Genomic DNA, 144,179 nt, shown 5'->3' with positions numbered 1-144,179 from the left:
TCAAATCATGAACAGAGCGTGCAATTTACGTGAAATCTTTCACAGACTTTCCTACTAGCCTGAGGAATATATCCCACCCTTTTCACATTGGCCTGTTACAGCGCCACCAACAGGTGGATTTTTGCAAAACACATTTTTGGAACAAAATGCCTCAAATCATCCAATTGCCATCCAATGAGTAAGAAGAAATGTCACCCTTTTCACATTGGCCTATTATAGCGCCACCAGGAGGGCACAACCTGACCTGCCCTGGTGGAGACCCTAGTTTCACAGTTTTCTCAAGATAATAATAAAACAATATTTTTTATGTTTTGACATACAAGGTTTCTGGCCGACAGCAACGTTTTGTTCACATACTTGGATGTCGTCCTTCAGACCTCTCACCACATCTTTGAGTTGCCAGGTTGGGTGAAGGATAAGGAGATTTTTTTTTTTAGAACTGTAACTCAAATAGTGTCAACCTTGGTGCTCACTCACACCGGGCAGAATCCCACCCAAATGTTTTGAAAGGTCAGTCAGCAGAAGGCTCCAGAGTCGAGACCCCTTTGCTCTCAACCTGTCCAATCACCATTCCCCCCCCCCCCCAGCTTGGGGAGTTGCTAGGTAACCACAACCAGCTGTTGGTGTGTGGAGGGAGGACCGCCTCCCCCCAGCCCGGCTCAACTCCACGTCGACTGTAGCGAAGGGGAACAGTTTTCTCTGAGGGCTCGCTGCGAACTGAGCGACCGCGGCTGTGAGGGGCCCTGACATCACCGTGCCATGGAAAAATCGCCTCACTTCCTTTTGTTTTCACATTTTTATTGTTCCGCTGACGGAGGGACTGTGTGTGTGTGTGTGTGTGTGTGTGTGTGTGTGTGTGTGCGTGCGTGTGTGTGTGTGTGTGTGTGTGTGTGTGTGTGTGTGTGTGTGTGTGTGTGTGTGCGTGCGCGTGTGTGTGAGAGAGAGTAGTGAGAAACAGAGAAAGAATGAGAGACTTTGCCATGTATCACAGGCCTAAGTAATTGGTGCTCTTGCTGGCCTGCGTTTCATCATCTCACTCACAAAGGAAGGAGGTGGAGGCAGAGAGGAGAGAGAGAAAACTCTCTCTCTCTCTCTGTGATGTGAAAAATCGTGTGTGTGTGTGTGTGTGTGTGTGTGTGTGTGTGTGTGTGTGCTCATGCGCGTGCTAAGCTAAAAGATGGCTAATAACAGTGGAAAATCGGATCAGGATTAAAAAAGGAGCTATTTTCACTACTTATTAATTTTTATTTTATTTTTATTCATGGACTTTCTTAGATGTGTATGTTTGTTTGTTTGTTTTAAAATGTATAATACTAGAATTTCGCGGCCGCTTATTATTATTCAAAAAAAATATTTTGAAATATATATTTTCTTGTGTCAAATGTAGCCTACGAAAGAATATTTGATCTTTACTTGAGTTGTGACCCATAACAATTGGTCTGTGACCCACACATGGGTCCCGACCCACTGTTTGGAAAACAGTGCTCTAGTGGAGACTGTGAGGTGTACAAAGCAATTATTTAGCCAGCAACAATAGCATAGGTAAATTAATCCACCTCTGGAGTCCCATGGCGGCCTAGTTCGCCTTTCAAAGTTCAGGCTTGCCCCCACGGAGGAAGGCCCTGCAAACAACCCACAGCTAAATCTGAGAGGCGTACATTATTAACAGCCAAATCAAACAGCCCTCGTAACCCAAACGAGGCATGCCAGGGAAAACCACAAAAACCACCAAACCTATCATTTACGAGATATGGTTAGAATAATCTTGACAGTGAAATATGAGAAGCAGATTGTGGGCCGTGTTACCTGAGGCGAAGTTAAACTCAAGGAGAGGAAAAAAGATTGAATGTTTGGATTTCTATTCTTTTATGGTCTGTATTTTTTAAGCTCTTTGTTTGCACTCTACTTGACGTTTCCTCTTCCTCCGAAAAAGCTGTTTGACTCATTCGTCTGGCAGGGGGTTGCGTTCTCACATGGCCAAACTGGGATGGGGGAATTAGACAGCACATCGTATTCACATAGGAAAAGCCCATTTTACATGAGTGACTCTCTTTTTATCGCTTTGTTTTTGCATGCAAAAAGATCACTCCTATTTCTATTGTCACAATCCAAAAAAGCTTTTAAGTTGCAACAACATCTGTAATCCATTTTGTGGGCTGGGGAGTGGGGTGGGGTGGGGTGTCTGCCAGAGTCTTTCATAGTACGCTGACGGAGACTCATCCAGATTGTGATTAGTGTTGGCAATGACACCTAAGTGCAGTATCAACGTTAAAGTCTGTTGCAGTTCCCCTTGAGAGATGTCATAACACAATACCTCTGCGGACCTCGGCGGAATAACATTCTCCACAAGCTCTGGAGCAGTCGTGCCCAGCGGGGGGTCAGATTGTGTTTTGTGGGGGTCATTTAATCATTAGCCGGAGTGCTGGCATTGGCCTCTTTAGTACTTTCTTGGCGCGCGAACAATGGTGGCCGTTGTGCGGCAGACAGAATACCTTGAGTCGGCAGGACATTTTGCATACAAGCATTGCTGGTTTCCATCAGAGAGGCTGCGAGCCAAAATATCTCCAACACCTAATGTAAAACATCCCCCATTGATGTTGTTTCTGTTACCGCTCCCTTTGTTATTAGCCACAAACTGCCTCTACAAAAGTAACTCTGTGTAGAGCTATTTTTCCCCCTTTAGAGAGTGTAATGTTTGGTCTAAAGTGGAATTGGTCTGTGTTTGGACAGGGAGGGTTCTGCCTCTGCTCCCATTTCCTATGCGCCAGGTTCTGGTTGCGGCTGGCTGGGTGTGGCCCGCAGGAGGCTGCCAAACTCTCCACAGCAGTGCCAATCCAGGGTGAAACTGCAGACGAAAGAGAGAGAGAGAGAGAGATGGAGACAGGAAGAGATGCACGCACAGATAAGTTCAGAGAGAGAGAGAGAGACACACAAAAAAACCCGATGCCCAATTTTATACTTATACTACAATGAGAATAGCTGAGCTACAAGAGTTTGTAGATCTGCTATTGTGGTATAAATCAGGCTATACAGACAAAGAAAGGCCCGTGGACACAAGGGAAGAACTGCAGTGCTGGCCAAATAGTTGTTGGAGCAGTTAGTTGTACAGTAGATCATCCAAGGAGCTAAATCACTTTTCTTATGCTCGTCTGTAGCTGGGCTGTGGTGCTATGTGACCAGCTGTGCTGTGATGGGGGTGGAGGAGGGGTGGGATGGGATGGTGGAAACCTCATCTGAGAACTCATCTGCTATGCCATAATGGAAGACCTTTCCAGGGAGTGTGGGGCAGGGGGGGTACTATGGGAGTCAGCAGCAGTCAACGAGATTGGCTGTCCTACACACAAACTTGCACACATTATACGCGTGCGTGCTTGTGTGTGCATATGTATGCACATAACGTGTGTGTGTGTGAGCGTGTGCGCGCGACTGCGAGTGCGTGTGTGTGCACATGTGTGCACATTTGTCTAGAGCTTGTTGTCTGCTTATATTACAGTCAGTAGATCATGTAAACGTCCACTCCATCTCATTTTCATAAACACACACAAGTGCATTGGTTCATGTTGGCCATCTTCACATTTTGGTTTTGTTTTGTACGGCTGAGAGACCTGGAGACGAGACAGTAATTGGTATAGAAAACCAATAAGCTTCCTTCACCGTGGCAGCCAGGTATTTGGGCTGCTCTAAAGGCCTCGTTAGCAGCTAATTAGCAACCGATTCATCATGTATTTAGCTTAGCCTCATGTTATGCCTTATTAGGCTTGTTAAAGGCTATTAGCCACCAGGAAATAATTAATCAACAGCATGTTGACCTAGTTCCTACAAGTGAGTCATGTGTGCGCGTGCGCACGCACACATGACTCACACACACACACACACACACACACACACACACACACACACTCCCACACTACTGTGTGTACTGTACGTGTGTACATGTATGTTTTGTTTCTTCTCCTCTTCCTCCTGTCTGTGTTTAGACATATCGCTGCTGCTGTTGGGCGGAAACCTTATGTCCAAATATTATTTTTCAGGATTTAAATTAAATAACAGCAGCTCTACAAACTCAAAACACGTCACATCGTGACACGTTTTCAGCTTTTTATACTTTTGTGAGACTGTAGTATGACAAATTATTTACAAAAAAAACCACGCAGGAGTGTGAGGGAGGAAGTTTGAAAAAGAAAAACCGTGCGTGGACTGGAGTAGAGCCTGAGTGATGCCATAGTTTTGGGTCCAGTGGCAATCCTGATTGTAGAGAGTCCTTTGTTAGCTTGGAATGCCAATCGATGATGTCATTGGTAGGCAGGTTTCTGAACTGCCCATTGACCCACCAATGAGACACAGAGAGAGTAGGCTAGACGGAAATTCTGCCAATCATATGAGGAGAGTTAGAAAGGATCAATTATATGAAGATAAGTTCGAAAATGGGTGACGTGCTCCCTTTTAAGCCATATTCAATCTAATAATGGCAATATTTTGGCCAAACCTATACTGTATATCGGCAGGGCTCTACTGTGGAGCCACAGGTGTGTTTGGCTGACAGCCCCTTGCTCTATGCACAACCCTTGGCTTCTACACATACATACATACACACACAACCATATTCAACCAGTTCTCTCTCATGAGAAGAATACCTCCCTTCAGCACATGGTGTTCTGTTGAACAGAGGGATGGAGGTCATTTCAACACCTCGGTCCTGTTCATCACTTCCTCGTAACTCACATCCCCCTCCCTTGCTCCACTCTTGTTCCTCTCTTTTTCATGACATTTCTTCAGTAAATAGAACAGATTGACCGAGAAATGGTGCTCCCAAACAGTGGGACATTTTGGGAGTATATTTCCCCCAAGAAAATTTCAAAAGAACTTAAAACAAATCAAAGAAATTCCATACATTTAGATAAATAAAATGTATTATTATAATTATTTTAAGAAGTAGGGAAAATATAGCTCATCTACACGCTCACAGCGTGCCACACTGCATTGCGTTGTACCGTTGTTGTACCGTGTACAGGGCTTAAAGTTCTCATAGGGGTCATTTAATGAGATCAGTGCAGATTTGCAAAAAAAACATTTCCAGTCTTCGCATTGTTTTTGGCTTTAAGCCCTGACCGTGTAGAGCGGCTATTTTCACTGTTTGGGTCCTAGTAGGAAGATATCAAAACCACTGGGCTACAGAGGACAACGTGTGTCTGGTTTAAAACCCCACAGCCTTGCGAATACCACAGGCTGAGCCTTGCCCTCTATCGTCTTCAAGTCAGCATTGTGACTATATGACACACACTGACCCTCCTTCCTCGCTTTGTCTCCTCAGAGACGTCCACCTTTCGCCAATGGAAGGGTATTGAGGACTGAGGGCAGAGAGGGTATTCCCCTTCTCTGCCCTCAGTCCTATCTTTCTTCTATCTTGTCTAAATAAAACAAAAACTTTAAATATATATTTTAAATAAATTCCATATAAGTCTGCCTCTCCACATACGGTATGAAGATTAGGGCAAAAATAATTCAGGGTGTCTGTCTTCCTAGTTTTTCTCCAATAATCAAATAATATTCTTACCATTGCTCTTGCTATTGCTAATACATTGGCTGGGCTTCTCAAATAAATGTTGTGTCGCACGTATGGTGCAGCGCAAGCGCACATGCCCTCCAGGCCGCACACAGAAGCCTGTTTGCTGCCCAATTGGCTGCATTGTAGCACCATGTTCTTTTTTGGGAAACACGACATTATAGACATAAAACACCTAGGGCTGTATTTTGCGTGTCTTAAGTACCAGGTCTTATTCCCTAACTTGAGTAAACTAAAGACCTGGAGGCGTGGTCAATGCCATTTGGCTATTCTGAGTGGCCAAAGAGCATTGATCACGCCTCCAGGTCTTTAGTTTACTCAAGTTAGGGAATAAGACCTGGTACTTAAGACACGCAAAATACAGCCCATAGACTAGAGCACGCAACCCTATCGGGCTTTTGAATGACACCACCTAATACTTCGGTAGACTCGATGCGAATGGGCGGAGAAGTGTGTGTGTGTGTGTGTGTGTGTGTGTGTGTGTATCACACACTGACTGTTCTTTTGGACACATGGCCGAGGCACATGGAGACGGGAGCGCAAAATGATCCTTAATCAGTTTACAATCTGTACTCCTATAGATTAGGCTATCCGATCATCATATGAAATTAGTATGCTACTATGCATAATATATGCCATACAGTTTATAGATCATGCTTAAGCATTTGTTTAATTTTGCAGTATTTATAATTTAAACAAGATTAAGAAAGTCTCCAGCATGTGGATCCCCGCACACAGTGACAGCCCTCCATGACAGAATAATGCTCCGTACACTGCAGTGTTTTTATGTGTTTCCTTAAGCAATTGATTAACACCATCGGGGCACATGACGTAAATCACCGTCAAGTTCAAGTGCACGGACAAATTAGTGCTATGAAAACGGATCCATCGTCAGCAAGCCTAGAGGCGCTTGCTGACGATGGGCATATTTTATTAATGGATTAAGTAGGCCCGGGTCCTCAAGGTGTTAATGTACTCATCTGACCATATTTCGATGAGGGCTTCGGTCTCCTCATTCGATCACGTCGGTCTATTTCACGTTAAGGGGACATCTTAGTGCTGCGTAAAATATCCCTTTTCCGTATCCAACTTTATTTTACTACTTTCATCCGCCACATTGTTTGCTTCATTATTTGATGCAATTGCATTCCCACCTGCACCCAATTGAAATCAAGATGGGGGGGATGACATGCAGTAAAGGCCGTCGGGATCGGGAGTCGAGCCCGCGGCACACTGCCAGACTGGATTACCAGCCAAGGTGCCTGGACCGCTGAGCCACAGCCCAGGCCAGTAGGATTCGTTTTAATCGCAGTAAAGCATTCTGGTGTGAATGCGACATACGTGTTTTACTGTAGGCTACTGTAACTGTGACTGGTGTCAACTTAAACAACGTCAGATGTATTCAGGATAATGGTTAATTAAACGATTCTGGTAACATGTTTCTATATACATATTTGGACAGCATGAGGCACTCAACAATGTCAACAATGCAGTCATGGTGCCAAATGGTGACTGCCTTCATCTAATTTAGATATAAAAACAAACATGTTTAGGCCTACTTCAGCATCAAAGAAACTAAATTGCCATATATAGGTATATATAAATATATATTTTTGAGGGGCGCTAGCCCCTACAGGTTTAATGTTTGTTTTTAGTTAAAGAATGGGAGGCTATTGTGCAGTCAAAGTTACCAATACAAGCTAGTTAATTCAGCATTCTTTTATTGACCGGTCAGGCCGGCCTGGTAGGCCTCAGGCCACCCTGGTAGGCCTCGGACGAGGCCTACTAGGCCGCACTTCATTCCAGCGCCTTATAAGGAAAGTTGCGTGGCACACGTTGAATATCTATGTTCACAGTGAAAGGGGACGTGTTGTGGAAGAACCACACGCCCACTCCCTACGCATGGTCCCTTTGAGAAACTCAGCCATTGTACTTTGTGCTTGATAGTGACGATAAGATAACGGCCTCATGAACCTTTCACTGTTTGTGGTGGTTAAAGTCTGGTTTCTTTTCCGAATCTTAACCAGTGCCATCCAGTCTATAGGGAATCTGGCAGGGCTGGACTGAGACAAAAATACGGCCTAGGTATTTTCATGGAATTTGGCCCAGACTGGCCCACCACAACTAGCACGCAGATACTCTATACTGACGTTTTGGGTCGGGGCCCATACAAATACTTGAAATACAAGCCCTTAACACCACCACATTTACAGTACAACATATATACACAACCAACAGACAAATAATTTAACATTTGGCCCAGACCAGCCCACCAGAGGGTCGGCCCACCGCACCGGTCATATCCACCCCTGGAATCTGGTCCTTGACATGCACGCAGGCAGGCACACAGAGCTTTTCTGAATCCGCTCATACTCTCTATAGACCAGGTGTCTTCAACGGTGGGTCCTGAACTGCAGGGAGGCCACCAAATCTGTGTGTGGTATAGGGACTTTATGATTTACATTAACCACTTGAACCCTCGCATATTCTGAGGGCAACTTTATTTTCGTCAAAGAGGTTTGGTGTAGAGGGGAAAAAAGAGCAGAGCCAAAGCCAAAGCTTTTCAAAGTATTGAGGGTTTAAGTCGTTAAATGTCTGAAAACATGAATTCAATGTAGCAGGGGGAGCCAGTTTCATATCTCTCTTAGCTAAGGGGTCCTTGGCCTGAAAAACAAGACCCCTGCTCTAAACCAGATATCCAACTTGGCAAAAATGAATACCAGTCTACTCCCAGAAGGTCAAATTAAATGCCACCAAATGCAAAAGCATTTTGAATGATCATTTTTTGTTCCTCGTGTTGAGAGGCTTATATTCATCTTGATCCAGGCTGACAGTGTCCCCATCTGCAGGGCATGGTGGCCACTGGTCACTCACTGGAAAGGAATGATCCATGTCTCACTATGGCAGCTTTCTCCATTTTAGTTGTGTTTTTGTTCCATTACATGTCAAGATGATGTCTGAGGCTGAAAGAGATACGGCAACGGCTGAGTGTTCTGTTGTAACGTGGTGAGGGATTCTGCACAGCAGCAGCAACAGTAGCGTGTTCCCCCTTGTAAGTCCATCGCCACCTTTTTCCATGTGGATATTGCCGCAGTCGGCATTGCATGCAGCGGTCGGTGGTTAATTTATCTCCGGCTTCGGCTATTTCCGATTAGCCGAAGTATAAAACGGGGCTTACGTTGTTAAGCGTGATTAACAGCTACACACCTTTTATCTCAGCAAGTTAATTGAGGGATAACAGTGTGGCACTGTTTTTTTTTCTGATGGCATGTTGTGGTGTACAATATTGTCTTTGCTGCGAAGAAGAGAGAGAGAGAGAGAGAGTGTGTGTGTGTGTGTGTGTGTGTGTGTGTGTGTGTGTGTGTGTGTGTGTGTGTGTGTGTGTGTGTGTGTGTGTGTCGGGGGGGGGGGGGGTAAGACAGAGGAAAAGTCAAGAGAGAGAGAGAGAGAGAGAGAGAGAAGCGAATTGGAGGAGTGTGGGAAGGGGCAGAGCCTGGACGTCCTCTCCAGTAGCACAGATGCCACTAAATAAAATATTTCATAATCCTGCCCAAATCCTCTAATCACCATGACAACAGGCTGCAGGGAGCCAGGGAGTGGTGGTGTGCAGAATGCCCACCACCACCACACCACTCTCTCTCTCTCTCTCTCTCTCTCTCTCTCCCTCTTTTCTATATTTGTTTTCTCTTCACTTTTTGTGCTGCCAACAATGTCCCAATATTAGAACATCCTTTTAGGGCTGCAACTATCAATTTTTTTTTACCATATAGCGATTTCTCTATCGATAGCTTTTATTTATTAAATGTGACCCCTTCCAGTATTTTCACCCACAAGTCGGCTCTAATGAAACTCCACAACATTTGTTTTTGTGGTTTTCGTTTTTTGCCACATTAACACAGTTGGAATGTTAAAGAATGTTTTTATTCCATCAGAAAGTCATTTTGTGTCATTAAGTCGTTGTAATTACATTGCAAAAATGTCTCTGTAATTAAAGATCAAACATCATATGAAAGCTTACATTATGTAGTTTCATAATATGTAAAAAACTGAAAAACTACCATGGCCCCCTTGTTTCTCAAACCACTGTACTCGGTCACAAATGATCAATTATCAATAGTTTTTATAATCGACATGGGTCACAGGAGGAAATTAGTCCACTGTATGTCCAGTCAATGTGTCAGCCGGTCAGTCGAACGCTGCAGTGTGCAACGGATCATTTAAATAATCCATTAAATAAATGTAAATAAATGAAGACATTGTAGAATTTTACCCATTTAGACCCGAGGCCGGTTCTAAAAAGATTCTGGAAAAACTTCAAATTCTCATTATTAAAAAAAAGAAAAGAAAGCAATAATTGCAGATCTACAAGCTTGATCAACAAAAGCTGAGCTTATAGATCTTATTTTAGTACACACCGACCACCGGTTACTATGAAGTATGGCTCAGGTGGTTGTAATCAGACAAATCCATTTAGTCGCTTATAAAAAAGTAAAGAATCCCCCCCCCCCCCCCCCCCCCCCCACACACACACACACACACAAAAATGCTCCTCTATATTGTTTAATTAATCTGTAAGGTGATAGATGAAGAAGATATGAAAATGATCACTAGATGCAGCTCTACACTGCCATATAAATGTTATAGGGACAGTATTTCCTGAAGCCTCTGAGGCTGTTTGTCCCTAAAGGGCTGCTATGGTAATGATGTCACCATCCTGTCAGACATTTAAGTAGGAGAGACGGACAGGACAGAAAGGCAGGAAACCCTCGAGGCATAATATCGTCAGTGTAGTCTGGAAACCTTGTATGTCCCAAACCGTCCGTCCAAAACACCACCTGTGTTCCTGTGGGTCCAACGCCAATAGTCACAAGCTCTTGTTAATACTTTTCATTGGATCAATATTTATAAAAGCCATACGGACTGAACCTCTGTTTTCTCATTGCTTTAGCAAAAATATAACAGATCTGCAAGCTCACAGCGCCTCATGATGCAACGCATTGTGATCTTGTAGATTGGCTATTTTTGCTGCTTTTGTGTATGTATGACAAAGTAGGGCATTCATTTACAGGAATAAAAAAAACATACAAAGGAGATACAAGGTTTCTGCCTGACAGCGATGATATATTTGCACGGTTCGGGGAAACCTTGTCACTCACAACCAGAACTTCGCCAATGCATTATTAAAGGACTACTGGTGTATTGTGGCACTGGAACTATGGGGGGTCTGGTGAACCGTGAATGTACAAGCACACATATTTGTTTTTACTTAAGGAACAGGAGCAATAGTAATTCTCGGACATGGCAACTTCACATGCGCGAGTGCGCGCACACAGTACACACACACACACACACACACACACACACACACACACACACACACACACACACACACACACACACACACACACACACACACACTTTAGCCTGATGGTTCCTGCATGGTGATAGGATAATGGAAACGATGACCTCATGGGGTTATAAGACCTGTTGCCTGGTAACAGAGTGGGGAACAGTGATGAGACACTAGAGGGCTACAGTAGTCACATCGCCATGGGTGTCTGTGTGTGGCTTTGTGTCAGCATGCTTGTTGCCTTGCGTGCATGCACCTGTGTGTGTGTGTGTGTGTGTGTGTGTGTGTGTGTGTGTGTGTGTGTGTGTGTGTGTGTGTGTGTGTGTGTGTGTGTGTGTGTGTGTGTGTGCACGCACGCACGCAAATACAGTACGTGCTTGCTAGTTGCTATTGACCAGTGTTGACAGGTGAGGGAGATGATCATAGTGGATGAAAGTAGAAAGCAGGTCAATCCCGTTTGAGTCAGGGTATTGACTCTATTGAGCCGTGTGTGTGTGTGTGTGTGTGTGTGTGTGTGTGTGTGTGTGTGTGTAAGCATGCATGTGAGTGAGTGTGCATTCATATGAACGCTTCTCATTTTTGCTGTTCTTTAACCTACCGTACGTTCCATTGCCCACTGGAATGTGTGTGCCGTAAGCATATAATTAACCTCTCTCTCTCTCTCTCTCTCTCTGCCCTCTCTCCCACTACATTTCTTTGTCTCTTTCTCTACCCTCATCCCTCCACCGTTACTCTTGGTTTTCCCTTTCCCTCCTTTCATCCTTGTTCCTTCTCTCTCGCTCTCTCTCTCTCTCTCTCTCTCTCTCTCTCTCTCTCTCTCTCTCTCTCTCTCTCTCTCTCTCTCTCTGCAGGTATCCGGCCCCAGATCATGAAGAACGGGCCGATGCACCCGCGCCCCCTAGTGGCGCTGCTGGACGGGCGCGACTGCACGGTGGAGATGCCCATCCTCAAAGACCTGGCCACCGTGGCCTTCTGCGACGCACAGTCCACACAGGAGATCCACGAGAAGGTAAGCCAGCGGTTCATACCACTAATCCATGTCATTGATCATGAAACATTATCCAATATTTCATGAAAATAACCGGGCATTAAGAAACACCTATTTTGGGCATGTAATTTAGGTGAAAAGTTTAATAAAATCACTGAGAACTGAGTGGTGCAACTCCCCTCTCCCCCTGCCCCCCCCCCCCTCTCTCTCTCTCTCTCTCTCTCTCTCTCTCTCTTTCTCTCTCTCTCTATCTGTCTCTTATTAGCAGGCAACAGTGCAGCACTATCTCTCTGTTTCTGGCACAACAGCGCCACTTTTGCCCCTACTGCTACTCAACGTCACACACATAGGTTAACACACACATAGGTTAACAGTTTAACACGGACATTGCTGTTCCTTGGAGTGGTTGCACCACTCAAAAAAAGTATAATAATAAAATCTAATAAATGTGCTTCTAGATTATTCGATTCCTTGAAAAAGTAATCAATAGAATAATCACATAGAAAATAATCAACAGCTGTAGCCATAGAGAAGACCTACAGTACGCTGCATTTACTAATGTCACATATTCATAACATGCACATTGCACGCGTGTTGTCTTGGCCAAAACTGGACAAGTTCCATGATGATGAATATACATTCTGTTCAGAGAAGATACAATCTCTGTATGTCCTCTTCCTCCCGGTGTTAATAGTATGGCAACCCCTCTCTCCCAGTTAGAACCATAATGGTTTCATCTCCTGCTCTGATGTCAATGGCTGCTGAAGTGCCGCAGTGTTAAAAAGGGAGACGAGGGGGCTGCTAATGGAAATGCCATATAATTATATTGCGCCAGAGTGCTATGAAACATTTCTGTTTCGCTTAACGCCTGGACACGGTGCTCCTCTGGAGCTGGTCTGTAACAGTTTGTCCATATATACTTACATCTGTTGGGAGAGAGAGAGAGAGGGTGTCTGGCATTTTAAACAATATAGGCTGTATCCATTTTTGAGAAAAACAGTGATATCTTTTTTTTTCTGCGCGTGTGTTGAAAAACGAACTACTTTCAGAGTTTACTGATCGTGGTAATCTTTGATAGTGGATTTTATTTCATTTATTTGTCAATGTTTCCACATGCTGGGTACTGTATGTGGTGCTTCTCATCATTAAACAGGATGAAGAAAGCTTAGAAGACGAGCAAGATTTGAGTAAAGTGCTACAGGGCACACTTGGGGGGGGGGGGGGGGGGGGGGTGTATTTTGTCATATTTCATACCACTTCATCTTACCTGAGACATGGTTTCCTATTGCTCCCTAGCTCACACGCACCCAGTCTTCTCTGTCCAATTAAATGATATCTGAGTGAATTCATTGTACAAAGGCCCCCTCTGGGAGCAAAGATATTGGCAGCACTCCCATGAGCACAAGTGCTTAGCAGAGGGTGCAGAAGGGGCACCGTGCACACGGTACACACACACACACACACACACACACACACACACACACACACACACACACACACACGCACACGCACATGCACACGCACACTGTCAATGGATGCAGTGCAAGATCAGTGCCATTATTCTACGGCAGCATGAGCTCGGGGCTCAAGCTCACAGGAAAATAATAAATCACGTGAGACACACAGACAATCACACTGGAGGTTTCTTTTGTGCGGCGCACATTCAGGCATGCATGCATGCACATACACTCACAAACAAAACAACAAGGACCCTCTGCTGTCTTTATGCCTGTTGTTGCCTGAGGATGAGTCAATGTAGTTTGCAAATAGGAGTTGGGGGTCATTGTCCCCGTTTTGTGGCGCGCAATCCCATGAATTTTCAGTGAGCCATAAAAATTCATGGGACATGAAAATCTCTCACCTAAAGCTTCTAATCATAGGTAGCGACTGCAAAGAGCCAGCTGAACAAGGTCATTAGCATAACATAACAGAAAAAGAAAAAACGGTTGCCTAATTCGGTTTTTTTACTCTTCATGTGAACTGCTATGTTGTTTTTTTACTCTTCATGTGAACTGCTATGTTGTTTTTTTACTCTTCATGTGAACTGCTATGTTGTTTTTCGCTTAACAATCTGCGACGACACTGTCATTTTTTCACAAGTCCCATAATCTCTGCTATAAAACCGGCCACTGGCTAGTTTGACTTTCAGCTCAAGTAATGAGATGAATGCACAACCAGGGAGACTTAACCTTGAATTTAGCAGCCCCTGCCTCGTCCCACTCCAATAAAAGTGTTATATGGAAATGCATGGCTATAGGCTAATCTGGCTGGGTCAAGCTAATGCAGTTAGCGGGGTGTGAATTTAAACCTGTTATTCAGCCACTTGCTTACTGTGCTTCCTGGGTATCTTGGCAGCTGTCAGTCTGCTTTATGGACTTCTGCCTGCATCCATTCCTCCCCCAGCCTGGTCTGCAGGTAGTCAGAATGAATGGGTTGTGACACAAGCCAGCCTTGGTAAAAGCACACGTGAATCTGTTGGACGTGCACAGTACATGCACGCAAGCAGACATGCATGCATGCACTTATGGGCATGCACGCACGCATGCATGCACACCCACACGCACACGACGCTCTTAATCCAGAGCGATTTACAGTAAGCAGTAATACATCAAATTCATAGAGATAGTAATCTAGGATCATAGGGAAACCAAGAACCTAATAGTATAATATAAAAAAAATCTATAATCTTATGCATGCACGCACGCACGCACACACACACACACACACACACACACACACATATATGAGCAATACTTTTGTTTCAGATTTGGAGAAACCGGGCACACAAAATGTAGGTAATTTACTCACAAATCCAATGTCGCTATTGATTGATTGATTGGTTGCCATATCACCGGGGGGCGGCAGTGGCTGAGGAGGTAGAGCGGCCGATTGGGACGTTCAATCCCGGCCTCCCTCAGAGTTACTGTCGAGGTGTCCTTGAGCAAGACACTGAACCCCGACACTGAGCCTTGCATGGTTTCCTCCACCATCGGTGTATGAATGTGTGAAATTGTAAAGCTATATAACTATTTACAATTTATATTGGAATGGAAACTCCGTATAATCATATCTATATCTATTTACAGAGAAAGTATACGTATATCATATTATCGTATCATCATTTCATATGGTATCATATGATATTGTAAAATCCAACATCTATATATCCGTGACTGTGACGATGAAGTTAATGATGATATTGAGTTTAAAACTCATGAACGGGACCATTGGCAAATATTGCGCTTATAATGGAAGTGGACGGTGGGGAAACATTTCATTGACGCACCATAGCGGAAGTGAGCGTTGCCTAGCGACGGGGAAGCTACTACTCGGTAGCGAGACCCGGTAGCGAGACCCTTCTGAATCAATAAAAAAACCCAAAAGACATGAAAGATGCTGGTGCTCTGGGCAAACCATAAAAAAGACGTGAAAGACGTCCCTGGCGCTCTGGGCAAACCATAAAAAAAGACGTGAAAGACGTCCCTGGCGCTCTGGGCAAACATACAAAAGACCAAATGAAAGATGTCCCTGTCAGGGAATGAGTTTAAGAGGTGGGCTCTTCTGTGTCCCCCAATGCAGGTGCTGAATGAGGCGGTGGGGGCCATGATGTACCACACCATCACGCTGACCAGAGAGGACCTGGAGAAGTTCAAGGCCCTGCGTATCATCATCCGCATCGGCAGCGGCTACGACAACATCGACATCAAGGCTGCCGGAGAATTAGGTACAGTACGACTTTGGCAGAAATGAGAAGAACGTATGGGAGCCGTAATGCTCAGAGAATGACGAAAGTATAAGGGCTCAAAGCTTCTACAAATTGGTCCGCGTTTGTATGCGAGACAGCCCAGCCGTGTGTTTCGGTCTCTGCAGCAGAACTTTGTCTATTCTCAAACCGTGTTAATATCGCATGGAAAATGTTGAAATGATCTATGTTAATTATCTATTCATGTGGAATGATCTATTATGATCAAGGACAGAGATAAAATAGTGGCAGTGGGGCCCTCTAGTCTCCACAGAGAGGAGCTTTGGAAGGAGGCCAAAGCAATCTCAGTTTTGTACATTGAATGTACATAGACGACATATGTAATGGGAATTATTACACACAGGACATATGTTATGGGGCTCTGATTGCATGTGCTGAGCAGCTGTTGATACATTGATAGTAAATGTGCACTCATGTTTCCATGTTGGACTCCAGGGGGGCATGTGTTCTTAATCAGCACAGGAGTAACTGTGATCTCCTCATTATCTTCATTTTGTACACAGACTTCTTTTACAGACAGACACTGGTTTTGTGGACATACTGTAATTAGTTCGTTTCCTGTTATCCTCTACAGTAATATTCCCATACTTAATCATGTTTGAGAAAGTCAGTTTGAAATATTAATTTAACTTCAAGATAGTAGTTGTTTGATGGTAATTGCAGTACAATTGTTTTGGGGAATATATACTAGCATGTTGACCGCCCCCTTCTGAAACTGATTAACCTGACTACGTACGAGCATAGTGCATGCACTATGCTAATCGTCTCTTTGGGGCACCCTTCTAATCATTCCCACAAAGTTTCGTGAAAATTAAACCCATCCATTCTTTATTTTGATAGATATACAGTAACTTCAAGTCCAGTGGAGATGAATACATTTCTCAATGATATTAAAATACAATAAAAATAAAACAAAATGCAGATGAATCGAACTTCATACAAGCTTGAAGCTACCCTTTCATGAGCAAAGGTGTCATCGCTAACAATAACAATACAGTACAGTACAGTACAGTACAATAAAAAAAATGTTTACTTTTACAGTTTCATGTTTCATAAAAGTAGGTTCTGCTTTTATGGATATCTTTTCTAGAGTGATTTTATTTTTTTATTTGATCTTTGCGGTTATTGTACCGTCTCTCTCTAGGCATTGCAGTGTGCAATATCCCCTCAGCGGCAGTGGAAGAGACCGCAGACTCCACACTATGTCACATCCTAAACCTGTACCGACGAAATACCTGGCTCTACCAGGCCCTCCGGGAAGGCACGCGGGTCCAGAGTGTGGAGCAGATCCGAGAAGTGGCATCCGGAGCAGCCAGGATCCGAGGAGAGACGCTCGGTCTCATTGGTTTCGGTGAGCTCTAGTGATTTATTTTGAATCTCTAGTCTAAGACACTGAAGGAGGAGTGTGAATAGAGCTTGAGGGCGAGAAAACCCAATTACAACTTAACATGGAATATTCTGCTAGAGAAGAAGCTCGGATAAATCTCTTTGTTATCTTAAGTTTTAGTTTACTTGGCCCCTTTATTACGAAATCCCTTTTTACAAATTAGGGGGTGTACATTTTCTCCTCTTTAGTTAAACGAGAAGCAGCTTGTTATAAAACCCCACAAGCCTGCTTTATTCATTGGCATACACGTCAATTCCAGCGAGGAATGCTAGCCAGTAATAATGTTAGTGTTCCAGGTGGTGGGTAGAGCTTATTTTTGTAGTACATCTGCTGTCCTATTATTACGCCCAGTGTAATTAGAAAGATTGTTAATTTGAACACCCCTCTGAGACTTGTATGAACACTTAATAAGGGGCAGCAGAAAGGAATAGATTGGCTATTAAAGGCAAACATGCTTCTGCGGAAAAGAAGAAGAAATGTTCAAGGTGACTTTCCAACGATTTCTTTGGTTCCACCCCTCATCTCCCCGCAGGGCGTTCGGGCCAGGCCGTGGCAGTGCGGGCCAAGGTGTTTGGCTTCAATGTCCTCTTCTACGACCCCTACCTACAGGACGGCCTGGAACGCTCGCTGGGCGTCCAGCGCGTCTACACCTTGCAGGACCTGCTCTACCAGAGCGACTGCGTCTCCCTGCACTGCAACTTGAACGAGCACAACCACCACCTCATCAATGATTTCACCATCAAACAGGTACGTAGGCACCTGCTGTATCCAGGGGTGCACTGCACATCGACTGGAGTAGTGCTTCTCAAACCTTTGTTGGGCTTCAGTGCACGACTACAACATTTTGCTTAGAGATTTAGCAGAAAACCTTTTCTAGCACATAATGCTATAACTGACTGTTAACATTCATTCAGACAGTTTGTCAATGTCTCATCATTAAACATAACAGTAAACAATTCCCCCCCCCCCCCCCCCATTTTCCACTTATGGTCACGTACTGTACCCTCTGTAGTACCTCCATACCAGGAGTGCACATACCTCCCTCCATAGTAGAAAATGTGCAAGCACATGCAGTATTGCACATAGACTGTTAATTGAACAGATGTAACCAAATGGTCCAGGAAGGATTAGCCCAGGCTTTTATTTGCGTCTGCATTCGGCTCAAAAAAAAGAAGAAGGAAACACTCAGATCGGTGAACAAATATTATCCAGTGCATTTCTCCAAGCGGCACCCACCCCTCTATACCAGAAAGCATGCTGGCTGGGCCAGTTTAGGAAGGATTGACTTGGTTACACTGTTTGAGCTTTTTATATATATATACAGTATGCATACATGCCTGGATAGTGGATACTCACCCAGACATGCATGTCAGAGGACACACACATTGATTTTGTTTGATTGATTCTTTTCATGATACCGTCGACTGACACGGTCCAATAGTCATTATTGATCTCCGCTGCCATCTGCAGTTTCATCTGTGAACACCATGCTCTGTTCGACTTCCAATTCCATTTGTTTTCTCTCGTTGACCCATGGAGCTCTAGGGCCTGCATATAGTGCCATGCATGTGCCCCTTCCCTGATTCCACTGAGATCGTCCACTTCACATCTGTTTCTTCTCTTACAAATATAACTGATTACAAGCACCTTTGAGGTATCATGGCTTAATGAGTGTGTGTGTGTGTGTGTGTGTGTGTGTGTGTGTGTGTGTGTGTGTGTGTGTGTGTGTGTGTGTGTGTGTGTGTGTGTGTGTGTGTGTGTGTGTGTGTGTGTGTGTGTGCGTGCGCGTGCGCGTGCGCGTGCGTGTGCGTGCGTAGATGCGTCAGGGTGCTTTCCTGGTCAACTCAGCGCGGGGGGGCTTGGTGGACGAGAAGGCCCTGGCCCAGGCTCTGAAGGAGGGGAGGATACGGGGAGCTGCCCTGGACGTTCACGAGACAGAGCCTTTCAGGTGGATAACTTCATTAAATGTCATTGAAGTCAAAGTACTGATATTTTGAAATGCTTTTACTTCCACTCCACTCTACATCTCAAAGGCAAATACTGTACTTTTACTCCATTATAATTATTTGAAAACTTTGTAGATTTAGATTTTCTATATGATAGAAACTTTGACAATTTGAAAATAGTCGATCTTACGTACAAGCTCTTTTTAGCTAATTGTTCGCCCCACAATAGAGACACTATAGGGTTCATCATCATTGTTTCTTTTTCCCTCTTTCCCATATGTTTCTTTCTTCCATTATCTCTTTTTCTCTCTCTCTCTCCGTCTCCCTTCCTTTCTTTGAATAGTTTTAGCTCGGGTCCTCTGAAGGACGCCCCTAACCTGATCTGTACTCCCCACACCGCCTGGTACAGCGAACAGGCCTCACTGGAGATGAGAGAGGCAGCCGCCACTGAGATACGTCGAGCCATCACCGGTACGCACACGACTAACACAGTGGATTTGAACCTTTTTCACGTCAATTATTTTTCACGCCATTATTTAATTGGAATTTGAGCCACGAACCACCATTTGATGAGATTCAGCTTCTCAGACCCAAAACGTAGAATACTTTTATTGTCACTGGATAAGATTTTGTCCACAATTTCTCTTGGTACCAGGCATAGGAGAAATAACAGGCAAATGTTGATCAAAATAACAATTCTTCTACAGTACATTCTCTAATTGTTTAGACTTCTTGTAAATTAGGTAATGCAGATGTTTAACAATAATTTAACTCTTGAGAGTGTACAATGAAAAGAAATACATTTTTCATTGTAAGAAGAAATTTGGTTTAATTTTACGAGCTGGGGACCACCTGGAACCCTCCCAAGGACCACTGGTGGTCCCCGGACCACTGGTTGCGAACCACTGCTCTGACACACACACACACACACACACACACACACACACACACACACACACACACACACACGTGCGCACACACTCTCTACTTCACTGACTCGGTAGTTGTGCATAAATTCACGGCGGCACCACCCGGGGAGTATAATTCATCTGGCTGTCTAATCTCTGACAATGCAGGCCGGATCCCCGACAGCCTACGGAACTGTGTCAACAAAGAGTTCTTTGTCACCTCGGCACCGTGGGGAGTGATGGAGCAGCAACAGCAAATGCACCCTGAGCTCAACGGCGCCACCTATAGGTATGGAATGGGATTTATAATGTTCAGAGAGACTCCCTGACAGGTCACTGAAGCAGCACGGGGCTCATCTATCACTCTCCCCCGCTGTTCACTAGAGCTGTCTACTCTCATTGAACCGTAAGGTATGGAGAAGAGGTGGAACGAAGCCAGTAATCTTACATGTTCACATTTCTATCTGTATTTCTGTTTGTCACAGTTCTATCTTTTTGGGTGTTATGTGGGCTTCCCTCATCATGCCTGCCAAAATGAAATGTGATCCCCTTGTTAGTTTAAGCTGTTCATCTCACAGTCTCTATATTGTCTCAACCCGGACTGAATTGCTTCTCTCACACAGCCGAGTGAACCAAACCATGGTACAGGCCATAGCAACGGGGGGAATGCAAGACAAATTATATACCTAATTCTCAACCAGGTAAATGAATGCTATGTACCACTGTGTTGGGCCAAGGCCTACCTGTAATAGTCAACAATTGCTGAAAGCAATAGCCCTTTTCTCACACTGTACTTTACCTACTCACCCCCCTCATTGGATCCCCAAACCCCCCCATCCTAAAACAGAAAGATAACGCATGTGAAAGTATCACTTAAAAAAGGACAGTGTACAGTAGTTTGCATCTGCAGCTACAATGCTCTTATGGATAGAGACTTGCAATCTGAGTGTACGATAGCTCACATTTCTAGTGCAAAAGGAGGAAATATCTGCAATGAACTGAAAATATAAGCTCCCAGTATTCATGGTTATAAGTCTATAGACTTAATCTGGCATCAAGGATGCTTGACTCATGCACCCACGCACATATTTCTTCCTTTTGTAGTTATTTTCCTTATACCTTATTCTGCAGCTCAATTGGATGTAAAACACACCAGTTCACTCTTTTTCTCATGCATTTCTAAACCCACTCTGCCTACATTTCAAGCAACCAATACGACGTAGTGCAAGATCAAATGTCAAAGCCACAATTCCCTGACAATAAATGTAATCAATATATTCTTGTTTACACACACACACACACACACACACACACACACACACACACACACACACACATAAATGAAAGTCAGAAGGAGGGTGGGTTTCTTTCAAGCGATATTGTTTAAGACAAAGGATAGAAAACAAAGGGATATATCTTGCGCCACCCCTTATACCTAAACGTATTTGCCATTTAATTAATAGCCGATCTACAAGCTCATGACGTGTCGATGTAGATTGGCAAGTTGAACTATTTTTAAATGGTTTTCAAAACAGTAATATATTGCGAATAAGTTTAGGTATAAGGTGTAAGGGTGGTGCAAGATAGGGCCCAAAGTGACTTTGCCTTCTTGACTTTGGTTTTAAGGTTGTTCTGCTGCTTTCAAATAGTTGTGGTTAATTGATAGAATGGGCAGGTAGCTGATGGAAAGGTAGGGCCTGGTGCCTGGTATTAACAAATATTTTGAGATGCATATAATTTTGGGCGATTTAGAAGACATTTGTACAGGACGTCCCGTTGGGATGTATCTCTCTTTTAAAAAGCTACATTATATACAGTACTAATGTAAATAACAGCTTATATTCAATGGACACCGAATCTACAGAAAACTACACTGTCTACTCCTGTTGACAATTGTGTTTCAGAGATTTACAGAAATGCTGTAGACAAGGTCTTGTAACCCTTCTATGTACTTAGAGAAAGTGGTCTTTAGTACTCTGGGTACTTTGAAAGGTATCTACCTAGCGGACCTAGCGTGGTAGCTATTAGAGGCAAAGCGAAGTACAAAGACTGGGAGGAAACTTCCCTAGGATGGCCTTAAATAAGGTCGATCCTATTATCTATTACTAGTCCTTACCCATTCTGAATATATGAACAGCAAATGATGTTCAGTGTGGGTAATGTGATGGGGGGGGGATTGTTTACCCATGTGGGTCTGTTGTGCGGAAAAGTGTGTCCCAGTATTAATCTGTGCCTGTCCCAACATGCATTTCGCTGGTGACACTGGTGACACGTGATTTGCGGGGAGGTGTTTTTTTTTTTGACGCAAATTAATGTAATTAAGATGATTGTTAGAATGTTTGGCGTGTGTAATGCAGGGCAGATTGAGGTTGGAGGACAGGGCTGTGCGGCGCTAGGTTCCGTGAGGTGGTCCGTGCGTTGTGGCGTTGTGAGATGGCGGAGAAAGCGAGCAGCTGTCTTGCTCTATGCTAAGGAAGTACTCTGACTGACTGACAGACAGTCCGCTAAATTATTTATAGGATAACAGTCACTGGTGAGTAATTCCTAATTTATACTGATCCACATGCTCACAACACATCGTTGTTAGCCTGGCCCAGCCAACGTGCCACCGGGCTCATGGCGGTGGTTCACCGATCTGAGTGCCCGCCCCCCTCCTCCCATCCCCAGTAGAAAACAGCGGATAACACTGACGTCACCAAATTTGGAGCGACGCCCCTCTGCACTGTTAATGGTTAGCTAAATACAATGAAGTGGGCTTCCTATACCAGATCTTCTAATGCATTTACCCAGGCTTTCATTTTTGACCCGAATGCGAAAGAAAATATATAAGCCTGGGTACCGAGGATATGAGCTTGTAGATCGACTATTTTTCGATGCAGCGGGTGCACAACACAGCGCACAGCCAATTATGAATCAGGCATGAGCCACTTGGCATTAGTAAGTCAAAGCCCAGGGATGCATACTACTATTGGCATTAGTAACAACGCTCAGGGATGCATAATAAACACAAAAACAGGGAAGAGGCAACATTCATATATCCATTATTTCACCATAATCAATTATAGACCGAAAGAAATGTAGCTTGTTTCTTTCTCGTCCCAAAAAACAAAAACATAGCTAGTTAAGAAAGTAAAAGAAACAAATGTTCAAGAGATTTTCATCCAACCATATGCCAACATACTTGTGGCTGTGATATGGACCTTGCACGACAGTTGCCTGTAAAATATTTACACCTCATGCAGTTTTGATTTAAATAAATTGCATAACTCGATTCAAACATTATGCAAATAATCTTGCAATCTTTCTTTCTTTCTTTCTCATATCCTTGTCCTCTCCCAGACTCCATACTAGGTGTTGTTTAACTACTTAAGCCTGATTTAGACTTCATCATAATTATGATGATGTCGTTTGACAAAACTACATGCTCACAATACGTATGACAAAGTACAAATTAAGTATATAGGCACATTTTTGATCATTTTCGCCGATAATGACATGCCCAAAATGGGGACACCAGGCTTAATGTGGTTAAGGAATCCATTATTGCATTTAGTACTACAGTATCACTTGCCATTTTCAACCTTGCACCATTTCTGAATACCATTGCTTAGAGAATCAAGAGTTTATTTTAGAGTTTCAAGAGTTCAGATAAGTCTGAATTATTAATAATAATAATAATAATAATAGCTTGAATTTATATTTGTTTCTCAGGAGCAGTGCATGGTTTATTTTTTTATTCCCATTTGTCATTTTAGAATTAGAAAACCTTTTACATTTTAATTGGTTTTCAGGTCCATATTCCCATGTAACGTTAGTTTCATATTCTCTAATGGTTTTGTAGGTAAATGTTTGACCAGCTATTAACATGAATTATCAGCTACTATATATATATATATATATATATATATATATATATATATATATAGTGTATTGGTAAAGAGAGAGAGAGAGATTTATTATCAACTTGGTGTTCCCATCATGCCCACTGACTGTGTCCTGATTGCAGGTACCCCCCTGGTGTGGTGGGCGTAGCCCCCGGAGGGACCCCCGGGCCGATGGAAGGGATGGTGCCCGGGGGGGTGCCTATCACGCACGCTCTGCCCTCCGGTACCCACCCCTCACAGGCCCCCTCCCCCAACCAACCCTCCAAACACGGCGACCCCATGAGAGAGCGCATGACCGAGCCGTAGGACTGCTGGGAATGGCAAGGGGCTAACATTAGCCATGTTTTGTACCATGCCAACACACCCACCCCCACCCAGCCACCTGCAACCTACTGCACCAGCAGCCTGTCCGCTGGCACAGCATTCCATTTCGGTTTTTTTGTATGAAACCACCTGACCCATGTGAGGACAGTGGATATTACACATGCGCTGCCACTCCCAAGGCTGGGGCTGACATTCGAACTCATGCTCTGAAGTTCTGAACTCTTTTTCATCCCATTGTCTGTTATCTTTTGTTTTTTTATTTGGTTTAAGTGTTACCATTGGTTTGATTTTTTTTTTTAACATTTTGCCAGAAGGGTCTACTTTGGGACAAGTTGATGACACCCTCCCTGGCGTATCTACCAATGGGAGAGCTTGGAAGGACAATGACTTCACGTTACTGGCCAGCCTCCTTTCCCTATGCTGCCCTCCCTTCACTTTCTACTTAAAGCTTGTGTGTTTGTGTTATTTTCTCCATTATTATAAATTCTGTTTATCTTATATTATCTGTCCCTGTTTAAAATTAATACCCTGTCCCTTTGGTCTTTGGTGTGAGAAAATGAATGACGTTAGGAAAAGTTAGCTGAGGTGGCGTCGGTATTTTCCTTTAGAAATCTGAGCCCGATTATTGCCCATTTCTCAGCCCTTTTGGATGGTGGACCCTGAATGTAAAGAACATATAAGGCAATGTGCGGGAGAGCATTCTGGCCCATGACTCATGAGCTAAGTTGCCCATTTAAACCAAAACAATAAATGAAGGACTGCCATTAGTAGTTAGTTGGATGTTATATGTTCAGTGATGGTCACCTCAAGTTAATATTTGCTGTTGTGATTTATCAAACTCTTGAACTGACATTCAGTACTGATAGCATTTAATCATTTTCATTGAGTGTATCTGCAAAATATCTGGATGAAAACAAGCGACATAGCAGCAGTAGGAAACCAGCCAGGCAGGTAGGAAATGGTTTGGAAAAACAAGAGTAGATCTCTTACTGACTCAGGAAAAAAAAAAGAAAAAAAAGAAAAACTTTCCAGTACCCCACCCACCCCATTCTGTCTGAATCAGAACAGACAAAAACAAATGGCAAGACTGTATTATTGCTTTTCGTGTCTCTCAACCCTTTTCGTGGTATTTTTATATATCAAATGTATGTTTTTTGGTGTTTCAAGATTTTACAGTCCCGTTAGATTTGTATTGCCTTGTGAAATGTTCTTATAATCATAGTCTCATGTGAGCTGCCCTCTCCTCCTTATGGTTTTGTCCTTTCGTTTCTCCGCTCTAATGAAAGCCAGCTGGAGCGCTGGGTGACATCGCGACCTCCGCGAGCAGCAGCGACATCCGCCGTTGTAGAGCCGTGATGTTAGCAAGAGAAAGGCTGTTAGCAGATTGTTTGGTTTTTAGTGTATTTGTATTTGTTTCTTGTACACAGTGAACATATAGCATACGATGCAGTTCAAACATTAAATAAAACATACTGTTCTAATGATGGCCTGTGATACGTTTGTGCACATGCAGTTTTGTAACTGACACCTGTTTTGGTTCTTTATAGTTGATATCTCAATAATCTCACATATAGCTTCCCATGTTTATAGATGTTTGTAGATCTATTGTAAAAAGTCAACTCGATCACGAGTAGTTGCAAAACATTTTTTTAATTAAAAATAAAAAATTCCGCAATTTCGCAATTTTGCAAAATTCAAATTTCCGCAATTTCCGCAATTTTGAATTAAAAAAAAAATTGAAATATAAAAGTTATCCTCGTTTCTCATCATTTTGGACCATGGGATATAGCCTATATCGTACGGCATACTATAGCGCGCCGTATTTCATCATCGCCGCATGGAGACAGAACTCTGCACCATGCATCTCACATGCCTTTGTGGCATAAACATAAAGACAAGGATGTATAAACCGAATGTTGTAGGTTAAAAAATGAGTCAATATAAAAACTGAAACAACAAATCACACTCTTCATTAGGAGTGAAATATTGGGTAAGACTCAGGCCTCTTTTAGACGGCAACCATCTCCAGATAAAACGTCAAAGTCCCGTTACGTTCTCATTTTTATTGACCATTTACATGAGAACGCACACTTGAATGAAAACGCTACATTTTTATTAAAAAAATAATGGGTTATAGCCCATTATTTTTTTTATTTTTTTGAAAATTGCTAAATTGCGGAAATTAAGGAAAAAACGATTGGTTATAGGAGGTTTTTTGATTTTATTTTTTTTCAAATCCTCCAAAATGATGAAAAACGGCGTGCTATAGCCCATGGTCCAAAATGATGAGAAACAAGGCAAACTTTTTTTTTCAAAATTTCAAAAAACGATGGGCTATAACCCATGTTTTTTGAAATTTTGAAAAAAAAGGTTAGCCTCGTTTCTCATCATTTTGGACCATGGGCTATAGCCCATATCGTACGGCATACTATAGCGCGCCGTTATTCATCATTTTTGATGATTTGACAAAAATGAAAAAATGAAAAAAACGATGGGTTATAGCCCATGTTTTTTGAAATTTTGAAAAAAAAAGTTAGCCTCGTTTCTCATCATTTTGGACCATGGGCTATAGCCCATATCGTACGGCATACTATAGCGCGCTGTTTTTCATCATTTTTGATGATTTGACAAAAATGAAAAAAAACGATGGGTTATAGCCCATGTTTTTTGAAATTTTGAAAAAAAAAGTTAGCCTCGTTTCTCTTCATTTTGGACCATGGGCTATAGCCCATATCGTACGGCATACTATAGCGCGCCGTTTTTCATCATTTTTGATGATTTGACAAAAATGAAAAAAATGAAAAAAACGATGGGTTATAGCCCATGTTTTTTGAAATTTTGAAAAAAAAAGTTATCCTCGTTTCTCATCATTTATTATATAGGCTATCATTTCTTTATGTGCTGATCGACCAATATGTTGGGGACACATGCCTACATATTTTATCTGAGATTTGGGAACAATTTATTGATTCAGCATGAAGACTAAAGCCTTCTGAATAAATCTATACGCAAGTGTATGCCTCCGCAAATGTCTACGCCACTTAAGAGGATTTGACGGAGTTTCCGACCAACCTACGTGAGCGTCAAGTTCACGGCCATTTCCTTGAATTCCAAATTAAAATGTGGGAAATCCACGTAAATTCCGCTAGCACGTCACGTCATGTTATCATCGTAAACGGCGTTGTGAATTTGGACCATGGTGTTGCAAAGCAAAAGAAAGCGCTGGTAGTGTACTATCCAAGCTTCTGCCTGAATATAGGGTTCGAAGCCCTACAGCGCTGTAACCTGCTAACCTTAGTCCTGTTGTATGTTCACATTAAATATGAAATTCACTATTTCACCAGTGTGAAGTCAACTTGGAGAAATGGAGAGCAAAGGGTTAAATCTGGACTGACAATCATTGCCACTGACACTCTGCTGATTGTCACTCACTCACTCACTCCCCAATTGCCTCACTAATCAGCATCAGTGCATTCACTGCACCTGAGAGTAGGGCGTTGGCCAAACACAGGAAACACACAAACCTCCATGAGAAACAGCAGTGTGCATCCATCCAAACAGGAGCAACACACACAAACAGCAGAGCAGAACGGTGCAGCCATATAAATGCTGGAGAGACAGCCGGTGAGAGAACTGTATATCTGTGACAGATCATGCCAGTTGCATGCCAGTTCATGGACACTTGTTATTGTTTGTTGTTGTTTATGATGACTTGAGTTGAAGTTAAAGGAAACATGATGGCCAATTGGACATGAACAATAAACATGATCATTTGATTTAAAATACATTTGAATTGATTATTGATTGATAAAAACGTTTCAATGATGCTAATTAATTCAGTTTATTTAATTTACATTTCATGAGTTTATTATGTTTAAAAACTGTTTAGAAACGAATTGAGCAAAAAATGAATTGATTTAGAAATTAGTTGATTAAGAGACACTTAAGTAAAAATGATATTTAGGTGTTTAGAACATGTAAAGTATGTGTATTGATTGAATGTGCATTATACTTACATTAGTTCTTTTTTATTTTCCCTTTAAGGTTTTTCACCTTACCTGACTTACCCACTAACTGACTTACACAATACCTGTACAACTGTACTCAACTACAAAGTAAAGAAGAGTAAAAAAAAGGAAACTGTGTGGTCATTGTATGAGTGAAACCCAGTAACAATCTCCATATGGTCTGTGCCATCCCTTTCAAGCAGGGAAACTGCAAAAAATACTAAATATCTTGACAACCAGTGTTAAGATGCTGTGTTTAGATTACCCCACCTGAAACTAATCTAATACGATATGGGCTATAGCCCATGGTCCAAAATGATGAGAAACGAGGCTAACTCTTTTTTTCAAAATTTCAAAAAACATGGGCTATAACCCATCGTTTTTTTATTTTTTCATTTTTTTCAAATCCTTAAAAATGATGAAAAGCGGCGTGCTATAGTATGCCGTACGATATGGGCTATAGCCCATGGTCCAAAATGATGAGAAACGAGGCTAACTTTTGTTTTCAAAATTTCAAAAAACATGGGCTATAAACCATCGTTTTTGTCATTTCGTCATTTTTTTCAAATCCTCAAAAATGATGAAAAACTGCGCGCTATAGTATGCCGTACGATATGGGCTATAGCCCACGTTCCAAAATGATGAGAAACGAGGCTAACTTTTTTTTTCAAAATTTCAAAAAACATGGGCTATAACCCATCGTTTTTGTCATTTCGTCATTTTTTTCAAATCCTCAAAAATGATGAAAAACTGCGCGCTATAGTATGCCGTACGATATGGGCTATAGCCCACGGTCCAAAATGATGAGAAACGAGGCTAACTTTTTTTCCCAAAATTTCAAAAAACATGGGCTATAACCCATCGTTTTTGTCATTTCGTCATTTTTTTCAAATCCTCAAAAATGATGAAAAACTGCGCGCTATAGTATGCCGTACGATATGGGCTATAGCCCACGTTCCAAAATGATGAGAAACGAGGCTAACTTTTTTTTTCAAAATTTCAAAAAACATGGGCTATAACCCATCGTTTTTGTCATTTCGTCATTTTTTTCAAATCCTCAAAAATGATGAAAAACTGCGCGCTATAGTATGCCGTACGATATGGGCTATAGCCCACGTTCCAAAATGATGAGAAACGAGGCTAACTTTTTTTTTCAAATTTTCAAAAAACATGGGCTATAACCCATCGTTTTTGTCATTTTTTCATTTTTTTCAAATCCTCAAAAATGATGAAAAACTGCGCGCTATAGTATGCCGTACGATATGGGCTATAGCCCACGGTCCAAAATGATGAGAAACGAGGCTAACTTTTTTTTTTCAAAATTTCAAAAAACATGGGCTATAACCCATCGTTTTTGTCATTTTGTCATTTTTTTCAAATCCTCAAAAATGATGAAAAACTGCGCGCTATAGTATGCCGTACGATATGGGCTATAGCCCACGTTCAAAAATGATGAGAAACGAGGCTAACTTTTTTTTTCAAAATTTCAAAAAACATGGGCTATAACCCATCGTTTTTGTCATTTCGTCATTTTTTTTTAATCCTCAAAAATGATGAAAAACTGCGCGCTATAGTATGCCGTACGATATGGGCTATAGCCCACGGTCCAAAATGATGAGAAACGAGGCTAACTTTTTTTTTCAAAATTTCAAAAAACATGGGCTATAACCCATCGTTTTTGTCATTTCGTCATTTTTTTCAAATCCTCAAAAATGATGAAAAACTGCGCGCTATAGTATGCCGTACGATATGGGCTATAGCCCACGTTCCAAAATGATGAGAAACGAGGCTAACTTTTTTTTCCAAAATTTCAAAAAACATGGGCTATAACCCATCGTTTTTGTCATTTTGTCATTTTTTTCAAATCCTCAAAAATGATGAAAAACTGCGCGCTATAGTATGCCGTACGATATGGGCTATAGCCCACGGTCCAAAATGATGAGAAACGAGGCTAACTTTTTTTTTCAAATTTTCAAAAAACATGGGCTATAACCCATTGTTTTTGTCATTTCGTCATTTTTTTTAAATCCTCAAAAATGATGAAAAACTGCGCGCTATAGTATGCCGTACGATATGGGCTATAGCCCACGGTCCAAAATGATGAGAAACGAGGCTAACTTTTTTTTTCAAATTTTCAAAAAACATGGGCTATAACCCATCGTTTTTGTCATTTCGTCATTTTTTTCAAATCTTCAAAAATGATGAAAAACGGCGCGCTATAGTATGCCGTACGATATGGGCTATAGCCCACGGTCCAAAATGATGAGAAACGAGGCTAACTTTTTTTTTCAAAATTTAAAAAAACATGGGCTATAACCATCGTTTTTGTCATTTTTTCATTTTTTTCAAATCTTCAAAAATGATGAAAAACTGCGCGCTATAGTATGCCGTACGATATGGGCTATAGCCCACGGTCCAAAATGATGAGAAACGAGGCTAACTTTTTTTTTCAAATTTTCAAAAAACATGGGCTATAACCCATCGTTTTTGTCATTTCGTCATTTTTTTCAAATCTTCAAAAATGATGAAAAACGGCGCGCTATAGTATGCCGTACGATATGGGCTATAGCCCACGGTCCAAAATGATGAGAAACGAGGCTAACTTTTTTTTTCAAAATTTAAAAAAACATGGGCTATAACCATCGTTTTTGTCATTTTTTCATTTTTTTCAAATCTTCAAAAATGATGAAAAACTGCGCGCTATAGTATGCCGTACGATATGGGCTATAGCCCACGGTCCAAAATGATGAGAAACGAGGCTAACTTTTTTTTTCAAAATTTCAAAAAACATGGGCTATAACCCATCGTTTTTGTCATTTCGTCATTTTTTTCAAATCTTCAAAAATGATGAAAAACTGCGCGCTATAGTATGCCGTACGATATGGGCTATAGCCCACGGTCCAAAATGATGAGAAACGAGGCTAACTTTTTTTTTCAAAATTTCAAAAAACATGGGCTATAACCCATCGTTTTTGTCATTTCGTCATTTTTTTCAAATCCTCAAAAATGATGTAAAACTGCGCGCTATAGTATGCCGTACGATATGGGCTATAGCCCACGGTCCAAAATGATGAGAAACGAGGCTAACTTTTTTTTTCAAAATTTCAAAAAACATGGGCTATAACCCATCGTTTTTGTCATTTCGTAATTTTTTTCAAATCCTCAAAAATGATGAAAAACTGCGCGCTATAGTATGCCGTACGATATGGGCTATAGCCCACGTTCCAAAATGATGAGAAACGAGGCTAACTCTTTTTTTCAAAATTTCAAAAAACATGGGCTATAACCCATCGTTTTTTTATTTTTTCATTTTTTTCAAATCCTCAAAAATGATGAAAAGCGGCGTGCTATAGTATGCCGTACGATATGGGCTATAGCCCATGGTCCAAAATGATGAGAAACGAGGCTAACTTTTTTTTTCAAAATTTCAAAAAACATGGGCTATAACCCATCGTTTTTGTCATTTCGTCATTTTTTTTAAATCCTCAAAAATGATGAAAAACTGCGCGCTATAGTATGCCGTACGATATGGGCTATAGCCCACGTTCCAAAATGATGAGAAACGAGGCTAACTTTTTTTTTCAAAATTTCAAAAAACATGGGCTATAACCCATCGTTTTTGTCATTTCGTCATTTTTTTCAAATCCTCAAAAATGATGAAAAACTGCGCGCTATAGCATGCCGTACGATATGGGCTATAGCCCACGGTCCAAAATGATGAGAAACGAGGCTAACTTTTTTTCCCAAAATTTCAAAAAACATGGGCTATAACCCATCGTTTTTGTCATTTCGTCATTTTTTTCAAATCCTCAAAAATGATGAAAAACTGCGCGCTATAGTATGCCGTACGATATGGGCTATAGCCCACGTTCCAAAATGATGAGAAACGAGGCTAACTTTTTTTTTCAAAATTTCAAAAAACATGGGCTATAACCCATCGTTTTTGTCATTTCGTCATTTTTTTCAAATCCTCAAAAATGATGAAAAACTGCGCGCTATAGTATGCCGTACGATATGGGCTATAGCCCACGTTCCAAAATGATGAGAAACGAGGCTAACTTTTTTTTTCAAATTTTCAAAAAACATGGGCTATAACCCATCGTTTTTGTCATTTTTTCATTTTTTTCAAATCCTCAAAAATGATGAAAAACTGCGCGCTATAGTATGCCGTACGATATGGGCTATAGCCCACGGTCCAAAATGATGAGAAACGAGGCTAACTTTTTTTTTTCAAAATTTCAAAAAACATGGGCTATAACCCATCGTTTTTGTCATTTCGTCATTTTTTTCAAATCCTCAAAAATGATGAAAAACTGCGCGCTATAGTATGCCGTACGATATGGGCTATAGCCCACGTTCCAAAATGATGAGAAACGAGGCTAACTTTTTTTTTCAAAATTTCAAAAAACATGGGCTATAACCCATCGTTTTTGTCATTTCGTCATTTTTTTTTAATCCTCAAAAATGATGAAAAACTGCGCGCTATAGTATGCCGTACGATATGGGCTATAGCCCACGGTCCAAAATGATGAGAAACGAGGCTAACTTTTTTTTTCAAAATTTCAAAAAACATAGGCTATAACCCATCGTTTTTGTCATTTCGTCATTTTTTTCAAATCCTCAAAAATGATGAAAAACTGCGCGCTATAGTATGCCGTACGATATGGGCTATAGCCCACGTTCCAAAATGATGAGAAACGAGGTTAACTTTTTTTTCCAAAATTTCAAAAAACATGGGCTATAACCCATCGTTTTTGTCATTTTGTCATTTTTTTCAAATCCTCAAAAATGATGAAAAACTGCGCGCTATAGTATGCCGTACGATATGGGCTATAGCCCACGGTCCAAAATGATGAGAAACGAGGCTAACTTTTTTTTTCAAATTTTCAAAAAACATGGGCTATAACCCATCGTTTTTGTCATTTCGTAATTTTTTTTAAATCCTCAAAAATGATGAAAAACTGCGCGCTATAGTATGCCGTACGATATGGGCTATAGCCCACGGTCCAAAATGATGAGAAACGAGGCTAACTCTTTTTTTTCAAATTTTCAAAAAACATGGGCTATAACCCATCGTTTTTGTCATTTCGTCATTTTTTTCAAATCTTCAAAAATGATGAAAAACGCCGCGCTATAGTATGCCGTACGATATGGGCTATAGCCCACGGTCCAAAATGATGTGAAACGAGGCTAACTTTTTTTTTCAAAATTAAAAAAAACATGGGCTATAACCATCGTTTTTGTCATTTTTTCATTTTTTTCAAATCTTCAAAAATGATGAAAAACTGCGCGCTATAGTATGCCGTACGATATGGGCTATAGCCCACGGTCCAAAATGATGAGAAACGAGGCTAACTTTTTTTTTCAAAATTTCAAAAAACATGGGCTATAACCCATCGTTTTTGTCATTTTTTCATTTTTTTCAAATCTTCAAAAATGATGAAAAACTGCGCGCTATAGTATGCCGTACGATATGGGCTATAGCCCACGTTCCAAAATGATGAGAAACGAGGCTAACTTTTTTTTTCAAATTTTCAAAAAACATGGGCTATAACCCATCGTTTTAATCCTCAAAAATGATGAAAAACTGCGCGCTATAGTATGCCGTACGATATGGGCTATAGCCCACGGTCCAAAATGATGAGAAACGAGGCTAACTTTTTTTTTTCAAAATTTCAAAAAACATGGGCTATAACCCATCGTTTTTGTCATTTCGTCATTTTTTTCAAATCCTCAAAAATGATGAAAAACTGCGCGCTATAGTATGCCGTACGATATGGGCTATAGCCCACGTTCCAAAATGATGAGAAACGAGGCTAACTTTTTTTTTCAAAATTTCAAAAAACATGGGCTATAACCCATCGTTTTTGTCATTTCGTCATTTTTTTTTAATCCTCAAAAATGATGAAAAACTGCGCGCTATAGTATGCCGTACGATATGGGCTATAGCCCACGTTCCAAAATGATGAGAAACGAGGTTAACTTTTTTTTTCAAAATTTCAAAAAACATGGGCTATAACCCATCGTTTTTGTCATTTTGTCATTTTTTTCAAATCCTCAAAAATGATGAAAAACTGCGCGCTATAGTATGCCGCTATAGTATGCCGTACGATATGGGCTATAGCCCATGGTCCAAAATGATGAGAAACGAGGCTAACTTTTTTTTTCAAAATTTCAGAAAACATGGGCTATAACCCATCGTTTTTGTCATTTTTTAATTTTTTTCAAATCTTCAAAAATGATGAAAAACTGCGCGCTATAGTATGCCGTACGATATGGGCTATAGCCCACGGTCCAAAATGATGAGAAACGAGGCTAACTTTTTTTTTCAAAATTTCAAAAAACATGGGCTATAACCCATCGTTTTTGTCATTTCGTCATTTTTTTCAAATCTTCAAAAATGATGAAAAACGGCGCGCTATAGTATGCCGTACGATATGGGCTATAGCCCACGGTCCAAAATGATGAGAAACGAGGCTAACTTTTTTTTTCAAAAATTCAAAAAACATGGGCTATAACCCATCGTTTTTGTCATTTCGTCATTTTTTTCAAATCTTCAAAAATGATGAAAAACTGCGCGCTATAGTATGCCGTACGATATGGGCTATAGCCCACGGTCCAAAATGATGAGAAACGAGGCTAACTTTTTTTTTCAAAATTTCAAAAAACATGGGCTATAACCCATCGTTTTTGTCATTTTTTCATTTTTTTCAAATCTTCAAAAATGATGAAAAACTGCGCGCTATAGTATGCCGTACGATATGGGCTATAGCCCACGGTCCAAAATGATGAGAAACGAGGCTAACTTTTTTTTTCAAAATTTCAAAAAACATGGGCTATAACCCATCGTTTTTGTCATTTCGTCATTTTTTTCAAATCCTCAAAAATGATGAAAAACTGCGCGCTATAGTATGCCGTACGATATGGGCTATAGCCCACGTTCCAAAATGATGAGAAACGAGGCTAACTTTTTTTTTCAAAATTTCAAAAAACATGGGCTATAACCCATCGTTTTTGTCATTTCGTCATTTTTTTCAAATCCTCAAAAATGATGAAAAACTGCGCGCTATAGTATGCCGTACGATATGGGCTATAGCCCACGGTCCAAAATGATGAGAAACGAGGCTAACTTTTTTTTTCAAAATTTCAAAAAACATGGGCTATAACCCATCGTTTTTGTCATTTCGTCATTTTTTTCAAATCCTCAAAAATGATGAAAAACTGTGCGCTATAGTATGCCGTACGATATGGGCTATAGCCCACGTTCCAAAATGATGAGAAACGAGGCTAACTTTTTTTTTCAAAATTTCAAAAAACATGGGCTATAACCCATCGTTTTTGTCATTTCGTCATTTTTTTCAAATCCTCAAAAATGATGAAAAACTGCGCGCTATAGTATGCCGTACGATATGGGCTATAGCCCACGGTCCAAAATGATGAGAAACGAGGCTAACTTTTTTTTTCAAAATTTCAAAAAACATGGGCTATAACCCATCGTTTTTGTCATTTCGTAATTTTTTTCAAATCCTCAAAAATGATGAAAAACTGCGCGCTATAGTATGCCGTACGATATGGGCTATAGCCCACGTTCCAAAATGATGAGAAACGAGGCTAACTTTTTTTTTCAAAATTTCAAAAAACATGGGCTATAACCCATCGTTTTTTTATATTTTCATTTTTTTCAAATCCTCAGAAATGATGAAAAACGGCGTGCTATAGTATGCCGTACGATATGGGCTATAGCCCATGGTCCAAAATGATGAGAAACGAGGATAACTAAAAAAAATCAAAAAACATGGGCTATAACCCATCGTCGCATGGAGACAGAACTCTGCACCATGCATCTCACATGCCTTTGTGGCATAAACATAAAGACAAGGATGTATAAACCGAATGTTGTAGGTTAAAAAATGAGTCAATATAAAAACTGAAACAACAAATCACACTCTTCATTAGGAGTGACATATTGGGTAAGACTAAGATAACGGTTGTAAAAAGCCCCTTGCTGGGCTTGAACCTAGAACCTTCTGTTTGCGAAGCCTGTGTCTTAACCGCTGCTACAACTTTGCTTATACATTAGAGACAGGTAGGCCTACAAAGGCACAACCTTGCAAAGATGCAAAATGAAAAAATAACTAAAGGCCCTGCTCTTTGTAATACACATACAAACTTGGAAAAACATCCTTGATGTAAGAGTGAGCTAAATATTGTATAAATGTCCGTACTAGTAGGCCTACTTGTGTGCAACAAGCAAGTAGGCACTACGATAGGGTGCAGTTCTAGTTTATTTTGCCATAACACCCACATTTTACTGTGTGGAAACACCGGGGGGGAAATACCCCCCCCCGGCCCCACTGTACTGCATCCCAGTAGACCCAGGGTAACAGAGTACATCGATGAGTATTGGCTTCAGTGCTTGGGTACAGCTTGGTCCCCCAGGCTGGCCTTGAACCTGCTTTGGCCATGTACCTCGGTACACAGTCCCGGTTATACCTTACATGCCAGTGTGGCGCAGGTGATAAACCGGGGGTTTGTAAACAGGACATTCAGGGTTCAAGTCCCCTGAAGAACCTTTTCAATGTCCCTCTAAATTCTAAAAGGCTGGTTAAATATGAGCTCCCGGTTATACCTTACATGCCAGTGTGGCGCAGGTGATAAACCGGGGGTTTGTAAACAGGACATTCAGGGTTCAAGTCCCCTGAAGAACATTTTCAATGTCCCTCTAAATTCTAAAAGGCTGGTTAAATATGAGTTCCCGGTTATACCTTACATGCCAGTGTGGCGCAGGTGATAAACCGGGGGTTTGTAAACAGGACATTCAGGGTTCAAGTCCCCTGAAGAACATTTTCAATGTCCCTCTAAATTCTAAAAGGCAAATTTCCGCAATTTCCGCAATTTCCACAATTTCCGCAATTTTGAATTTTTTAAAAAATTCAAAATTGCGGATATTGCGGAAATTGCGGAAATCCGCAATTTTGCAATTTCCGCAATTTCCGCAATTTTGAATTTTTTAAAAAATTCAAAATTGCGGATATTGCGGAAATTGCGGAAATCCGCAATTTTGCAATTTCCGCAATTTCCGCAATTTCCGCAATTTTGAATTTTTTTAAAAAATTCAAAATTGCGGAAATTGCGGAAATTGCGATTTCCGCAATTTCCGCAATTTTGAATTTTTTTAAAAAATTCAAAATTGCGGAAATTGCGGAAATTGCGGAAATTGCAAAATTGCGGATTTCCGCAATTTCCGCAATATCCGCAATTTTGAATTTTTTAAAAAATAACCGGGAACTCATATTTAACCATCCTTTTAGAATTTAGAGGGACATTGAAAACGTTCTTCAGGGGACTTGAACCCTGAATGTCCTGTTTACAAACCCCCGGTTTATCACCTGCGCCACACTGGCATGTAAGGTATAACCGGGAACTCATATTTAACCAGCCTTTTAGAATTTAGAGGGACATTGAAAATGTTCTTCAGGGGACTTGAACCCTGAATGTCCTGTTTACAAACCCCCGGTTTATCACCTGCGCCACACTGGCATGTAAGGTATAACCGGGAACTCATATTTAACCAGCCTTTTAGAATTTAGAGGGACATTGAAAATGTTCTTCAGGGGACTTGAACCCTGAATGTCCTGTTTACAAACCCCCGGTTTATCACCTGCGCCACACTGGCATGTAAGGTATAACCGGGAGCTCATATTTAACCAGCCTTTTAGAATTTAGAGGGACATTGAAAAGGTTCTTCAGGGGACTTGAACCCTGAATGTCCTGTTTACAAACCCCCGGTTTATCACCTGCGCCACACTGGCATGTAAGGTATAACCGGGAACTCATATTTAACCAGCCTTTTAGAATTTATATGGACATTGAAAATGTTCTTCGGGGGACTTGAACCCTGAATGTCCTGTTTACAAACCCCCGGTTTATCACCTGCGCCACACTGGCATGTAAGGTATAACCGGGAACTCATATTTAACCAGCCTTTTAGAATTTAGAGGGACATTGAAAATGTTCTTCAGGGGACTTGAACCCTGAATGTCCTGTTTACAAACCCCCGGTTTATCACCTGCGCCACACTGGCATGTAAGGTATAACCGGGACTGTGTACCGAGGTACATGGCCAAAGCAGGTTCAAGGCCAGCCTGGGGGACCAAGCTGTACCCAAGCACTGAAGCCAATACTCATCGATGTACTCTGTTACCCTGGGTCTACTGGGATGCAGTACAGTGGGGCCGGGGGGGGTATTTCCCCCCCGGTGTTTCCACACAGTAAAATGTGGGTGTTATGGCAAAATAAACTAGAACTGCACCCTATCGTAGTGCCTACTTGCTTGTTGCACACAAGTAGGCCTACTAGTACGGACATTTATACAATATTTAGCTCACTCTTACATCAAGGATGTTTTTCCAAGTTTGTATGTGTATTACAAAGAGCAGGGCCTTTAGTTATTCTTTTTTCATTTTGCATCTTTGCAAGGTTGTACCTTTGTAGGCCTACCTGTCTCTAATGTATAAGCAAAGTTGTAGCAGCGGTTAAGACACAGGCTTCGCAAACAGAAGGTTCTAGGTTCAAGCCCCGCAAGGGGCTTTTTACAACCGTTATCTTAGTCTTACCCAATATGTCACTCCTAATGAAGAGTGTGATTTGTTGTTTCAGTTTTTATATTGACTCATTTTTGAACCTACAACATTCGGTTTATACATCCTTGTCTTTATGTTTATGCCACAAAGGCATGTGAGATGCATGGTGCAGAGTTCTGTCTCCATGCGACGATGGGTTATAGCCCATGTTTTTTGATTTTTTTTAGTTATCCTCGTTTCTCATCATTTTGGACCATGGGCTATAGCCCATATCGTACGGCATACTATAGCACGCCGTTTTTCATCATTTCTGAGGATTTAAAAAAAATGAAAATATAAAAAAACGATGGGTTATAGCCCATGTTTTTTGAAATTTTGAAAAAAAAGTTATCCTCGTTTCTCATCATTTTGGACCATGGGCTATAGCCTATATCGTACGGCATACTATAGCGCGCCGTTTTTCATCATTTTTGATGATTTGACAAAAATGAAAAAATGACAAAAACGATGGGTTATAGCCCATGTTTTTTGAAATTTTGAAAAAAAAGTTATCCTCGTTTCTCATCATTTTGGACCATGGGCTATAGCCTATATCGTACGGCATACTATAGCGCGCCGTTTTTCATCATTTTTGATGATTTGACAAAAATGAAAAAATGACAAAAACGATGGGTTATAGCCCATGTTTTTTGAAATTTTGAAAAAAAAAGTTAGCCTCGTTTCTCATCATTTTGGACCGTGGGCTATAGCCCATATCGTACGGCATACTATAGCGCGCAGTTTTTCATCATTTTTGAGGATTTGAAAAAAATGACGAAATGACAAAAACGATGGGTTATAGCCCATGTTTTTTGAAATTTTGAAAAAAAAAGTTAGCCTCGTTTCTCATCATTTTGGACCATGGGCTATAGCCCATATCGTACGGCATACTATAGCACGCCGCTTTTCATCATTTTTGAGGATTTGAAAAAAATGAAAAAATAAAAAAACGATGGGTTATAGCCCATGTTTTTTGAAATTTTGAAAAAAAGAGTTAGCCTCGTTTCTCATCATTTTGGAACGTGGGCTATAGCCCATATCGTACGGCATACTATAGCGCGCAGTTTTTCATCATTTTTGAGGATTTGAAAAAAATTACGAAATGACAAAAACGATGGGTTATAGCCCATGTTTTTTGAAATTTTGAAAAAAAAAGTTAGCCTCGTTTCTCATCATTTTGGACCGTGGGCTATAGCCCATATCGTACGGCATACTATAGCGCACAGTTTTTCATCATTTTTGAGGATTTGAAAAAAATGACGAAATGACAAAAACGATGGGTTATAGCCCATGTTTTTTGAAATTTTGAAAAAAAAGTTAGCCTCGTTTCTCATCATTTTGGACCGTGGGCTATAGCCCATATCGTACGGCATACTATAGCGCGCAGTTTTTCATCATTTTTGAAGATTTGAAAAAAATGACGAAATGACAAAAACGATGGGTTATAGCCCATGTTTTTTGAAATTTTGAAAAAAAAAGTTAGCCTCGTTTCTCATCATTTTGGACCGTGGGCTATAGCCCATATCGTACGGCACACTATAGCGCGCAGTTTTTCATCATTTTTGAAGATTTGAAAAAAATGACGAAATGACAAAAACGATGGGTTATAGCCCATGTTTTTTGAAATTTTGAAAAAAAAAGTTAGCCTCGTTTCTCATCATTTTGGACCGTGGGCTATAGCCCATATCGTACGGCATACTATAGCGCGCAGTTTTTCATCATTTTTGAAGATTTGAAAAAAATGACGAAATGACAAAAACGATGGGTTATAGCCCATGTTTTTTGAAATTTTGGAAAAAAAAGTTAGCCTCGTTTCTCATCATTTTGGACCGTGGGCTATAGCCCATATCGTACGGCATACTATAGCGCGCAGTTTTTCATCATTTTTGAAGATTTGAAAAAAATGATGAAATGACAAAAACGATGGGTTATAGCCCATGTTTTTTGAATTTTTGAAAAAAAAAGTTAGCCTCGTTTCTCATCATTTTGGACCGTGGGCTATAGCCCATATCGTACGGCATACTATAGCGCGCAGTTTTTCATCATTTTTGAAGATTTGAAAAAAATGACGAAATGACAAAAACGATGGGTTATAGCCCATGTTTTTTGAAATTTTGAAAAAAAAAGTTAGCCTCGTTTCTCATCATTTTGGACCGTGGGCTATAGCCCATATCGTACGGCATACTATAGCGCGCCGTTTTTCATCATTTTTGAGGATTTGACAAAAATGAAAAAATGACAAAAACGATGGGTTATAGCCCATGTTTTTTGAAATTTTGAAAAAAAAAGTTAGCCTCGTTTCTCATCATTTTGGACCGTGGGCTATAGCCCATATCGTACGGCATACTATAGCGCGCAGTTTTTCATCATTTTTGAGGATTTGAAAAAAATGACGAAATGACAAAAACGATGGGTTATAGCCCATGTTTTTTGAAATGTTGAAAAAAAAAGTTAGCCTCGTTTCTCATCATTTTGGACCGTGGGCTATAGCCCATATCGTAAGGCATACTATAGCGCGCAGTTTTTCATCATTCTTGAAGATTTGAAAAAAATGACAAAATGACAAAAACGATGGGTTATAGCCCATGTTTTTTGAAATTTTGAAAAAAAAGTTATCCTCGTTTCTCATCATTTTGGACCATGGGCTATAGCCTATATCGTACGGCATACTATAGCGCGCCGTTTTTCATCATTTTTGATGATTTGACAAAAATAAAAAAATGACAAAAACGATGGGTTATAGCCCATGTTTTTTGAAATTTTGAAAAAAAAGTTATCCTCGTTTCTCATCATTTTGGACCATGGGCTATAGCCTATTTCGTACGGCATACTATAGCGCGCCGTTTTTCATCATTTTTGATGATTTGACAAAAATGAAAAAATGACAAAAACGATGGGTTATAGCCCATGTTTTTTGAAATTTTGAAAAAAAAAGTTAGCCTCGTTTCTCATCATTTTGGACCGTGGGCTATAGCCCATATCGTACGGCATACTATAGCGCGCAGTTTTTCATCATTTTTGAGGATTTGAAAAAAATGACGAAATGACAAAAACGATGGGTTATAGCCCATGTTTTTTGAAATTTTGAAAAAAAAAGTTAGCCTCGTTTCTCATCATTTTGGACCGTGGGCTATAGCCCATATCGTACGGCATACTATAGCGCGCAGTTTTTCATCATTTTTGAGGATTTAAAAAAAATGACGAAATGACAAAAACGACGGGTTATAGCCCATGTTTTTTGAAATTTTGAAAAAAAAAGTTAGCCTCGTTTCTCATCATTTTTGAACGTGGGCTATAGCCCATATCGTACGGCATACTATAGCGCGCAGTTTTTCATCATTTTTGAGGATTTGAAAAAAATGACGAAATGACAAAAACGATGGGTTATAGCCCATGTTTTTTGAAATGTTGAAAAAAAAAGTTAGCCTCGTTTCTCATCATTTTGGACCATGGGCTATAGCCTATATCGTACGGCATACTATAGCGCGCCGTTTTTCATCATTTTTGATGATTTGACAAAAATGAAAAAATGACAAAAACGATGGGTTATAGCCCATGTTTTTTGAAATTTTGAAAAAAAAGTTATCCTCGTTTCTCATCATTTTGGACCATGGGCTATAGCCTATATCGTACGGCATACTATAGCGCGCCGTTTTTCATCATTTTTGATGATTTGACAAAAATGAAAAAATGACAAAAACGATGGGTTATAGCCCATGTTTTTTGAAATTTTGAAAAAAAAAGTTAGCCTCGTTTCTCATCATTTTGGACCGTGGGCTATAGCCCATATCGTACGGCATACTATAGCGCGCAGTTTTTCATCATTTTTGAGGATTTGAAAAAAATGACGAAATGACAAAAACGATGGGTTATAGCCCTTGTTTTTTGAAATTTTGAAAAAAAAAGTTAGCCTCGTTTCTCATCATTTTGGACCATGGGCTATAGCCCATATCGTACGGCATACTATAGCACGCCGCTTTTCATCATTTTTGAGGATTTGAAAAAAATGAAAAAATAAAAAAACGATGGGTTATAGCCCATGTTTTTTGAAATTTTGAAAAAAAGAGTTAGCCTCGTTTCTCATCATTTTGGAACGTGGGCTATAGCCCATATCGTACGGCATACTATAGCGCGCAGTTTTTCATCATTTTTGAGGATTTGAAAAAAATTACGAAATGACAAAAACGATGGGTTATAGCCCATGTTTTTTGAAATTTTGAAAAAAAAAGTTAGCCTCGTTTCTCATCATTTTGGACCGTGGGCTATAGCCCATATCGTACGGCATACTATAGCGCACAGTTTTTCATCATTTTTGAGGATTTGAAAAAAATTACGAAATGACAAAAACGATGGGTTATAGCCCATGTTTTTTGAAATTTTGAAAAAAAAAGTTAGCCTCGTTTCTCATCATTTTGGACCGTGGGCTATAGCCCATATCGTACGGCATACTATAGCGCGCAGTTTTTCATCATTTTTGAAGATTTGAAAAAAATGACGAAATGACAAAAACGATGGGTTATAGCCCATGTTTTTTGAAATTTTGAAAAAAAAAGTTAGCCTCGTTTCTCATCATTTTGGACCGTGGGCTATAGCCCATATCGTACGGCATACTATAGCGCGCAGTTTTTCATCATTTTTGAAGATTTGAAAAAAATGACGAAATGACAAAAACGATGGGTTATAGCCCATGTTTTTTGAATTTTTGAAAAAAAAAGTTAGCCTCGTTTCTCATCATTTTGGACCGTGGGCTATAGCCCATATCGTACGGCATACTATAGCGCGCAGTTTTTCATCATTTTTGAAGATTTGAAAAAAATGACGAAATGACAAAAACGATGGGTTATAGCCCATGTTTTTTGAAATTTTGAAAAAAAAAGTTAGCCTCGTTTCTCATCATTTTGGACCGTGGGCTATAGCCCATATCGTACGGCATACTATAGCGCGCCGTTTTTCATCATTTTTGAGGATTTGACAAAAATGAAAAAATGACAAAAACGATGGGTTATAGCCCATGTTTTTTGAAATTTTGAAAAAAAAGTTATCCTCGTTTCTCATCATTTTGGACCATGGGCTATAGCCTATTTCGTACGGCATACTATAGCGCGCCGTTTTTCATCATTTTTGATGATTTGACAAAAATGAAAAAATGACAAAAACGATGGGTTATAGCCCATGTTTTTTGAAATTTTGAAAAAAAAAGTTAGCCTCGTTTCTCATCATTTTGGACCGTGGGCTATAGCCCATATCGTACGGCATACTATAGCGCGCAGTTTTTCATCATTTTTGAGGATTTGAAAAAAATGACGAAATGACAAAAACGATGGGTTATAGCCCATGTTTTTTGAAATTTTGAAAAAAAAAGTTAGCCTCGTTTCTCATCATTTTGGACCGTGGGCTATAGCCCATATCGTACGGCATACTATAGCGCGCAGTTTTTCATCATTTTTGAGGATTTAAAAAAAATGACGAAATGACAAAAACGACGGGTTATAGCCCATGTTTTTTGAAATTTTGAAAAAAAAAGTTAGCCTCGTTTCTCATCATTTTTGAACGTGGGCTATAGCCCATATCGTACGGCATACTATAGCGCGCAGTTTTTCATCATTTTTGAGGATTTGAAAAAAATGACGAAATGACAAAAACGATGGGTTATAGCCCATGTTTTTTGAAATGTTGAAAAAAAAAGTTAGCCTCGTTTCTCATCATTTTGGACCATGGGCTATAGCCTATATCGTACGGCATACTATAGCGCGCCGTTTTTCATCATTTTTGATGATTTGACAAAAATGAAAAAATGACAAAAACGATGGGTTATAGCCCATGTTTTTTGAAATTTTGAAAAAAAAGTTATCCTCGTTTCTCATCATTTTGGACCATGGGCTATAGCCTATATCGTACGGCATACTATAGCGCGCCGTTTTTCATCATTTTTGATGATTTGACAAAAATGAAAAAATGACAAAAACGATGGGTTATAGCCCATGTTTTTTGAAATTTTGAAAAAAAAAGTTAGCCTCGTTTCTCATCATTTTGGACCGTGGGCTATAGCCCATATCGTACGGCATACTATAGCGCGCAGTTTTTCATCATTTTTGAGGATTTGAAAAAAATGACGAAATGACAAAAACGATGGGTTATAGCCCTTGTTTTTTGAAATTTTGAAAAAAAAAGTTAGCCTCGTTTCTCATCATTTTGGACCATGGGCTATAGCCCATATCGTACGGCATACTATAGCACGCCGCTTTTCATCATTTTTGAGGATTTGAAAAAAATGAAAAAATAAAAAAACGATGGGTTATAGCCCATGTTTTTTGAAATTTTGAAAAAAAGAGTTAGCCTCGTTTCTCATCATTTTGGAACGTGGGCTATAGCCCATATCGTACGGCATACTATAGCGCGCAGTTTTTCATCATTTTTGAGGATTTGAAAAAAATTACGAAATGACAAAAACGATGGGTTATAGCCCATGTTTTTTGAAATTTTGAAAAAAAAAGTTAGCCTCGTTTCTCATCATTTTGGACCGTGGGCTATAGCCCATATCGTACGGCATACTATAGCGCACAGTTTTTCATCATTTTTGAGGATTTGAAAAAAATTACGAAATGACAAAAACGATGGGTTATAGCCCATGTTTTTTGAAATTTTGAAAAAAAAAGTTAGCCTCGTTTCTCATCATTTTGGACCGTGGGCTATAGCCCATATCGTACGGCATACTATAGCGCGCAGTTTTTCATCATTTTTGAAGATTTGAAAAAAATGACGAAATGACAAAAACGATGGGTTATAGCCCATGTTTTTTGAAATTTTGAAAAAAAAAGTTAGCCTCGTTTCTCATCATTTTGGACCGTGGGCTATAGCCCATATCGTACGGCATACTATAGCGCGCAGTTTTTCATCATTTTTGAAGATTTGAAAAAAATGACGAAATGACAAAAACGATGGGTTATAGCCCATGTTTTTTGAATTTTTGAAAAAAAAAGTTAGCCTCGTTTCTCATCATTTTGGACCGTGGGCTATAGCCCATATCGTACGGCATACTATAGCGCGCAGTTTTTCATCATTTTTGAAGATTTGAAAAAAATGACGAAATGACAAAAACGATGGGTTATAGCCCATGTTTTTTGAAATTTTGAAAAAAAAAGTTAGCCTCGTTTCTCATCATTTTGGACCGTGGGCTATAGCCCATATCGTACGGCATACTATAGCGCGCCGTTTTTCATCATTTTTGAGGATTTGACAAAAATGAAAAAATGACAAAAACGATGGGTTATAGCCCATGTTTTTTGAAATTTTGAAAAAAAAAGTTAGCCTCGTTTCTCATCATTTTGGACCGTGGGCTATAGCCCATATCGTACGGCATACTATAGCGCGCAGTTTTTCATCATTTTTGAGGATTTGAAAAAAATGACGAAATGACAAAAACGATGGGTTATAGCCCATGTTTTTTGAAATGTTGAAAAAAAAAGTTAGCCTCGTTTCTCATCATTTTGGACCGTGGGCTATAGCCCATATCGTAAGGCATACTATAGCGCGCAGTTTTTCATCATTTTTGAAGATTTGAAAAAAATGACAAAATGACAAAAACGATGGGTTATAGCCCATGTTTTTTGAAATTTTGAAAAAAAAGTTATCCTCGTTTCTCATCATTTTGGACCATGGGCTATAGCCTATATCGTACGGCATACTATAGCGCGCCGTTTTTCATCATTTTTGATGATTTGACAAAAATAAAAAAATGACAAAAACGATGGGTTATAGCCCATGTTTTTTGAAATTTTGAAAAATAAGTTATCCTCGTTTCTCATCATTTTGGACCATGGGCTATAGCCCATATCGTACGGCATACTATAGCGCGCCGTTTTTCATCATTTTTGATGATTTGACAAAAATGAAAAAAATGACAAAAACGATGGGTTATAGCCCATGTTTTTTGAAATTTTGAAAAAAAAAGTTAGCCTCGTTTCTCATCATTTTGGACCGTGGGCTATAGCCCATATCGTACGGCATACTATAGCGCGCAGTTTTTCATCATTTTTGAGGATTTAAAAAAAATGACGAAATGACAAAAACGATGGGTTATAGCCCATGTTTTTTGAAATTTTGAAAAAAAAAGTTAGCCTCGTTTCTCATCATTTTTGAACGTGGGCTATAGCCCATATCGTACGGCATACTATAGCGCGCAGTTTTTCATCATTTTTGAGGATTTGAAAAAAATGACGAAATGACAAAAGCGATGGGTTATAGCCCATGTTTTTTGAAATGTTGAAAAAAAAAGTTAGCCTCGTTTCTCATCATTTTGGACCGTGGGCTATAGCCCATATCGTAAGGCATACTATAGCGCGCAGTTTTTCATCATTTTTGAAGATTTGAAAAAAATGACAAAATGACAAAAACGATGGGTTATAGCCCATGTTTTTTGAAATTTTGAAAAAAAAAGTTAGCCTCGTTTCTCATCATTTTGGACCGTGGGCTATAGCCCATATCGTACGGCATACTATAGCGCGCAGTTTTTCATCATTTTTGAGGATTTAAAAAAAATGACGAAATGACAAAAACGATGGGTTATAGCCCATGTTTTTTGAAATTTTGAAAAAAAAAGTTAGCCTCGTTTCTCATCATTTTGGACCGTGGGCTATAGCCCATATCGTACGGCATACTATAGCGCGCAGTTTTTCATCATTTTTGAGGATTTGAAAAAAATGACGAAATGACAAAAACGATGGGTTATAGCCCATGTTTTTTGAAATGTTGAAAAAAAAAGTTAGCCTCGTTTCTCATCATTTTGGACCGTGGGCTATAGCCCATATCGTAAGGCATACTATAGCGCGCAGTTTTTCATCATTTTTGAAGATTTGAAAAAAATGACAAAATGACAAAAACGATGGGTTATAGCCCATGTTTTTTGAAATTTTGAAAAAAAAGTTATCCTCGTTTCTCATCATTTTGGACCATGGGCTATAGCCTATATCGTACGGCATACTATAGCGCGCCGTTTTTCATCATTTTTGATGATTTGACAAAAATAAAAAAATGACAAAAACGATGGGTTATAGCCCATGTTTTTTGAAATTTTGAAAAAAAAGTTATCCTCGTTTCTCATCATTTTGGACCATGGGCTATAGCCTATTTCGTACGGCATACTATAGCGCGCCGTTTTTCATCATTTTTGATGATTTGACAAAAATGAAAAAATGACAAAAACGATGGGTTATAGCCCATGTTTTTTGAAATTTTGAAAAAAAAAGTTAGCCTCGTTTCTCATCATTTTGGACCGTGGGCTATAGCCCATATCGTACGGCATACTATAGCGCGCAGTTTTTCATCATTTTTGAGGATTTGAAAAAAATGACGAAATGACAAAAACGATGGGTTATAGCCCATGTTTTTTGAAATTTTGAAAAAAAAAGTTAGCCTCGTTTCTCATCATTTTGGACCGTGGGCTATAGCCCATATCGTACGGCATACTATAGCGCGCAGTTTTTCATCATTTTTGAGGATTTAAAAAAAATGACGAAATGACAAAAACGACGGGTTATAGCCCATGTTTTTTGAAATTTTGAAAAAAAAAGTTAGCCTCGTTTCTCATCATTTTTGAACGTGGGCTATAGCCCATATCGTACGGCATACTATAGCGCGCAGTTTTTCATCATTTTTGAGGATTTGAAAAAAATGACGAAATGACAAAAACGATGGGTTATAGCCCATGTTTTTTGAAATGTTGAAAAAAAAAGTTAGCCTCGTTTCTCATCATTTTGGACCATGGGCTATAGCCTATATCGTACGGCATACTATAGCGCGCCGTTTTTCATCATTTTTGATGATTTGACAAAAATGAAAAAATGACAAAAACGATGGGTTATAGCCCATGTTTTTTGAAATTTTGAAAAAAAAGTTATCCTCGTTTCTCATCATTTTGGACCATGGGCTATAGCCTATATCGTACGGCATACTATAGCGCGCCGTTTTTCATCATTTTTGATGATTTGACAAAAATGAAAAAATGACAAAAACGATGGGTTATAGCCCATGTTTTTTGAAATTTTGAAAAAAAAAGTTAGCCTCGTTTCTCATCATTTTGGACCGTGGGCTATAGCCCATATCGTACGGCATACTATAGCGCGCAGTTTTTCATCATTTTTGAGGATTTGAAAAAAATGACGAAATGACAAAAACGATGGGTTATAGCCCTTGTTTTTTGAAATTTTGAAAAAAAAAGTTAGCCTCGTTTCTCATCATTTTGGACCATGGGCTATAGCCCATATCGTACGGCATACTATAGCACGCCGCTTTTCATCATTTTTGAGGATTTGAAAAAAATGAAAAAATAAAAAAACGATGGGTTATAGCCCATGTTTTTTGAAATTTTGAAAAAAAGAGTTAGCCTCGTTTCTCATCATTTTGGAACGTGGGCTATAGCCCATATCGTACGGCATACTATAGCGCGCAGTTTTTCATCATTTTTGAGGATTTGAAAAAAATTACGAAATGACAAAAACGATGGGTTATAGCCCATGTTTTTTGAAATTTTGAAAAAAAAAGTTAGCCTCGTTTCTCATCATTTTGGACCGTGGGCTATAGCCCATATCGTACGGCATACTATAGCGCACAGTTTTTCATCATTTTTGAGGATTTGAAAAAAATTACGAAATGACAAAAACGATGGGTTATAGCCCATGTTTTTTGAAATTTTGAAAAAAAAAGTTAGCCTCGTTTCTCATCATTTTGGACCGTGGGCTATAGCCCATATCGTACGGCATACTATAGCGCGCAGTTTTTCATCATTTTTGAAGATTTGAAAAAAATGACGAAATGACAAAAACGATGGGTTATAGCCCATGTTTTTTGAAATTTTGAAAAAAAAAGTTAGCCTCGTTTCTCATCATTTTGGACCGTGGGCTATAGCCCATATCGTACGGCATACTATAGCGCGCAGTTTTTCATCATTTTTGAAGATTTGAAAAAAATGACGAAATGACAAAAACGATGGGTTATAGCCCATGTTTTTTGAAATTTTGAAAAAAAAGTTATCCTCGTTTCTCATCATTTTGGACCATGGGCTATAGCCTATTTCGTACGGCATACTATAGCGCGCCGTTTTTCATCATTTTTGATGATTTGACAAAAATGAAAAAATGACAAAAACGATGGGTTATAGCCCATGTTTTTTGAAATTTTGAAAAAAAAAGTTAGCCTCGTTTCTCATCATTTTGGACCGTGGGCTATAGCCCATATCGTACGGCATACTATAGCGCGCAGTTTTTCATCATTTTTGAGGATTTGAAAAAAATGACGAAATGACAAAAACGATGGGTTATAGCCCATGTTTTTTGAAATTTTGAAAAAAAAAGTTAGCCTCGTTTCTCATCATTTTGGACCGTGGGCTATAGCCCATATCGTACGGCATACTATAGCGCGCAGTTTTTCATCATTTTTGAGGATTTAAAAAAAATGACGAAATGACAAAAACGACGGGTTATAGCCCATGTTTTTTGAAATTTTGAAAAAAAAAGTTAGCCTCGTTTCTCATCATTTTTGAACGTGGGCTATAGCCCATATCGTACGGCATACTATAGCGCGCAGTTTTTCATCATTTTTGAGGATTTGAAAAAAATGACGAAATGACAAAAACGATGGGTTATAGCCCATGTTTTTTGAAATGTTGAAAAAAAAAGTTAGCCTCGTTTCTCATCATTTTGGACCATGGGCTATAGCCTATATCGTACGGCATACTATAGCGCGCCGTTTTTCATCATTTTTGATGATTTGACAAAAATGAAAAAATGACAAAAACGATGGGTTATAGCCCATGTTTTTTGAAATTTTGAAAAAAAGGTTATCCTCGTTTCTCATCATTTTGGACCATGGGCTATAGCCTATATCGTACGGCATACTATAGCGCGCCGTTTTTCATCATTTTTGATGATTTGACAAAAATGAAAAAATGACAAAAACGATGGGTTATAGCCCATGTTTTTTGAAATTTTGAAAAAAAAAGTTAGCCTCGTTTCTCATCATTTTGGACCGTGGGCTATAGCCCATATCGTACGGCATACTATAGCGCGCAGTTTTTCATCATTTTTGAGGATTTGAAAAAAATGACGAAATGACAAAAACGATGGGTTATAGCCCTTGTTTTTTGAAATTTTGAAAAAAAAAGTTAGCCTCGTTTCTCATCATTTTGGACCATGGGCTATAGCCCATATCGTACGGCATACTATAGCACGCCGCTTTTCATCATTTTTGAGGATTTGAAAAAAATGAAAAAATAAAAAAACGATGGGTTATAGCCCATGTTTTTTGAAATTTTGAAAAAAAGAGTTAGCCTCGTTTCTCATCATTTTGGAACGTGGGCTATAGCCCATATCGTACGGCATACTATAGCGCGCAGTTTTTCATCATTTTTGAGGATTTGAAAAAAATTACGAAATGACAAAAACGATGGGTTATAGCCCATGTTTTTTGAAATTTTGAAAAAAAAAGTTAGCCTCGTTTCTCATCATTTTGGACCGTGGGCTATAGCCCATATCGTACGGCATACTATAGCGCACAGTTTTTCATCATTTTTGAGGATTTGAAAAAAATTACGAAATGACAAAAACGATGGGTTATAGCCCATGTTTTTTGAAATTTTGAAAAAAAAAGTTAGCCTCGTTTCTCATCATTTTGGACCGTGGGCTATAGCCCATATCGTACGGCATACTATAGCGCGCAGTTTTTCATCATTTTTGAAGATTTGAAAAAAATGACGAAATGACAAAAACGATGGGTTATAGCCCATGTTTTTTGAAATTTTGAAAAAAAAAGTTAGCCTCGTTTCTCATCATTTTGGACCGTGGGCTATAGCCCATATCGTACGGCATACTATAGCGCGCAGTTTTTCATCATTTTTGAAGATTTGAAAAAAATGACGAAATGACAAAAACGATGGGTTATAGCCCATGTTTTTTGAATTTTTGAAAAAAAAAGTTAGCCTCGTTTCTCATCATTTTGGACCGTGGGCTATAGCCCATATCGTACGGCATACTATAGCGCGCAGTTTTTCATCATTTTTGAAGATTTGAAAAAAATGACGAAATGACAAAAACGATGGGTTATAGCCCATGTTTTTTGAAATTTTGAAAAAAAAAGTTAGCCTCGTTTCTCATCATTTTGGACCGTGGGCTATAGCCCATATCGTACGGCATACTATAGCGCGCCGTTTTTCATCATTTTTGAGGATTTGACAAAAATGAAAAAATGACAAAAACGATGGGTTATAGCCCATGTTTTTTGAAATTTTGAAAAAAAAAGTTAGCCTCGTTTCTCATCATTTTGGACCGTGGGCTATAGCCCATATCGTACGGCATACTATAGCGCGCAGTTTTTCATCATTTTTGAGGATTTGAAAAAAATGACGAAATGACAAAAACGATGGGTTATAGCCCATGTTTTTTGAAATGTTGAAAAAAAAAGTTAGCCTCGTTTCTCATCATTTTGGACCGTGGGCTATAGCCCATATCGTAAGGCATACTATAGCGCGCAGTTTTTCATCATTTTTGAAGATTTGAAAAAAATGACAAAATGACAAAAACGATGGGTTATAGCCCATGTTTTTTGAAATTTTGAAAAAAAAGTTATCCTCGTTTCTCATCATTTTGGACCATGGGCTATAGCCTATATCGTACGGCATACTATAGCGCGCCGTTTTTCATCATTTTTGATGATTTGACAAAAATAAAAAAATGACAAAAACGATGGGTTATAGCCCATGTTTTTTGAAATTTTGAAAAATAAGTTATCCTCGTTTCTCATCATTTTGGACCATGGGCTATAGCCCATATCGTACGGCATACTATAGCGCGCCGTTTTTCATCATTTTTGATGATTTGACAAAAATGAAAAAAATGACAAAAACGATGGGTTATAGCCCATGTTTTTTGAAATTTTGAAAAAAAAAGTTAGCCTCGTTTCTCATCATTTTGGACCGTGGGCTATAGCCCATATCGTACGGCATACTATAGCGCGCAGTTTTTCATCATTTTTGAGGATTTAAAAAAAATGACGAAATGACAAAAACGATGGGTTATAGCCCATGTTTTTTGAAATTTTGAAAAAAAAAGTTAGCCTCGTTTCTCATCATTTTTGAACGTGGGCTATAGCCCATATCGTACGGCATACTATAGCGCGCAGTTTTTCATCATTTTTGAGGATTTGAAAAAAATGACGAAATGACAAAAGCGATGGGTTATAGCCCATGTTTTTTGAAATGTTGAAAAAAAAAGTTAGCCTCGTTTCTCATCATTTTGGACCGTGGGCTATAGCCCATATCGTAAGGCATACTATAGCGCGCAGTTTTTCATCATTTTTGAAGATTTGAAAAAAATGACAAAATGACAAAAACGATGGGTTATAGCCCATGTTTTTTGAAATTTTGAAAAAAAAGTTATCCTCGTTTCTCATCATTTTGGACCATGGGCTATAGCCCATATCGTACGGCATACTATAGCACGCCGCTTTTCATCATTTTTGAGGATTTGAAAAAAATGAAAAAATAAAAAAACGATGGGTTATAGCCCATGTTTTTTGAAATTTTGAAAAAAAGAGTTAGCCTCGTTTCTCATCATTTTGGAACGTGGGCTATAGCCCATATCGTACGGCATACTATAGCGCGCAGTTTTTCATCATTTTTGAGGATTTGAAAAAAATTACGAAATGACAAAAACGATGGGTTATAGCCCATGTTTTTTGAAATTTTGAAAAAAAAAGTTAGCCTCGTTTCTCATCATTTTGGACCGTGGGCTATAGCCCATATCGTACGGCATACTATAGCGCGCAGTTTTTCATCATTTTTGAGGATTTGAAAAAAATGACGAAATGACAAAAACGATGGGTTATAGCCCATGTTTTTTGAAATTTTGAAAAAAAAAGTTAGCCTCGTTTCTCATCATTTTGGACCGTGGGCTATAGCCCATATCGTACGGCATACTATAGCGCGCAGTTTTTCATCATTTTTGAAGATTTGAAAAAAATGACGAAATGACAAAAACGATGGGTTATAGCCCATGTTTTTTGAATTTTTGAAAAAAAAAGTTAGCCTCGTTTCTCATCATTTTGGACCGTGGGCTATAGCCCATATCGTACGGCATACTATAGCGCGCAGTTTTTCATCATTTTTGAAGATTTGAAAAAAATGACGAAATGACAAAAACGATGGGTTATAGCCCATGTTTTTTGAAATTTTGAAAAAAAAAGTTAGCCTCGTTTCTCATCATTTTGGACCGTGGGCTATAGCCCATATCGTACGGCATACTATAGCGCGCCGTTTTTCATCATTTTTGAGGATTTGAAAAAAATGACGAAATGACAAAAACGATGGGTTATAGCCCATGTTTTTGAAATTTTGAAAAAAAGAGTTAGCCTCGTTTCTCATCATTTTGGACCATGGGCTATAGCCCATATTGTATTATAGATTAGTTTCAGGTGGGGTAATCTAAACACAGCATCTTAACACTGGTTGTCAAGCTATTTAGTATTTTTTGCAGTTTCCCTGCTTGAAAGGGATGGCACAGACCATATGGAGATTGTTACTGGGTTTCACTCATACAATGACACAGTTTCCTTCTTTTTACTCTTCTTTACTTTGTAGTTGAGTACAGTTGTACAGGTATTGTGTAAGTCAGTTAGTGGGTAAGTCAGGTAAGGTGAAAAACCTTAAAGGGAAAATAAAAAAGAACTAATGTAAGTATAATGCACATTCAATCAATACACATACTTTACATGTTCTAAACACCTAAATATCATTTTTACTTAAGTGTCTCTTAATCAACTCATTTCTAAATCAATTCATTTTTTGCTCAATTCGTTTCTAAACAGTTTTTAAACATAATAAACTCATGAAATGTAAATTAAATAAACTGAATTAATTAGCATCATTGAAACGTTTTTATCAATCAATAATCAATTCAAATGTATTTTAAATCAAATGATCATGTTCATTGTTCATGTCAATTGGCCATCATGTTTCCTTTAACTTCAACTCAAGTCATCATAAACAACAACAAACAATAACAAGTGTCCATGAACTGGCATGCAACTGGCATGATCTGTCACAGATATACAGTTCTCTCACCGGCTGTCTCTCCAGCATTTATATGGCTGCACCGTTCTGCTCTGCTGTTTGTGTGTGTTGCTCCTGTTTGGATGCACACTGCTGTTTCTCATGGAGGTTTGTGTGTTTCCTGTGTTTGGCCAACGCCCTACTCTCAGGTGCAGTGAATGCACTGATACTGATTAGTGAGGCAATTGGGGAGTGAGTGAGTGAGTGACAATCAGCAGAGTGTCAGTGGCAATGATTGTCAGTCCAGATTTAACCCTTTGCATTCCACACTAACATCAACTAGCACAGAAAAGCTGTGTTGTAGTAACCAGCAGTTAGCTCAGTGTGATGAGTGGCAGTGCTAGTGATCCACAGGTCCAGGGTTCAAATCCTGGTCAAAACTGTGACACTTTGCTTTACACACTGATTTCCAGAAGGACAACTTTAAAGCAGCCCAGAAATTCACCATGTTTGTGTGCCTCAATGGCCCAGTGGATAAGTCAAATGATATCCGTAGTATACCTAGTAGAAGTGTGCCGGTTCGAACCCGACTCACTCCTAGTAGGCGGTGATGGTTCAAATCACTGACACCTAGAGTTGGAGTGGCCCAGTGGATAAATCAGATGATATCCATAGAATACCTAGTACAAGTAATAGTAGTTGCAATTTTTTTTTTTTTAATTAAAAATTAAAAATTCCGCAATTTCCACAATTTCGCAATTTTGCAAAATTCAAAATTCCGCAATTTCGAATTTTTTTAAAAAATTCAAAATTGCAGAAATTGCGGAATTTTGAATTTTGCAAAATTTCGCAAAATTCAAAATTGCGGAATTTTTAATTTTGCGAAATTGCGGAAATAGCGGAATTTTGAATTCCGCAATTACCATTTCCGCAATTCCGCAGTCCTTGGTCCCAACCGCTACTCATTGTAAATACAAAATAGCTACATATGTTATAATTATTTTTTTACAATAACGTTTTTTGTCAGAAAGGAAGCCATTGAGGGTTAAAATGGGTCTTAATGCTTCCAACTCGAGTAGAATTATTAATGTAACTGTAAAGTGTCACGACAAAAATAATATATGACGTGGAACTTTCTTAGAACACGGAAGTGACTGACGTCATGGCTTAAACAAAGATGGCTTTCAAAGATTCCTTTTGAATTGAGTCCCATTGTGTGCAGTTTGAATTTCATTTTCAGGCCAACATGTCCACAGTAAGATGGACCTAAATAGGTTTGAATGGGGTTTCTAGGTGTAAGTATACGTAGGACTAGTAGCATGCCAAAGTTTGTGCTATTGCCATTGAGAATGCATGTGCATTTAGAATAAACTCCACACAGAAATGCCCACCCTAACAGTTTGATCCAACTCCTATCACAAGATGTAATGATGTACCTTTTTGTAATAAGGACTGTGATGTCCACTAGATGGTGCTAGAAACATGCAGGATGTGTGGAACTGGCAATGTGACAAGCTGTGACATATTTTACATATGTATGACTTCTTAAATGCATTATATGAGACTTAGTCATCCAATTGATCCAAACACTATATTTCTGCAATATACGTAGACAGGATTCACTGCAAATGTCAACTACCTTTACAGTGCTAACACTGCTATAACTTTGAAGATTAATTATCTCAATAAAAAAAGACATTGGACATTCAAAAAGGTGTTTTTATTTTTTCCTTATTTCGCCTGCCCTTTCAAATACACTCTGTATAGTGTGGTCAGGCCTAAATCCACAAACCATCATAGTCACAGCTGTAACTATTGCATAAATACAAAGCAACATACAGGTGATGCTCAACTTTGTGTGTATGACTAGAATGAAATACACACAAAAAAAGAGGTTACAGTACTCAATTGCAAGAAAACCCAATGAAAACGTCATTCACAGCAAAAAAGAAAACGGATTGATAACTTGTGTCCCTCCCCCTAAACTTTGGTTTTACATGTGGTCTTTCACAAAGACCATGACCTAAAAGATAGTTTCACGTAAGGACAATAAACAGATATTACAGAGGAAGATAAGAGCCATGCTGGTACCATGAGGGTGAACTTGATGACACATACTAGAAGAATAATGGGAAGGGTTGGGGGCCAAGATAAAATGTGATTCTGATGTTAACGCCGACAAGGAAATGTCTCTCACTCACGCCGACTCGCCTTCTCCAAAGCAAGCACCAGATTTGAACATCCAAATTGAGGTACTGTTAAACAATATTATAATACAAACAGAACCAAGACTCACACACACCAGAAGTAAACCTTTCACCGATGGTCATGATCGCTTCTTTCCTCTCGTAGCGAGAATGTTCCTGTGCAACATAAAAACATCTTTGAGATTAAGAAAAAAAAGAAAGAAAAAAACACAAACCAAAACCTCTCTTTCTTTTTGTTTATATAATTATACAGAATCTCAAAGCTCATATTAGCTCCAATAAGATCCCAAACAATAAATATGTAGAATAAGTTTGGAGAAGAAAAATAAAAACACACAAACATATATACGGTATATGTTTTCAACTCAACCAGTCTGGGAAGAAAAAGGTAAACTCAAGTTCCACCATGGTCTGTAATGCTAAACATTTATACTTTGTCTTACGATGGTGTATAAATTAAGCATTGATGACTGTGGCTTTGACTTGAAAAGGGACGAACTGTCTTTTCAAGAGCTTCATATATGACCTTTATTCAAGCAGTTATATTTATATATAAATTCATTTTTTGTTGATTTTCTTTTTTATAAATGTGCAGTGCTTAGTATTAAGAATTTGTCATAATTATAATTACACAATCTCTCTGTTTGGGTCTCCTGACGCAAAATATATATTGGCTCTATCTCTGCCAAAAAATAAAAACAACAACAAGCCAACTCTTTTACGACTGGAAAAAGAAAACATCCAAAAGGACAACAATTTGGAAGTGTGCTTTTTGTCAGTGCCCATAATAAACTGATATAAACTTGATTTGAATTGATGCTGGTATATCTCATTATACAGATTTTTTTTCTTCCTTTCTTAAACAACCACATGCATTTACATTTATGGATAAAGATTATTCATGTATTTTTTACATCTGACAAAAAAAAGATAAAGATAATTAGCATTCGTAAACTAGGATCCTTTATTTTCCATCATCTCTAGGTCTCTCTCTCTCTCGCGCTCGCTCTCTATTTTTCTTTTTTTGCAGTAGTGGAGTCCTTTGTGTGTGTCAGTGTCAGGTTGTCAAGTGTCTGTGTTTTGTACATGTGTTTATAAGTGTATCTCGCATGTGTGCGCACGCTCCAACGGTGACATCTCCTGCGAGAAGTGCGATTGTGGTTGGGGGGGAGGGGAGGGGAGGGGAGGGGGGGGGGGGGGCTTGTGGTTCCCTGGCCTCTCCCAAAGGCTTTCACAGTTTGTCCGTATCAGGAAAGATGAAACAAAAAACATGAAAACAAATCAAACGAGCAAAGGGAGAGTCCTGCCCTGCCACACCCCCTAGCGAGGACTGGACCACACCCACACCGGGGGGGGGGGGGGGGGGGGGGTCCAGGTTTGTCACTCGTCATCATCCTCCTCTTCTTCCTCGCCATCGGAGAGGGAGGCGCAGGGGCGGATCTGGCGGTAGCCGTCCAGCCACTTCTCTACCATCTGTGTGACCAGAGGGTGGTTCCGGCGCCGCGAGCTCTTCTGGAGCGCCACCAGAACTCCGCCCTCTGTTACGCAGCAGTCCAACCACTCCCTCAGCAACTTCTCCTGCTGCTCCTCGTTACCCATCTGAAGGAGGGAGGTGGGTGAGGACGGGGACACAGATGGAGAGAGAAAATAATCAACAAACCTAGGCTACGAGGGAGCTTGTCATTACACCTGATTTATACCTAGTTGTTTGTGAATTGAGTTGAGCTCCAAAATAGCCAATTTACAAGCTCAGAATGCGTTGTGCTTGCAGAGCTTACATTTTCAGTGGCTGACACTGGCGCGCAGCTAAGTACAAATCAGGCGTTACACATCATTCTTCACGCACCTTCACCACTCATTTACTACCGAAGACGTCTTTGACATCCTATTTCCCAATGGTGCTCCCTCCCTGGGTTTTTTTTTTTTAATTGATTCAGAATAGCCTCTTATATCTACCGTATAGTAGCTTCACCGCTAGGCAATGCTCGTTTACGCTGTGGTCCGTCAATGAAATGTTTCCCCGCCGTCCACTACCATTATAAGTGCGATCTTTGGCCGTGTTGTTCTCGGAATTGAGGTGATTGAACAGAACGCCGATGTTGGGGGCAATACATAACACCCAGCCGGAGGGTGTCCTTACCTCCTGTGCTGACAGAAAGTGGATGTGGAGCAGCTTCCTCTCACTATCGACCAACGGCAGGAATGTGACGGTGACGTCGTCGTCTGTGTTGAGGTTGGCGCCTGCGCCGCGATTGTCAAAGCCATCATTCTCCATGGCCACCAGTGCTGAGAAGTGGCCCCGCGTGTAGCCGAGGGCTATGGGGCTCTTCCAGCAGAAACTCTGCTCCCACAGCAGGGGCAAGTACACACCTGGTGCACAGAGGAAAGACAGAGGGACGTAAGGAACAAGGTGTGGAAGATGTCAAGGGTGTGGGAAGAGGAAATGGTGGTGATGGGAGAAAGGATTGGTGGATGAAAAAGAGGGAGAAAGGAGAGAATGAACGAAAACATCAGAGCAACTCTCCTGTCTCTGAACAGTCTGCCATTGTGTTTATACTTTTTACAAGGTTCACCTGCCGGCCATTTTAAAAACGAAGGGCCCCTCCCATCCATAGGCGCATATATACAGTGTTTGTATCTCTCTCTCTCGTGTGTGTGTGTGTGTGTGTGTGTGTGATTTATTTGTGTAGTGTGCGTGCATCTTCCCCGTCAACCCCCCCGTCCATCCGTCTCTCACTCCAACCCCTGACAAACAGCAAATCATTCTTCCATTAGGCAGGCATTACCACTAGAGGCCGGTCCTTACAAAGAGCTTTCATCATCCCCCCACACAGCCTCATTCTGCAGTCAAATTGAAGCCAGACTGTTTTTTTACTACAGGGCATGGAGGTGGAACCTTTCCTCTGCTCATTGGATTGGCTGGTTCTAGACTGCTTGTGATGGTTTAAATATGCTCAGACGTGACTGCATGTGTGTCCTGGAAACATTCCCGCATTGTTATAAACATGAAAAGTACAGTTCTACATAAAACCCAGCAGCGTCTTTTCTTTCTTTTTTTAAGCTAAATTTACCTTTAAAGTATCGCTCATTTAATACTAAAAACACCCTTCAATGAAAGTCACTGGGCTGCGTTAAGATATGATTACTGCCAGATTGTTTCTAGTAAGGATGAGGGCTACAAAGTATGCCAGCTATGTCAGCTATGCAGACCCATGCGGGATTGTGCGGTTTCTCATAATTTATAGACGCACTGGAGTGAACGAGCTGCACAAAAATCCATACGGTCGATCAGATGCAAACCCCAGAGCAAAACCACAACCAGACCGGTATGAAATAAAAGTAAAAGATGCTCACCTTGAAAACGTGTGTATCCAAGTGTTTCGCCACGGAAACTTTTGTAATACTTCACTCCGTAGACGATGATTGGCCTACGAAGTATGTGTGCAAGAACAAAAATGTGGGTCTGTTCCAAGCTGGCCCCTGGCTACAAGGAGAGAAGAGATGACACAGGAAGGAAGAAGGAAGAGGCACATTTAGAAAACTCTCAACGCAGAAAAACTACAAGACAAATGGATTCCGTATGCGCAGAAGAACCCAAGGATTTTCTTAGAACCCAAATTCTTAATAAACATACTAACATAGTTTCATAACCCTACATAATGAAACAGCACAATGTTTAAAATTTGTGGTCTATATTAATCACCAGCACCTGTTGAAAACCTATAAGAGTTTGCTGAACTGCAGTGAGGCACTGATGGCCGACAGGATAGACTTTCAAGGGGGTTTGCTAGTTAGCTTGCATCAAGAGGAGCAATAATTCATACATTCATTGTTCAAGCGCATTTGCACATACTGCCGGGTGACAGTGGCTCTGGGTGCAGCCGCAGTGGCCGGTAGAGCAGCCGCATGGGAATCGCTATAAGGTCCATCAGTCCGATCCCCGGCTCACCCAGAGTTACTGTCGAAGTTACTGTCCTTGAGCAAGACCCCTAATTGCAACCGAATGTGCAGGTTAGTGCCTTGCATGGTTTCCTCTGCCCATCGGTGTATGAATGTCTGTGTGAATGTAATGAACAATCTATGTAAACTTAAAGTGCTTTGGATAAAAGCGCTATATAAATGCACCATTTGCCATTTATCCAAAGTGCTTCACACAATGTGCTTTCCAGTCACTCAGTCACACACAGACAGCAGAGACAACTATGTTAGAGCAGGGGTTCCCAACCTTTCCGTTACCAGTCAATGACTGGCTGCTATTTATATATTGTTATATCACTACATAATGTTATATCATTGACCTAAAGGGCATTATATCAACAAGGATAGGGGTGATTAATAGAGGTTTATGTCTGTATCAGAAATACCGGTAACTTTGCAGGTGGAAAACTTTAGTTACATTTTCCAAGTGACACATTACTTTACCTGGGTTACATCTTCTGTTAGTTGTATTTGAATGTTGACATGAAATAACACTGTTTATTCATTAGCACAAACATGACACAATAGGACAGCTTGTTGTCTAAGGCTAAAGTTACCAAGGATTCAACAGTAATGTCACCGTTATACACGGAAGTAGCACGGACTCGAAGCCATTTATAAACCACAGTGAAACTGGTATTGGTATATTCATGTAACAGTCACCTTCTCTCCGCTGGAAGGTTATAGACTCAAGGCCGGCAAACGGAATTCCACAGAACGGTGCCGGTGGTTTAGAACTAGAGGGCAGCACGGGTCCATAAAATGGGACCCGGTCCGAAACGGGACCAGTGATATCTGAACCCGAACCGTTACGGATCCGAGAAACATTCTAATTGGCCGCATGCGCCCGGAAACGGCCCCGAAAGGATTGGATCCGGTCCGAAACGAAGCCGAGAAGGATTTGACTGTTTGGACCCGGTCCGACCAAAACGGCACTGATCCGATCCGATATAGATCCGCACCCATAGTGTGTTCTCTGCAATATTATATGCTTCAACATGACTGCTCTCTATGAGCGACGTGCACCCCACCTCTCGAGACAGCGCAGCGAACTTGCATAGGCTAATATTAGTGCATTTTAGCGCACCGACATTCTTACCAGAGGTGTTGACAATCACAACAAAACTGTCCCACGCTCAAGGGGGCCACCATGATTGCATTAATATAGCCAGCGGGGGGGTGGGTGTGTGTGCGTGTGTGTGTGTGTGTGTGTGTGTGTGTGTGTGCGCGCGCAGTCGGGATCGGGGTGAGAGAGACAGAGACCAAGCGAAAGAGAGAGAGAGAGACGGCATGTTGAGGTGCATGACGAGACCCAGCCCTCGTTGACTCTGTTCAACAGACAATAAAACCTATTTTTAAAGTTGAAGGGTTTAATATATAAAGCTCGTATCCTCACGGGGAACTGCATTTCAGACGATCCGAAATTTGGAATGGATCCGACCCGGCCCGAGGGACAAGTCAATATTTTGGGCCCGAACCGGCTTTTCAGCTCTCGGGTATTCGGTTCCTGGTGGACCCGTGCTGCCCTCTATTTGGAACCCTGGGGTTCAAACAAAGTGCCTTGCTTAAGGACACTTCGACACAAAGCCAGGTCTGGATCAAACCTGGAACCTTCCGATTCCCAGATGACCGCTCTACCTGATCCACTGCAGCCCGTGCTTCACCAATTTTAGCTAAGATACGAACAAACCTAGTGTCTGGAGTGACACAGCAGCATTGTGTACGTACCTGACTTGCTAGTGAGAGGATGAACGCCCAGTCTTCTTGCCACTGCTCCTCTCTCAGCGAAAAGTGCAGGCCAAAACTTTGTGAATACCACGATTCCCACTCCTTCCAGCGTGTATAGAACCTGCAGAAAAGACAACAAGAAAAGTTAGTCAGTGAAACTGTTCGGCCTCCCTGAGCACAAGACTAGGTATTAGGTTGAATCATGACTAATACCCAGCAAAAACCTAAACAGTAATTTTCTTAGTGAACAACATCAATCTGTCAGCACTACTGTAGACTTGAGGCCTTTGTTATGTAATCTGCATCTGGGTGGTTGTATTGTCCTGATGCTTCATACTTAAAAATAAAACCAGCATAAATTCCCTGGGAATTACATCTTCTCAAACTGGCCAAATGCCCAGCCCATAGTCTAATTCTAGTAAGCCTGCAATTCCAACCTTAGATTTAAAACTCAACTGCCAGGACATTAGCCCCTATGTAACCGCAACTACAACGCAACTCCATCATGACTAGAGTGTGAGACTGGTGATATTCAAGTTTCTGAAATTTGAGATTAAAGGGGTTAGGGGTGACCAAAAGGTCCAAAAGGTCACAGGTTCAATTACTGATATTGGTCAATGTGTCACAGTGTCCTTGAGAGATGCTGAACCCCTATGTGCTCAGTCTGTGGAAGACACCTTTGTGACTGATGTTTTGTGAACAGAGAAAGCAAACTAATAATCATTTTCGTGTCAGTATGTGTGAATGTACTTGGCCAATAATCCATTTCTGATTGTCTGAGGAAGCACTACTGCATAATGTATGTCCTACACCTACAGTATGCGGTTACAGCTACAGTATATTCAATTACAGTGTATCTCATAAATACACAGTTTGTCTCTGGTCTCCCAGTGCGTTACTGGCCTAAACCCCCCAGGTCTCACCAGTGAGAACAGTCGTGCAGGCTGTCGTGGAGAGTCTTGCGGAGGACTGAGTCCTTGTCGTAGATTCCCCAGGTGGCCTGCAGCACAGAGTCCAGCAGGCAGTCCCCCGCGGTGCGGTTCCAAAGGGCGTAGAGCCGGCTATCTAACCTGGTTCCCAGCTCCAGGGACCAGTTGATTATGGGGGACTCCTCTTCAAGTTCTGAGAAACCACAGGGAGCAAAAGATTGAGTGTTCTCGTGGTGAGCGAGTTCACTGAAAGGTCTCTGCTTGGGTGATAACAACTAGGAGACGACAGAACACCTAAGATGAGAGAGACCCAAGGTGAACACACCACCAGATTTTTGTTGTTATTGTTGTGTGAGAGGTGGTGACATTTGAAAACATTGGTGTCAACTATTGTATTCATACCATACACTCAACAGTGGGTCAAAAACATGACGGCCATCTGTCTTTTTTTTTGTCCCTACTCTTGCCCATAAGTTGGACTGAATGTTGCACTGCTGCAAACATTGGCCTGGTTAAACAGATGGTCGTACTGAAAAGCACCTAGGAGAGAAAATGTGAGCTGGGTGGAAAAATACTGTGTGTGTGTGTGTGTGTGTGTGTGTGTGTGTGTGTGTTCACGCGCATGCGTGCGTGCGTGCGTGTAGGCTGGGAGGAAGTGCAATCATTCAGCAGGGGATTGGAGAAATCCCTCCAACTCAATTAGCCTGATTAGTACAGATGCCACAGTGCCATGCACGATAAGGACTGGCACAGCGAGAAGCAGACGGGCAGGGAGGGCACCGTGCTGGCCAAGGGAAATGTAATGTGTAATGTAACACTGCCCGCATCCGGGAGCATTCCCATTATAGTATATATGGAGGGAGCAGCATTAGTTTGCCAAACCACCCGACCACTGGATCCGGTTTCTCAGTCTTTGCAGTGACTGATTTGTATTGGAGAAAGCTATACAGAAGTCTATAGTAAACAGATTACATCAGTCAAAATAAAAATGTCACCTTTCTGAACATCTCGGTCCAGCACCTCATCAAACAGTTTCTCCTGAACTGTTGGGGGCAAGTCCTCGATGTCTGCAAACAAAGCACACATGGTATCAGTTCAGTCAGACACGTTCGTCAAGTTAACCCATTTTAGGCGGGAACACCTTTTTGTGTTAGCATTATGGTATGCTTTAGCTATTGAAAAATAGCAGATCTACAAGCTCATAGCGCGCCTACGAGCTTATACTGTAGGTCTGCTATTTTTGAAAAATCGAAGAACGACTGTCATAGAAACATAGCTTTTTCAGATAACTGTCAGGATGTAGAAGACATTTTTTGAATCTGGTCAGAATGGGTTAACCTATTTATTGCAATGATATTGCATTCAGTTTGGCGGTGTGACTCTGCTCCAGTGATGACCTGCGCAAGCAAGCATGGCAGAGAAACTGGGGGAAACACTAAAGCCCCTTGTTTGGAGAGGCTCAGAAAAAGGAGCTTCAGTTCAGGATCTAGGTGTCCAGCTGTAGAAAACATCCGTTTGTTTTTAAATTGACAAAACGTTGGGGTGAGTCTATTTGTAGATACCACGCACATGCCCCTACTCTACTCCAGCTAAAAGGACCTGGACCTGCTTCTGTCTTGGCAACTAAATCCATGTCAACTCCCTGTTTTCTTTTGTACTTTTCACCATGGTTGCTCGAGACCCTTGACAACAGTAGTTTATTCTTCAGCTAAAATAAACGAATGCATTGAGTGTGTGGAATTAAACAGAATGGTTTCTATAGTGGCCGGAAGCCACGGTCCGCATTGTCCCAGACGACTGCTGTGCTGAGCCACCAGCAATAGACTATAATAGCCATTCTTCAGTGAAATTCAACAGAAATAGAATTGTGCACATTCAAACCGTCCCTCACATTTTGTACAGAATTTGGGGGAGCACCACAAAAACAAAGCGATAACAAATAATGATTTTTGCTACAGGCGACAGACACACAACGTTGGTGGCTGCAGAACAATGCACAGTCAAAGAGCCAATGGTGGCCTCCTGGCTCAGGCAGTTGGAAACAGACAACTGTAGCATTATGCCTCTGGAACGTCCCAACAACAAGCAATTTCATAAACCAGAAGTAAACAAAACAAGCATTCTGCCACATACTTGGCAGGTCACCGGGGCTGGGTAGTCTACTACATTATTCAGCTGCATTGCAAACATAATAGGCCCTAAACTAAGTACTTTGGACATAAATGACAACTTCTGGAATGTATAAGACATTTTATCAATGAATACAAGACAAGTGATATCACCATGTGCTCCATCTGTCCAACACTGTAAACCTGTTGGGGTGGGATAAAAGCCTGCTTGTTTCAGCTGAGAATGGAAATCACATAAGCAAGTGATCACCTTTATTCATTGCATTAAAATGGTTTTCAGCAACCATAAAAGGTCTTCTCACTATCTCAGGACAGTTTCTCTATATTCTCTATTCAAAACCATTTTCTCTGGCCTACTTCAAAGAGGAGGTGAACTGAGGGAATTGAATGTACCAACAACAAAGCCCACCGCTATGGCAGCCTACCTACCTGCAGGTAGGGTGAAGGTGACCAGGTCTGTCAGGAAATAGCAGGTAAAGTCTCCTTTGCGCTGGTGCAAAGAGGCTGCCACTTCACGGCGGATTTGCTCCGTCAACTCAGGACACACCATGGCTGGGATGCACTTTGCTGCCTGTTGGGACACCTGGAGGGTGAGAGAGAGATGGGTGTCAAAGGACAGGCAACGAAAGTGAGGCTTATTCCCACAATGCATTGATTCAGTCATTCTTCTTTGCATGCATGCTAGCAGATATATGCTGTGGAGTTTAGGCTGGCGATGGCTAGTGATTTGAATTCCAGTGGCTATATGTAAACAAGGTGGCTAAGAGGAAATCCGTGGATCCTGCATATCTGCTCTCTCCACAAAAAAGTACAAAAAACTATGTCAGAGCTGACATTATTAAATGGTACAACTAAACTTCCCATTAGCTTCACCAATCCAAACTAGGCTGCATTACATTCGGGGAAAGGAAAATAATTGTTCATGCATGCCTACGGCATGTGTGCGTTTTAGCAGGCATGTTTGAACGGTTCATACCAGGACACACTCTAGCAGCACAATCCCTGGATAGGAGAGAGTGAGACGGTAATGGGAGCATCGGACTGAGAGAAGGTCAAGTTCCAGATAATCTGGGATCATAGCGGTAGGATCATAGCGCTGCTGGCAAATAGAGCTGCCATCACTCTTGCACACTGGTCCATGCATGCGGCATACACACACGCTCGCAGGTTTTGAGTTGGGTGGTAGGCTTGACACACCGCTTAACGGTTGTCCCCCAGTGGGGGAAATTAAAATTCCGCTTTTGTTGTCCCCCAGTGGGGGACAACCAGTTCCTTTCCCCTCCATTACAGCATTAAAAGCTCCTACAAAAGGGAGCACATTGACGATATTCACACGGTGGCCATTTTGATCTCAAGTCATACTCTGGGTGGAACCAGGAGACGTTTCTTGCCGTCATACCCTAATTCAACTGGTCAACTGGCCAAGGCAAGTAATGAAGGTTAAGTGAGGGTAAACCGTGGGTTTGTTGTTTGTGTGGTAAGCCATGACAGTCTGTGGGTCTACTTGAATCCACACCGTCGTCTGTAGAGCAGTGAAGGATTTTGGCATTTAGCAGACGCTCTCATACAGAGCGAATAACAGGATCAGAATAATGGCATGAACCCTAGTCAACCAACAGGGTAAATGGTCATAAATAGACAAAACAAGTGCTGAAAAGCAACTATGATAGCAGGTAAACAACTAAACATCAAATCTAACATCTTTAAAATAAAAAATAAAAATAACACGATTGCAGCTCAAAAGTAATAACCCTGTGTATAGTTTGGAACTGATTATTATTATTATATTATTTTAAATCACACTCCAGCCCTTCACTTGGAGACACATGCCTGTGTCCTAAAGCAGAGTCTCTGTGCAATGTTACGTAAGTGTGATCATAGTAGGAGGAATCACTCATCCGGAGATCTAGCCAAATCCAGACTGGTGGGTGAAAGGGCAAACTTAAAATCCGGGTGGGAAGTTACCATTAGTGTTCAAGTGTATTCGAGTTATGTACCTTTTATCAGGCCTGTTGTGAAATAGTGGCAGATTCTGTAGTAGTTGATAAGTTTACTACCCAACCAGCAGAAGAATTATATATTTTTAATGACAGTTGTAGCCCCTACGACCACAAATGTTCCAAGACACTAGCTAGCCTAGCCACAGAGTCTGCTGCGCAAAGGTGGTCCCCGCCCGGACCACTGGTTGAAAACCACTGTTCTAGTTAAATCGGCTGGTTCATCAACTGGCCGTGAGAAGACAAAGAAAAACATCTGACCTCGGTGAGCAAGACAGCCAGCATGTCCTGCCTCTGGAAGCGGATGGCGAGGTGCACCAGGGTGAAGCCGTCGTCGAATGCCGACGGCCGGTTCAGGAGGCGCACCTCGTCCGACGTCAACTGCCGCCCAATGTCGCCCGCCGATGATTTGTAGGCCTCCACGGCTGCCAGGTCACCCTCCACCACACCTAAGAGCCGAACAGAAATATAGTAATTATTCCTAGTTTCATCTCTAAACTAGAGGTTTTATGGACACTGAAGTGGGACATAATTGCTGCACTGTCATGACACAAAAGTAGGCCACTGTTGGGAAAACAGTTTAGACAAACATTTTTGCACTTTTTCATATTTATTAATACCTCTGTTTTTACCCGATTACCATTGCATTTTGTACGGTTTCCTGATGAGCCAAGTTCACCTCATCTCTGTCAACGGAGACTTGCACGGAAACTCCCCCCTAACTGGAAGAAACGTCAGGCAGACCCAGGCTCCAGGGTGGGCGGCCATCTGCCCTAGACCGTGTCCGTGCAAATTAGCCTATGCTATAATGCCTTGGTGAAGCCCAACACACTCAACACTGGTGGCCATTTGGATATGTTATTATGTTGCACTCATGGTTTTATGTTTACCAAGCTTAATCATAATGGGATATTGCATGTTATTCCTAGGCCTAGCAAAGGGGTTTTAATCGTCTGTAACGCAAGAGTAATTACTTATTTTTGTTACTTTTCTCAGAAGGTAAATCTTGTAATGTAACGGAATACCGTTGAATGGTAGTAATCCTGTAGCGTAACATGTTACTTCTTTTAAAGTAACGTTACCCAACACTGCGTTTAACTTATCTTCCCCAGAAGACATTGTCATCCAGGAGACTATGGGCTGTATTTTGCATGTCTTAAGTACCAGGTCTTATTCCCTAACTTGAGTAAACTAAAGACCTGGAGGCGTGGTCAATGCTCTTTGGCCACTCAGAATAGCCAAATGGCATTGATCACGCCTCCAGGTCTTTAGTTTACTCAAGTTAGGGAATAAGACCTGGTACTTAAGACACGCAAAATACAGCCTAGTGTGTCCCAGTGCCAAAGATGGGGCAAATTGAGATTTGAAACTAAAATCTCCACTGTGGCCTTACCCGCTTAAAGTCGGGGTCATATTTAATCTATAATGCATTCATTTAATGTTGTCTAATACAAGTGATATTTGACCCACAAGACTGAGTGTGCCGAGACTAAAGAAGTGTGGATTATTGATTGTAAGTAGGGTAAACAGAATAAATCCAATGTACACAACAACCGTATTGTAACCCCCATTGTAAGACAATGATTCAGAGGAACCAGATTATCCGTTTGAAATGAAGGACATCCGAGTAATTTGGCACATAATGATGAGTTATGCTTCCCGGTCTTGGAAATGAATTCAAAGGCAAAATTAATGAAACAATAAACAGTAATCCTCAACAGCTTTTGATCTTTGAACTGAGACAGGAAGCTTCATTGCAGGAAGCTAAGAATTTAGTTTTAGGTTTTTTTTTTGCATGGCTCTGCAGGAGTCTAGAGGTCTGTCCATCTGTGTAAACCCGCAAACTGCAGGGCCAATCAACACCAGAATTATTGTGCACACTGCCAGTAAGCCACAGAAGTAACTAACCTAACAAAATCAGTGGAATGCAATAGGGAAGCAGGCTGTGATCAGGCTGAAACCCAAATTTGGAGGCATAATATCACAGACATAATTGACATCTGACGACGTCACACAAGTCTGAGATTTACATTTGACAATGGCTCCATCACACCGTTCAGTTTAAGCGAGTGGATACTGAGAACCACATTATTTGAAATGATGAAAATCTATGATCATTTTGCTTTCAAATGAAAAGAAAACTCATGACTTAATTTAAGTATTTTAGGTGAATCAAGACTGTGGCACAAAACTGACCATCAAAGTAGAAACGTAAAACTAAACTTGTATGCACACACCTCACTGTTTTCCCTCAGGCCTCTCATCTGTGAATATAAAGTGTCACTTTGGCAGAAGAACACTGAAGCCTGTTGCCCAACTCCTCCCCTTGAACACAGACAGACCGAATAACCTTGGCTTATTGAACCATGACCCTGGGAACAGCCCGACACACCACAAGCATTCGGTACAGACCAGTTCACAACGGTGAGTTCCAAGTTACCAGGTTCTCAGTTTCAGTTCAGTTAATTTTCATTTATAGTGCAACATCTCTGCAACGTCTTTGTGCACTTCACAGGTTCTGACCACCTCTACCAAACATACTGTACATTAGCTGTCCTGCACGTATCGCTTCAACTTAATGCCTAATTGTGACCGAAGGTCACAGTTCACAATGGAACCGTGCATTTCCTGTCAGTCAGTCAGTGTGTCACTCAAAGTCCCCATACACGGGGAAGCCGTGAACAGGTCTCGTGTACATCATCAAGGATGATAGTAAATCAGGGATCATAGTAAATGCGACCTGCTATCGCAATTAAGCCCATATAGAGATAAATCCCTGATGTCATCAATATTAGTATATGGATACCTGTCCATTTAAACTCTAGACGGGCCACCTGCCCCAAAGTTATTTGTGCAGCCGCGCCCGGCAGCCGGCGCAAACTAGAGTTCTCAACAGGCTCGAAAATGAAGGCCCGGCCCTACCTGGGCCCTCATCAAACCCTGTACACTCAAGAGACTGCCCCCACTGACACCCTTAGATCTCCATATATGGAGCTGACCTGTTCTGACATTCCATTATGTTGATCTGACCTCATCAAACCCTGTACACTCAAGACACGCTCCATACGTATAATCGTATATGGCCAGTAACAGAAATAACAGATCTACAAGCTCACATGAATATGAGCGATACCGTGTTGTACGATACCGTGCACACCTAAGTATACATTTGAGAACCTCCTTGACAACGAATTGCTGCAACTCAAGGGGCTTATTCTCTAGTAAAATTTCAAATAAATCAATAAAATAAATCACCCTCGTTAAATTGAACCTGTTCGACTCGAGTGTTAACAGAACAACTTCTACCTTTAAAGTAAGTTTGCAGGAATTTCTCTTTGGATTACTACGGTAGTCTACTAGTGGCAAATGCATGTCTCTCGCGTGCGTTACACAATATTACTCATTGCTGCGCTTTTGTTCAAGAGGGTCAAGAGGACCACACACACAATGCTTAGCAACCCAAACTGAGAGAGGTGGGCACAGATAAAGAGAGAGAGAGTGTGTGTGTGTGTGTGTGTGTGTGTGTGTGTGTGTGTGTGTGTGTGTGTGTGTGTGTGTGTGTGTGTGTGTGTGTGTGTGTGTGAGTGTGTGAGAGAAGATGGTGAGAGGACAAAGTGTGCCATGTGGAGCTGGCTGCTCAGTGAGAGATGGAACAGGGTACAGACAGTAGGTTTATACAGCATAGTTGCTGCACAGCGTGACAGGGAGGGATCACACAAACTAAGCGCTCCATTAGTGTGGGCGTTCCGTTGGCCCTGCAGCCAGTACTGTACTCAATAAGGTGTTATGGGAATACAGAGAGACAAAAACCTGCAAGCACTCAGACACACACTGAAAGACACCAGCTAGAGTGAACGGATTTGGGCTAAATGCACTGCTGTTTTCCTGTAACAGTCTAGCAGCTCTTAACTCTTTGTTCAGTTCCTGAAGACACCCTGCATGCTTACTCTCGCAATAAGGTCTATATGACATTGCTAATCAAGCGCTGTCTTGTTTTAATTTAGGGACAAAAGTAAAGACAAAGTATTGGTTTGGGGTGAGAGGACAGGGTGCCCCGGCCGACGCTGGACAGTTCTCTGAAAAGACCCGTTCATGAGTGAGCTTTACAGTGGGTTGGGTCCAAGAGGAAAATAGCAAGAGGCACGACTTTACTTCCCGTATCTGCATGAAGGGGGCGGACACATTATTAGGAGACAGGAAGAATGTTGGAGTGAACATCATAGACTCTTGGTTAATGGGGGGCTGATTTGGGAAATGGAATCATGACATTTGCCATAATATATTGATCTCAATGCAATTAGGTTGTCAGTGTTGTTATTAGCCTGGATGGGGAGGGTGGTGGTGGGGAGGTCAGGGAGGAGCAAACTATGCCTACTTAGGAGACCATTTGTAGGATTTGTAGTCCATTGCGGTGATTGCGCCTCTACTGGCTCCAATGAAGTTCGACCATCTTTATAAATTAATAATCTTTGGTCCCCACATAGAACTACAAAAATACTAACACTACTAACAAAATCAACAGTGCTGCCACCACCAGGTTCCTTTCACGATGTGTTGTGTTTGTGTTACTAGTTAGCTTGTAGATACGTTCCTTTTCTAAACGGGACGGGGTCACACGGAGGTATAGGCTCAGGCTGATGCCTTGCAGACAGTGAATCATGTAAGTACGCAGATTATGGGCCCGGGCGGTTGGCGTGCCGTAGCCGTCTGGGCACCTTGGCTGGTAATCCAGTCTGGCAGTGTGCCACGACTGCCGACTCCCGATCCCGGCGGCCTTTACTGCGTGTCACTCTCCCCCCCCCCCCCCCCCCATCTCTCTCCCCATTTCCTCTCAGTCTACTGTATACCTATCCCACAAAGAATATCTACAAATAATTTAAAAAAAACGCAGTATGTAGCCTGTCATACATCATACAATCTGACCACCAGGTTGATCACATGATTTAATCATAATGATTATTATTGAGTCTCTTATGGCACTGCTGCAGAAAGAGGATAGTCAAATTGAATTTTAAGGCAAAACGCCAGATGCCAGAGGGTTAATATGGTGGTAGAAATATACAGGACTTACAGATGCCTGTGTAACTGTGGTGCTCTCAGCACAATGAAGAAAAAAATAAAAAGGCTGCACACTCATAGCCACGATGCTGGAAGATTATTAACAGAAAGCAACGTTTCGACCTTTAAGGTCTTCTTCAGGGAATGAAGAAGACCTTGCAGGTGTTCCGATGGGAAGCCATTGAATGTATGGTACAAAAAAAAACATTTTCACATTTGGGTTGAGCAGCTGCAGTGTGTAATAGATTGAATTTCAGTATTCAGATTGCTACTGTACATTCAACACAGTTTTAGTCCGATACATTTTCCAGGGTAGATCATCAAGCAGTCGATTTGAAACGTGTCACCTTTTTCAGCCCACCCGAGTTTGCAGGTCTGCCTTCAATCCACTCAAAAAGTATACAAATGTTGTTTGATTACATTTGAACATTGAAGAGTATGATATAGTAATATTAAGTAACACAGCAAATTGTCTTTTTAATCCATCAGCCACTTTGGTCGGCGAGCTATTTAAGTTATGTTTGTTTTCCTGTACCCTTCCATCCATCTTCCTTCCCCCCCCATTCAGAATAAATCCCCACTGGATAGAAGAGCCAGTAGAGGCTTTTAAGGCCCCCACCCCCCTTCTTTTTTTTAAACAGGAAACACAAATCACCGGGCATGGGAGCACTATGGAGGGTTGGGCGATGGACATGTGCTTTTACAGGGAGCCACGGCTTGGGAGAGGGGGATGGCAATGGTAACCATATAGAAACACCACATGTTTGGCCAGTGAGGGAGATGCAGCCTATACATCTCATCACTGGAGCTCCTGATTGTTTTGACACGGCTCCGCGTTGTGAGGCTTGGTGCTTCCTCAACCTCACAGCCCGTGTCTGCACGCCAATGGCACCCTGCATGACGGCAACCTGCGTGATCTGATGGAGAGTGAGACATCCGAGTGGGGAGCACTTCAGAGTAGAGGGAAGGCGCAATGCCAATGGACTAGTGTAGTGAGCCTCTAGTCTATACCGTTCCTGCCTCTCTCTCTCCTAATGCATGAAACCCTGAGGACATGCAAGCAGAAGCGCACAGAGCCACAGACGCTGCTTTTCTCCTGCTAAATGTTAATGAATGTTACTGGCCACGCACGGACACTCGGCCTGTGCATTTACAGTGATGTAAATAGGTTTTCAATCTAATGAGTCCCGGGATGCAGGGACGGTCTTTTAGATGAGTCGCAGGGACATTTTCCCACTTCAACCACGTTTAGGAGTCATATTTTGCCATTTTTACAAATTACAGTATTTAACTATTTCATTTTATATGGTTATATTCATGTAGTAAACAGAAGAAGAAATTATCAATATAACTAAAGCTAGCAAAATAAACTAAAATTAAAAAACAGTAGTACAGTAGTGCATCCCGTGGATGCAGAGGTCGTTGTTTGTCTGCACATATATTCTAATAGAAATACACTGTATATGACCAGACATCCCCGTTTGGCCAGGATTGACGAGAGAAATACAGCGAGCTTGCGGACACTTTTTTTGGTGTAATAGATAATTATATGTGGATAATATGTTGCTTTGCACAGACCGAGACCACGGTTTACAGGTTATAGCAGACTTACTCAATAATGTCTCTGGATAATTATTTTCGGGTGGCCAGAAAACTAGGTCACCGGAATTCTCTGGCTGACTCTTATCCAACAATACTATTTGCTTACTTCATTCATTCCGATTCATTCTGCAGTGGCACATACACCTAATGTAAACAAGCCCCCCCTTTGGTCTCTCCCACATCCCCAGGTGGCCGCCTGTGGCCTGCCCTAAACCCTAGTAATGAAACAGCCTTCCTCTAGTAAAAGATGAGAAATTGGTCCAATAAACCCACACTGGCACAAGCGAGTAGGCTCAGGCTGTTAAAGACTCAGGGTCCCATCAGTGAGCCAATGTGCCCCTGCTGAGCTTTAAAGGGTGGACTTGTGGTTTACCAAATTGAAGTTATAACTCCTCAACCGTCAGGTATGATCCGACGAGGCTCTTTGCTTAAAGGGGCAAGAGGAAAACAAGGCTAAGCTAGGCTAAAGGGTAATGGTAATGGCCTATGCTAAACCAAACCCTTAGTTAAGCATGATAAAGAGACAAAGCTGTGCATTGCATAGTCCAGAGCGTAGGGTGCGTTAGGTGACTTACTGTAGATGCAAAAGTGCATCAAAATGCTGATAATAATAATATTAGAAATACTAGAAAATATACTAGAAAAAGTGCCCTTTTGGGCACAGGTCTCCACCAGGAGGATAGGAGTGTGTGTGATGTTTGGCAAAATGTTTAGGAGTATATAAAACATGTTTTGTTTTTTTTTGGATTTGGATTTGGATGAAATCTGTGCGACTAACATAAACAATGTGTTTTGCAGAAATTGGCCTCATGGTGGCGCTATAACCAGCAGATGTGAAGGGATGCAGGGAAAATGTTTTTCCATGGCCTCTAGGGAGTGCGCATACATAAGTTGTCATGCAGTTATAGGTAAAACAGGAATTGGCCTGTTGTAGCGCCACCGTGAGGCTGATTTGGGGGGGAAATAGTGGCATGTCGTCCTCGGCCTAGTGGAAATGTGCGTGTATAATTTCATGGAAATTGTACACCGTGTCTTTTTGTGATTTGTGGCATTTTGTTCGAAACTGACCAATCATGTGAGCTTTGGAAGCCAATCTTAGCCAATCAGGATGGAAGATGGGAAATTGTGCAGATCTGTATTGATCACATGACTATGGAGATAGTGTATACCGAATTGTGTGATGTATGGATAAAATGTGTACGAGTTATCTACAGAAATGTGTTTTGCCTAAATCGGCCTCATGGTGGCGCTATAACAGGCCGTTGAGGAATATTTGGGGCAGAGGTTTGTCATTGGCATCCAGGGAGTGTGTGTGCACAGTTTGGCATGGATCGGGCCAACGGAGATTAGCTGATAACGGACGGACGGACGGAAGGACACACACACACGAACAGAGTGCAAAACATACTCTCTCCGCATGCCTTCGGCCTGGTGGAGACAATTATTAAGTGACGTCAGTTAAGCGTATAATATATAATGAGATATGCTCATGCATGCTGCAGGGCAGAAGGTCAGTGCTGATGTGCAGACTTGTTTATTTTTGACTTTTGCAAGTTGTGCAGCATCGCTGATGTTATTTTTAGTGCAGCAGGTCCCACAGCTACCAACTAGGCCTGTCACAACCGCTTCGGCCACCGATATGTGTTTACAAACGTGCATGTTTGACTGTGTGCGTGTCGAAGCAGGGGAAATCTCACTGACAACAAAGGACACTCGTGTCCGAATAGCTCAACTTAACTACAGTACTACTACAGTTAAACTGTGCCATCCTACGCTCAACTTATTTTATTCAAAACTTGGACTATATCAAAAAGACAACAGTGAAAGCAAACATTAAAAGTCCATAGACTTGGCTGCCACATGACATCATGTCCGAAAGCCAGACGTTAAGAAACCTAAGGAACAGTGGCACTAAACTACAAATGCAAAACTTTTTCTCAGGATCCACTCCCTTAAACTCAACAGTGTGATGGAGCCAGGCTCTAATATAATGATGCAGGACCATAAATTAAGCTCATGCAATCTTTCAAGTTAAGTTTCAACTGGTATCTGCTGGAACAGGGTTAGTCGACTTTACTTAAAGGGGCAAGAGCAAAACAAGGCTAGGCTAGGCTACTATCAATCTGTACTTTGTGTCAGAGTCTCAGAGAGCATTCTCTGACCTAACAAATCCTCTGCTTCAGCTCATGCAGGACGCGTGGTGAGCTTGTAGTAGATTCAGCCATTTTCACTGTCTGATGCCCAAGCGTAACTAAGTATATCGCAGGCTTAACTTAAGTATTATGAGCAACAACTCTCTGTCACTGCAACACTGATGTTATCGGTAAGGATTGATGGGAAGAAGTGGGGAGATGTCTGGTGTGCGCCGTTAGGTGTAGCATAGCAGAGTATCTGTCAAAAAGAAATGTAGCATGTGGGTGGTGGTAGCTGCCTGGGATGGCTGGTGTACTGAATAACCCCAGTGTGCTGTACAGTTCATGGAATGACAAGATGTGTGCGTTAAGGAATATGAAAAATTTAAGGGGGCTTCAATCTCTGGCAGCAGGTACCAGTACTCATCGATCTAGCCACCTGTCTAGAAAAATGGAGGAAGGGGTTTGGGTGTGTGTGGGGGGGGGGGGGGGGGGAAGAAAGAGAGAGAGAGAGTGTGGTCTGTGCAGACTCATAGGTTTTCACTGTCTGCGGAAGTATATTAAGGTCTCCATCAATATAAAAAGGAAGAAATCCAAAACAAATGGACCAGGCTGTTAAATTGCATTGCAGCCAATAACCCCGCAGATGCTTGAGCCTGAACAGAGCCTTAATATTTATTGACATAACTCACCGGCGCAGGCGTTGAGAAACAGCCAGTCCGTCCGCCTCATCCTGTTCTTGATCTGCTTTAGCTTTTTAAAGTCCACCTCCTGCTCCTCTCTGCTTCCGATGCCAGCCCCCGATGCCACCTCGATCCGCTGAAAGTCCATGTTCACCTCCGACTCCCGCTTGGAGGTCGGCGGTGACCTCCTCTGGCTTCCACTGCATCCCCCCACTCCCCCCACCACACCGACGCCCCCCGTGACGGCAACAACGCCCCTACGGTTGTCTCTGTCCTGCTCGTTAAGGATGGAGGGAGGCTGCTGATCAGGCTCCGACGCTAGTTTGATGGGCTCTGCCAGCAGGCTGTTTGGCCTGGGGAGGTCACACACTACGCACTTGCGTGCCTTGGGCCAGTTTTCATATGTACAGGCAGTGCAGGTCCAGTGCTGTGCGCGGGTGTTGAGCCTGTTTCGGTCATTATATTCCTCACAGGGGTCCGTGGGGGTCGTCGGGGGAGCAGGGCGGCACCCAGAGCCCGAGGTCTGGGGCGACTCGGTGGGGCTCCGGGGCTGCTGGGCGTGATGCCCCAGGTGGTGTTGCCCGTGGTGCTGCTGCCCCTGCTGCCTTTGGCACAGGCACTGGGTGCAGCGGATGGCACGGGGCCAGTTCAGGTAGGTGCACATGTGGCAGGACCACTTGCTAGTGGGCTCGGGGACGTCGGCGATGCGGACGCGGGGCCTCGCGCTGGAGTCCGGGCAAATGAGGAGACTGGAGCCCCCCTGGGGCGGGCTGTTGCTGTGGTTGCTGAGGCTCGCGGGGTCCCACTGGCGCCGGCTGCCGGCGTCCAGGCTGGGGCTGCAGCTCTTGAAGGGTTCCTCGGTGATGATGGCACCCCTAGTGGGCCTCTGTGCGCGGCACATGGTGCACTTGATGGCCGAGGGCCAGTTCTCATACGTGCAGTAGTCACAGGGCCACTTCACGCCCAGCTCAGTCATCCTCGTGACGCCACTAGGGGGGGGGGGGTGGGGGGGAGGGGGGGCTCGCCGATGCTCAGGTGGCGGTTCAACTCTCAACGACCCACACAGAAAACAGGACCCTAGGATGGGGAAACGAGACAGGTCATTTTACAAATAGTCTGCATGTTGACCCATTTTGACCTGAGATCAGATTCTAAAAATGTCTTCTACATCCTGACAGTTTTCTGAAAAAGCTAAGTTTCTATGTCAGTGGTTCTTCGATTTTTCAAAAATAGCAGACCTACAAGCTCGTAGCGGGCCACTCAGTTCCCAAAATGGGTGTTAAACAATAATCTTTGAATGAACGAACAGTGAGTCTTTTAAGTTTTCATTGGTTAACCTTTAAACAAATAATAAATAATGGCAGCTTTACCACCGCCACCTATTTAGCTCAAGATCTGGGTCAGTCTGTATCAAATGTGGTCTTGTTATGTTCAGTAAGGGAAAACACAGGCTGTCTAATGTGGCGCTCACATTCATGTAAAGCCTGACAGTTGGAACACTGGCATTAATCTGTGGCACAGTAAATCAAAGCCAGTGGGAAAGCGTGTGTGTCTTTCTTTCTAGGTACAGCTGGTGGAAGGTAAGGACGAAGATGCCGTTGTAGCTGCAACATGATACTGTGTGTCAATACCTAAACCGACACTGGCTTTAAACACATACAGAGCAAATGTGTCCTACAGTAAGCTGGGTAACAAGACACAAGGACAGATGAAACCAGATATACAACACTCATAACTCGTGACTAGTAAAGACCGGTGGAAGAAGTACTCACATTTGTTACTTTAAGTACTATCAATGAAATGTAGAAATGCTCTCTTACAAGTAAAAGTCTAGTAATTTAAATTTACTTCAGTAAAAGTATTGGAGTCAAAATATACTATAAAGTAAAAGGTACTCATTCTGCAGAATGTCCAGTTTCTGTTTTAAAATAGAACTAATTTGAAGGGGGAAAAAAAATATATACAAGTAACTAAAGTTTTTTTTTTTATGTAGAGGAGTAAAAGTGTAATATTTGCCTCTGTAATGTACTTGGTAACTTGGTAAAGACAGATGCACTGACACTGAACTCACCCCAAAGTACGATTTCAAATTCAAAACAAAAGTATTTTATATATACACAGCATTTGTTGAGGATACCATTATCATATTACTCAAACATGAAGTAATCTCAAAGCAAACAATCAGCTCGGTAGCTTAAATTAAATTGCAAACACTTTAGTAGCCTAACTGAAGTAAAATGCAGATTGCATTCATTGCAAACGCCAGCAGGCTTGGCAAGAAGAGAGAATGGCAAACCTGGCTGCTAGAAGAGAATAGAAATGACATTAAAGTTACCACTTAACATAATTATCCAGGAAATAGTTAATGAATAGCTCAGTAGCTCAACTTTTTAGAGGAGCAGGGTTACTGCACCACGCCTCTAAGGTTATCAATGTGCACTGTGAAAATCAACACATTGGTGAAAGACAACACTCCAGACTAGCACAAAAAAAACTGTCCACAACATAGACATTACCTATGTTTACATCACACTCCCTGCTTCTTCCCACTGAGGGGTGTAGTCATTATTTTAAGTAGCAGGCTGTTGCGTTTATTTACGTGTACATAACATTACCTTAAAGGCTCAATACGCACTTTTTACATTAGTATATAGCCTTAAAGACCTTGATTGGTAGATGTAAACTGTAATAGTTTCAACTTTCTTACCCAGTCATAAATCAACACATAGATCGGCTTGATTGACAAACACTGCCAACGTAAACAAAGACCCAAAACACACCAAATATCGTGTAGCTGTTGTCTGTTAAATCACCTTGAGAGAATAACATGTCTCCACTGCTCGTGTTTATATTTGGTGGTGGTGCGAACCGTGCGACACATTTGTTTACATTTGAATCAGTGATCGGGCCTTTGAAGCTCTGCAGGCCGTAATAAGATTAATAATATAATCGTGACAAACTAATACGCGTTTAATTACAGGTGCACGGATGATTAGACAACATTCCGTTCTATTGCCAAAGACAGCAAGAGTCTGGTAGCAGCTGGTGGCTACTAACGTTACTTTTTACTCGCTAATGTTAATCGGTTCAGGAGCTCTTCTCCAACTCTGCATGGATCAACCGCGGTGGTCAGACACACAAACACGGCCTTACCCTTGATTTCTCCCCCGTGTTTACGATCCTCGTTTCCAAGTACGACCAAAACAAACAAGTCTCCGAACTCCCCCCCAGTCCACAGTCCCACTCCGACCGTGAGTCCCGAAGTCCTGCTCTTATTTGGTCGACAGCCACATCTTTACGTCTGCAGAGGCTCCCTCCGTTCAGGACGACACGGCTTCGAGGTCCATCAAACGGAGTTACGACCCCCCTCCCCCCCACCCCGTCCCTCTGCCGTGTATTTTGTCGTTTTTAAATCATTTTTAATCCCCGTTTCCAAACGCCAGGCTGACCGTCTTTAATGGCGTCGCGGAGGGGAAGCTACGGGGGCAGACTGGTTAAAAAACAACAGTAGTGACTGTGGAGGTCCGTGGGCCTGTTACGGTCCGCACAGTCCAAATCCCATAGCCCGACACGATTGTCACACCGTGATTGGATAGTTGGTTGTCAAGCCTGTCAGGTAGCGTGTTTTGTTTTCCGACCATTCATCGTTAAATGTACGTGATAGACGATATTTTCCCACAGAGAATTGTCTGACGACGACGCTATTAAAGGCCAAATTAACTCCTGATTATTGACAATGTAGTTGTAGTAGACAACCAAAGAAGCGTATGAATTTATTCTCAGTTGCCTGACAACCACCAAGCCAATCACAACACGACAACACTGTCCTCCGGAGGATGGGATCTAAACTCTACACCTGAATCTGCCCGCAGCCCCATTGGTTACTTTCTCCGTATCCCTTCACGTCGACCAATCGGAGTTTACGTTCTCCCATTCCAAGGCGTTAAAGGGCTTCATCAAAGCACTCTGATCAAAGCGGGTCTCAAATGTCAAATATAATAAATGCCATTCAACCTCGATTATTACCCCCTCCAAACTATGAAGCAACGACAATTTCCGATGTACGCGTACATTTTATTCCAGAGCATCGTAGTATGTTGCATATTATTCCCGGCATGCAACCTCACACTGCTGATCAACACAGACAGAAGGATGATGTCATCTACTGCAGCAGCAGCGGTCTGCAGTAATACATGACAGCTTGGGGGGGAAGCAGTTCGTGATGCTGGATACGATATTCGATACACACATAATAACCACACGCCGGATGTTGTTACAAAAGTGACTATAGTCTTAAGTGACTGCATTCCGAAGTCTGCTGATAAATTCGGAATTATTCATAGAATTTATGATTTGCTATACACATGTAGTTTGTTTACGTAGCACTTCTCGTGAAGTCATCAGAAAACAGCAAATCACTGCACGCTTTTTTAAATTCTAGAATTATGTTGTGTGCATAATCTGAATATGATATATTTTTCTTACCAATACAATGGCAATTGTTAAGCAGCGGGAACCACTTTTCAGACCTCAAACAATAATAAGAAAGACAACAGATCACATAGCATGTCTCTTTTATTATCTCCCAGACAGTATTTTCAATGTGGGGAGAACTCTCCTGACCAAACACACCACCATGGTCTTAGTAGTTGTGTGATCAAACAACTCTTGTCCAATACAGACATAGCCAGATAACAGCCCAAAAGATAAAGGCTGTGCAAAGGGACTTTGTGCTTCAGGGATAACTTGCTGTCCTTAGGGCTTCTTTGGGAAGAAGTGGCTGTTCCGAAAAGGGTGGCGAGTGTAGTACACATCTGTGTCATCTTTGAACTTGAAGTTAAATGGATAACAAACAACGGCACAACCTAGCTATGCTTGTGTTCTACACAGCCTCTTACTGAGACAGGCTTATTAAGTGCTGTTTAAATGCCAACACCAACACCCCCCACAAACACACCCGTCTACTGTACATTCATTATCTTCCTCATTTATTATTCAAATATTTATATTCCAGTGCACATAGGGAAAGGTCCTCAAGTAACTTGTTGAATTTTGCCACATAAACATTTTGTGATTGTGTTACTTTCTAGGTGATTTAAGTCAAGTAACATTTTGAGTGCCAGTCCCCAATCAGCAATACATTGACATTAATAACAGAGCAAACATTGAGTGCCGAGTGACCCTAAGGCGAAAAGCTTGACATTTAACTAGATTGTGACAGGAACACAGGACTAGTTCACAAGGAAAAAGCTTCTGCCTACAATTTGTTTCTCCACAAAATATTCCAATTTTAGCTACCTGCTTATCGCTGTTAAAATGCCTTCCAGTTGCAGTGCAAAAGTCTATCTGTGTAAAGAACATCGACTGGCTACATTCTGCACCCAAAGCAGTCCACATCTCTAAGTTCTGTCATTAAAAATTGCTGGCCGAGATCTGAAACTAAGAAAGATACTTGGCTGGTCTTGCTCCTTTAGGAGAAAAAAAAAAAGAAAAAAAGAGGAAAAGGTCACATACTGACTGTTTGCCTCACAGCGTCTGTCACATTCCCTCTAAATATACAGTATGTATAAGCATACAATTCCAGTTTCAAATAATGAAGCAAGCAGGAACGTTTTAAGTCACAGGAGCGAGTATGACATATAGGTCCATGTGTAAGCATTCACTAGAAGGTTCTGTAGTGTAAAAAAAGAAGATAGTATGGGAAAGCAGTAGAGTGGTTCAGGCAGGCAGAACACATCACATACAAGGACGTAGCAAATGCAGGACTAACCCTAAGAATGACGGCAGTCGATTCCTGTAAAGACAACACCATTTTGGATCATCTTACCCCCCTCAAGAGAGATGTTGAAATACGCTGTCTGTGTGCAGTTAGGAGCCTGCGGTACTGTACTGAGTGGAAGGCACTGTTATACTGAATCGAGGTCATGCCGTCTTTGTCACATTATTGAGGTCCATACAAATAGTGTAAGCCCAATCAGGTCTGAACAGGTGAGGTCTACTGTCAACTTTGCCAAGGCAGGAAGGTGATCCGCCTCTTTGCCTCAGTTACCAGGGTTACAATACACACACTGCAGGGGGGCACATTAGCCTCATGTTGTGAATTTAATGCATATCGAGTCAGTGAAGTAGTCACACGGTTTCTAGAACAGACAAATCCACACTGCCTTGGTTTAGCTCTGTTGCAGCCGCGGAAGGGGACTTTAAGCGTCTGGTCAGTAAAGCTACAGTACATTGTGTTTTGCCCTGTGAACCCCAAACAAAGCACAAAAGCCGAGACGGGTACGGCTTGGTCAAAGAGTTATTACTCAAGTGGCACAACATGACAGCATTGGTAAAAGCACAATAAAGAAATCGGCTAACATTTTGTTTAAGTGCAGCAAAGCGCATACAATTTCAGTGTTACCAAAGAAGAAGTTGTTGACATCCTTGTCAATCGAGTGGGACTAGTTAAAATTATATAAGCATTAAGCACCCATTTTAGTAGTGGCAGAGTACATCAGGATTGAAATCTATTCTAGGTTGTAACAGAGTTATTAAAAACATACCGTGGATTACTTACATGGAAATAAATGTAATAAATGGACAAATGTCATAACTGTGCAGGTAAAATTATAGTTTACATATATATCTTTCTTCAAATTTGAAAATAAAATAATGATAACCAGTCACCTACCTCACAAAAACAAGAAGTTTGAAGGCAGCAGAATATTTTCCCTTTGCTTTTCTTAAATAAATTGTTTAAAAGAAGGCAAAAAGTAGTGCAAGAGGTAATGGTAAAGTTGGGTGCTCAGAGATGGGTGCTGTAGAGGTGACATAGCATGATCCAGAGAGTGTTGTGCAGTCGGTCTTGTACGGAGAGGACTGGCCAACCAGTTGGCACTTATTGTGTTGTAATATCCACCTCCGAGCCTCCGACACTGAAACCAGACAGACACAATGGAGCAAGCCAGATAAAAAAAAAAAAAAAAAAAAATTGTCCCCAGACAAATTTCCCCTTAAAATGGAGATCAAACTAGGATGAAACGAAATAGACACAGCGGAACACCACCTGCGCATGCCTTTCATTTCCAGGGCTGGCACTTCCTCTGTCATATAAGAGATGTCTTATCCTTGATTGGTTGAGATGCCCACCTCTCCAGGTGCAACACATTTGTGTCCAATTCGACCTACATGGCTTTCATCTATTAAGTTTGTGAGCCACGCGCGTCTCCGTCAGGACTGAGAGCAGCAGGGCGACCTTGGGCTAAAATGCTGGCAGGGACCGCTGACAAATGAGTGGCTTCACTGACTAGGTTCTCATACTCGCTACTGTCCTCGTCTTCGTCATCCTCTTCATCATCCTCCTGTCCTGCCGCTTGCCTGTCTAGGGAGTCGGAGCTGGATCCATCGCCGTTGCCAAGGTATGGGTTGCTGGGAGTGGGACCAAGATTGGAGGTAGCTCCAAGGCCCAGCCCCAACCCCATACCCAGGGGACCAGGGGTGGGGTGGCCTGGGGAACCCACAGCCTGGGGCCGGGGCAGCAGAGCAGCACTGGTGGGGCAGGAGGCGGAGGAGAGTAGAGCGTCGTCGTGGGATGAGACGTCAGCGTAGGAAGGGGGATTATGGGAAGTACCGGGCCGCTCTGGAGCAGAAAGAGAGTGGAAGGCTACCCTTGACAGTAGCGAGGTTTCCAGGGATTCAGTGTTCTCCTCTGGGGCGGTCTGTGACTCTGCAACATTCTGAGCCTCCCTCAGCCCTGTGTAAGTGAGGGAAAAACAATATAAATGATGACATGACAATTTTAATTAACCATTGATTTTGTTTAATCACACTGAAAAACCTTTGGTAAATTAAATTCATCCCATACTAATGTGGTTCAAGTGGTCCTTGAGGTGGCTCCAGGGGGTCCCTAGCATAATTAATTAGTTAATATAGTGTCAAAATCAGTTTAACCACTTTAATCCTATACATTTTTAATCCTATTTTGAAAGACCTGCAAGCTCACAGGTTGCAATTTAACATGTTGTGGGCTTGTAGATCTGCCATTTAAAGAAAATTCAGAACATTTTTGAAAATACAAATCTTGTATGGGAGTCCCTGGCACAAAATATTTTCAGATAGGGGTCCACGACCAATACATTTGGTCTACTTGACATGAAAATGAACCACCATACTACTTTTAGTGTAGACATGCCATTTAATAATTCATTCCCAAACAATTACGTACTTCTCTCCTCTTCAGCGGTTTTTCGTTTCCTAAGAGCAATTTGTAGTTTGAGTTTGTTCACTTCTTCTTGAATGTCCTCCTTCACACGTTCACTTTGTTCAACCTCTCCACATACAGCCTAAAACAAGAAAATGGTAAAACACAAAATGTTTCAACATTTGGGAGTAGTTATTTAGCTTATTTTGCAATATATCCCCCCATGCAAGAATGTTAAGGATTGTACTCTACAGGGCTCACCTGCACTTTATCTTGCAGTGCGCTGTAGACTAGGTATATTGTTCGGATATCCTTCATCACACCATCTTTATCGAAGAACTCAGCCCTGTGCAGTAATTCACACCGGTCAATATTTCCAATAAAACGTATCATAGCATCTCATATATGGTATTCAAGGGAAGTTCACAAAAAAAGCTTACATTAAAAGGTAATGAGACAGATTTACATGTTGGATAATTCAATGTTCAATGGACACTACACGACAAGATCTCATGAAGATGTGACTGACTATACCAAGCGACCAATATCACTGGTCACATAGTGGGACTAGGCGTAGCCATAAACACACCAAAGTGTATATGCATATATGCACATGCAGACAATCATGTCCTTCTTGCTCACCACATGCATGAATGTTTACCCTCAAATGCACAGTAATAAAATCACACCTGTGTGAACTTGAAGTGAGGGGCGCTAATATATTAAAGTCTATCTCATGTTGATTAGGTGATGTAATGGTGATATAAAACAAAAGGTGCCAACACAAACATTAAACGCCATTAACAATAAAGAGACAATATGACGTAAACGACACATAACATAATATATTTTCCCTTCATTGTCAATGCGTTTACAATACAAACTTTGAACTAAAGACAAACATTAAACCTATGTATAGGAGCGCCCCTCAAAAACACACACAGAGCAAGCTTGCACACATATTCGCATACAGAAGCACTTGTGTTCCAAACGTACCCATGCTCTTTGATAACCTTAGCGTAGTTGAGTGAGGTGTTGGGTACTGAAGAGACTTTGTATTCCTGCTGGCTGGTGTTGCCCAGGTTGGGGATTGTTAGAGTGATCCTCTGGTTGTACCTGCTAGATGGAGATGGACAGTTAGCTGATGCTGATCACACATTAGACACATATTGAAATCGGTTATTCTGGCCAATAACGGTATTCTTACCTTTCATAACAATAAAATGTGTCTTCCCAATGGGGCAGTTAACCTTTATATTACTAAACACTACACTGTTTTAAAGTGTCTGCAGTCACTAAAGTTGTTTCAGCTTAATTGTCAAAAACACGCAACATTTATTTTGGCAAGCATGTTGTCTTTTCATTAACACCTGTCATTGGCAATACATCGTCATATCAGTGCAATAAATATAAACGGGATAAGTTTGATATTGGACCTGATTTCTATTTTCAACAACAATTATTGTTAAATACCAATAAGCTGACTGATATATTGTACACCCCTAAAATACATTCTGACAGTAAATATATTGATACTTAAAAGTGGCAACAAAAAACAGATTACCGGTAGTTGTCTCCTTATGGGAAAGGGTAGGTATTTTATGGGTATTTTATGTCATTTATAATACCTTTGTATAATAACTTTGGGGCAGGCCCTTCTAGAGTTTGAATGGACAGGTATCAGTCAAAAGGGAGATATCGAAGAGGAAAGATGGATCGGGAATCATCAACATATGGAATGTCAGAACAAGTCAGCTCTATGGAGATTTAAGGGTTTGAGGTCAGATGTAGAGTTGCTGGACAATATTGATGACATCAGGGATCTCCATAAATGGGAATTCCCATATATGGGCTTAATATTGATCAGAGTAATCTAGTAAGAGAGTAATGACACTCCCATTGACTTGCATTGTAACAATGGAATGCGGAAGTGCTCATTCTATCTCAATGGGATAGTTCCAGCCATAGGAGCAATGTTTGGAACTATAGCCCATAATCACCCACTTTGCAGAGAGATCAAAGCGTGTCGCAACTCTTACTAGATTACTCTGATATTGATCTCCATCCCTGATGATGTCATGTGATGTCACCACTCACCATATAAGGCATGCGTGGGGTGACTAACCAAAAACCGACTGACTGGAAATGCACAATTTCATAGTAAATGCGACTTGCGGTGGCAACAAGTACTTCAATATGCATTCCATCATCTCAATACAATTTAGGCATTTAGCAGATGCTCTTAATCCAGATATTTAAGGAATGTTTGTGCAGGAATGTAAAAAGCGGTCAGAGGTTCAAGAGCTAATCTTGTTCATCCTTTCTCAATACCACTACCTGGCATGTAGAACAAGATATGTGTAACTGAACGTGATTTTCAATTAAATTCATCCTTGATCTGTGAGCCATGTGCATGTCTCCTAAGGCTTACATAAAAGTGTGCTTCTCTCCTCATGGTAACCACATCAATGTAACATCTGTGGTTTGGCTTGGAGACTTGCACTGTATGTCCTTCATACCTTTGCACTAATAAAGAAAAAAACATGAGATCTTTATACCTGCTATTGGGTCTAAAGAGCACATATTCCATGGCGTGCGTGGAGCTGTTGGCCGTGGAACAGAAGCTGAAAAGGAGGAAGACTAGGTCGGGCAAACCCAGCAGTTGAGTCAGCTGCTTGTGGATGATCTGTTCCCTGAACGACATCTGCTGCTGCGTGTTCCTTCGGAACCGGTACCAGCCGATGATGTTCTACATGAGCCGAGGACATGCAGAGGAAAGTGATTCAGCCATAGTTTTGATTTGGAAGCAGAACCCAAGATTCCTACTGACATACAGCCTAATTTAGACTTCTTATTGATTGGATAAGACGATGTTTCATGAGCTCGTTATCCTACCTGATCAATAAAGTTTAAATTAGGCTATAACACTAATTTATAATTAGTGTGCAGGTGCCACTTCCAAATAATGTTCTGCATATAACCAAGCAGTAACAATATGCATACAGTTGATTTCCAGTTTCTCAAGTACCAACTACTGAGCATGATTAACAAATTATATTTGCATCACTGCATATTTTGTTTGCACAGGCTTGTTTGTTGGCACAAAATTAGTAAGGTTGGATGACTGAACCTAATTCAGTACCTAAGTATTTTTCTGTCGTAATCATCATCAATCATATGCTATATGATCAATCAGCAATTTTAGTGCACACACCCAGGCCTTTAGGTAAAAAAAACACACTCACTTTCCGCCTATCTTTAAGAATTCTGTTAAGACTTTCTTCGTTGACTTTGCCTGCGTAGTCATAAAAGCTGGAGATTGAGAAGGGGTAAAGACAAGTTATCGACTTAACACATTGATTTCAAGGACATATTTTGATGCATGTCAATCCAAAGCCCCACCACCATGGACATATTTCGACATATGCTGGTGTTTTCAGTGTTTACGCTAGATGGTTGATTCCGTCTGGATTTGGCTGCCAGTCTGAACACACACAGATCTGATCTGGTAACTTGCAAATGCAGTGAATGGTTGGACCAAAAGACTGGATTTGACTGCAATCTAAATGGGAGTGTAGTATCACTTGAAATTCACATCTGCCCTCTGGCAAGCTCAACATTACACTGAACAACAATAGAATCCCAGGATTTCCTTACTTTATTTAGACGCAAAGCATTGTAGTACATGTCGTTTCTTAAACTTTGTTAGGCAATTCAATAGAAAATAAGTAAATTCAACTCAATATCTAAAAATCTGAAGAGTAAATAATCATATCTTACCTAAATAATTGTGAACACGGTTCATGGTTATGGATTTCTGTCAGGGGGGACAATGAAAATGTCTGAAATTAACATCACAATGTAGACAGTGCAACAGGACTGCTTATGTGAAGAACAAACATGATGAGGCAGCAGTGTAGAATATTAAAATGATCTAGGACAATTAGGTCAATTTAATAGTTATATTTAAATGCAGAGGTGCTCATCGAAGCTGATTGTTTCTTAAAGTCAGTCCTATTAATATATTGTTGCTATCGGGTAGAAAACTCATTTTTTTTAATTTTCGTTAATTAATGCCCTACTTCATTATACCAGACAGTGTCACACAAAACTACATATTTTCTAATGAAGTAAGACTGTTGTCTGTGGAGTCTGTGGACATCTATCTATCTGGTACTATCTATATCTGTTACTGGTACATTTGTAAATTTCACATGAAATCAGCCGTTTCATGCATTTTGCCCCCTTAGTTTTGAAAGTTTATGTTCACTTTAAAAAAAGGAAGGGTCATAGAATTGAGTGCTTCTTGTGTGAGCACTACTTACCCACTACATGAAGCAATTCAGCATTGCTGATCTGTGCGTCATTTATGCTGACAGTCTCTTCTTGCCTCACTTCTCCTAACAGGAAGCCCTCCTGTATAAATGAAAAATTATAGACATTAATAAATCCAAAAGGAACCAAGGCATCCCTATTCTGGAGAAAACGTTCAGCAAAAACAGATTATTCTACAAACTCAAGATTTGGTGTAGAGCGGGGGTATTCAACTTTTATCAGGCCAAGAACCCCTTTGCAGAGAGCGATGATGTTTTTGCAGCGACCCCTAGTATGTGTGTATATATATAAATAACTTTAACATACATTTAGATAGGTTCATAGTTGTTTCATTGCATAGTTGTTTGACAGCACTATAATCAGAGTTGTTGTGTAAATTAATGTGTTTTCTTTGTTAGTTTACACATATTCATGAATGATAGTGTATTTTCAGACATTTAAGCAATGACATCAATACTTAGTAATTATATGACCTTTGGCCATGATTTTAAATGACATTTCCTCAAATGTAAATCTGTGCAGCTCCAACAACTATGTGTACATCATAAATGAACCACGTTGCAAATGACAATATCAAGCAACATGAACTTGCGTTTTATAAGTCAGCAAGGAGCCACTTCTTTCTACAGGGAAGTGACAGCAGTTTGCTGTCAAGGCAAATCTTCAGGTAAACAATTGCGGCTGATTTGCTCTCTGGAACTATGCAAAGAATGCAGGCAGGATTTACACCTGCCTAGCAACACCCTGGAGGGCCTGGACCACTCAACAACTGTGTAAAGTTAGCTTAATCAACAAAGCTCGGAATATCTGTCACGTTATTTCATTGCCCATTTCACTTACACTAACCACAAGGCCATCCTCAAACCAGTCATCTCTGTGACTAGTTAATGTGTTTTTAAACCCTGGCTGTCACTGTGTTTGATAGAGCTCACAGCTCACTGCGCTAACATTAGCAGCTAACGTTAGCTAGTGCCTTGCCCCTATGCTATGCGAAAACGACATACATCCGACGAATTCAGCTCAGCTATTATAATTCAGACAAGCCATCAAATAATTGTTTTGAATCTAACCGGTATCATTATTACAACCACAGACACACGGAGTCGGAAGTAATTGGACTTAGCATATATGTTAGCTTGCTGAGCTGACTATTTCCTGCGACCAAAACTTTTCTTAACAACCTTCCCTGTTTCTGTGTGCTGCTTTGTATCAACAGCACGAGTATAAAACCAGAACAGTGGCCGTCGCCTGATCCACAAGACCTGGACAACCAGAAACAAAAAAGGGTCCAACATCTGCAGATCACAAGTTGGTGCCAGTGAATAGACGAGACCCACAGGGGCAGCTAGGCTAGCTAGCGGCTAGCAGGCAACAGGATGATGATGACAGTGGAAAACACATACACTGTCGCAGCGATCTCAGCTCGCCTGGGCGACTCACGCACACAAGCACAGGTCTACCTCTTAATGTCACTGACGACATGTTCGACACTTACATGATCGCAGTTGCTGTTGGCACTGTGATAACACACAGAAGTAAACGTATAACCCGAAATGGATGCCGCCATGATGGAAACATCCCATCTATCCCACCACCCCCTGTGACTGAGTTGTTGACTGCTGCTACACGCACGGCGTGGCGTGGTACCTCCTCCTCCTCAGCGCAACTTGTTGTGGGTACTGTAGTAGGCGGCGACCATCAGTGTTACACCTACATGTGTAACCTATCGAATCTTGGGGTTCCCCTCCCGGACCCCCCAGTCTGTGACTCACTGTGCTATTGTAGCCTATAGGCCTATTATTGTTATAGGTCAGTCCGTAAACACTGAAGTTGGTGCTTTGCATGAAAGTAAGGATAGCACTCAATCCATTGATTCACAATACACTTGATTCGAATGCCATGAACTTCCATTCCTAGCTCAATATCATGTTGTCTTTCATACATATCAATGATATCATCATACATTTTTCAATATTATACTGTCTTTCTTATAATAAACAGAAAAACACATAGACAGACAGACAGACAGACATGATTGATTGATTGATTGATTGATTGATTGATTGATTGATTGATTACTTTATTAGACAAAAATGCAAAACCGTACAAGTAGTCAAACACTTTGTCTAAAAGCATTACAGACAGACAATGTTTTATTTTATTTTTTGACGATGGGTTGAGTTTTCAACTTCTCAGATTGGGGGGGGGGACCCCACGTTGACATAACCACATCTTGCCACAGCAAGTGGAGTGGAACCACGCACTGTGGATCTATTGAAGATTCTGACCTTCAAATGTACATCATTTTCGTTTTGATTGTAATTGCTGTATTGTTATGTAGAATATTTGGTAAGGTTTATACTTCATGTTTATACTTCTGTGGGCAATTGACATTGTATTGTTTTTTCATGCCAATAAAGCTCTTTGAATTGAATTGAATTGGATACAGCGACCCCTGGTGTCACAGTATTCCATTGCTTACCCATTTCAATGCAACGTCGTCGGCATGGCAGCTAGCATGGATTCCACTCATGGCTGTCCTGATACTACTTCAGAACCAGCTGAAGACAGAGGCTCGGAAGATGATTTCGGTCCTTCAGAGCTCGGAACGAAAGAATAGTAAGTGTTGCAGCAACTTGCTCCAAAGAACAAAGATCATCAAAGTTTGTTAGCTTTTACTATGGGCTTTCTAAATCAGACACATACACACAGCACCATTGTGTAGCGAGCACTTCTGCAAAGTGTCAAACAATAATAATCCATACAAACCTTTACCTTTTGGCTGGTTATCAGAGGAGCGTCTGTGACCTGTGCTATAATGTCTTAGCTGCGCTCAGTGCGCTGTCCTGTAAATTGTGTACTTCAGCGGATTGTCCACTCCACAACATTATGACTATTTATGATTATTTCCTGCCTTCTTTTCCAGCTGGGATGAGGCATACCAAAGAGAATTGGAGACTTTCAGAGACATTGGAGATGTTGGTGAAATATGGTAGATGTGGGCCCTGATTTACACAGCAGCTCTCTAAATCTAGAAGTAGGCTATAGCCATTTAGCCATGCTTTTTGTGAAAGCAAACCAAGTCCAGTTAGTCCACTATATATATATATATATATATATATATATATATATATATATATATATATATATATATATATATATACCGGATGGTATTAATTATAGTTTAATAAAAGTGAAGCAAAATCATTCAAAGTGAGATACTGTACAGTAATATTCATAGCAATATGTCACTAATGTCTGTTTTCTCCTTTAAGGTTCGGTGAGGAAAGTATGAGCCGTGTACTTCGATGGATGGACAAAGCTCAAATTCCAGAAAATGCTGCCATCCTTGACATAGGCACTGGAAATGGAGCCTTATTAGTTGAACTGGTATGATGAAAGCAATACAAATCCATATGGAGTTTATTTTGTATGTCTTCATTACCACAGTAATGTAAGAACGTTCATTTCTCTGACCACTGTTATTCTTTTCATCGTTGTGTTGTTTTTGTGCGTAAAGGCTAAACAAGGTTACACAAATATTCTGGGTGTAGATTACTCTGCAGCGTCTGTTGAGCTGTCCAGAAGTGTTCTCAAGACTGAGGACATTACTGGTGTTACTGTAAAGGTGAGTTGACTTTGATAAATTGCTATATCACTGTGTAATTATTAGTCGGTATGAATAATAAAGTCATATTGCTTGTCAAGCGAGGCAGTGATTTAATAGTAATACTACACGTATACTGATGATATACACTGCATACATTTATACTGAACTGCAATGTGGCATCACTAACTCTTTAAATGAATGGATAAGGACAACATGGACAATTATAATTGATAAGGACACTTAGGACACTCCAGTCAACAGGTGGTGGTGCTGTAGAGCTGTTCGAACTGTAGGTGTGAACAGGTTACGAAGAAATAACTGACAGACAGTTCTTTATACATACATAATATATCTATAGTTAGGAGGGTGTTATCAATAGCAATATATCAATTTGGTTCCTCATCAACTCGACACCACTCGATTTGGACCCCGGGCGTTTATAAGGAACCAGGCCTTAGTTGCAGTAGATCAAAAATACATATGCTCAGTTTTGTAATGAATTCATTTTCAACTAATTGAATAAAGGTTGTACACATCAGTGAAATTAACCGCTGGGAAAATCCCTAAATGGGACCGCACCACCGCTCAGTGCATGAAATATAGGCTGCATGGCTATTGCTAACAGGGCTTCTCTCCATATCAAGGCATATAAAAAACATGACTTATACACGGGATGACAATAAACATTTCACAGAATATATACCAGTTTGAATTAAAACAATTGGTTGTGCATAGGCTGAGTATATGGCACGAATAGCCTAGATTTATTTTTGGGATGTGGAGACAGTGGAGTCCTTTGGTGTTGGTGCTGTTGTGAGGTGGTGAGGCCTGGGTATTCAATATTTCAATTCATAATCATGACATGATAAATCATCATGATGGGTTGGATTGGGGAGTGGCAGAAACTATAACGTGTGGTGGTGCACATCGCTCCCTCTCTCCATATTAAATTAGCTAAGCCGACTCCGAGAGAGAGAGAGAGGGGAGAGGGACAGTGAGGATGATGGATTTTGAAATTAAACACATTTTGGTTCATGCTTGGTGGCGAGCCTTTCCAAAAAAATAATTAGCCTACTCCATTAATACGCTGTGTGTCTGCGCCATGGCTTGTAGATCTGTTCTTTTGGCCGCGGTCGAAACAGCAGCAAAATGAAGACGATGAATGGGGTTATAATAGCCGAATTTTCCTAAATGGGCTGTCATGCTGAGAACAAATTTCACTGCGGTAACGTATGTGACTAACCGTACGACTTTGACTTACTGAGCCATATACACACACAACCCAAATCAACATTATACCCACACGGCACTTATAGGCTACTAATATATACTGTATAGTTAGGAGGATGTCATCAATAGCCTTATATTATTTGGATTCCTCATTAACTGCCTTACTGAGCCATGTACAATGTACACACAACACAAATCAACACTTTACCCACACAGCACTAATATTAACGTATAGTGTGCTTTACTGCTTAGGGTCTGATGGACCCCAGGACATGGCCAAATCCCCCATTGATAATTAGAGCTGTATTAAATCCTTCCACCCCAAATGCCTGTGATGCTCTTTAGCTTTCTGCAACACGGTGGACTTGCACTCAGGCCCAGGACTGTGAGAGCAATGAGAGGAAACTGTGCCGTGTTTACCCTGCGGGGTGGTGGGACAGAAGGAAGGCTTTAAAAGTGGTGGAAGTCTGGCCTAGCGTTTACATTTGACCACCTCCAGCCCCAAATGAATGGACAGGATTTAATACATCTGCTGAAATATATGTGCAAGAATAACAAGTTTCAAATACCATTCATGCATGCGATAAGGACCATGGTGACGAGTGAGTTTTCCTCCCTCCCACATGTACATAAGGGTTACATATGGACTATATACAACACATACCTATGCTATGTAGGTGTATTTTGCTTGGGCTGAGAGCCCTGCTGCTGAAGTCAATATTGACGTGTGTGTGTGTGTGTGTGTGTGTGTGTGTGTGTGTGTGTGTGTGTGTGTGTGTGTGTGTGTGTGTGTGTGTGTGTGTGTGTGTGTGTGTGTGTGTGTGTGTGTGTGTGTGTGTGTGTGTGTGTGTGTGTGTGTGTGTGTGTGTGTGTGTGTGTGTGTGTGTGTGTGTGCTTGTGCATGCGTGCGTGCCTGCATGCATCTCAGTCTGTATCTCATGTGCAGTAGAACACTACAACACATTGTATGGATCTGTGTTTTTTGTGCACATATGCAGCCTTAACTGGAATTTGAGTGTGAGCCAAAGAGCTTCAATGTCACAGGGTAAGAGAGCTAGGATGTGTCCCCCTCCAAAAAAAAAGGCCATCTTCAGTGTCACATCTTCATCCATCTCCCAGGCTGTTTTGGCACTTTCCCACATCCAGCTTTCATTTTACTGGCCTGTGCACAAATCCAAGCAATACTCCCAGCACAGCCACATACTGTACAGTATACAGTACATATTTCACTATATAGTCACTCTACTTAAACCTCCAATAAAACTAAAATGATGTGACCCGTGGGTGGTGGATTTGTGGCTCTTTGGCAAACCACCACAATGCTCTGGTGTTCTGTGCACTGTCTGGATGAAGGAGCCCTTTCATTGGTGCTGGGCCCGATCTCCACAGTGTTGAAATTGGCCTCTCCTATGTGGCCAGCTAAAGTGTATTGCAGGTTCAAAGTGAACCAGTGAGGTGTACGGCAGTTACATTTGTAGAATGCCATTGAACGTAGGGTAGCATTGTAACGGTGTCAATGGATGTATATTTTATGATGAGTCAGACAAACAATGTGGTCGATCAAAGGAGTGACTATAACTTAATGTTTACCGGCTGTCACTTTTTTGTCTTCTCAGGAAGTGGACTTTTTGAGCTGCTCTGAGGAACTGAGGGGATTTGATGTTTGCATCGACAAAGGAACATATGACGCCATAAGCCTAAACCCAGACAAGACGGAGGAGGGCAAAGGACGCTATGTCCAGGCGCTAAGAGATGCGCTGAAGGAGGGGGGCTTTTTCATCATCACTTCCTGTAACTGGACGAAAGACCAGCTGCTACAGAGGTTCAGTGAAGGTGAGGGGAGAAGCGGAGCCGTCATTAAAATGCAAACAAGCTCTTTAAAATGGCAAGTTGTATACTGTAACAACCCCACAGCCCGTGGTTGCAGAACATAATTGTGCAGCCAGCCTACCCTGAGATACCTCTGTTGCCGTGCCGGTTGAAATCAAAGCTTGAAGCTGTATGTATATGCACATCCACAAAATTATAGTTGTCTCTCGTCGAGATGTAAGCGCGTGCCGGTTTACATTGGTGTCTGAGTGTGCAAACAGTTAAACTGTGCCACTGACAGAGACGGTTGCCTGGATGGCTGTCAAGGTGCAAGAAGCAACAAAAGCAAGCTCGTGAAGCTTGTATTTAATAGAAGTCAGAACTATGGAGAGGCTGCAGGGGGCCAAGGCCTTAAGACCTCATCTTTCACACTGACAGTCTGACTTTAACAGCCTTGGGGATACATCACAGATGGCAAATGGGTGGCTTGGTAATGCCTCAAACCTTTCTAAACTATTGTTTAACCAGGGTCATATCCCAGACATCTGAGACATTATGTCGGTGCTCAACCAGTTTCACTGTACAATGTAAAAACCTTTAACAGACTGCATACATTGTGTATGTATGGATTTTATGATATCGTATTTTCCTTGTCTGCACTTTGTAAATTTGTGTTTTGGAAAAGTAAATTAATAAAATTACTGTTTTCTCCTGTTTTCTGTAGGTTTCGAGTTTGTACAGGAATTGCCCACACCCCGTTTCCAGTTTGGTGGGAAGACAGGCAACAGTGTAACAGCTCTTACCTTCAAGCGACTTCATTGAACAACACTAATGCCAGAAAATGTGTGATATATATGTATATTTTATAGACTTTTCCTTCAATTAAATTATGGCTTTTCACTTTGCAGTCCTGTGGGGAAGAAATTGCTAATAATTATATTATTTGCACACATTTCAACCGTTTTGTAATAAATTATGTATCCCAACTTTATTCTCCAACTCAACGCTTTATTTATAAACTAAATTTGAATCTATTATGTATATTTGTTAAGGGGCGTTTACACCGAGGCTGAGCACTATATAACGATCGTTCACCATTGTATGTTTTTAATAGTTGGTGTGAACTCTGCCATCCACTTGACTTTTAAAACTATAGTGCTCAGGCCCTTTAGGGCCATTCATGTGGAGTTCATTTTTAAAGCTATGAGGTAAAGATAAATACATTTTACAGTAGAGGGGGCCATTTCTCAGACTTTGAACAAACCCATGATCTTCTGGACTGGTGTCATATTTACTTTACCTTGATATTGTATGTCCAGTGGACAGATGTTTAGCCTGACTTGTATGTTAGTATATTTCAGGATATGTGCAAACATCTATGAAGTTAACATAAAACCAAATATAGCAGTCAGCAAATGAGGTAATGCCCTGTCTGTACTCTGTAGTTATGTAAAATAATCCAAATCTGAACATCTGGTGGTGAATGAAGAAATAGCTGAAAAGGTTTCCAGCAGCTATGTTATGACTAACTTTTAAAATGGCTTCAGTGTGAACTCTAAAATATCAAAATCAGATTCAATCAATCAACTCGAAGCTTGTTCATGTACAGTACACTGTACAGTATACTTAACATTGACTTTTATGATGATGTAGGTTGTGGCGTCTGCGCTATTTGGTGCCAATATGTGGATAACTTATTTGAACACATCCTTCCTCATCATGTGCATCTACTTAAATGTTTCAGTCAGAGCAGTCAAAGCAGATCTTGATTGATAATCTCATTCACTCATGAGCCTATTTGTCCTATTCCGGTTTTGTAACGGACAAATTGTGATCATAAAGAAGGTGTGTGTGTGTGTGTGTGTGTGTGTGTGCGCGCGTGCGTGCGTGCGCTTGTGATGACTGTCCAATGTCCATATCTCCTTCAATCAACCAGCAGTCTAATGAATTCACAGTGGGTGTGGATTTTGTGGAGGGTTGAGGTTTTGCCATTTCCTGTCTAAACTCTGTCGTTAATAACTGTCAAACCCTGGGTCCCTAATTGGAATCTGGGCCAGTGGCCCAATGGGAGCAGTCCACACTGAGGCATGCTGTTGAGTAAACAGGCACGGCTTTACCAGAATTACTGCCTGGAAATTTACAAGATGGCGGATATCCTGGTGGATGTGCATGTCATGCCCGCATTCACAAAGTCTCACCAATTTCCCATGAAATTAGATATTTTTGCAGCTCATCCCTCGCTGTGATCTAGAGACTGTTGCACTGTTCATTGGCTCTCACTGTGTTTAAATGGCTAGACACCTTGTTTGGCTGCTTCAAGCGCCTCTTTGTTGCCCAGGAACAATGTCATTGTTCTGCACTGGGGCTTAGATTGCATTACGGATTCAAGGTCCTTCTTGCAGTTGCAGGCACACTCCTTTCCCTTATAAAGGTACTGTTGCTTAGAAACCTAGCCACAAATATACAGTAGAAGCTTTTGGGAGGCACCAAAATTCCCATTGACCTAGTCATTAGCTTTTCTGCCAGTGTTTGACATACAACAACATCCTGTATTGCTCTTGTGGATCATGGAGATTCTGAAGTGAAAGCCCCTATTAAAATTAATAACTATGTGGCATCAAAGGAAAGAAGCTCTTCCTTAATGACTATTTATGATTGGCTGGCTGGTGTTAATAATACCCTGCGTAACCTGTGTGTCTAACCTGTTCTGCTAATATAATCCCGACAATGTCATGTGTACTGTACTGACAGTCTCAGTCATTCATCACGTTATTACGCTACAACAACATAGACATATTGTTGAATTTGTGTCCATGGCATGTGTCACTGAGCAAACTTTCAAGAACAAAACTGGGCCTTTAAAATGTTACAATGGTACCTAAGTTCAACAGAGAATAGATTCATTTTCATTCATTTTAAAAAACATACACACATAACCATCGTTATGACGGTAACCATGTCTAAAATACAACCTAAGCTTGTGGACTGTTACTGAACCATACTGTAGACACGCCAGCATCAGCACATTTTGTAGCCTCTGAGTTGGCACCTTTATTCCGCTCATAACGTGAGGCTAATCAAAGGTTTGGGACCTGATGGTGCAGCAGCTGCAGCTAGCCTCCTTGACACCACCAGTATGAATGCCATGCTTTCACTTTAACCTCTCAAGTGTGATGGTAAATATTTATGTTTTTCGCTACATCTCCTTGGATACCCCTTTGAAGGTCTCTAATAGGATTTTAGTTGAGTGATTGAATTACTCCACCATGTAGCAGTGCAGTTTTCCATGGCATGGGTGCAAATGTGGAAGTGGGACTGGGAAAGGAATTCCTCTTTTGCAGCATTTCAGACTTTTTGCCAAGTCTAAAAACCTAGACACCGTGGTTGAGCAGAACCGTGGTTGAGCAGAACTGGCTGCTTGGAGCATACCCTCCCTTTTGTTCTTCAAAGTTGAGTCTGGTTTCTTTTCTGTTTTCCTCCTTTTTTAATACAAAATAATGTACATTGTACAAATTGTATAATATTTTATAATCTAAAGGTATTTGACAAAAAAAGAGTTGAGTTTGTTGTTTTTGTACTTGACAGCTATACAATTAAAATAATATCTTGTGTTGTGAAGAGTGGCCACTGCTTAATGACCCCTCAGTTAATTACACTGACATCAGAAGTGAGAAATCACCCTGAACCATGTCAAGATGAAATACAGCATCGGCATGACCTGGCGATCCAGTCCAAAACCTCAACCCTCAACAAAACCTGCACAGCGAGCAGAAAAACGATGCGGTTCTCAACTGGACCCAGAGTTGGATGGAAGCCAGATAGCACCCTGAGTGCAGCACCTAACTAATATTTTGTAAAAAATGCTCGAATGCCCCCACCCCCCTGTCAAACACAGCTAAAAATCCCTAAAACGAAAGAAAGCAGCAAATGAAAAAAATGAAAACTCATCTTTTACTTTCTCTAATAACAACCTAAAACATGAACCGTGGTTGAAAAAAACTAAAGTTGTCCTTTAAGGTGTACTAAGTGGGGGCCCTGCGACATACTAGCGTCATGTCCAGGGGGTGTACTTGTACATCAAGCTGCCTCACGCTACAGAAACAGGAGATAGGCTCCTGCCCTATGGGCCTCATGGCTCGGCAAGGCTACTTACTTAAGTGGGGGCCCGGCTCCTATAGAACTTGTGGGGGTTGAAATTCTGGGCTCTTTATTTAGTGGTACCGTTATAGCAGTTTGTGTTGTTGGTAACGACCAAGAAAGCTACCTGACATACTGGAAACGTGAAAAGAGTCAACCACTCAACCCAAAACCAAAATGGAATTCTATTTTGCCTAAATAGTGAATTTTCACTGGCAGAATACCTGAGCATTGTGACTGACACTGACCCAAAACTAAGGAAAGCCTTGAATATAGGTACAGACTCAGTGAACACAGCCTCCCAATAGAGAAAGGCATCCAACAGGCAGACCTGCGGCTCGCAGGTGAAGACAGACAAAATGTGGTGGAAACAGAGGACAGAGCTACACATTCTAAACCCACAGATACACACACCCATAGATAGTTTCAAAACATGACCAATATTTGTGAGCTGACTACTAATCATTGTGTTACTGTGTTGAACAGAGCTACTGTACTACCTGTATTAGATTTTTCTATACTATGTTAAATACTTTTGAAAACCTGTTGCTATTCGTCACAAAACATTTTCTAGCTAACCCTGAAAAATGGCTGCTAAGCCAGAGTTTGTGATGTTTTCTAATGCCAATAAAGCTCCTTTGAATTGAACTCACAACCCTGACCTCGACCCTGACCCACCACTTGACTCATGTTGCACAGGAGAGAACTTGTGTTGGTGTTTGACGCCACATGAAAGAATTGTTCGTACTAAATAGACCAGTGTCTGTACTGTGTGAGTTGTATAGTCTACTACTACACAGGGTACAGCTGAGCTGTTGAGGGGTCATAAGGTACTGGCTGGCACCTTACTGGCCCCTCGCCAGCACAGAAGACGACTCAATGGAGGCAGAGAGCCCCTTCACAACGGACATCCCTTCCCCCAGGCCAGGGACATCAGAGCCTCTGAGCCATGGGAACCTTTTTGGGGAAATTATGGTTGGCTGAGAGGGGTAACTAGCTGCAAGCACTCCATCCCTTTTCTTGTTCAGAGTTCAGTTGTTTTTAGGTTTGACAGCAACAATTAATTCCTATCGTAAAGAGTTGCCATACTTAATGATTGCACAATGTTTGTGGCTATCTTTTGAAGAATATGTAAGATTAGGTCTTTGTTTCTCTAGTGGAAAATTTGATTTATTTTGTAAATCTGTACTATAAAATGTATTCACAGATAAAGATCTGTAGTAGGGTATAGCTTACTAAATAGTAAATAATGAACAGCTCAAGCAAGGCCACTATTGGACCATACCATGTAACTTGTAATTAAGAACTCGTCCACCGTTATAAAAGTGTGCAGTATAATTGGTGCAGTTGACTGGAGTTCTAGTTGCAAGAAGTTGTAAATGGTGTGGTTTGTCCTATAGCTGCCCGTATAGGCCTATAGTTCTCAAGGTGGGGGTCCAGTCGGAGCTTAGCCCTAGAAAATGGTGTTATTATAGCATCAACAGTTAACACATTTAAACAATCTACAAGCTCACAACTTGCCGTGTTGTGAGCTGGTAGATCTGCTATTTAAAATAAAATAAAATATACAATATTTAATAATAGAAATTGGATTTTTTTTTAGACACAAAACATTAATTTGGGGGTCATTGACATGAAAAAGTTGAGAACCTGAACCATAGGTCTATAAGAAGAGAACCACATGGTCCAGGCCAGTGAGGGATTTGGAGAATGTTGTCTCTCTGACAACGAACTAGCCAATTACAGCGCTACCACACCTCTGAACTATGGGTTGTAGTGTGTACCTAAATTAACAGTGTTGCCATGTCCGCTTATTATAAGCGACTTTGACCTTGTTTTCTGTAAAGTTGCTGATTGAAGTATTTATTAACAGTTTGCAGAATGGGTACATTTCACATAAAAGCACAACTCAATACAAAGACAGTTACTGTGGACGACACACTGATAAAGTGTTACACTTGTGTTACACTTTGTACAAATATACACTTCTATATTAAAAACAGGAAATTGTAGTTCGGTGGTCACCTCACCACTGAAAATCCAGACCATGTATGAGCCTTTAGGGGGAAAGGGGATGGGGTGGATTCAGATTTTACGGGGGCCAGTTTAGAATTGCAGTGGTTTTGAAGGAGTAGGTCATTCCACATTTTGGTGGCATAGGAGCAAAATTAATTTAGTCCCTTGTTTGTGCCGAATCTGGGTCGCAAACTTGCACATGGTTTGTTGAACTCCCTTTGGTGTTGTGGGTGTGCACTTCGTTGACATTAAGGAAGTATTAGACATGGATATCTTGGTGGTGTAGTGAATCTTGTGGACCAGACCCATTGCAAGATGCTGTGCTCTGTCTCACTGCAAGATGCTACACTCTGTCGTAAACCCTAAGCCATTCCAGCCTGTCAAAGTGGGTGAGTGGGTCCGGGGAGTGAGGCCTAGTTGCGTTTTTTGGGCTTGTTTATAAAGTATTTTCTTGGGCTTGTTTAAAAAGTGTTTTCTTAATTTGGGCTTGTTACCAATGCTGTTTAAGCCTGGTTCTCAACCATTTTCATATTATAGACATCACTAGGGCCCCGATTGCCCCATGATTGTATTTGTCCACAGGAAATATTTTGTGCCAGTGACCAGATTTGTGCGGATAAAATGTTTCAAAAAATATTCAATTTTTTTCTTTTCTTTTTCATAGCATGTATTGTATAGTGATTGACTACCGGTATTTTCAAATGTTTGTGTGGCTCGTTCTTCTGGGCTTGTTTCTCTCGCAAACTCTGGCAACCCTGAAAGTGAAGCTAAAGGACCAGCAGTCTGCATGCAGTTGTTCAGTTTCACGCTGACAGCGGCGGACCGGGGGAACACCAGCTTTGAGAACACTTCATTTTCTGGTCCTTTGTTGCAAAAAAACGAAGATGACTTAACTTCGAAAGATTCTCTGCTGGCCAGGTAGTTTGGAAATCTGTTCAGATTTCATATGATTGTATAATATTAAGGCATTCACCTCTTCATCATCGTGACTGACTTTAGAAAGTTGACTTTACATTCTATAGAATGTATGAGTGGATTTTTAAGTCTAGGCTGCTACGGCAGGGTTTATTTTCCATGTCATGCGACTAAAATTAGATGACAACATTCGTTCTTAGATTCTGCACGGAGGAAAAAATACGTTTGTGTATTTTATGTGTATTCTCGATAGCATTGCCTCATTCAAGTTGTGTTACAGTCTGTAAACCACAACTAGCCCACAAAGCTCTGGGGGTTTGCTCTTGTGAATGTCTTGCTGACTGAAGCACTACTAGCTGGCTACTAGTAGTTTATACGCAGAGCAGAGTAGCCTATATGTATAATTGCATTTGAAGTTAGTGTGTAGCGCATGTCTTCCCTGCGGCAAAGCAGAATGAATCGAAGTAGCTTGTGTGCTTGTTCATGCAGGGGTTCTGGCTTAGCTCAATAACCTGTTTCAGACAGGGGGACATACCCCCCGGTATATTTACATTACTGAGTGTCACTACTATTACAGTACAGTGTAGTAGTAGTAGTAGTACAGCACAAACTCATTATAAACAATGTTGTTTGAGATGGAGGACACTCAGGGCAGTGTGTCTTTTCGCACATTGCACACTTGTGGAGTGTCACAAAGACTCTATACCCACACACACACACACACACACACACACACACACACACACACACACACACACACACACACACACACACACACACACACACACACACACACACACACACACACACACACACACACACACTTTTCAACCCAATTGGAGTAGCCTATCACAAACTGATATCTGCAGCACATTTCAGCCGTTATTATTATCTTGATGAACAGGCTATACTATCAAGAGAAGGATTCTTATTCGATAGAAGTACAACTATGATGACTTACATTGTTCTTTTGTTTCTGTATGCCAAAAATAGAGAGGAGCGAGTAGGCCTACTCCGGAGAGTAATGGCATCATGTAGAGGTCTGGCTTCAAGCTAAATAAAAAGCATGAGCTGCATGCTGGCAAGAATTATTGTGCACTGGTCTGTACATTGTTTTGACATTTTGCCCCCAGGATGCAGTGGAAGATATGGCCACTTATACTTAGTTTACATTCTATAAATGGAGCATACCCATTAATGATATGCCCGTCTTTGCAACTAAACAAAAACCCCAAAAAAAAAGTTTCATTCCATGTTGATAATTATGTAATAGGCAGCTATCCTCGTCTTTATCTCTTATTGATTGGTAATATTGTATTCTGTGTGTGCGCACGCGCACACGCACACACACACACACACACACACACACACACACACACACACACGAGTATGGTTTACCCATTATTCCTTTTACAACTACATTACTATATAACTGCATGAAAATGGAATGCTTTTGCTATTGTGTCTTGTTAGACCTTGTATGGCTATATTTGGCACACAGCTCCATCGTAGTACAGGCCTGACACTGCATTGTGAGTGTTATTTCCTTTCTTTCTAGGGTCAGGAAGTTAGTTATGCTAACGCATGTATTATTGCCTTCTTTGGTTGTCTGTGAGAGTTGCATGGTTGATCTTTATATGGGCACCAAAACAAACTAAACCACAGAGGGAACTGGTTTGGTACACTCCACCAGTGGTTCCCTAAAGTAAACAGTGTGCCATGACTCACGAGACCACAAGTCCAGGGATGCCTTGGGGGAGTTTGAGACAATCCCACACATTTGTATTGCAATATACAACTTCTTAAATGTACTACTTTGTGTGTCCTCATTTCCCAATACAGAGACTTCATATATACCCTAATATATAAATAAAATACATATGATTATTATAAATGTTTACAAAGGGATAAGAGTCTCTGACTATTGCATCTCTATTTATTATTTATTTTTGCATGGATATGAATGCAGGTGTGCCTTGAGATGTTTATTTGCCCTGTACTATACAAGTTAAATGACTTAGAGTTGTTGCCTGCAGCCGCCCACAGTAAGAGAAGTTGCCCTTGACCCAAAGGGATGGGCAAGAACTTAGTGAAATCTTGGGCTGAGAAGAGTATGTGTATACTAGTAGATTTATGAATCCCTCATGTGGTGCAAAGCACTGCACCAACAAATGCACTCCCACATGCAAAGTGCAGTCGAAGTTCAGCTTGCAAGTCAAGCAGAAAGTCGGGCAAATATTTAATCAAATTCCCAGCTGTAGCATCTAATTACAAAGAGGATGTTGATAAAGATAACCTATAGGCGGCTCACACACTGTATGGGATGATTGTTCTAAAGAAACCTGGTCTTGGCATTTTCTTCTCTCTAGCTCTGCTGGTAGTGATGAAAGAAGATTTGAAATGATAATCACCAAGGCATGCTTTTAACTTCTAAAACACTAGTGTAATGTTATTACAACATTACCATTTGATTTAGCTACCAAATCTTATTAGTATTTACCTCCAAAGGCACAGCTTACTGGATGATTGCATAGCTGTCTCAAATCTGCTGACATTAAGGCAATGCAGGGCAAGTTTTATAGTACATTCAGACAGAGCATAAGAAAACAAAGAAACACATTTTAAATGTCATTTAAGTATAATTAGAAAACAAACTGAATTAACAGAAATTATTTGGCCTGACATGCTAGAATTTCAACCTGTCTGCCACAGTCGCAATTAATGTTTACTCTCCCTCCTACTTTTATTACAAAGAAACTTGCTATGCTAGAATTATACTATTTGAGGGCTACTTTATTTACATGGTAATGGGGTTGCTACAGCAAGCCTTTACACAGACAAGAGGGACTTGGTTTGGACACGGGATAGCCATAATTTATGGAAGCAATTAAGGCCAGTTGATTTTTAAGTAGGATCACTACTGTGCTCCTGTGTGTGCTTAAGACCTGCAAGGCCTTTGTGTTGTAGGCGCAAGGCCTGATTAGGGTTGCATTCAACGAGTACACATTCAAATCCTCAGTGTTCATTTAACTCAGAGTGCACAACAAAAATATCAATTTGTACGCTGAGTTAAATTAACAGTCAAGATTTTACAGTGTGGGCAGCTGCGTGCCTGCATGTGTGCAAGGCAGAAGGATATTCTCTCTTGTCTCAACTGTCTCTGATCACTCCCCTTTTTTCCAGAAAAGTAATGGTTTCGGAAATAAAAGGTTTACACCCGACAGCGACGATTTGTAAGTTAGATGTTTTGACGTCCACAGAACCAAAGACCTGTGGCTGCAAAGAAAAGAAACAAGGCATTCTCTCATACACTAGCAACCCCCCCAAGACAGGCACCAGTCTCTGTTTAGCGATGAAAAGGACAGATCCCCACAATCCTTCCATTGATACGTCCCATTGGTTATTAAGTGATATTCTCTCCACTTGCCTCCTGCTCTTTTGCGTGTATAATTTTACAGTGTTTTGGCAAGTCCCAGAAAAGACTCGCTGTGATTGGCCAGTAGTAACTTTGATTGGCAGTTGTGCCGAATGCTCACCGCAAAACATGATTTATAATTCTGTCCCTATCGGTACATAACTTGGCGCGGCGCTGAGTCAGCTAAAGCGGACTTCGCCCTGTTCAGCACAGCGACTTGCTCGCCTGAGCTCGCTCGGCAGTGCCTCTCGTGGCTGAAGTTAGTTTCAGGCGGCGAGCCTCCATCGCAGACAAATGATACATTATCGCATAACGTTGCAAGGTGTTGTGAGCTTGGAGATCACAATTTTGCCTCTTTCTTAGATTATTTGACAATTTGGCCAATGTTTGACCATTTATAGTATAGTTTGTTGATTACTTTTGACACATAACTTTAGAAATGTGCAGATACCATACACACACACTGTATGTTGGCTTGTTTACTGAGAGAAAGCAATGTTAACACATGATTAACACATGATTAAGATAATCATCTGGGGAAACCCCCCAAAATCCAGGGAGTCCCAACCTACAGGTTGAGAACCCCTGGCCTAGAGGATGGACCTTATAATAATTATCTTAATCCAGACCAACAGTTATACTCTGGTCTCTAATCTTAACGTTCGGTTTCGAATAGAGATATGATTGTTGCCACAGAGGCGTGTTTGTTTCCTGCGTTAGGGAAGAGGAGTTTCCATGTGCTGATGATGAGGAGTCATATTGTTGCTGTCGGACAGAGTCACAGAAACCTTGTATCTCTCCATATTTCAACTTTTTACCTACATTAATGCCATGCTACAAAAGTAGTGAAAATAGCTGATCTACAAGCTCAAAGTCAAAATGCATAGATCGGCTTCACTACTTTATTAAGAAAGGAACGATTTTGATGTACAAGGTTTCCACCAGACAGCAAAAAAAGAAAAACAGAACCTGTTCCCAGTGTGTGTGTGATTCTAACACACACAAGGGAGTGACACTGACTACACCCTCAGGGTCTTGGTTTTTAGCTAGGAAAAAAGAGAAAGCATCACTTGCATACATTTGCTAGTCAAAATAAACCGGCGTACTACTCACACTGTCTGACTTGTACTGAAGTGATCTCTGTCTGCGTTTCATGCAAAGCCTGTGTGTGTGTGTGTGTGTGTGTGTGTGTGTGTGTGTGTGTGTGTGTGTGTGTGTGTGTGTGTGTGTGCGTGCGTGCGTGCGTGCGTGCACACGTTGTGTGTATGCACATGCATGCATGTCTGCACTGGAAAGTGCCTTTCAGCACAGTGAGTTCCCCATAGTCCTCCTGAGTGACCTCATGTTTTGTCTTTCATTGTGCAGTATCATCATAAGAATGCTGTTATGAACAACAACGGTTGGCATTTATTTGGCGTTTATTTTCTTGGGCTGCATTGGCCTGGGCCTTCTCCCAGTGTTGCCCTGTTCATTGCGAGACCAGACCACATATCTCCTGTCTGAATCACACAGGATTCGAGTGGCTTCTGGGCTGGGCATGCACTGCAGGCCCAGCCCATAATGCCTAGTGCTGCTACAGTATTACACCGCCAGACCATAAAAGAGAAATGAAAGTTTCTGCTGACATACATGGGCAGACATGGACAACCGCCAAATGTGCCACAATTACAGATTACAGAACCTGTTTTCTACATTTTGTCAGAGCCTAAATGGTCATCTGTAGGCCTGTCTCACCGAGTTGCACCATTTCTACAGCATGCCATGATATGGCATTATACCTCACACAAATCTTAGGTTTAATGTGTTGAGTTAGACATAATTCACAATTCTTGAAGGCTGAGTACAGTAGAGATATGCGTGTCTGTCTTGTGTATGAGGTAACCACAGTGATAGTTGTCATACTGTGCCTCCAGGCCCCGGCCTCTAATATAATTACTTCTGTAGAGTCTGGTGTGAATCATTTAACATGTGTTACACACACCTGCGACAAGAGCATCAGACTCAACAACTGGATACCGGGCACACAAATGAATCTCGGCTGCGGTGATGAAATTATTCTGGCCACATAAAAGGGGAGAGATCTAATGAAAAAGTGGAACTACAGGAGGTGAAGACATTCTCTCAAGCTCACCCCAAGATCTGCAGTGGTGCAGATCATAACACAGACGTATTCAGGATGGATTATATAAAATGCATTATGGACCTTAACAGCACTACACTTTATACCGAGAAGTTTAAGTTAAAGGGCCCATATGGTGGAACTAGTCTCCACAAATTTTATAGCCGTCTGCCTGACTCTAAGCCCCCCACCACCGCGCGCGCACGCACACGCACACGCAAACACACACACAACAGAGAAATTGTGGTATTATGTAACTGCCTCAGACTCTCAGAGGGCAGTGCCACTTGATCCGCTGCCTGTTGATTGGTGGTGACAATCTATATAACGTCACCTATTTGCACAGTATAGGAGCGGTCCCCCCGGTGGAGCTCCGCGAGGGGGATTATGCTGTCCTAGTCTGTTCTGGAGGCTCTCATGTAATGTATCCATGATGGATTAGGGCCCTGGTTAGTGTGCACAGAACAGAACAGGCCACTCATGGGTAATGGGAGAAACCGCAGGCGGAAAGGCAAGCAGTGGGGCCGGGGGGGGGGGGGGGGGTTGGGGGTGTAATTAGTGGGGTACCTGATGTATGGAGAGTCCTGGCATGCGAGGGGTCACCCCAGGGGGCAAGGAGGCCTCATACCTTCTTATACTAGAACTGAAACACCTGATCCAGATCCTGCTCCAGTTGAGTTATTAAGATGAGGTGAGCTGAGACTGGAGTTGTTCAGAAACCCCCTCAAGGAACACTGAGGGTCCCGTCTGGACCCAATTTTGAGAACCACTGTCCTAGATTCTTTTTGAGTGGTGCAACCACTCTAAGGAACAGCAATGTCCGTGTTAACCTATGTGACTTTGTGACTATGTCCGTGTTAACCTATGTGACTTTGTGACTATGTCCGTGTTAACCTATGTGACTATGAGTACCAGTAGGGGTAAAAGTGGCGCTGTTGTGCCAGAAACAGAGAGAGAGAGATAGTGCTGCACTGTTGCCTGCTAATGAGAGACAGAGAGAGAGAGAGGGGGGGGGGGGGGGGGTTGCACCACTCAGTTCACACGGGTGTGATTTTTAAATGACACACTGGTATCGGATCGGTATACTCGGTATTGACCGATACGCAAGTTATGGTATCGGAATCGGTATCTATCAGGAAGGAATAACCGGTATCGGTACATCTCTAGCTGAGACTAGGACCATCCCAGACATGATCCTAAAGACGTCTCAAAGTACAGAGAGTGTTCTATTGGCTTTTGCAGGTTGTAGCCGTGCAACAGAGTTACTTGGCAAACAGTCTTTGTTCAGGTGTCCAATGTCTTAACACTAAACACCCAACTGATAAGGAAATGATGAGCTGTCCTGCTGACATTATTCTTTATTGTGGGGTCAGGTCTGCCTTTTTTCACATCGAGAAGTGTCAGCTTTAACCTCCGTTTTATGTACATGGCTAGTCTGACCACAGGTTGAACTCACAAAGAGAATGAAAGCTTAACACCTGTTGTTGTGAACTGTTGTTTGTAGACAAAAGGTGGCCCTGAGAACAGTTGGGGAAACCCCATTCTACGAAAATCTATAGCTTTACTCAAGAATTGTGCATTGTTAGGTTAGGTGCTGTGACTATTTGACAGCAAAGTTTATGATCGCAGAGATATCATCTTAAGCTCAAACCCATCTCATTTAAGGATATGCACAGTGATATTGTTGGCAAGCCTAAGCACACCTCATATCGCGTTGATATATTGCAGCATACTTGAAAATGTGGATGTGAAATTGGGGTGGCATTTATGTTGGCCTAGTTCTACCATTTAGTGAAATATGGATTTGGCCGTGTATAGTATCATACAGTATTCTAAAGCAAAATTAAAAGAAAAACAAAGTTTTGTGGACTCTTTCTGGTTTCTTTGCTCATCATGTGTTTGCTGATGAAGACAGGGTTGTACACACACAAAGAGAGCAGCAACATGTGACCACAGGCAGGGGAAGCAGTAAGCACCAGCCTATACAGTAGACTCACACCATATGGGGAAGTGTGGATGCGTTTAAGTGCTTCATATTACTAACAAGGCAAAGGGAGGGACATTATCATTATGAATCACTACATCGGCTTAAACTCGGTGCGTTCTCTTCAAAGGTGTGTTTGAAGTTCATCCAGTTTTATTTCCTCCTCCTCCCACTTTTCATGCTGTTCCTGCATGTTGCCATGGGTGACTGCTCACCTTTCAAAGATAAAAAGGGGGGGAAGACACGGGATGATTTTAACCTGCTCATCAAGTCAGGAGATAAAGGACTGGCTGTTATTTGGGCTCGAGGTTCACAGTCACTGTCAGAGCAACGTTGGACTGAATGAGCCTTTCATTGTTTATGCGCTTCTGGAGATCCAGTTGCATGATGGGGTGGTGTTGTTTTTTGGACAAAGTACCGCCCCCCGTCAGCGGCTGCTAGGGTGATGGCCAGAGGGCCTTTTGGTATGTCCTGACCTCCTCAGGACCATTTTTACGACCTCAGGGCTCAGTATTATGAGAATGGAGTGGCTGGGTGTTACCCCTGCTTTGACCAAAGCACACCACAGACTTTCAGAAGAATGCGTCTCACTTTATCACACAGGAAGGTCACAAGGCAACATGTGATGATGAGGACATGGTGAAAAGACGAGGTGTCAAGATTTTTTTTCCTCTTCTTTCACCACAAGACTTCTTTTACACTTTCAGCTTGTCATCGTTATTTTGGGCATGTCAAAAAGGCAAAAATGTTCAAAGGTTTAAAAAAATAAAAATAAATAAAAGCGAAAGCATCAGATCAGCTTTCTCATAATGCATTGCGAGCTTGATGATCGTCTATTTTCGATATTCGTCCCAACGACAAAATATACAGGCATTAAGTGGTTAACACCCCCAAACCCACACACTTTCTACCCTATTGGTTTAATTCTTTGATCCAGATTATTTTAATATTTTAAAAGGCGACTCCATTCAATCGAGGCCACTGATCAAAGGCCTGACACCAGACGCGCTCCGCACAAGTATGCTGTAAGCAGAGCCAATTGGTGATGGACACCAAACACCCTGTCACAGGACTTCAAGGGGGCCCAAATAGGCCTGTATTCACCGGCCTCCACAAATCTCTGCCTGGGCACGGAGCCATATTGTCTTCACTGCCCTTTCTAATGCCCTCCTGAGTCATTGACTATTGTAAAGCCAAGGGGCCTGCTGTGCTGTCTGCACCCCAGTTTACACAAACCAAGAAAATCTGTTTGGGATTACCATAAAGTATAATCCACTATGGAACCGGATCCCATTTAGTTACTTTTCCCCAACAGCAATTCATATAGGCCCAAATGCAATTATGATCATTGTTTCCACTCACCGCCGAACATTTATTTCAGACATTTGCTTTACTGTAATGAAATGTGATAATTAAATTACCCATGCCAGGTTTTAGGAACTAATTAGGAGTATAGGATGAAGAAAATGAGGGTGTGCAGAACAAAAAATTGCCAATGCTTATGCGTATGAAGTGTGTGATCTAATCTAATCATGTGCATCTTGGGATCCACATGGGAAAGGCATGCACATCCCGTGTGGATGTGGGACTTCATGTGGGCAGCCTGTGACAGTAAAAAAGTAAGCCTGGCAGCAACGATCGGTTGTTGTTTGCAAGATTGGCTCCAGACAAATGAGACTCACCCTCTTACAGACGGCTATAGCCTCCTGTAGAGCCAGCCATACCATAGAAAAGCTAAAATAATAATACCATAATAAATATGGTCAATTGCCACCGTGGAATGACCTGGTTTTATTTACTCTACTTTAGTATAACATAGGGTTAAGCAAGCCACATCTGTGAATTCTACCACATGTAAATCCGTAATTAGATCCAATATCAAGATATAGAAAATATTCCAAGTTTGACTGTGTCTTTCAACAGTGTAAGGGGAAAAGGATCACCCCCTCTCCTTAACCTGTACTAGTTAGTTCAGTAAACATCGACAAAGCATGGAGATGTATAGTGTAATTGTGAAATTAAGGAACTTCAGAGGAAATGTGACATATTGCACAACTCTATAGGGCAACCTGCAAGATTTAGTCAGTAGTCTGACCGACAGACAGAAGCCCTGTTGCTCTCTCCATTAAGCCTTCCATTTCTCCATCGTAAGGAGTTGGTTCGTTAACTGAGCATGGCTCCAGGGTTGAATTCACACTCTGCTTGCCCTCTCCCATGACCCCACTTGCTAGTCGCTGCGCACACACACAAATGCGAGTCGGTACGCACATATGCGTCTTCTGTTCACGGTACGCACGCACTCACTCACACACACACACGCAAACACACACACACACACACACACACACACACACACATACACTGCTCTTCTGGCTTTAAACGGAACATGTCACACTTCCTAACTCCATCAGTCGAAGAATACACTGTAACGATCTTTACATGACACATGATGACCCCCACCTTAACCAACTCTTCTAACACACACACACACACACACACACACACACCCCTTTTGCTGCACTGCCTTGTCCATAACTCAGTGTCACTCTTAATCAGCGAAATAATCTGTGAAACTGATCATGAAGAAAACATTCCCTCCGTCTTCCACCAGCAGTACCAGCCCCCCAAGCCTAGCCCGTGGAGGCCCATGCAGTCGTGCTCCGCTGACTCGCAGGGATAAATGGAGATAATGGGAGTCATATGCTGGCAGTCGGCTTCGGGCCGGGCCACAGACACGAAACATTAGGAGGGCTCCATGTAGTCATGGGGTTGGAGAGGAGACATAGAGATGAGATGAGAATGTGAGGGTAACAGAACACTCCAGGTCTGTGTATTCAATCCCTGGAAGCAGTGACTGTCTTTATCTGTGATGCCTGTCGCTCCCATCTCCTCCTTGACGACCCACATGCACAAGTCATCGCACTGTCCCACAGAACTCACTTTAATACCTGATGGAGGCCTGTGTAGGCTTCACCCTTCGCCTTGCCCTCAACCATATTATATAAGCCTAACAACCATCACTTAACTCCAAACTGCACATTACCAGGGCTGGAGAGGCTAGCGGTTCTGGAAGTCCCATTAGCTCAATGTGTTGCCACGCCGTAGAACGTCTGTCATTAGCAAACGGTTGATTGGAGGATCTGAGCCGCGTGGGTATCCTGTAATTGCCTGCTGTGCAATGTGTTTGGTGGTTGTCTAATGAAGGGGCAGACCCCACAGCCAAGGTCACAGTTGCTATTCCTGCACTGGATGGGCTGAGGATCCAACCGAATGTAGCCTACTGTATACACAGTCAAATAGTTGCTGTTAACTTAACTCTGAGTGTACACATGGAACCAAACGGTTACATTTGTACACTCCGAGAGTTAAACTAACGCTGAGGATTTGGTTGTCATTTATCTGCCACTTTTCTCGTGCACTAAGAAAGCATACTCTGCTTGTTGTGACTGTGTACAGTGTACAAGGAACATCTGCAGAGGTAGACGTTAAGGAGTATTTTTGTTAGTATGGGGAAGCATGTATTTTTTATGTTTGCTTCTAGTTCTAATCCACCATCTGCGGGTGCAGTCAACCAGTCAGCCAGTGAAACCTCAGCTTGTTTTTCTGTTTGTTAGCCATCTGTTGTCATGTGATGTGAACGGTGCATTTCCCAGGAGCTGGTGTTATGCCTAACTCTATGGTTCATTTCACTGTGTTTGGATCTCCGGCTGTTGTTGTACATTTCAATTGTCCGTTGGTTTTATGCATATCGCTTGGCCGGGAATGAAGGAAATTGTTAGTGGAGAATATTCTAAAATGTACTAAAACTGGTGAATTGAAATGTTTTAATTTCTGTGTAAAACATTATCCTAAACCAGAAGGAGTGGTCTGGCACAGAGGTTCTCAACCTCTTCAGGCCGCAACCCCAGAACATAATCATATTTGAACTGAGGACCCCCACCCTGACACACACTTTTGTATAGGCATTACTAGTCTGTACATTGAGATTGACTTGGTTCTATAGCCAATCTACAAGCTCACAGCGCCTCACGTTGTGAGTTTATATACTGTACCTAAACCTGAGTGAGGGCTGGGCTGTGTTTGGACCCGTCTCTCTAGTCTCCACACCCTCCAGCCAGACACACCCACAAGTTGGAATCCTCTCTCTCCTCCTACACTCGTTCTGGCTGAAGTAATGGCGTGGCACGATGGAAAAAAATATGTATTTTAATGTCATGTATTGCCATGATGAGCCAAATAATGTCATAAATATGAGCTGGCCAAAGAAAACGTATTCAGTCACGCATTCCACCAATGTGTTCCTTCACTCCCGGCTTCACATCTCTGTTGTCCTGTTGTGTAGTATACTTTAAGGGTGTCCCTATACTTATTACTTAATCATGTGTCAATCTTCTTATTTTGTATCAACACAGGGATTGGCTGAAGTGAGACCGACCCTCCTCCACCACTATCTCTACAGATGGGAGGTCGTCCGTTTCTCATCCATTTCCCCCAGATGTGCCGTCTGCCCTCCGCCAAAATTTAAGATGGCTTCCCATGGCCTCCTTCTGCACTGGCACAGACTGGAGCTGACCCACGTGTTACCATGGTGATCATCCTGTCCAAAACCCTGGAAAAGAAGAAGGGTGTCAGTGATGCGAGGTCCCTGGATGGTGAGAGACTGCTGGTAAGAGAAGCTCCTCCATTGCCTTTTTGACTTTCGTTCACAGTAAGCCGATTGATAATGATGGTTGCACATGGTGTCTCAGATGTTAAACAGTAGTCTGTAGACTCTGTAAAGTGAATAGGTCAGCAGTTACTGCACAACTTCCCACATGCCACACACTTGCACAATGTGAGTGATCACATCAGACCACAGCCTAGTAGGCAGTGGTAGTTAGCTAGAATCAACGTTACTGAGCCATCATTCAGGCTGGCTGTGGCTGTGGCTGGCAAGACCATTTTTAGGCCACAGCAGAGATGTCGAACAAACCACACACGGGTGCCTCTCACTCGGCCATATCCCTCGCTGTCTCTCCTGAACTGTCTCATTCCGTGTTGACCTTGAGAGCTTAATTAGACATGAGTTGTGTCTTGGCAACTTTACAATGCAGGCAATTGTGGCTTTTGGCTACAATGCATTATTGTGGCCACGCTAGAGCTCTGGCGTAGTCAAGGTCTTCACTTGTGTGTGTGTGTTTGTGCAGCCTCAATGGATTGCAGGTTCACCTAAATTGAATAATATTTCCTCTTCACTCAGCAGTCGGTGATATAAGACGTCTGAGGCTGGAGTGAGTGTGCTAATCCTAAATATCCTCAGTTGAAATTAGTGGCGTTAAATCGTTGTTACATAATTAGAGTCTTAATTTTGGACTCTATCTTGTCCGGAGCCCAGTGACTCCGGATTAGCTGCAGGGCATTGTCCCTTTGTCCAGTGTGCGGACAGCCACCACCCACTTGCAAGAAGTGAACTGTGTTCATACACAGCCTGCCAGAGGGATGCACAGACACAAAACCCATCAAACATAAGTTCTAGTAGGGTGTACTGGTATACTGTTGTGCGGCAGAGTGGAATAAATTGAACGGTTTTGGTTCCTCAATGCATCTTTGTCTGTCCCTCCATCTGTCCATCCACAGCGTGAGCTGCACACCATGAGCAGAGGGACCACCCTCTTCTCCTGTGCTACTGTGGGTGAGTGTACTGTATGCCTCTCTCCTCCTCTCGTGTTGTACGTATGTCCCCTCTGCCATCAGTCTCTGTTTTAGCACAGATCCAACGGTATAGCGAGGTCGGTGGGTCAGTGGTGTTTAAGGAGTAGTACAGCCAGGAGCAGCTTAGTCTTAAAATATTTGTACGCAAGATCTGAAGGTTATGCTGGTTCAGGCGGTGCAGCATGGGAACTGTTTTTATTCACTATATGCCCAATATAATCCAACATGTTGCCCTTATTGATTTCCCGATAAGCAGAACTAGTACGGTCCTCCCCTTCTATAACGGGCTCTTTGTTTATGCCTTTTCTGCCACACTCTCACCGTCACGTCTCCCTTTTATCCCTTTGTTGTCACTCATCTCTCTGCCATGTGTAGGGTGCACCTGCCGCTACACAACGTTGCACGCTAGCCCCGTGGGAGTCAACTGTAATCGAATGCACTGTTGCTTCTGTCAACAATTTCCCCGTTGGCCCTGTCAGTGTCGCGGTAATTGTGCCCCGTGTAAAAAAAAAAGACACGCAACTGTAAACTCAAGTGGCTGCTATCACGCACTATCATCTCATGCATGGGGGGCGGAGACATCACAGGGACAAGCCTGTCTTTGCTGTCTCTATTGTTAGTACTACTGACATTATCACTATTACAGTATGTACAGTAGCATGTCTTGTTAGTTGAACCAGTGTTCAGTGTTCTTTTTGTCTTGGCTTCTAAAGGACTGACCTTTGAAAATGCATCCATTTTCTCCTTTACTAAGTTGTTTTCCTAACATTCTTTTTAGGTCATCACTCTAGCCCCCGTACATTGTTTGTTGGCCCTGGAACAATGATTTCCACCCACCAGCGTGTGAGAGTGGGGGCCATAATTTGAGACAAACATCCCAAAGGATGGGTCTTGGATAGGGAAAAGGTATTTTTTGCCAAGTGCGTCAATAGCCTTCCGTGTTAACCTGTGTCTGGGCTTGAACTTGCTATGGCAACTACGGCACTGCACTGTAGGTGTGTGTCGTTGCCCACAGACGTGTGAGAGATTCCTTCCTGGTTATGGTGAGACAGCTTGAATTTCTTCCATTCAAAGCTAAGGCAAGTCCAGTCATATACTGCTTTACTCGTCTGTACCTACTGTAGCTACTAGGGAGTGCCTAGCTAACTGTCAACCCAGTAGAAATCTGATCATAAAACAGCATTCAAACAAGCAGTGGAAAGTCTAGAAAAGGCATGGAAATTGTCTACCTTTACTATTCTGTTATGGCCTAACTGTTGTTCTACAATAATTCATTTTCAAGTGTTTTGCAATGAAGCTGGATTTATTCATCACATGAGAGTTTCACTTCCCTAATCAGATTGTTGTTTGTTTTAAACAAACCCTATTCGGTTTAAACTACCTTAAATCACCTGTACTGGGTGGGTGTTCTAAGGTTAATATCTCTCTTCTGTTGAGTCAGGAGTATGTTCTGTGTGTTCTTCTCTCTCTTCTGTTGAGTCAGGAGTATGTTCTGTGTGTTCTTCTGTATCTTCTGTTGAGTCAAGAGTATGTTATGTGTGTTCTATCTTCCTCTCCTGCTGACAACCAGTCGTCACATGGACCTGTACATCTTTGATCGTGTTGCCATTTTCCCTTCTGGCCTTTGTGTGTATACCTACACTGTAAAACCCTGACCCTTATGCAGCCATAAGGGTCCATTTGGTTTAATTCGCAGACTCAGAATTAAATGAACACTCAGACTTTTACTGTGTACACATTGAACGTTTTCCAGTTCCCTAGTACTGTAGCTATTATTGTTTCTCATGGCTCACACAATGCCAGTTACAGACAGACAAACATTACAGACCAGTGGTTTTCAAACTTGTTGTGCCCGAGGCACACTAAAGGGCAAGTCAAAATCTCAAGCCACGCCTGAACCTGCATTTATATCTGTGCAAAATAGCCCTCACAACTCACTATCATTTTATCACTAATGCCAAATAAAAGGTTTTGATTTGTTTTAGGGTGCACTATATAATTTGCCTCTGTATTGGGCATAAAGTAAATAATTCATATCTATCCACTGTTATAGACAAAGTTGTTTAGGTTCCTGTGTTAGAGCGTAATAGGATTTGTTGCAGTATGCCACAGCAGACTCAGATTTGGTTACTAATATGCCGTGTTGATTCTTGGATGTTGCAGAGGCAGATAGGTGGCTGGACCTGCGGCGTGGACCTTCCTGCCAGTCTGGTCCTAGTCTGGAGAGCCTGTGGGATGTCCTGCCCGAGCCGTGCCACCAGAGCAGCCACAACTGGGGCAGAGAGGCCGGCAGCGCCATCTCTAGCCTGATCCAAGACCTCACCCTCGGGGACGGTAAACAGGGCGCCCCCCTTTCCCGCGACGCCAACGCCAACCCCGCGCCCACGGCGCCTCCCAGCAAACGCCAGTGTCGGTCTCTGTCATTCCCAGACGAGTTTGGCGGGTGCCGCTCGTCGCCATGGAGACCCCAGGGGTCCCGCGTGTGGACGACGGTGGAGAAAAGGAGATGCCACAGCGGGGGGAGTGTCCGAGGAGGGGGAATGGGATTTTCAGGCGGCCATTTCCCGGCCATGCAGCGCAGTTCCAGCTTCAGCCTGCCCTCGCGCTCCAGCAACCCCGCGGATGGAGCGCTGGAACTGCCATGCTTCACCCAGAGCCTGCCCTCGCATCCCCTGTTCACTGCCTCCACCGTCTCCCCCACCTCGCCTCCCGCACTCCACTTCCACCACCAGCAGCACCACCATTCCCTTCGATCTCTCTCCCTCTCCCATGAGCAAATCAGCCTGCTTGAGCTTCACAGAGAGGAGGCGTCCGAGGCCAGCTCCCCAGACTCCACTCCGGAGCTGGGGAGGCGGGGGGGGCAGATCGCCGTCGGCACTGGGGGTCTGTCGCGAAGCCGGTCACAGCCCTGTGTGTTGAATGACAAGAAGATCGGCATGAAGCGCAGGAGACCAGAGGATGCCCAGGAGCAACGGCCTTCCCTGGACCTCGCCAAGATGACTCAGGTTAGTTTGGAAATACAGACACAAAGCACGCGCAGTTGAGTTCCGATACGCACGAGGGATGATTGGACCTGATCTTGATGTGTGGTGACTCATCCGGTTTTGTGAGGTTTGGTATAATTTTCTTGCGTTGATTAAATGTAAATCAGCCATCAGCTTAGCTCTAATACCCATATAATGCCTCAGAGTCTACTCCAACGCATTAGATAGCCCAGGCCAAAGCACAATTACCGAGACAAATACCTCTCTGTTCTTAGTCGCAGGGGAAAGTTCAAGAGCTCTTCAAACACAACTTGTCCCCCCCACCCCCTTCCCTCAGCATCTGATCAGGGATCAGGATTAAATCAAGCTGAATTAGGTTTTCTGGGTCGTCAGGTCTGAGGCTTCGCTGCTAAGTGTTCTCGGACCTCCCCTCTCCGGTTTTGCAAAGTGGCACTTGCTAAAGGAGCATTCCTCGTGGTCGGTCACGCTGCTTTGCTCCACGCTCTAGCAGGCCCAGCTCCGGTTATCATTTCATTTACTCTGTTGGGTAAACAGGCCCATCCAAAGGTTGAAGCCCTTGCTGGTCACTTTGCCCCGCTTCTCTTTCTAGCTCCTCCTCCTTCCTGCAACATGTTTCTAATATCAGCCAGCCAGAGATGATTAATAGGGGGATATTTTGGATGCGGAAAGCTTACATTTGTAGTTTGTTCTCTCATGAGGTCCTACTGGCCTTGCCCCAAATCCCAGCAGGATGCTATCTGTTGCGTGTTGCGTTCAATCCAACTCAGCCTTTGCTCACAATGGAGGAAAGGTGATCAAAAAGACAAGGATTTCCCTTCCCTTTTAAAAACTACCATCAATTTCTCCATATCCCCTCCCTTCCTTTTCCAAAAGAATTGTGTTCCCAGTCAGTCACCCTCAGGTTCTAGCCAGGGTTGGATCAACAAGGCCTTGGTAATGGAGCCTAGCAAGCATGTTTCCTCTATCCTTGCCAACCACTAAGCAGGCACACACACACACACACACACACACACACACACACACACACACACACACACACACACACACACACACACACACACACACACACACACACACACACACACACACACACACACACACACACACACACACACACACACACACACACACACACACAGGATGCACACCAGAGTGACCACACAGAATACAAGCACATTTACTAAACACATGCATGATCTTGCATTTCACAAACACACACTAAACAAATTCTGCCTTTCTCTTTGAACGCAAGAGCATACCTCTCCAGTAAGCTATTACTTATGGCTTCTAAAGGTATCTGGTCTCAATAATATTATGATTTATGATTCTTGTACTGTTGCTCGATTGTGTGTGGTGTTGCCAGAGGGCGTCAGGTAGTGCAGGTTGGATCAGTTGTATGTAAACCACTTCACACAGATGAAACCAGATACACATCTAACACGGCCTTTACATGCTAACTGTCTTGAACACCTTGTACGACGGAAACATTGCAGATCACTCTGCATCTCGCTTCATCTTAACAGTCTCTCTTCCACGCGCACGTACGCACACACACACACACACACACACACTTTCCACTTTACCTGGCTATAACTATTTTATCTCACTGATTACCAGGACAGATCAGAGTCCAGAGAGAGGAAATGAATCACCAACAACATTACCATTGGTACAGTGTGTGTGTGGTGTGTGTGTGTGTGTGTGTGTGTGTGTGTGTGTGTGTGTGTGTGTGTGTGTGTGTGTGTGTGTGTGTGTGTGTGTGTGTGTGTGTGTGTCTGAACAAGCAGGGTCACGCTACACCACCCTGAAGAACAACGTATGGTGGCCAGTATTTATTTATACACTGTCTCTCTCTCTCTCACACACACACACACACACACACACACACACACACACACACACACACACACACACACGAAGTGCCTGTGCAAGATTCCAGTTGTTGTCTTGTGGGTTGATGAACAACACAGTGGTTGTTCGGGCAGTACGATTCAGAGCGCCAGTAGAAGCTGTCTGAGTGTGTGCAAATGAAAGAGATAATGTGTAAACGCTGGGGTTGGTTACAACCTGCGCCTGTCCTGTCCGAGTGCAGACAGCACACAAGAATTACGGCCAAGCTCGGGAGCAGATGACATTTTACTGCCTCTTGTGGGAATTCTTTCCAAGAATTGTGGGAATTCTTTCCAAGAATTGTGGGAGGATTCTTTTTGGACACCAGCGTGTGTTCATTGTTTAACTTAACCATCTTGCTCAAATCATGGGGATTGATTTAATAAACATGATGGTATGTTAGAGTATGTTATAGAATCAGGGCGTATGTATGTATACCTCTTCATGGTGTATATTCAAAGGTTATGGACTTTTGAATGTGAGGAACTGAGAAATGACATAAGAATAATAATGCATTTGATTTATAAAGCACTTTACATTCTTGTGAATCTCAGAGGGCTAAACACACTGGACTAAAGCCAGTCATGTTATTACAGAGCACTTTCTTAATACACACCCACCCATACACGTTTCTGAATGCATATCTGCAATTCTTTGGAACAAATCTGGTGCTACAGATTACATTACATTGGTACAATCTCAGAGTTAGACTAAGGATTGTATTAAATATTGTGTAGTACTGGTATGCAGGTCAGTGGTGTAAACAGTGGAACCTCTTGTAGTTTGGCCCTTTAGTCTTGTTCGACAACACCACTGAGGCCGGGTGTGAATTCTGAGGACGCATGCCATGCTAATGGACTGCAGCGTGGCTACCGTAGGGATTTGAGAGTGCCTGCCCCTTAGAATTCTTCAAATATCCTCCCCGTCAGTCAAGTTCATCTTTCCACTCCTCTTTCCATCCCTAACATATTAACCGCCATGTATTTGGCTAGCCTCCATGACTCGGCCCTTTGTCTTGTTTGTCTTGAAATAGTATAGGTCTGTCATTTGAGGAATGTAGTCATTCGCAGTCTGACACCGGGTCACCAGTTAAACCAGGGGTGTCGAACTCGGACCAGCCGCTCGACAAAGGAGTGTTGGATTCAGACCAATTGTTGGGCATGTACTTTACCGCTGGGCCACCCGAGTCGCCTCCTCCACGCTTACATGCTTTTGTTCCCACCGTGTAAACGCTTACAGTACGTTTTAACAGCGGACGAGCATCGGCCGGTACATCGCCCGAAAAGAAGATTTTTTTTTTTAGCTTTTCGGGCGAGTTTCTTTTTAGGACATTTTGTAGAATCTCGTGTCAGGTCTAAATCAGGGTTAAAGCATCGAACGGCCTTTCATGGCGCCTATATGGTGCACGTTGCGTTCTATGATTCAGCAATCATTTAGCCTCCAGATTATTGTCCGCACACTAGTAACCACTTTTAAGTGAGCTTGTAGATTGGCAATTTTTGGGAAAGAATACTTGGTGTAGACTCAGTGGAAAAAACACCAAGAATTCAGGTCTGTTTTAAGTGGCTAAGAAGAGGCAGTAAGATGAAAAGAGGGGTATTATTCTGTATGTGTGGGGTAGCTGGGGTGGGAGGTTGTTGGCACACAGACACAGTCTAACTATTAATATCTATTTGTTGGCAACCGTTCAAACTTGTACAAATGGACTCCCCTCCCTTCCTCCCTCTCTCCACCAGTCTGCTACACACCGTTCGTCTGTGTGTCTGTCTGTCTGATCTGCATCTCATTCCATTCCTGGGATAGCAGACATGGTGATCATAGCTGAGCGACAAGCAACACCTACTGGGTGGCTGTGTGGCGAGTGTTTCAAGGTGCTGTGTTGAGACATGCCTCAAATTGAACGCATGCACGCACGTGCACACACACACACACACACACACACACACAGCCTATCATGCAGCTTTCAGTAATTGAAAAGTGAATGTAACGTTCTATACTATAGAACGTTACGTTCACTTTTCAATAGCCTATAGAATCTATAGGCTAGTTATGTTTTTTGGTGTCTTATTATACTGTAAGTACGGGATAGACCAAAATATTGATTGATTGATTCTGTGAATTCATTCATTCATTCTCTCTCACCTCACACACGTACTGTACACACACACACACACACACACCATGAATGATCTACGTGCATGCGTGCGAGCATAGACACATACTCTGCAGTATCTATCTGCCCGGCATTCATGCTGAAGTACACTGCATAAACAAAAGGATACTTGAGACAGACACATAGCCATGCAGCATGTACAAAACGCAGTCTGGGAGTCTGTAGGTGATGTGGTTATCTTGCTGTGCTAGCGGTTCTACTCCCCCTCTCCCCTTTTCTGTCTCAGTGTTTGTTTGCGTTAGTCAAGGTCCCTCTCGTTCTTCCTCAATCGTCGCCGGATGTTGTTTATCGGAGATAGCGAAAAGAAAACAAGTGTGTGTGTGTGTGTGTGTGTGTGTGTGTGTGTGTGTGTGTGTGTGGTGCGCATATGCTTCCACTGTTGAACTGTGTGCTCCTATTTGCCTGCATGCACGACTACCAGTCCGTGCATGTCCATATGCGCCGGAGGCTGTGCCCGTATGCTTATTATTAGTGTGTGGCTATGTGTATGTGCGTGTTTGTTTTGGTGCGTGCCTGTGTGTGTGTGCATTACTGTAAGCATGTCAGTGGTTCTGAGACATACAGCAGAACCTTCACCAATGTGCTCTAGCAGCACACAGCAGAACCTTCAGTGTTCATTTAGCTGGCGGGAGCTACACCAGGGGTGCCCACACTTTTTGAACTTGAGAGCTACTTTCAAAAATGACCAGCTCAACAAGATCTACCTATACCAAACAAAATATAATATCCCATTGCTGAAAATAGTAAAAGAATGTACCTGAGGGGGCTTTGGAATAGCGGCGCTGCATGGCATTACAAAAACAAAAGCACTTGGAATGGGAAATGGAACTGGTACTGTAGGTTGTTTTGTATATTACTTTGTAAGGCTATTGAAATGGAACTGGTACTGTAGGTTGTTTTGTATATTACTCTGTAAGGCTATTGAAATGGAACTGGTACTGTAGGTTGTTTTGTATATTACTTTGTAAGGCTATTGAAATGGAACTGGTACTGTAGGTTGTTTTGTATATTACTCTGTAAGGCTATTGAAATGGAACTGGTACTGTAGGTTGTTTTGTATACTACTTTGTAAGGCTATTGAAATGGAACTGGTACTGTAGGTTGTTTTGTATACTACTTTGTAAGGCTATTGAAATGGAACTGGTACTGTAGGTTGTTTTGTATACTACTTTGTAAGGCTATTGAAATGGAACTGGTACTGTAGGTTGTTTTGTATATTACTTTGTAAGGCTATTGAAATGGAACTGGTACTGTAGGTTGTTTTGTATATTACTTTGTAAGGCTATTGAAATGGAACTGGTACTGTAGGTTGTTTTGTATATTACTTTGTAAGGCTATTGAAATGGAACTGGTACTGTAGGTTGTTTTGTATATTACTCTGTAAGGCTATTGACGTGTGTGTGCAACACTCTTGAAAACAAAGTATTTCATCATTGTGGGTTTAAGCTGACAGGCCTTTTTTTCTGTCAATCAATCAATCAATCAATCAAGTCACCTTAATTCAAAATAGTGCCCCTAAAAAGAAACATTGGAGCGGCCTTGTCCTCCATTATCAAGGGGACATTTCCTCTAATCTCGTCATGGCCTTCAGTGTCTGCATCACGCCAGTAGCTCCATCTGTCCAATTCCACACACCAGTGCGTTTCCCCACTGGAATTCAAATTGGAACAAAAATATTCCTCTATTAAACTTGTTCTTTGTCTCCAGCGTCAGAGTTGGTGCGTAATCCGAATGATTAGATCAAGTATTTGTTCTCGATGATTAATAATCTGAAATTGGATTAAATTTACTTAATAGCCAACTCAACCCCGGGGGGGTTGTCCTGAACAGCATGGAACTGTGTGCTTGTGCGTGCGCATGTGTGTGCTGTGCGCTCGTGTGTGTGTGTCAGGGCTGGGCGGGGGTAAGCTCAAATAAACAAAAGAAAGGCAAAGCTGCGGGTAAACTGCAGTGAACTAAAACACTAAAACCCCTCCCCAATCCCGGTCTTAGCCCTAGAGGATTTAATAGGAAGCATATTGTGGAGAAGCCGCCTCTTCCTCTTTCCCCCACTCTCTTTCTCTCTCTCTCTCTCCCTCTCATTCCTCTGGTCTACTTCTCCCGTGATAATTAGTAGTGGTACTACAGAGGATTGAAGAAAGAAAGAGTGAGAGAGAAAGGCCTAAAGAAATCCCCTTTTCCACTCCAGTGGGGTAACTACAGTGAAGCTCCCAGCTCTCACGTGATCACCTCAAGTAGTCGCACCAGACGCCGGCCGGACTCAAGATGAAACCTTTCTGAGGTCCGTCACCCTCCCCCTGTATCAATCAATTTAAAGATAATTCCGACAAAGCGAGCAAACCTATAGCCCATGGGGGAAAACACAGAACGCGTATTGTCTCTTTCAAGGAGACAAGCACTGGAATAATCTGGTGCAGAAAAGAAAAGAAAAGACGTAAACAGGACGCCATGGAATCGGAGACTCCCTGTGCGTTGTAACAGGAAAAGCAATGGCTCCGCTCCGTCACGCAGACGGCCGCAGGGTGACACATAATTGTGAGCGTGTATAGATCAGCTGGTTAGTGGTCGAAAAAGTACTCAATTGTTTTACTGAAGTAAAAGTAGCAATACTGCAATATAGACATTCTCTGTTACAAGTAAAAGGCCCGGAATTCAAAATGTACTTGAGTGAATGTAGGCTACAAGGGTACTGGCATTAAAATGTACTTAAAGTACCAAAAGTAAAAGTACTCATTATGCAGAATGTGCCGTTTCAAGTTTTCAGATGTTCTAATGCTTCAAATAAATCTAGTGGGGTAAAAGTACAATATCTGAGATGTAGTGAAGTAGAAGTAAGAAATACTCCAGTAAAGTAAAAGTACCTCAAAACCTTACTTAAGTACAGTACTTGAGTAAATGTACTTAGTTACTTTCCACCACAGCAGCTATATGGTTTGGGTGCCCAGTAAGTAATAATGCTAATCAGGCTAATCAGGCTTTAACGGAGCATCAGAGGTGTCCGTCACATTGAGCTTGGGCTTCCATTGAAATAGGACCTCATCTTTATTCACCTCCATGCCTCCGACATCTGCTGCCTCCCGGGGATCATTAACCCCTTCACTCCCCCCGCGGAGAGGACTCCGGGGAAACAATGACAAAACAATGACAATGCAAATGCACGCGGAAAGAGGGAAGAGAACCCATTTTCAATACGTTTGAATACGTTGTGATCAAGAGTGTTGTTTTAGTGATTGTAAGGTAGTAGAGTTGTGTTTTGTGTTCTTTTTTTACTGGCTGTCATGTGTCTGGGGTGGAGGGGTAATTGAGGTCAAGGTCAAGTGTTAACAACCAAGAACGCATAGAGTTACAAATGCATGCGCGCACACACACACACACACACACACACACACAAACACACACACACACACCTTCTCTAATTTACACGTTGAAATTTGAGTACGCTTTTACACGTTCCTTAGTTTGACCCACACACATGCTAGAGTCTTTGCAGTTGATAGCATCTTCTTTTTACACCCCCGTTCTACCCCCACACATGCATGCACACAACACAACCACCCCCCCAGGACGATATTAGACAATATTATCACGGTAGCAGTGAATAACAATGACTTGAGCCAAAATACTTCCTACAAGGTTACTTGGGTTCCATCTGGTTCTATGTTACAGAATCTTTGCCTTGGGTGTCGGACAACACAGAAAGAAAAGAACAGGTAGTAGAGAGGAACAGGATACCTTTGTAGTTTGTAAATGACCTCAGTCTGTATAGTGTATCTCCACAAGCTCCGCCTCTCACAGAATGTGCATTTACACGTGTTTCTGTGGCTATTGGGATTTTGTGTGGATATGCGTCAGTGCCTACTACACTCCCTTCACTACAGTGGAGGGAGAACTTGGTTCCACACAGCGAAACACAAACCCACATACCGCAAGACCCTCAGGTCAGGTTTCTTCCAAAAGCTGTCATAGCTCAGTCTTCATTAAGCCCGATTTATTTTATACTTCACATTGATCGCTGAAAATAGCCCACCCACAGTCCAAGACGCATTAAGTGAGCTTGTACATCTGCTATTTTCATTTCGCCACGCCGTCACCATAGACTGTAAAAAATATGGACAAAGCGTTCCGCGGGTCTAACATGAACGTAAAATGAAGCCTGTCAGTCCTTGCAATGGAAGTCGCCATCTTTCTAGATCCGTTTGGGCCCAGCTGGCCCATTGGCTGGCCCAGACAACGAGGCGGGACTTCCCCCCTTCTTCTTCATTGGTTTTTATTTTGACTCGAGTGGGAGGGGGATCCCGTTCATAGACTGTAACGGTAGCCACGCCCCTCAGAACATGCGCAACTTTATGGTCATTTTTTTTATAAATGGGACCATCATTTTCCAAAAAGAATATTATGACATTAGAAATGAGACTTTAAACTAGTGACTGGAAGCAAAAAGTATTCATGACCATGTTTATTAAGGTAATACAGTCTAGGTGAAGTTGGGCCCAAATACATGGACTTCTATGGGGATATGGGTTTTTTTGAGCCCAATGACAGCGCCACAACAGGCCATTATATGAACTTTCATTTCCTTAGTGGCTTCACAAAATATCTGTCTGACTGCCCCCCTGGCCGTCACGCGATAGACCATAAATTAGGCATTAGCCTCTAGGGGACATTTAGAAACCTTTGAGGTGAACTAACCAGTATTATCTGCATTACTGTGTTTCTTCTCCCAAACAGAAACTTCAGACCTTTCAGAGCCTGAGCTACCAATCAAGACTGCCTCCTCCCTCCCCCTGGAGCAGCGGCCAATTAGAATCAGACTTCACCTCCGTGTCCGACTTGCGATTGGACTCTCGGCAGGAAACCAAGCGGAACGAGGAGGAGGAGGAGGACTCCTCCTTTGAGGAGTTGGACAGCGACTCGGCGTGCAGCATGGACTCGAGGCCCGGGTCCCCCGCGGGGGACGCAGTGGACGCCGACAAACGCACCCTCTGGAAGGGTGACTGTGGGACGCAGACGAGGGACATTTTCCAGCTGGGCGGAGAGCTGGACCTCGACCAGATCGAGAGGAATTGAATTGAGTTTATGCTGGGGACTAAAAAGGGACTTGAGAATGTTTTCAGGAAACTGAGGTACATCACATGACAGGAGTGTCGCAAATCAACAACTGTGTGTGTGCGTGCATGTGAGTGTGTGTGTGTGCGTGTGGGAGGGGTATGACCAAAAGGATGGAAACACAGACTGAAGGAAGGAGAAAATGTTATGGAAACGTTGAAAGGGACTGTTGTTGGGAATGACAACTAGGAAAGTGACGTACTAGATGAGTTATAAGGACAAAGTATGTTGGACGTGGGACTGGGATGTATAAACCTCTTTGGATTATGTCTTAATGACACACGGTTGCCTTGAACGGTCTCATTGTTTGTCTGAATCAAAGAGTGGAGGGCTTCGCTGTAGCTTTCCTTTTGGTAGTTGGCTTAACTCAGGAGAGGGGAAACCAAGGGATATAGTCTTAAAGAGAGCCTCAAACCCCCCCTCTCTCTTTTCAACCTGAGGACCTTTCCCAAAGTCAACTAACCTTTGGGCCATAGTACTGTAGCAGTAGCTGTAGCTGGGCAGTTCTATATTTGGCCCAAATTTTGTTTCTTTGTTTGTTTTTGTTGTTTATGTTGAAAGAGAGGACATGAAGGACGGGGAGAGACAGAGGGGTAAGCGATAGTAAAGAGCACCGGCTTGACCCTGGTATTCATGTTGTGTACAAGCGGGAAGAGATGCTGACACTTGCTGCGTTGCTGAATTTAAATAAGCTTTAAGATTTTGGATAATGACCCAAACAATGCCTTCTGTTGGACACTTGGCTGTCTTACTTCATTCACCTCAGAAAATCTAGCCTGAACTGAAGCCAACTTCTTCTGACCTTTATAGTTTCTTAATATGCAAACAAAATGTATATTTTGAATAAACACTGAATCTCGAGTTTTTTCCAGTTCTAATATCAATGTATATTTTTCTAAGTGTTTTTTATTACCTTTTTGTGAAGGAGCAAGAAAACAAGGCCTTTCTGTCAACAGAATAGACATGAAATAAATGTGTAAACTGTAGACTCTCGTCTTGTTTTGTTTCAGCACAGCTAATTAACATTTGGCAGTACTCAGTTCTTTAAGCCTTTAACCACAACATAATGATGGCAGAAAATACAAGACACATCAAAAGCGTGAATAAGTGAAGTTTCCAGATGCTCTTGGGCTGTTTTGAAATCCACTCTCAGTCCAGAGAGGCAATTCACAGGAGCGTACTCTTTCAACGGTCAATTGTGTTCAATAGCCCCTAGATGTTTTTTGCTATTTGCCTTGACTGTTTACGAAACTGAAAATTGGCATTTAACTTTTAAGAGTTGCTTTGCATTCTATTTATTTCTCTCTATGGATACAGCCAGTTAGGTAAACATCCCAGTGCTCCGTGATTCTTTTACATAATAGCAGGAAGTCTAGCTGCCCCCAGCCATGATGACCTTCTAGTGAGACTAAAAGGACATGATGTCAGAAGTATTTTGTCCTGGATCCTGGACAACAGCAGGCAGACAGACGGACATATCCCCTCTATTCCTCTCGGGGATAGCCTATCGTGTGTCTGTCCAAGTCACTGTGACGTAAGGTACTGTACTGTACTGTACTGTAACCATCTGCAGATGCTAGACAATCAGTTATACTTGTATACTCCTAGTTATAGTCTACTGTGTAGACTCCTACCAGTACATGTATAGTACTCCATAGACTTAAGTTCTAGATATACTGTAGTCAATACAATACAATGAAACAATGAAAATTGGAAAAAAAGATTTTCGATGACTTGACATTGAGCTTTTCATATCATTTATATAAACCTAGTTCAAATTTGAGATTTTACATGATATTGCCTTTGTTCTAGCAAGCAGACTAAAGACTACATCTACTCCTAGAAATGAGTAGCAGACTACTACACTGAGGGATCTGGGTTAAAGGCTTCATTGTGTGCTTGTAGTTAGGCTATTTCCGATGCGCGACGTCGTCCCACCACTAAGTATAAATCCGGCTTTATAGTCCACATTGTCATGATTACTTGCCTCAGAGGAAGCTGACTGCTGAAATGAAGTGATAGAACAGATTGTTTTTCCATCATGGGAGAGAAGAGTGTTTACCTCCAAAACAGGATGTTCCAACCAGCCGTGGCCTTTCCTAAGATGGTAGCCTTGAAGGAAGGTGATATCTCAACCCTGAGGTGTTAGCTTACCCCATGGGCACACATACAGTGAGACACAGGTTTACTCTCGTCCAAAGGCCTTGAAATGGACACCGACTGTGCCTTTATTGGTATAAACACAAAACCGGCCCTGGAAATACAGTATTTTTGACTGCCTCTCGCTCCTTGCCCTTTCCAATGAGAGGGAGTCTCTGTCTTCTTCTAGGTGTCAGAATAAGAGAGGCATGTTGGAGTTGGAACCTCCATGTCCTGCCACTTCAGTGCCATTATAAAGACGGGAATGTTAAGTCAAGTGATTTGCACTTTTCTTTCTCTTCTTCTTCTTGTTAATGTATTTTGCGTTTATGAATGACAATGAACTACCAAAAACAAACTAGATCTAGTTTGATCATCAAGAAGGATAAAGAAACAGCCGAACAGAACACTGATCACAGAGAAATAGAAGATCTCTGACTACATACAAAAAGCTTGGATCATCATCATGCCTTACAGTCTACATGCCTTACAGTCTACACGCAGAGGTCAGTGAACCACACACACACACACACACGCGCGCACACACACTCACACACACGCACACACATGCACACACGTGACCCTCACACACACCGTCCTCTCTGGCAGGAAGTGGCAAACTGAGTGGGAATGAGAGTTAAAATCTAAGGTAAATCAAACACATTCATACTGAAAACGGGTGCCCCTGCTCTATAAATAGGGAGCATTGTAGTCGAGGCTGGCGAAAGTAGACATTGGCGCGACGGAGCGAGGAAGGTATGCACAACAAAACACTACAGCATCCTTACTGTGTGGCCTCGATTACATGCAAGAGAGAGAAACTATACTGTAATTGACTGTTATACTGTACTGAACTCCTGTACAGACATACACTCGTGCTGAAAAAACTCAGCTTCCCATCATGCACCTGTGCACACTGCACAGTGTGAAGCTCAACAGCACCACTTTCTCAACTGTTGGTACCATTCAGACAGACAGACATAAGGACACACAAAGCTACATGTTGGAGACGGTGTGCCCACCGCTCAAAAACAGACTCCTGTTCCACAGAACATAGGGATTTTACACCGTCAGCAAAAGACTTGAGCTCCTTTTTAAGAGGGTCAGAGCAGCTGTATACCGTCTGTGACATTTTTATCTGCCTTTTAATGAGCCTTGTAACAGGCGTCAGCTTACAGATAGACGTTTTGCTACTGAACACTATAGCTGCTTGAGTGGGAATCATTGATTTTTTCGCTTTAGTTTGGACCAGAGCTGTGGGGGGAAAGGATCAAATGTCAAGTATGCCAAAGCTCATATGTCATTATGGGCTCTCATTCACTGAATATAATTGTGTTTTGTCCTGTTGCTTTTACATTACAGTATGTGGTTGCACTCATCATCTTGTACAGGCCAGCTGGGTTTGTGTGCGTGGGCGTGTGCGTGCACTAGCAGACACCTATCTCAGTTGGACAGGTGGCTGCAGTGTCACATGTCACTGATTGACTAGCTGTTCACTCAAAGGTCAATGGGATCGACCGGTGCAGCTCAGCACTCTGTCACCGTGGTTTCTGCTAATCTCTTCACCTCTCAGCTTAATTGACCATATTCACACAGTAGCCATAATACACAGGAGGTGGGAATTAAACCCCACCACCACATATACTGTATGATGTCATAGCAAAATGGCAGCCATGTGAATATGGTCTTAATGAATTTTAATGATGTACTACTAGTATGGATGGACTCAACAGGTTTTGTTAAATTAATTATCAGTCCCAAAGTGCAGGTTTCGCGTACCGAAAATACAGTACAAGCTCACAATGTGTAGTCTTTGCGTAGTTTGTACGCAAAGAGCTGCTGAAGTTCACTGAACTACACTTTTCAGGAATCAAGAAAAATGGGCTTTTATAAATTGATGACCATGTATTGAAATTACACAATGGGTTCAATGCATTCTAGTTCCATTACTCAAGATATAAAGTTCCTTGCCCACCTATAATTGTCTAAGAGAAAAATCAATAAAGACCAAATTAGTAATGATGAGGTTTTCACTCAATGGCAGCAAATTAGGCCACGCATGAATCTTTCAGTTCCCCATTTTGTCGCCTCCATCAATGGTAGAACATTGACAGACATTCAAGGTTCTCGTTTCTCAAATGGTGGTTCACATCATTACCCTGTGTAAACACCTGGAAGTGTTCGTTAGTATGGGGACATTGGGTCAGGTGACATTTGTGTGTCAACATCATTAATTAGCGTATACTCACGATGCCAAATTGGAAAGTACATTTAAATGGCTGCTGTCTCGTCTCACGTTTGTAGCCGTCAGCCAGGATCAGAGAGTGAAAGAGAGAGACGAGGAGAAGGGAGAGGAGGAGGAGGAGGGTGAGAAAGTGATGGTGGGAGATAAGCAGCAGTTGAGGAGCAGTACGGTACGCTTTGTTGATTCAACCGAGATAAACGCCTGCAAATCCAGACTTCATGTTCTACCAGTGGTAATAAATCATTCTCAGTGAGCTTTTTATGAGTAGCAGATGGAGACGTTGTCTGGCATTAATGATCTCCACACGGTGTACACAGCAGCAGCTCGGTGGAATCGAGTGTTCCTTAAAGTGTCGATCGCCGCTAGCCATGCGGCTCATTTACACATAGCAACACGGTTAGGCTATAGGACAAAGTTGTCAAAGTATAAATTAGACTTTAATAAGGGGTTCTTCTATTACAATGAGTAGTCATGTAAGAAGTATTTGACAAAAGACCTCTGCTGCCAGGCATTTACGGCATTAAAGGCCACCCAGACATTCCTCATTCACTTTGCACATCTGTGGGAACTGGCATTCGTGTGTGTGTGTGTGTGTGTGTGTGTGTGTGTGTGTGTGTGTGTGTGTGTGTGTGTGTGTGTGTGTGTGTGCGTGTGTGCGTGCATTACAGGAAAGAGGCGAGAGTAGAGCCATCTCACAGTGGAAGGACACGTGCTGAGAGAGAGACGAGAGGAAACACATGCCCTGTGTGTGTTTTTCCCATAAATCCTCTTTCTTTGGTGCACAAAGGGGAATACGTCCAGCAGACTGGCTGTTCATTTGCTACACACAGTGATGACTGAAAGGCAAACAATGGTGGACGGAAATAGACATGTTCTGGCAGTACCTCTGGTCCGCATCCATCCATCACACATTAGTCACATCTGGGTCGACTAGTGCTGCCTGGAATCGCTCTTTCTGGTCACAATCCAGCGTGGCTGCCAGCTCTCTCCCATGAATCACAACAACACACTGGCAGCCTCGTATTGGAAATCCAAGTCAAAGCGCCGCAGAACACAGAGTAAGCAGTTTCAGACGGCTAGATGAATATGCAGTTTCACAACCAATTATGGCTACTCTCCAGCTGCGATGTCAACATCAGTATCAGTTTGTAACAAACTGAAAGTAGAAGAGATTGCCTGTCTAATTAGATTGCATGTGACCCTTGTAATGTTAGACTACAAAGCATGTAATGAGTTCTAAAACGCCATTGCAATATGGACTGGATTGTTCCGTGATATGAGCGGATATGACCTCTGGCCCGTCTCCACAACAAAATGTCCTCCCAATTGCACTTACACAACAGCTTAATATTTGTAATGGACACATCGCGACGTGTTCATTGTACATTGTATGGCTTGTCTGCATAAGTGAACCATATCTGTATGATCGCAATACACACATACTGTTATGCATAGAGCTAAACCCCCAGCTTATGTAAACAGATTCACCGCAGTAAGGCTGCAGAGGCCCAGGTTTACCTTATCAGTTTAGGTCACCGTTGTTTGTCTCATGACTTATTTAATTTGTGCTATAGGTTGAGTGAGGACACGTATACTGTAATCACACTGAAAGCAGTCACTATGCCCGGTCTATATACACCTCAGCCTCATATGGGAAGAAACAACATGCTTGTGGACAACAGCTGCTACCTGGCTGGCTCTGACCTTCAGGGGTCTCCTGGCGGGATTCTAAGGCCACGGTCACGGCTAACGAAGGACAAGAGGTTTGCTTAATTGCTACTGCCACCCAGGGAGAACATGGATTGATGTGACTGATTCTCAGTATTACTCCACACACTGGACAAAGCATACATATTCTTATTTTCTGAGGTCAAGCATGAATAGAGGGTATGCGCGTGACATCATCATCATACCAGGAAGTTATGCAGGAAAGCCTACTGAGTGGCAAAAAACTACTTTTTGCCACTCGATCTGCCATTCACTTTATGCATGCACATACCCTCTATTCATACATATTCAAGGACATTGTGTAATCATTTCATTAGGTCTACTTCATTAGGGACACTGCTGTGTTATGGTCCTTGTCAGAACTTATTTTGTTGTGGTGTGGCTGCAAGTCACCCACATCACTGGCTGTAAGGTTGCTTACAATGGGAAATAGAGCAGTTCTGAATGTTTTGCAAGTCCACATGCTTAGGTAACTCTGAAGTCGTCACAGTGACCGCAGGTCTCTTAATAACACTGACAGGTTACATCCGCACAACTGGAAAATGCTGCACTGTTCCACTTCAAAGACTTTTCCACCGTAGCAAATTTATGCTTAGAGGCCAACAGGTTAGACCCCTGCACATTATCACCTTCTAAAATCTGACTCTTGACCAGGACCACATAGCAACTGCAACATTTCATGTTTGACACGTATTATGATCTGCACCTGTTGGTGAACTAACCTGACCTAACTGTGTGTGAATTACACAAATCATTGCAAGGAGAGTAGGAGACAACTTGTGAATGAAACAAATAAAACCACAGGGCCATAAACACACTTATGGGAGGGGAGGATGTGTGTGTGTGTGTGTGTGTGTGTGTGTGTGTGTGTGTGTGTGTGTGTGTGTGTGTGTGTGTGTGTGTGTGTGTGTGTGTGATTGTGTGTGTGTGTGTGTGTGTGTGTGTGTGTGTGTGTGTGTGTGTGTGTGTGTGTGTGTGTGTCATAAAGAGATTAGCCTATGTTTTACAGCTAATTTAGAAACCAGAGAAACAAACAAACAACATAGTAATATAAAAGTGTCTAACCATTATAGTTATTAATATGAATAAAGATGCGTGTCCACCAAAGTGTTTCTTCCCAGTTGAAAATGCACGGCGCTTGCTAGGCCCCTAAGAACTTTGACTGATGTATCTGTTAAAAAGCCTATCAACAGTACATGTACTGTATGTATGACATACATGGGATAGACATGCAAGGCATGCCCGGGCCTAACACCAAGTTACACCAGATTTATCAGGAGGGGGAAATGTGGGACCCTGCCATTATAAAACGACCGATAGCCTACAACCCAGTGGTTCCCAGCCTTTTCTCGATCAAGGCCCTCTTGACTATCTCAAAAGTGTTCGCTGATGGTTGGGCCAGAGCTTGTTTATTTTAATGACCAATCAATCGATTGTGTTCTGAGTCTGACTTGAATCAATGGAACTGAAGTTATCTGAATGACAATGAAAACAAGTTTTTCATGCAATTGCCTTTAAAAAATACTATGTTTTATGTTGTTGTTGTTGTTGTTGTTTTTTTACACAAATCTTAGTGTTTGGTCAGTTAATTGGGGGTTGCAATATCCTCGATTGGGAATTGCTGGACTATAGCAAAAAGACAACACAAATTATGTTGCCATTGAAATTGACAGTTTCTCCCATTAAGGTAAATTTGTTGTCTGTTGCTTGGGCACTGGTTGGTTATGTGTACACGTGCCTATGTTGGTGTTAGATGTTGGTTTGGCAGACAGCATTATCTAACATTTTCTGTTGTACGTCGTGCCATGTGTCTTTCAGTATGAACTTCTCCATGGAGATACTGCTCTGTTGCTCTAAGATAGCACGGCCCAATCCTTCATCTTCAGAAAGACTTCAAAGAGAGCAGATGACCTCCAACACAAGCATTTCCTAACCCTTTCTCTAAGGGTCGATATACACTACATACAGTATAGTATGGAACATGTCACAGAATGTGCTCATGTGGAGATAACATTAATGTGAGGTAACCAGGGCACCAGGAAACCAGGGATCTTTTGAGAGAGTTACATTATGCTCTGAGTGAAGGCAGATGCTCCGTGCTGCAGAGTATGAGTCGTTTACCGCTGGAGGGAATCGGGCGGGAGGATCCGGCCAGTTTGCAGTGGCCACTACAATCGTTCCCCATCCACGCGGCCCCTCAGCAAACCCCCTCGTGGAGACAGTGATGTAAGTCCTTGCCCAAATGGATTTCCCAGTTCATCGCTATGTCTCTAGAGCATGCCGTCTCAGCTTTCATATAAATACACACACCAAGTGGTGTAAAGTAACTAAATACATTTACTCAAGTATTTGAGGTACATTTTTACTTTACTAGAGTATTTCTGATTCTTTATTTTTTTAGTTACTAGTTACTTTGTAGATTTGGATTCTTATTATAAAACATACATATCAGCCCTATATAAATTTAAATCTACAAGCTTCTCAGTGGTGGGAAAAGTACTCACGTTAAGTAAAACTAAAAGTATCAATTCCGCAATGTAGAAATACTCTGTTATAAGTAAAAGTCCAGAATTATAAATTACTTAAGTATTGGTATCAAAATGTACTTAAAGCACCAAAAGTAGAAAGTATTCATTATGCATTATGTCCCATTTCACAAGTTTACAAATGTATAAAACATCTTTTGAAAATAGCAGATCTACAAGCCATTGTCAAATGGTCAAAATGTAATTTTTATCCCACGATTTTGCAACCCACTTTTTTCACCCAGTGTCAATTATCTAATGTAATCCTGGGCACTACACTTCCTCTGCAGCAGACTGACCTCATGCTTCCTTCTATGCATGAGGAGTCCAAGCTGCTTCTTTTCACCTGACAGGGGGTAGTTTCACCAGCCGGACGTAGCGCATGGAAGGAACACGTTATTCCGACCAGTTCCTTTCCCCTCCATCAGGCGCCCCGGCTGGCCTGGTCAAAATGTATATAGGGTAAGTGGTTGATGTGTGTTTTGTAATAATAATACAAATTATTAAAACTACAAAGTAACTAGTAAGTAAAGTTTTCAAATAAATGTAGTTGAGTAAAAGTACAATATTTGTGTAGTGTATAGGTGTAGTGTATAGTATAGCTATGTAAAAATATGGAAATGTAGTGCAGTAAAGTAAATGTAATGTTACTTTCCACCTAGTAGCCTAATACTGGAATGTTTTTATTGCATGGATGAAGGCCAAGAACAGGACAGGGTATAGTCTGTATTTACATATACTGTGCTCTAAAATGTAGACCAAGCACAGGTCATCCCACTATGTGCATGACATCATGAAACAGTCAAACAGTACCACCACAGTCTATGGAGGCCTGAAATTCTAGGAGAAATAAACATGACAGCTAAACTCACGAAGAAACCAGCCAACCAATCATTTATCTAGACAGCCTTTTACGTCTATCCGTCAATAAAGCCTCCAGTGGGGGTTGCTTTGGGCAGACACAGGAAAGGGTGCGAGCGTGCCATGCACGCACACATCTGTAAACACGGGCAGACGAGTGGGCAGCAGTCGCCGATGTTATCACCAAGAACATTAGCCTCGGGGCAGATCACAAGGCACGAGGGAAAAGGTAATTGCATGTGAATTGAGTCTGTGGCGAGGCCGAGTTGAATGGCTGTCTAGACATGGACAGCTAAATGCATTGCCACTTCGGATTCTGCGCTTCAAGACCACACTGATCCCCCGATATTTATCAAGAATAAATAAATAAACAAACAAACATGGCACCTGAGGGAGGGCTAAATCCCTTCGAGTGTTCACCGCTGCTCAGCCACCCTAACTACACAACACTGGAGAGGCTAGTACATAGTATACACAGGGGAGACAGTGGCTCAGGAGGTAGAGCAGCCGTTTAGGTTCCCTGGCTGGCCCGATCCTACTTTGACACTTGTTGAAGTGCCCTTGAGCAAGACAATTAAGCCCTAAAAAACTCTCCTGATGAGCCGGTTGGTAACTTACACGGATGCCTATGCCGTCGGTGTGTGAACGCATGTAACACACATTGTAAAGCTCTCTGGAAAAAGGCACTGTAGAAATGCAGATCATTTAAATGCAGACTATTTATTTTTACTTACGTTTCTAATTTGAGTTTGAAAGACACACTGCAACATTTTGATTAATTTCAGATGCAGGCGGTCAGTGTTGGTGAAGTTACTTTTCAAAGTATCTCATTATTAACTGCACTGTCTATAGCTAGCTACCACAATGATCATTGCTCTCCTGGTCTTGTGGTAAGATAATCCTGCCACGGTATGAGTCATATATTTTATCCATGAGTCATTCCGAATGACAATGATACAGAAAAACAGTATTGTTTAAATTCTTCACATTATTAATATATCTTATACCTGGAAAATAAAAGTAATGAAAGTAATGTACCTGTCCTGGTTAAATCAATTGAAAATATGAATGCAATGTTACGGTCATAAATGATTTGTATTAGACCATAACATTGTCTATTACGGATATTAAGAGCTAAAGTACAGTTGAGTAAGTCTTATTAGGTTATTGACTGGTTGATTATCTGTGGCCAATGTCTGATTGGAAACTTGCGAGAACGGTTTCGCATTGACCTGATTCACAGAGACAGGTGTCAGACGGTAATTGTGTAATATACAGGGGAATGCTCCAGTATAGAGCTAGCCTCAGAAGAGACTGACAGAGATAATTTTTTATCGATTTTGACCTTTGCATTATCTCTGTCAGTCTTGGTATATATCCACTGGATGTTTGTGTTTAATGGTCCTACTTCTCCATACATTTACACATTTTAAATATAAAGTGCTTAACTTCTAGACATGGATATTTCCCTTGTGTTCCGAAATATTCTGTTTTGTTCAATAGAGGGTATGCGCATGACATCATCGTACCTGTAAGTTATGCGGGAACACCCACTGAGTGGCAAAAAACTACTTTCTGGCCTTGACAGCCCATTCATCAACAGAAAAGTCCTGTCTGATTGCATTAAACAATGTTAAACTCACCAACATTGCAGCTGTACGAAAAGCTTGAATTATCCTCTTTCTATCTACAAAGTTTTTGTTTCATAAAAATCCACCATAGAAACGTTATGAGCTACTTTCTGTCAAGAAATGCCCTGCATTTGATTATATTTTAAGTGTTCGGAAGTGCTTGTTTTCAATAACACAACATTTTGCTGCCTCCTGCATTATGTGACATTTAGAAAAACAAGTGGTACGCAGGACGGTTGAGTGATTTCCAACGAGCGCTTCCAAACTCCAACACTCCATGCTGCTCAATGTTTTGCCACTCAGTATAGATGGGGGGGGGGGGGGGGGGGGGGTGATGCATGATGCATGTGCATACTCTCTATAAAGAAGTGTACTTCACTTTTGTGGTGCAGTGGTTGAAAGCCAGTATTGCCTATACTCTCGAGGGATACAAAATATTTCAGAAAACAATCGGTCCAATTCGCCAGGTCAAATCTGTGGCTAGAAGTTCATCAGTTTATATTTAAAATGTATTTGAATGTATACATACAAAGATGGCCAATTACACACACAGCGATATGGCGGAGCTGTGGATTAGCCTATATTGCATATGATTCCAGTAATCCCATCCACTGCGTATAGGAATTACGCAGCCAAAGTACTCTCACACCAGACGGAACAAACAGGACCTCGGAATGCCACTGAATCTGGGTGGGAGAGGTTCCTGACAAGGCTTGCGTAGACATTCCCCGTTTCCAACCGCTGCTGATAGACGGTTAATCTATCTGAGCCGTTGTTGTTGCTTTGACGCGGGTCTCTGTCAAGGAGAGGCCATGATAGGCCCGTTTGATCTACCCGGGAGGAAGGGAAAATTAGAGTGCTCTCAAAACCCTCGCTAAAGTACCCACGGCATCGAAGTATTAAGTTGTACAGGTTGCCATTGTTGGGAATGAAGGCTCATTGTGCTTAAGAAGTTAAGACCTTATGTGAACCTGAGATGTGTGAAAGTTTCAGAGACGGGACCGCAAGGTAAAAAAAAAAGGTTCTCTTACTGCTCTATGAGTCTGTCGAGTGGGCAGAAAGAGTGCGATGCAGAGCGAGAGAGAGAACGTATACAATTGTGTTTGTACTTGTCTGTCTGCAGTTCTCTTTGTGGAAGGGCTTGGCTGAGTTGGCTTTCTGTGCACAAGCCCCACTGTTGTGTCTGCCTTCTCATGTTTTAACTTCCCTATAAAGCCTCTAAATTGAATCACACACACACACACACACACACACACACACACACACACACACACACACACACACACACACACACACACACACACACACACACACACACTTCATGAGATAAGTCAGCAATGCGAGTTCTATAGGGTGCTTGACTACTTCACAATTGTGTGCGATCGCAGAGATACGGTAAGATGGGAAAACTAACAGGATGGTTTTCCATCATGAGCGGTCGACACTTCTAGGTTTGTAAGTTTATGAGAGAGAACACACGCCAAAGAAAGGCCTCAATTCATGTTTGCACTGCATGTGCATTTTGAGCTTGTACCCTTCTACTGCACAATTTGTGTTTCCGTGATCAAACAAGTTAAGAGTCAGGCTGTGTGTACTGTCTGCCAACTGCATTTGGCAGACGAACTTTGGGCCTGTCTGAGACTTGGACGCACCCGTTGTTTCTGTCTTCTCGCCGTTCCTCCCTTCCTTTGATACACTTCTCGTTATCAGCACTTCTAGGATGAAGGGATGAGAAGAAGGCCAGGGGCAAGCCAGGGGGCTTGCGGAGATGGGAAGGTCTCTCTCCTCTTGCCATCGCTCTGATGTCCTGTCGACCTCCGCTCAGCAGCACGTGGTGGATCTTTCCCAGGGTTAAGGAGTGAAGTCCGTTCCAGAGGGGAGGAAGTCAAACTGTCACCCATGCTCCGATTTATCAGTTTCCCTTTAAGATTTACAGTCCTATCTGGACCCACTCCTCTGCACAGGAATCCACAGGGTGCTGTGGAGATGGAGTCGCACGCATGCACACATGCACGTACGCACATGTGCATATACACATGCACCAACGGTGAAAGGGAAGCAGGGAAGGGAAGCAGTGAAGACAAGTTGTGAAATTGCGTGTGTTTTTGCGCATGTGTGTGTTTTTGCGTGGGTGTTTTTGTGTGGGTGTTTTTGCGTGCGTGCATGCGTGTGTGTATGGGTGGGGGGGACCAAAGCTGAGTATCCCCACCAAGAACGCAACCACGTCAATCGACACTATACTTTAGGGAGTGTTCACCCAACAACTGTATGAAAAGAAAAATACTTCAGTGATTGGCAAGCTATAGTATACAACCGTCTTCATCCATCACATGTAGGCAATCCAGTGGTTTTTCAGCCAGGAGCAAACATGGGTGATTTCTTCTCAATAAACTTCACACAAGGCCTTGTAAGGAGTGAGGGTTTGGAAAGCCCCCATGGCACGGTACTCATTTTCCCCTCTCCGTGCTCTCCAGCAAACTCCACCCGCCTATTATGGCAGGGGCGCTCTCCAGGGACACCCCCCTCAGAAACACACACATACATTGGTTTGGAAACCCCATGTCTACGTGCCTGCGTTTCAACAAATAAAGGAGAGGAAAAGGAGCAAGAAAAAGAGCAAGCTACACTGTTCCTGGCTGCATCTCTGTGGGACGGAGTTTTCCGTCCTGCAAGTGTAAACAAACAAAGACTGGAGAGGGCAAAACACGGGTATACGCCGGAGCGGAGAGCAGGAAAAGGGGAAGAGAGGGAAGAGGAGGAAAAGAACACAAACCAGTCAGCAGGCAACAGCAATACTTGGCAAGGGGCGTGAGACTCAAGTCATATGCTCAATTATGGGTACCACAGACAGACAAAAGACAAGTTAATACAAAATACATGCAACACTGGTGGCAGGCATAACAATGGCTGACTTCTAGACTCACTGGCAGGATTAGACCAGGGTCTTAACATGAAGCAGACAGCCACTTTCAAGTACAGCAAGAGCAGCTGCAGTTCTCAAGCTGTTCTTGCCGTGAAACCAACAACTTATAACTTGCCCGTGGCGGTTTGTGTGACGAAAGGGCATTAACTTTATCACATCTGTAACTTGTATGGGCTTATTCGTCTGGGTGGAAGTTACAGTATGCAAAAATTGTCACTTTTTACGGGCATGCTGCAATGCACACCCACAAAAATACCATTCTTCGTCAATGCAGCATGTAGGGTTAGTGCAACTACAACAGTTCATTCCTATGCCATGTAGGTATATCGTATATGAATCGAAAACTGAAATAACTCCATAACATGACAGGCTAATTCAAACATTTCAACTTATAACTGAATAATGTCAGCTGATGAATTGATGGATGACTGACAGATGGACCATTCACTCTGCGGAATCCTAGCGGAAGAAGAAAAGGAACTCTATACGACGTCAGTAATGACAGAGCACCTGTCAAAACAACCTGACGGTTTATGACATGTCTCAGTCTCACCGTTGTAACAACCTGGCTGTTACATAACACCCCTACTCCCCATGCCGCTGAACAAAACGGTACCATGTGAAAGGCTCTGCATGTCCGTGTGCACATGGACCTCTAGTAACTAATGGCTGTAGTGGGAGAGAGATTGATTGGGTGTCGGGAGACAGAGGAGGAAGGAGCTCTGCGGGGTTAAAACTCTGGTTTCTGTTTTCAACATTTATTCACCCACACACCCTCTCTCTATCTCTCTCTCCCCTATTTCTCCCTGCTGTGTGTCTGCCTCGCTATTATCCTCCACCTTCTCCTTTCTCTCTCATCACGGGTCTATTAATAAAACCCAGGAAGTGCTAAGTTGTTGGGAGGAAATTGAGTAAAAACCTGATGTGGTAAGTGTTCATGCAGGAGTGCGGCACCTACAAAAACACCGCGTCTCAAAGGGACCTCTGTTTATTTCCAAAATATCTTCGTCCGTCACATAAAACGTGCCATAATTGGGGTTTTCCTCCCTTGCCGCCATCAGCTCGAATTTCACACATGACCTCTGAGGAGTGAGATTATTAGATTCTGCCTCCCTGTTGTGTAATATCCTGTGTTGGTAGCAACAATACTGCCGGCAATCCAAAGCCCATGATGGAAAAGGCTTGAAAATCCATGCGTAGTAGTACCAGTTTTCAAACTTTTTGAGAGGCGCTAGCCCCTCCTATGCCCAGCTTTGTCTGTTTGTGTGAACACAAACACGATGGTTTGA

General features: G+C 42.1%; 5 protein-coding genes across 11 annotated transcripts in view; 3 read left to right on the top strand and 2 right to left on the bottom strand.

The window, feature by feature from the left end:
- LOC308328519 (C-terminal-binding protein 2-like) overlaps positions 1–25,599 on the top strand; it is a 242,381-nt gene extending 216,782 nt beyond the window's left edge. For 4 of the 5 annotated variants that reach the window (XM_080782396.1, XM_080782397.1, XM_080782398.1 and 1 more), the window contains 8 exons: positions 11,765–11,922; positions 15,481–15,625; positions 16,809–17,015; positions 17,584–17,798; positions 18,869–18,999; positions 19,341–19,468; positions 20,074–20,194; positions 23,912–25,599. In XM_080782396.1, coding sequence (XP_080638522.1) covers positions 11,765–11,922; positions 15,481–15,625; positions 16,809–17,015; positions 17,584–17,798; positions 18,869–18,999; positions 19,341–19,468; positions 20,074–20,194; positions 23,912–24,095 — 1,289 coding nt within the window. In that variant the 3' untranslated portion in view covers positions 24,096–25,599. The remainder of the gene's footprint in view (positions 1–11,764; positions 11,923–15,480; positions 15,626–16,808; positions 17,016–17,583; positions 17,799–18,868; positions 19,000–19,340; positions 19,469–20,073; positions 20,195–23,911) is intronic. The other variant, XM_080782399.1, reaches the window with a different exon arrangement.
- Positions 25,600–56,476: 30,877 nt separating this feature from the next.
- On the bottom strand, positions 56,477–80,708 carry zranb1b (zinc finger, RAN-binding domain containing 1b). Its single transcript, XM_080782413.1, has 10 exons — positions 80,375–80,708; positions 77,231–78,298; positions 68,008–68,195; positions 66,179–66,332; positions 64,616–64,687; positions 63,615–63,813; positions 62,692–62,812; positions 60,340–60,469; positions 59,126–59,355; positions 56,477–58,584 (listed from the first exon to the last, which is right to left on the bottom strand). Exons 2-10 carry the CDS (start codon positions 78,195–78,197, stop codon positions 58,366–58,368), a joined length of 2,280 nt encoding a protein of 759 aa, XP_080638539.1. The 5' UTR covers positions 78,198–78,298; positions 80,375–80,708; the 3' UTR covers positions 56,477–58,365.
- A 1,070-nt stretch (positions 80,709–81,778) lies between these two features.
- abraxas2 (abraxas 2, BRISC complex subunit) lies at positions 81,779–91,356 on the bottom strand. Of its 3 annotated transcripts, none has more exons than XM_080782584.1 (9): positions 91,234–91,356; positions 89,729–89,819; positions 89,184–89,220; positions 88,649–88,715; positions 87,962–88,152; positions 86,400–86,522; positions 85,665–85,749; positions 85,428–85,545; positions 81,779–84,956 (listed from the first exon to the last, which is right to left on the bottom strand). In XM_080782584.1, the coding sequence occupies exons 1-9, from the start codon at positions 91,303–91,305 to the stop codon at positions 84,406–84,408; spliced, it is 1,335 nt and encodes a 444-aa protein (XP_080638710.1). In that variant the 5' UTR covers positions 91,306–91,356; the 3' UTR covers positions 81,779–84,405. The 3 variants fall into 3 exon arrangements, with proteins under 3 accessions (XP_080638710.1, XP_080638711.1, XP_080638712.1); XM_080782585.1 differs by having other exon boundaries at positions 86,400–86,519; XM_080782586.1 differs by lacking the exon at positions 91,234–91,356 and adding an exon at positions 91,001–91,155.
- An 885-nt stretch (positions 91,357–92,241) lies between these two features.
- Positions 92,242–97,364, top strand: eef1akmt2 (EEF1A lysine methyltransferase 2). Its single transcript, XM_080781675.1, has 6 exons — positions 92,242–92,357; positions 92,665–92,730; positions 93,014–93,128; positions 93,259–93,366; positions 96,195–96,411; positions 97,112–97,364. The coding sequence occupies exons 1-6, from the start codon at positions 92,245–92,247 to the stop codon at positions 97,207–97,209; spliced, it is 717 nt and encodes a 238-aa protein (XP_080637801.1). The 5' UTR covers positions 92,242–92,244; the 3' UTR covers positions 97,210–97,364.
- A 5,976-nt stretch (positions 97,365–103,340) lies between these two features.
- LOC308328191 (protein FAM53B-like) lies at positions 103,341–129,824 on the top strand. The gene is made up of 5 exons (XM_080781927.1): positions 103,341–103,458; positions 115,386–115,639; positions 116,590–116,644; positions 118,828–119,669; positions 128,461–129,824. Exons 2-5 carry the CDS (start codon positions 115,559–115,561, stop codon positions 128,797–128,799), a joined length of 1,317 nt encoding a protein of 438 aa, XP_080638053.1. The 5' UTR covers positions 103,341–103,458; positions 115,386–115,558; the 3' UTR covers positions 128,800–129,824.
- Positions 129,825–144,179: the final 14,355 nt, after the last annotated feature.

This window comes from Protomyctophum bolini (assembly GCF_963924005.1).
Source record: "Protomyctophum bolini genome assembly, chromosome: 14".
Taxonomy (NCBI): domain Eukaryota; kingdom Metazoa; phylum Chordata; class Actinopteri; order Myctophiformes; family Myctophidae; genus Protomyctophum; species Protomyctophum bolini.
The sequence above is the reverse complement of the archived record's forward strand: the minus strand, read 5'-3'. Positions and strand labels throughout refer to the sequence as shown.

Bases quoted from the DNA above. Each gene is read 5' to 3' on its own strand.
- zranb1b (XM_080782413.1), bottom strand. From the start codon at position 78,197: ATGACTGAGCTGGGCGTGAAGTGGCCCTGTGACTACTGCACGTATGAG. The intron at 68,196-77,230 runs GTGAGTTATGTC...TTCGGCTCTTAG, and splicing joins GTTTCTCAACGCCTGCGCCG to GTGTGGTGGAGGGTGACCTG. The intron at 60,470-62,691 runs GTACGTACACAA...CTCTCCTTGTAG, and splicing joins TCCTCTCACTAGCAAGTCAG to CCAGGGGCCAGCTTGGAACA.
- abraxas2 (XM_080782584.1), bottom strand. From the start codon at position 91,305: ATGGCGGCATCCATTTCGGGTTATACGTTTACTTCTGTGTGTTATCAC. The intron at 86,523-87,961 runs GTATAAAGATCT...ATCTCCATCTAG, and splicing joins CTCTTTAGACCCAATAGCAG to CAGGTACAACCAGAGGATCA. The intron at 85,750-86,399 runs GTACGTTTGGAA...ATTACTGCACAG, and splicing joins AAGGTTATCAAAGAGCATGG to GGCTGAGTTCTTCGATAAAG.
- eef1akmt2 (XM_080781675.1), top strand. From the start codon at position 92,245: ATGGCAGCTAGCATGGATTCCACTCATGGCTGTCCTGATACTACTTCA. The intron at 92,358-92,664 runs GTAAGTGTTGCA...CTTCTTTTCCAG, and splicing joins GAGCTCGGAACGAAAGAATA to CTGGGATGAGGCATACCAAA. The intron at 92,731-93,013 runs GTAGATGTGGGC...TTCTCCTTTAAG, and splicing joins GGAGATGTTGGTGAAATATG to GTTCGGTGAGGAAAGTATGA.
- LOC308328191 (XM_080781927.1), top strand. From the start codon at position 115,559: ATGGTGATCATCCTGTCCAAAACCCTGGAAAAGAAGAAGGGTGTCAGT. The intron at 115,640-116,589 runs GTAAGAGAAGCT...GTCCATCCACAG, and splicing joins TGGATGGTGAGAGACTGCTG to CGTGAGCTGCACACCATGAG. The intron at 116,645-118,827 runs GTGAGTGTACTG...TGGATGTTGCAG, and splicing joins CTTCTCCTGTGCTACTGTGG to AGGCAGATAGGTGGCTGGAC.